The 131,865-nt window shown below is 37.7% G+C and overlaps 5 protein-coding genes and 1 long non-coding RNA gene across 10 annotated transcripts; 2 read left to right on the top strand and 4 right to left on the bottom strand.

The window, feature by feature from the left end:
• Positions 1–18,184: 18,184 nt before the first annotated feature.
• On the bottom strand, positions 18,185–19,444 carry LOC127626447 (uncharacterized). The gene is made up of 4 exons (XR_007968459.1): positions 19,392–19,444; positions 18,622–18,843; positions 18,342–18,518; positions 18,185–18,248 (listed from the first exon to the last, which is right to left on the bottom strand). It is a non-coding gene; the product is annotated as an uncharacterized LOC127626447 (long non-coding RNA).
• Positions 19,445–31,816: 12,372 nt separating this feature from the next.
• On the bottom strand, positions 31,817–50,320 carry ubtd1b (ubiquitin domain containing 1b). Its single transcript, XM_052103351.1, has 3 exons — positions 49,545–50,320; positions 36,671–36,898; positions 31,817–33,567 (listed from the first exon to the last, which is right to left on the bottom strand). The coding sequence occupies exons 1-3, from the start codon at positions 49,606–49,608 to the stop codon at positions 33,176–33,178; spliced, it is 684 nt and encodes a 227-aa protein (XP_051959311.1). The 5' UTR covers positions 49,609–50,320; the 3' UTR covers positions 31,817–33,175.
• Positions 50,321–50,782: 462 nt separating this feature from the next.
• mms19 (MMS19 homolog, cytosolic iron-sulfur assembly component) lies at positions 50,783–75,284 on the top strand. Of its 3 annotated transcripts, XM_052103027.1 has the most exons (31): positions 51,658–51,751; positions 52,357–52,405; positions 54,919–55,019; positions 55,333–55,418; positions 55,826–55,900; positions 56,003–56,072; positions 56,188–56,316; positions 56,727–56,788; positions 58,302–58,388; positions 58,558–58,632; positions 58,898–58,975; positions 61,087–61,225; positions 61,758–61,912; positions 62,778–62,856; positions 63,270–63,395; positions 63,890–63,971; positions 65,363–65,460; positions 65,575–65,700; positions 66,250–66,405; positions 66,519–66,603; positions 66,744–66,846; positions 68,206–68,280; positions 68,412–68,538; positions 68,720–68,826; positions 70,861–70,917; positions 71,011–71,197; positions 71,295–71,377; positions 71,460–71,624; positions 71,718–71,777; positions 73,154–73,254; positions 74,628–75,284. In XM_052103027.1, exons 1-31 carry the CDS (start codon positions 51,664–51,666, stop codon positions 74,656–74,658), a joined length of 3,042 nt encoding a protein of 1,013 aa, XP_051958987.1. In that variant the 5' UTR covers positions 51,658–51,663; the 3' UTR covers positions 74,659–75,284. The 3 variants fall into 3 exon arrangements, with proteins under 3 accessions (XP_051958991.1, XP_051958987.1, XP_051958988.1); XM_052103031.1 differs by lacking the exons at positions 51,658–51,751; positions 52,357–52,405 and adding an exon at positions 50,783–50,908 and having other exon boundaries at positions 74,628–75,283; XM_052103028.1 differs by lacking the exons at positions 70,861–70,917; positions 71,011–71,197; positions 71,295–71,377; ... (2 more) ...; positions 73,154–73,254; positions 74,628–75,284 and adding an exon at positions 69,030–70,854 and having other exon boundaries at positions 51,663–51,751.
• Positions 75,285–75,452: 168 nt separating this feature from the next.
• zdhhc16b (zinc finger DHHC-type palmitoyltransferase 16b) lies at positions 75,453–93,506 on the bottom strand. Of its 2 annotated transcripts, XM_052103032.1 has the most exons (11): positions 93,355–93,506; positions 85,291–85,538; positions 83,856–84,050; positions 83,292–83,380; positions 81,384–81,412; positions 79,916–80,049; positions 79,595–79,690; positions 77,255–77,340; positions 76,963–77,086; positions 76,797–76,867; positions 75,453–76,655 (listed from the first exon to the last, which is right to left on the bottom strand). In XM_052103032.1, exons 2-11 carry the CDS (start codon positions 85,528–85,530, stop codon positions 76,553–76,555), a joined length of 1,167 nt encoding a protein of 388 aa, XP_051958992.1. In that variant the 5' UTR covers positions 85,531–85,538; positions 93,355–93,506; the 3' UTR covers positions 75,453–76,552. The 2 variants fall into 2 exon arrangements, with proteins under 2 accessions (XP_051958992.1, XP_051958993.1); XM_052103033.1 differs by lacking the exon at positions 79,595–79,690.
• A 1,564-nt stretch (positions 93,507–95,070) lies between these two features.
• prkar1ab (protein kinase, cAMP-dependent, regulatory, type I, alpha (tissue specific extinguisher 1) b) lies at positions 95,071–108,719 on the top strand. Of its 2 annotated transcripts, none has more exons than XM_052103586.1 (11): positions 95,071–95,247; positions 96,535–96,734; positions 97,788–97,952; positions 98,074–98,165; positions 98,268–98,329; positions 101,347–101,393; positions 101,505–101,690; positions 101,771–101,831; positions 102,118–102,239; positions 102,327–102,408; positions 105,490–108,719. In XM_052103586.1, the coding sequence occupies exons 2-11, from the start codon at positions 96,561–96,563 to the stop codon at positions 105,660–105,662; spliced, it is 1,164 nt and encodes a 387-aa protein (XP_051959546.1). In that variant the 5' UTR covers positions 95,071–95,247; positions 96,535–96,560; the 3' UTR covers positions 105,663–108,719. The 2 variants fall into 2 exon arrangements, with proteins under 2 accessions (XP_051959546.1, XP_051959547.1); XM_052103587.1 differs by having other exon boundaries at positions 95,073–95,247; positions 101,532–101,690.
• Positions 108,720–108,935: 216 nt separating this feature from the next.
• On the bottom strand, positions 108,936–128,664 carry fam20a (FAM20A golgi associated secretory pathway pseudokinase). Its single transcript, XM_052102145.1, has 11 exons — positions 127,868–128,664; positions 123,245–123,438; positions 120,512–120,562; positions 118,460–118,538; positions 116,856–116,948; positions 115,236–115,351; positions 114,959–115,139; positions 114,283–114,392; positions 113,988–114,069; positions 113,848–113,907; positions 108,936–110,997 (listed from the first exon to the last, which is right to left on the bottom strand). Exons 1-11 carry the CDS (start codon positions 128,311–128,313, stop codon positions 110,730–110,732), a joined length of 1,680 nt encoding a protein of 559 aa, XP_051958105.1. The 5' UTR covers positions 128,314–128,664; the 3' UTR covers positions 108,936–110,729.
• Positions 128,665–131,865: the final 3,201 nt, after the last annotated feature.

The following is a 131,865-nucleotide window of genomic DNA, read 5'->3' as shown; positions in this document are numbered from 1 at the left end:
TTATATTGTGTTATGATGTAATAAATGTATTAATAACAATACTGAAGCATCTATTAAAAGGCTCATAAAAGTTTACTTTTTTCCACAGTATTAATAAAGGTTGACTTTCAAGCTTTTACTGGCAGTTTTTGGGTTATTGGGGGCTTTGGTATGTGTGAAATGTAGTGAAACTCTGCTCACAAGACCCTCCTCCTTAGGAGGGAACCACTCAAAAGCTCCTTTTGGAAAAATAGCTTTCTGATTTGTGTTTAGTATAGCTTTTGCAATAGGAATGAACCTTTTCGTACCCTGGCTTTGGCATTGGGTGTGTGCTGTATGAAAAGCTCTTGTCTTTACTGGAGGTCACACTCCTCATCATGCAAGCATGACCACACACACACACATACAGTGTGTGAGGGGAACCAAAGGATCTTTGTTACATCCCATCTAGGGGTAAGGACGCAACCAAAAGTTGACACCACAAGAAGTGTAATCCATAAATCAGAATTTATTGAAATTATATGTTGAAAAGAAAGGAAGCAAAGACTTTGAGATTACTTTCCTAATCAAGACAAGAAAAATCTAAACAAAATACAGGAAAATTCCCTATTGTAACATTAGAAAGGAACTCAGAAGAGCTGGATCTAGGTGTAGTGAAATAGGATTTAATAAAGTAAACGAAGTACAAATTAATCACAGGAACAAAAGAAACATCCATGATGGGAAAAACAAGAACAGAGAAAACATTTACGATAGGACTGGGCTAAAGAGGAGGTCAAAACATAACAACTGACAGAGACTAAACTGAAATCATGTCATAATATACACAAAGTTAATGAAACACAGGTGAGGACAATCAAGGACAGCTGGCAGTGATGAGGGCATGGAATTATGGGAAATGTAGTCTGGGAGGAACAGATGATAGGGGAGAAACACAAGGCAAGCAATAGTGAATCATGACATGAACTCTAATGGGCGGCTCGTGAATCCCAGGGCCAAGATGGAGCCGGAGACCAAGGATACCAGAGCAGAACAGGTGGAATGCTGGGAGACCAGGTAGACCAGATCAGATCGGGTGGATGGCCGAGAGACCAAGGAGGCCAGAGCAGATCAGGCGGACAGCCATGAGACCAGAGCAGATGGGGTGGTTGTCCGAGAGACCAAGGAGACCAGAGCAGATCAGGCTCGAGGGACGAAGCTGTGGAAGGCGGAAACATAGGTGGCTCGAGGGACTGAGCCAAGGCAGGCAGAGCCGTGGTAGGCTCGAGGGGTAAGGACATGGATGACGAAGCCATAGGAGGCTCAAGGGACAGAGCTGTGCAAGGTGGATCCATAGGAGGCTCAAGGGACGGAGCCGTGACAGGCTCGAGGGGTGCAGCCGTGTGTGGCGGGGCCTTAGGAGGCTCGACGGGAGCAGCCATGGAAGGCAGAGCTGTGGCAGGCTCAAGGAGCGAAGCCATAGAATGCAGAGCCGTGGGAGGCTTGAGACTAAGAGTCCCGGAGGACTGGCAGATGGACTGGCAGAGTCTCAGGAGCGACCTCTGTGGTCGTGGGCATGGGCTGAGACTCAGGAATGGCCTCCGTGGTCGTGGGCGTAGACAGAGACTCGGGAATGACCTCTGTGGTCGTGTGAGAAGACAGAGACTCAGAGATGACCTCTGAGGTCGTGTGACTAGACAGAGACTCGGAGACGACCTCAGTGGTCGTGAACATGGACAGAGAATCAGAGACGACCTCCGTGGAGTGGCGTAGAGCAAACTCAGATGTGGCTGTGACATGGTGTGGAGCAGAGGGAGGTGTGGTTGTGACATGGCGTGGAGCATACTCAGGCGTGGAAGACTCGGAAGTAGGGAGTGTCTCTAAGATTAGCCTCACATATTCCTTCCAAGTGAGGTTACTCCCTTCAGGCATTTCCCTCCACTGGTGAAACAATAGTCCAATCCGATATATTGATTTGAGGTCAGAATCCTTCCAACTTGTGAGGCTGGCTATGGCGCAGAATTGAAGTGAGTACTCCCTAATGGGTAAATTTGCCCAGCACAATTGTCTAAGAGAAGCAGCTAGATCCATTTTTTGTGGTCAGTTGTTCTGTAACGTTAGAAAGGAATAACAGATGACAGGGGAGAAACACAAGGAAAACTACAGTGAATCATGACACCTATCTCCTTAACTAAATATAAACAAGAGAAAATTGTTACAAAGATAAAAGAAAGGCAGTTATCTCCTACAGCTTCCTAGTGGAGGTGAACCCAGTCAAGGGTTGGGAAAACTGTAACAAGATGATTTTGGTTCCCCTCTTCCATCCCAGCACTCAAAAACGTTTTTGGAAAGCAAAATAAAGCATTTATTTGATGATAATAAATGAGAATGGAGGCAAAAAGGCTTCAGGAGGGGGCAAAGGCCAGAATAACTAACAAAAGTTAACAAATTCCTAAAGGGTGAGTCAACTAACTTTCCTAGAAAAGAAAATGGAAATGAACAACATAAACCTACTCTAACTCCCTTTTTACCCCACAACAGGAGAAAACAGATAATGAAACGAAATGGCACCCACCTCCCTACAAATGCTCCCAACGTAATCAGTCCAAGGCACACTTGATTTAGGATGATACCTTTTAGCATCTATAACAACAGTTCACTCAATAGGCATGAATGTGATATCAAGGGATATACAACATATTTACAAGAGAGTATAACAACACGTCTGAGCCAGGAGAGGGGAGATGGTAGCACAGCAACAGTAACCGGCTTAGCAGTGGGAGAAGTGGACACATCTCTGGAGTGATAAGCCATATATTAACATGACATATACGTGATTTCCTCCTATGATCAGGGGTGCGAAATTATATAATTTGTGTCCCTCAAATTTATACTGAAGTGCAGAACCGGGCGCTGAGAGCAGAACTAGCACAGAATCACCAGGTTGAAATGAATGTGCAACACTTTTGCGGTCAAACTGGGTCTTCATATCAGCTTGCGAGATTGTTAGGTTTGCCTTCGCTACCTCTCAAACATGACGCAGACGTTCGTGGAAAGAGTTCACTTACTCTGACACAGGAGTGAGTGAAGAGTCTACAGTAAGAAGCTGTTCACTTAATAGTATCAGTGAGCCCCTAATATTATGCCCAAAGATTAGTATAGCAGGACAGTTTCTCTGATCTCAAATAGGAGCAAAGGAAGGCTGTCGGCCCAGTCTTTACTGGTTTCTACACAATAAGTTTGCAGCATAGATTTAAACTGACTTGTTTGTTACTGGAGGAAACAAACTGGGATTTAGGAGAATTTGAACTCTCACTGACCCTGCTCATACCAGGTACACAATCCACCTACAGTTAATCCACTCTGGGGGGATCTCCCAGCAAGGACATTACAACAGATGTCTTATTCTCGTGCCCCTTTGACCGTAATTCAAGGGAAATTAACTGTGAGTTAAGGGGTTATGTTAATCAAACAAGGGAGTTTACCCAAAATGGGAAATGTGTATGCTGGAATGAAAATATGGTAATATGGGATATGCTGATATAATGCATTTAATGTTTTATTGAGATTCGTGAAATATGTTTATAATTAATTATATATAATTAAGGATCACTGAACCTGTATGTGCTTCCATGTTCAGTACTGTGCAAAAATCATTTGTCTTAAGATGGTTATTTATATCAGCTTTTGTGTATCAATACCAAATATACATTTTAGACTTCCAAATATACCTTTTGCAAATAGAACAGACAAGAAGAACAGGGAGCCCTGCAACAGATGGCATGGCCCCCAGAGAGCCCCCACTAAACATTGAGTCAGTCTGAGATTACATGAACAGACAGAAGCAATTGAGACAGCTTAAATAGATAGACGAACTGTGGCGAATTCTACATGTATCTGCTAACAACTAAGAAAAACTGTGTCCAGGTGTACCTTCGAGAATTTGTGCTGTTTTGAAGGCAAATGTGGTCACACCAAATATTGATTTACCTTTTTTATGTTTACTGGACTTCATATGTCTTTAATTGATAAATGAAAACTATTTATGCAATATTGTTTTATTTATCCTCTCCATGCAAAAGTTTTCACACGTGCCTAAAGCTTTTGCACAGTACTATATATTGATTGTTAATTTTCTCTTGTAAAGGGACATAATTCCAGTGATGCTCTTACAAAAATACAGCTGCTGTGGAACAAAACAGTGATAAGTATTATAATACACTGAATTGAATTGAGTTTTTAAATATTCTAACTTCGCTACACAAATTTTGGTGCTCATGTTAGGTTTAGGGTTAGATTTAGTGGTAATGTTGAGGTTAGGGTTAGGTTTAGAGGTGAGAGTAAGTGTAGGGTTTCAGTGGAGCTTCAAATATGGGGGGGGGTTACTTTCTTGACATGACCCCCACAGAAGGAAACAGTGATCAAAGGAAGGTACTTTGTTCAATTTATTGATGAATTATGGTAACCCTAGGAATGAGGTGGGGCAAAGCACATGTGCTGTGTAGGCAGATAACAACAGAGGTGGAAGAGTGGCCTGATTTGGAAAGAGCACTCGAAAGTCACTGGACATAGAAAGTGTGCATTGATAGAGTGCAACAGTGCCTGCCCACATTTCTAGCCATCTGGGTTCCAGAATAATTTTTCCCATTAATTTCTTCTAATGGGAATTTGTAAATTCCTTCATAATAGAGATCTAAACCATGATCCACATCAACCAGCTCTGAAGTGAATCACAACATTACAAACTTTGATTTGAAACAAAAAAGTACAAGATTGTGTACTTACTGTCTTTCATTAGGGAATCAACTGCAAACTCATGAAGGATTGCGAATGACATAATACAATTTCCGATAATCGATATTTGCAAAGATACAAGTAGCTTGAGAAGGGGCATTTATATACTTTCATTACCACTGGAGCACAGGCCCCCCAAAATTCATAAAGTGTCCCCATTTTTTGCAGAGTCCAAGGGCATGCCTTTCCGGGAGAACTGTTTGGCAAAAATAGCACCAAAGCATTACATTTTTGTGACTTTGGGAGTAACATTTTGTCTTTTTTTAAATTATTATTATTATTGTATAGGATTAATATAACTACCCCAGCTACTTACTGGGGTACCACAGGGCTCAGTGCTTGGCCCAATCCTCCTCTATATATACATCTCTGGGACCCATCATTCCGGCACACAGGTTTTCTTATTTCAAGGATGGTGCTGTGGTTTAGTTGTTTAAAGCACCTGTCTAGTAAACAGGAGATCCTCGGTTCGCTGTCTCCATGTTTATATCCTTGTCTCCCGCTGAACGCATTTAAATGTGCTCTACAGGAACTCCCCCCTCAAGCCCGGGCCCAGGACAAAAGGTCCTGCCACTATTAGCAATTTAATAAGCAAAATCACTAGCTAGTACTTCAAATAGCATTTTACTGATGACTCAATCTCATCATTTGTGAAGCAAGGGATTAGCGATTATCAAGCATTAGCTTTTAGTACCTTGTGTCAGTTAACAAGCCAACAATATCAAATCTGTACCAAAGAAATGGTAAAACGGTATATGAATTAAAAAATGTCAACAAAATTCCAATCGCTTCTTATTTACACAGCTACAAATGTAGTTTGAGTTGAGAGGAGGTTCAAAGGGGGTGAAGGTATATTTGATTGAATAGATCGCTGATTGTAACAGAAAACCATATTTCCCAGATCAGTATATGGTTCACCCTCATGATTTATCCATAGAATTTTACTGGGGCACAGCAGAACATTACCGGGGCTCAAGCGCCAGTAAAAGAGATTTAGCGATGCCCCTGGTTTGAGAGTGTTGGGAGACAGACTGGATTGCATCATTCACGGAGTGTCATGAAAGTGCGCTTTCTCTGCAGAGCTCTTTTGCTGTGCTTTGTTCACCGCGATTCTCTAATTGGTGTATCGTTTCATTTTGAGAACATGGGTAATGTAGTTCTTCACCAGAAATTCCATTTTTAAACACGATTTTAAAATTGATGAATTAATGCCGGCCAGTGCTTCAACAGAAGCATATACCACCGATTAACTACATCAGAGCACACGTTAGGTCTGTATCTAAAGGTTTATAAGTTATTGTTAAAAATGAATTTGCCCATGGATAAAAATGTATGGGATTTTTACTTCTGGAACCAAACTGTTGTGCTCTATTGGCTGTAAGTTAGAAAAGGGTTTTAGACAGAGGTCTCTTTTAGTGTACACAGTTCATTTCAAATGTGTTCAGGTAACTATAATGATAACAAAATGACCACTGTTAGTCTGAAGAAGAAAAAAAAGCCAAGACACCATTATGAGCATGGACTTTAACCCAAATATCTATAATGGACCATAATGTGGACCAATTGGAAGAGTGGATGGTTGGCAGCGAGCCCCTCCCCGCTCGCGGTTGGCAGTCTCAGACCCTGCCACGTTTCAGGGGCTGGTAGGGGATCCTCCGCCCCTTCTCCCTTCGCGTTTGCCGGCCATTCCTCCACTTCTAGGCGGCCAGGCTCCTCGTCCTCCGGCAGATGGCCGCGGCTGCTCCATTGGGGTGGACGGTAGTGGCGAGAACTCTACTACGGTGTATCCCTCCTCCTTCCCGGATTTCGACACCAGTGTAAAGCAGTTCAATGGAAAGGAGGGGGCAAGAACCAGCTTGATGACATAAATAATATTTTAATGATTAACTTAAACAAAAGACAAACACACACACATGACGGACATGTCCGTAAACGATCTCTCTCTCGTGCACCATCCTCCGCAGTCGGCCTTTATCCCTCTCGGAGGCATGATTAGCCTGATAAGGGACCGGGTGTGTAGAATCATGAAATACCACAGACAAAACTGTTTTAGTTACATAATTGCTGTGCTATCTCTTTTTGCCTATCATATGCTGAATAAGATGATGTGTGGAAAGTTGGTTCCTTCTGCCCCTCTTTTAGCATTTTTGATAAGGGATGTGAGGTTTTGGCATTGCTACACTTTGCACAATAATAACAAGTCAGCCTTATAAACATACCTCACACACACATTTCTTGAAATTGTAGCAGGGCTTCACCCAACAGTCTAAATATCCAAGTGATTTATGAGCCCTATATGTTATACTGAAGCTTTGCCTTTGATGCAAAACTGGAAACAATTAAACACTCGTTATTTGGATATAAAACTGTTGTCGTAAGGGGTAGCACAACTAAACATACAGGACCACAGGGGGTTCAAGCTTTACACCGTAGATGACAAATACAGAAAACTGTTGATTTTGATACCTACAATTTTTCACAAACCCCAAGTCACAATAGCAAACAATGACGCAGGTTATTTTTTCTGGTTTGCCAAATTAGAGGTTTATTTTTGCAGACGGCAATAATAATAAGGTGACACTGTGATCAAACTGTGAATTGTCTCTTGGGATTCAAGATGGCTGTCTTGCTCTCTCTCCTCCTACGGTTGTGGTAAAACACAACAGCCAGAACCGTAAATCCCCCCCTTGCCTTTGTTTATGCACAGCCCGACCACGTCCACCAACAGTCAGTGATATTTTCTGCTCAAAAACCCAGAGCCATTGGAATGTGCTGATTGTCAGGGTTTTTGGAGCCCTTCTTACATTGCAGCCCCATCTGAACTTCCCTGACCGAGCTGTGCCACTCCTGTGCTCCTTATTCCAACTATTTGGATGGCCTTGTCTCCAAGGTAACACACAAAGACACAGATGGTTCTCGGTTAGCCAGAGCAATTTGTGAGGACAGAAGAGCGCGGAGGATGAGGCCTTTGACATTGACGACACTTCTTTGAGTGAAAACACTGTTGGACCCAGCAGAAAGACTTCTATTACCGGTTTCATGAACTGTCATGTTGCTTACACATTAGCAAACTGTCTGGGTGGTATACGACAATATTTAGATACAAGTGTCTGCATTTCCTGTGAATAATTCTTCTTATGCTCAATAAAACCCCTTACAGCATGTCTTTAAGCAATTATAACTTTTTTCTGTGGAAATGTCTATGTCTATATCTATAAAAAACTGTAAGTTGTAGTTCCAGAGAAGTGGATGACATTATGAAAGACTCTGTTTGATTGTCCATGATAAATAAAGATCCTAATATTGGAAATAATATAATCCTGAAGTTATGTGGCTTTTATGCTCCTTAAAGTTGACAAAATTACATTTGAGTAGGCACTATCATTACAAATTTTGAGGGACTGACAAAAGCAATTTACTGTTTGATTTCATGATTACTTTAAATTTAAAGAAATGTACATTAGTACTTAATACACTGAATTTGTAATATATATTCATGAACAAATCGCTTAAGTAATCCAAAAGTAATCTATACCGAATTATGTCAATAACATCAGTCCTAATTGATTCGTGCATGTGTCGTGATGAAATCTCATGACGTCATGTTGTAAGAACCAATTAGTTTTGATGTTATCGACATAGACGCCTTTTTGGATTTCAACATTGTTTGTGTACCGAGTAATGTGAATTATGTGAGAGTGAATAATGACTAACTTATTATACCCGTAAAAACGACTCGGACATGAGTTTACATTTTCTGTTACTTTACTGTCATAACAAATCCATACACTTTTTAACCAGAACAATAAAAGACAGAGAGAATCACTGTAGTGTCAACATCACTTCCTGCAATCTCAAAACCATTAAAAGTCAGACATTCATTCTATCTTCCATTAATGTAATGAACACCAGAACACAGTTGCTCCAGTTGGAGAGGATGCTGGCGCATGTTAGCTGCTGCTTCTCCATCTGTAATTTGGTCTGCTTTTATTTGTTTTAGAGTTTCCATTTGCTTAGGAGTTTTTATAGTTTTTGTATTTATTAGTTTCAGTTTTAGTGTGTTTGTTCTGCTATCATCTGCTTCATTGTTACTAACCTCACTTGCATCGGATGTGCTACATCTCTGCTTCCCGATCCGTCTGCTGCTGCTTTGGGATCAGGCTTGCTTTAATAGTTTGGTTGGCATTTCGCTTTGAGCTTGACCAGAGTGGAAGTGTCCTAAATCCACATTGGATGTCCTGATGTGGCTCTTCCTGACTATTTGGAACATCTGTATCAACAGTGGAGAACAGTGAATTGAACAAGTGATTGAACAGTGGATTGAACAAGTGATTGAACAGTGGATTGAACAAGTGATTGAACAGTGGATTGAACAAGTGATTGAACAGTGGATTGAACAAGTGGATCTCACTATGAGAAGAAACTCTTTCTATGAAATATATGAAAATGGATGTCTTGACTTCAGTTTTACATAAACTTCGCGCTCCACGCAGCTTCTCCTTCTGCCCAGTTATACACTGGTATAACTGTCATCAAAAACGTTGTATTACTGGTGCTGGCATTACTGTATCCTGGTCAAGTTGCAGGTGCTTGGTTTGTCGCAACTCCATTTTCAGGGGTTTGTGCTCCAGTAATTTACGTTATCCTGAAATGCTTTCTGAGAAGCGTGGTGGGAATGTGCGTCTCAGCACTTTAAGACTTGCACACTTGAATACGAGGTCAATGAATCACAAAACAGCTCTACTCTCTGATGTTATTAGAGACAGAAAACTTGATGTTTTCTGTCTTAGCAAAACATGCCATAAAGGCAATGACTATTTTAATCTTAATATGTGTGCCCCATCTGGATAAACCTTTATTGACATGCCACGATCCACTGGCAAAGGCGGTTGACTCACTGTTATTTATAGATCTGATGTGTCAATCACTGTAATTACTTCTGTTTCATTATTTGAGTGTATGGCTTTTAAAATTAATGGTGCTTCGCCTGTACTTGTACTGCTCATTTACCGTCCCCCTAAGCTCAATCCACTCTCCTTTTCTGAACTTACTGAGCTGTTGACGTTTCTCAGTCCAGTCTGTCCAGCAATGGTTTTAGTCTGAGCTATTAACATTCATGTTGACAATCCAAATTTTGTTAATACTGTCAATTGTTTTGACATTATTGATGGTTTTAATTTTACTCAGCATGTCAACTTTACTTCTCATAGGCTATATTAGATTTAGCCTGTTCTGCTGGTGTTGATATTCAGTCATTGGACAGTACTGAGATGAGTATAAGCTGAGCTCATTACTTTCAAAATAATTGTTCCACCTTCAAGGTCTTTGGTAGAACGTTTAATCACATTTAGAACCATCAAGCACATGGATTATGGCCTCTTCTCTAATTCTGTCTCTGAGCTCCCAATTATTAATTCCGCAGAACATTATTGTCATGTATTACCCTGTCGTGTTTCACCTTGCTCCTTAGTTTTCACTTTTGTCCATTATTTAACTCCATAGTCTCCTTGTTGGCGTTTGTGTTCACTGTCATTGTTCTCACCTGTGTCTTGTTTGTAATCATCCTGCTTTGTGTGTATATAACCCTGCCCGTTCCTCCATTACCTGGTCGTTTGTTGTATGTTGTTGATGTTCGCTTCCATGCCTGTGTTCCTAGTTCCAGTGTTCCAGCGTTTTTGTGTTTTGCTTTCATTTTACCCATCGTGGTTGTTTTGTTTGCTCCTGTTTTTCCTGTTTATCAATAAACCTGCTTTTGGATCCTCAACCTTTGTCAGCCCCCGTCCTCAAACGTAACTATTATAAGTCTGCTCTGTCTGCAGTGTTGGATGAGTTTGCACCTCTGAGACAGCATGTTGCCACCTTCAGGAAACCATTTCCCTGGTATACAACTGAGTTCTTACATTCACTGAACTCCAGAGGAAGGCAATTTGAGCGGCAATATAAAAAATCTGGTTTAACAGTTCACAGTCTTATGTTTGCTCAACATCAAACTGCTTACCATAATTCTCTCAATGCTGCATGTAAGGATCACTGCTCTAAAATCATCAGTTATGTGGCAGCTAACTGAAATATTTTGTTAAGACAGTTAACAAACTTCATAAACTAGCAAATTAATTTACTTGTTCTTCTATTGCTCAGTGTAATATGTTTTACCTCTACTCTTTCTAGTTTTGCAACAGTTGACATTGACTTCATTGCAAGAACAGTTAAGTCTATCAATTCAACTAACTGTATCCTTGATCCCCTTCCTTCTTCTCTTCTCAAGGGATGTCTCATATCTACTTGCACCCATATCACTTTAATTGTGAACTCCTCATTAAATTCTGGATCAGTTCCCCTTGCACTAAAAATGGCTGCAATCACACCAGTCCCTAAAAAGCCTGGACGTGATGCCTCTGATCTGTCAAATTATAGACCTACTGTATATGTAACTTCTCTCAAAACTATTTATTAGAACATTTTCAATTAGGCTTCAGAACTGGGTATAGCACTGAGACTACATTATCTGGGTATAGACTGACCTACTTATTGCAGCCGATACAGGTGCATGCAGTATTTTATACCTCAGTGCTGCATTTAACATTGTATGCCATTCCATCCTACTGGATAGGCTGCATAGCTGGCTTGGTCTCTCTGGGATGGTGTCGGACTGGTTCAGATCCTATTTATCGGATTGCTCTCAGTTTGTTATTCTGGGTAATACCAAATCAGGGACTGTATCAGTACGTCAGGGTGTTCCCCAAGGATCAGTGTTGGGCCCCACTCTGTTCAGCATTTATATGCTTCCCCTCAGGCAAATGATTGGGAAATATGGCCTTGGGTTTCATTTCTATGCTGATGATACTCAAATTTACGTTAGCACCCTGATATCACCTGCACATTAACTATTATGACTGTTTGCAAGAAATAAGAACTTGGATAATAACTTTCTGGAACTGAATTGCTCCAACAGTGACCTTATGCAAATTGGTACACCGGCTGCAACTCGTAAAGTTGACCATCCTAAATTGATGGTGATAACAGCCTGGTGCTTCACACTTCTCAAGTGCAGAATCTGGGCTTTTTCTTTGATGCTCAGCTATATTATAAATATTTCTAAAACAGCCTTTTACCACCTTAGAAATATTGCCCGACTTAGGCCCTTCCTCTCTTTGGCTGATGCAGAAAGGCTTATCCATGCCTTTATTACCTCTAGGCTGGATTATTGTAATGCCCTCTTTTCAGGACTACCAGCAAAATCCATAAATAGGCTTCAGTATATTCAGAACTCTGCTGCTTGTGTTCTTACTTACACTTCTCCATGTCAACACATTACCCCTGTGCTCTTGCAGTTGCTTTGGCTTCCCATCAATGCATGACTTGATTTTAAAATTCTTTTAACGTAAAAAGCAGTTCATGGGATAGCATCAGTATTGCAACCGTGCTGCACTCTATACTCCCCCTCGTCCTCTCCATTCTGCTAACTCACTTGCTCGTCAGCAGCCCTCCTGCAAACTGAAATCTATGGGGAAAGAGTTTTCTCCTTCAGAGCCCCTAAGCTATGGAACGCTCTTCCTTTTTCCATTAGAAATGCCCCAACCCTGAAAGTTGCTTTTATTTGGTTGTTTTATTAACTTGATTTTTTTATTGTTGTTTTGTTGGTATATTTATATTTTAATCTTGTAGCACTTTGAGTGTAAGAAAAGCACATTATAAATAAAATTTATAAAATTACTATTATTATTATTACTAGATTATAGGTGTTTTATGTATAAACATAAAACTTAACCCTTTTATTGGTCCCAAGTAAAGAGATCCAGCACATCATATCTAAAACCTTTAACAATAATCCAAAATTACAATAAAAATGACTAATTAATTGTATAAATAGTTTTATATAGTTTTTGTCATTGTTTAATAGTTTTTTTAATTTGTTATATTTTCTGTGCCTCCTTAAAGGGACAGTTCACCCAAAAATGAAAATTCTCTCATCATTTACTCACACTCATGCCATCCCAGATATGTATGACTTTCTTTCTTCTGATGAACACAAACAAATATTTTTATAAGAATATCTCAGCTCTGTAGGTCCTTTCAATTCAAATGAATGGTGGGCATCAATCTGAAGGTCCAAAAAACATATAAAAGCAGCATAAAATTAATCCATAAAACTCCAGTGGTTAAATCCATATCTTCAAAAACGATATGTGTGGGTGAAAAACAGATAATATATAAGGCAATTTTTACTTTAAATCTCCACTTTCACTTTCACTTCTGAAAATCACATCACATGTGGTGCCTATTTAGTTTCACTTTCTCATCTGAATATTGAAAGAGGAAATTTATAGTAAAATTTTTATTAAATATTGATCTTTTTCTTACCCACACCTATCATATTGTTATTGAAGATATGGATTTAACCACTGGAGTCTTATGGATGACTTTTATGCTGCCTTTATCTGCTTTTTGGACCTTAAGATTTCTGGCCACCATTCACTTGCATTTTATGAACCTACAGAGCTGAAATATTCTTATAAATATCTTGGTTTGTGTTCAGCAGAAGAAAGAAAGTCACACACATCTGGGATGGCATGAGTGTGAGTAAATGATGAGAGAATTTTCATATTTGGGTGAACTATCCCTTTTAAGTTTATAAATATATTATAAACTATATGCCGATTATAATGGTGAAACTGCCAAGCCATGCTGAGTAAACCGTTTCATATCACCCGGCATGTGAGGGTCAGGGTCTATTGTGTGGCTGCTGGGCCATCATGCAAACGTGGCACCCTCCTCTGCCCCCCTCCTCTCCTCCCACTCTCTCCCTTTCTCTACCCCATCTCCTCCTCCCCTTTACTGGCAGCGCCAGACCGCGGGGCCCTGGGGGTGAGATATGTGGCGGGGCCCCACTCTCATGTCACTGGACTTGGAGAGATTACGCTGACTCCTGCTGGTGAGAGGAGGCGAGGTCCAGATGTGAACCTCAACCTCAGTCTGAGGTCAGTCCCAAGGTTTGGGGTTTGATGGGAAAGAATGTTTGAAACAGCAGAAAAATCTGATCCTGGATCTGCTGTGTTGATGTGCATAAGCAAAGCTGAGTTTGAAGACTAAATACACTGAAGAGGATTTTAAAAACCAGAGGGAAAGGGTAAGAAAATGAAACAACTTTCCTCCATTTCATCAAGAATGGAGCTCAAGTTATCTGTTTATTAGAACTGTATTTATTTTTTTTGTTTTTATTTATTTATCGTGCATTTGGAATCAGAATACCTTCTTTATTTTTCAATGCTTTTAAAAATATTTATTTATGTATTGTTTTTATTATTTAATTATTATACGTATGGTTTAGAAAAAGAATGTCTGTATTCAAGTGTTGTTCATGTTATGCAACCATGTGTATTGCTATATGTCAGCAGATTCATTTAAAGGAGAGAGAGGTTTGAGAACATGAAAACAGCGCCTAATGCAAATCAGATGATCTTCATAATGTTAAGACTATGCAGGAAGCCTCAATCGAATTCAGCCAAACAAAAATAAAATAAATTAATATAAAATAATACACACCTATATGTATAAATGCTGCATTCTGGGTACAAAATGACACATTGGAATCATTGAGTAGTTCTCTTATAACATTATAACATTGAGCAATATGCCTGTACACATAAGACACATAGAGGGCATTGGGCCTCTTGAAGCAGCATGAAATTATCATAGCCAGGAAACAGTAAGAAGTCTCATTGTCTAACACTAAACTTCATTTTAGAGTTGATCATGGGTCTACTTCATGTTTGAACTAGACTTTAAAAATATATATATATTAGTGAGTGATGTTAGGGTGTTGTGAGTGGTTGCCAGGCCATTGCTAAGTTACTATGGCGTTGAGTGATTATAGGCATGTTGATATGCTGTTGCTAGGGTGTTCTTGGTGGTTGCTATGTGGTTACTGTTTTTTTTTGTGGTCCCTAGATATGGCCCAGTACCCTCCTTCATAGTAAATCTCTGGGATTTTTTTCAGCTTTATCGTCCGCTAGGTATGAATTGTAAATCCGATAGCTTAGAAAAGTAAAAGGCCACATGATTTTAATATGTGTAGCAACAAGAAAGAGAGATAGAGAGAGAGACAGAGAGAGAGGAGAGAGAGAGAGAGACATTGGTGTGGGTGATATTTGGCTTAAGTGTTCTTTCTCTGTGGCCTGACAGAGATGTCTGTCTGGTTTCCAAACCTCACTAAGCCAGATTAAATGCATCCAAAATGTACTGTACCCCACAGGCTGGCATGTGTTCCTCCTAAGCCTGAGATGGGAAAAAATGTGTGTCACTGTTTATGTGCCAAAGTCATAGAAATTTAACATGCATAAAAACAAGACAGCTCTCCTACAGATCAAAACCCTAAAGAATGCAAATGGATTGCTTATGGAAATTATATCAGAATATGGAACCATTTCAAATAGGATCAAATAAGAATCTGCTAAGATCCTACTGGATAAACTGACATTTTGAACACTTATGTCACACTTTAAAAAATGTGTGAATGCCATTGCATCAGATAACAAAATATCAAACCAAGTGGCTTTTATTTTCAAAAATACACAGCACAAGTACAATTTCTGTCAGTCAATTACATTTTTAATTGCGATTAATTTCATAATTTGTTTTATAGTTAATCGCGATTAATCACAAATTTTGAGAGTTTTAGGATTGTATGAACAATAAATCAATAATTAAAACTTTCTTAACTTTTAAAAACACTTCCTGCTAGCAGTCGACGGATCACAGAGCTGTTGTGTGATGTAAGCGCAATGGCGTGTTCGCACGAGAAGTTGGAAGCGCGTGCTTTGTTTACAACAGAGGAATGAATGTCATGTTATAGTTAGGTCATTTCAAACAGCATCCCAGCGCTGATTGGAAGTAGCAATTTAAAGTTAAAAACTTTTTAATTATCTATTTTGTTTCTTACACCAACCTGTCGATTTGCATCAGAAGACATTAATTGATCGACTGGAGTCGACAGTCAGCAGCCAGATGGCACCCATTCACTTGCATTGTACAGACATACAGAGCTGAAATATGCTTGTAAAAAACTTCATTTCAGTTCTGCTGAAGAAGGAAAGACATACACATCTGGGACGCCTTAAAAGTGAGTCAATCATGAAAGAATTACATTTTTTGGGTGAACTAATCCTTTAATCCGTTAATTATGTCAGCTCTAAGAACCCTTTTTTTTTTTTTATTCCTATTTTATTCTATTGTGGTCGCAAATTATCCTCTTAAGGCCCAAGCTGTTTTTTACATGCATTTTTTCATTTCTCTTTGCTATTTGGGCTTGTTTTAACCTAATTAGAATAAAAACTAAGTATCATCTTTTGATACAATGTACTTTTAGAGAAAAATTATGTCCACATATGTGGATTCATGATCCGAATTTCCATAAAACACAATAAAGTCACCTTTGTGTAATAGAATGAAAAACTCTTTATTTCTGCCTTGAACACAGCAGTCTTTTTCCTGACTGTTTTTAATGTATTAATAACACATACACTTGTTTTTTAAACATGTTTTGACTATCATAGAGTAAAAACAACATGGAAACATTGCATTTTTGCCCATTTTGGACAGTTAAAAATAGTGTTTAGAACATTTAGATATGCTGCAAAACAGTTGCAGGATGACATTGTATGTCTGTAACAAAATATAAAACATTGAAAAGCATTTTAAATAGCCAATCTTGCATTAGGCTACTAATGTGTTTTGAACATCATAGTGAAAAAAACATGGTAGGTGAGTAGCTCATGTGACATTTTGGATTGGTTATGTAAAAAATGGAACATGTTAAAGACTGTTATAACTGAGCACTGAAGGACCAGGCCTGCTTACAGAGGCCCAGAGGTCATTGACCTTCACTGAGTCTGAGAACAAGGAGGAACCAAGGAACATGTACACACCTTGAGAATCACTGCCATCACTTATTTGTGAAAGGCTGAATAACAGTTAGCGCTCAGTTTGCAAACACAAGAAAACTTTGCAGGTCATACAACGCACTCGGGTTCTTCCAGTGCAACCTAGTTGTCTGCAGCGCATTGCATTTTTCAGGCCGATCATCTCTGGGAGGTGGGCAGTAGCCCTCCTGCGGACCGAAACATGGGGCAACGCTGTCACATGACGTTTCACTCCCTGGTTTGAATTTTCTTCCTCTGACTGTTTCGAAAGGTCTGCATCTGCACCGTGATGCTGGGCCAAGAGGATCGTAGCCACTTCCATGCGGAACTGAAGGAACTGGATTGGTCTTGTCTTTGATCCAGCACATACTGCATGGTCTTTTCGGTAGAGTAACCAGCTGTTGGCTAAAGCCAGATCTGTGAAGTGCATTACCATCCGCATTGTCCACTTCTTAGTACGGGTGCTCATTCGATAGTAACTTATCATTCTATCCATCAAATCAACTCCACCCATCTTGATGTTGTACTCACGGATAATGCTTGGTCTTGAGACAGTGACGTATTGTTTAATTTTCTTGTCCCAGCTTGGCAGGTGTCTTCTGGCTGCGCACCATGAACAACAGAAATCATCAATACTGGTTTGTTGTCGCATCCACTTCACTACACACAACTTTCCATCTTCAGCAGAAACTTCTGATGAGGTACCTCTTCCTGCGTTTTTCATGGCTTTGTCACTGGGTAACTTGTGCTTTGCTTCAGCAAGTCGGTTCTTCATTATTGTACCAGTCATGTACAGCTCTTTCTCCATCATTCGTTGCACACATTTGATGGTGGTGAAGAACCGGTCACAATACACCTTTGTGCCACGATGCAGAGTTTGGCACAGACGCTCGATGACTAAGCATCCCAAACTCCGGCCCTCTGGTTCTTCGACTTTCTCAATCAGTGAACCTGTGCCTTGATACAGCTCAAAGTCAAGCACAATGCCATCAGCTGTAGCACAAACAAAGTTCTTTATGCCAACTGGGTTTGGCTTCATTGGCAGATATTGTCTGTACGGACAGGCTCCTGTGAAAGGAATCATCTGCTCATCAATAGATGCTAATCAGGTCGATTCAGAGACAAGCAGCCTCAGAGAATCCGATCCAGAAAAGGCCTCACCTTCCAGAATTTGTCAGACATTCTCAGGTCTTCTGGCACATCATGATCAATAACCACTTTTATTGCTCCCCTCAGTTTGAAGAATCTGGCACGTGTAAATTTGTCAGTGATGGCAGTGATTTTCAAGGCTTTGGACCAGTACATCCTAATGGTTGGGTATCGGATGCAGGACATCAAAATACAAGCACCAAAAAAGTGGTAAACCTCATCTACTGTCATGTTAAGTGGCTCCCCACTCTTAGACATTGACGTAATATTTGAGCATTCTGCAATCGTCATCATCAAATCTCTATCAATGTACTGTTCAAAATATTCTAGTGGGGTCCAGCCATGTCTGCCTAGATCAGTTTCGGTCCTGATGCAGATACTCTGCCAGGTTTGGCCTCAATGGTGTAGCCTTCCAGCGTAGTCCACGTCCTGCACAACCAGAATCAGAATAACAATAGTATTTATTGTAGGAAGTTACATTTTTACCCATGTAAGTAATTGAGGTACAACAATAACAAGTACCTTGTTCAGAGTCTCCCTTTTTCTTTTTTTTTGTTTGGCTTGGTCTTGGTGTTGGCTCTTCCAAGTTATCTTCTGAGCTATCAGCCTCAATCAGACTTTGACGGCGACGTCTGAGAGTGCGGGATGAACCTGTACTTGTACCTGTCTCAGTTCCTGTCTCTGTCCCTGTCCATGAACCTGTCAACAAGTTTTGTAAATGATATTTTCCTTCCAATCCTTCACATAGCCCTAAGGCCCTAACTGCATAAAATAAACAAATATCTACTGGGTCTTGGCTAACCATTATCTGCACTATCTGCATGTTTGCATCCTAAGCTGTGGTCAGTGGGCTCAGAAATGGGGTCCTCATCATCACTACTGTCCTCACTGCTGCTTTCCTCCTGTGGTGATGGTTGGTAATTGCCATCCAGGATGGGATCATCATTGTCAGACACGTCCAAATCTGAGTTGTCTCCATCAATTAACCCAAGTAGCTCCAATGCTCTTTGCACAGAAAAACGCTCTGGAAATAAAAACATGATAAAATAAAATACAAATGAATTTATGTATGTAGGTTTGCATTATTTATTTGTTATTTATTCCAATTGGATAATATGCAAGCTAATTTACATGTGCAAATTTTTACTAGCATATTACATTTTTACTAACATTTTCAACACAACCAATGCAAGCTATTTTACATGTGCACATTTTTACTAGCATATAACATTTTTACTAACATTTTCAACCCAACTAATTTAAGTATACATACATGTAGGTATGTATTTTAGTGATTTAATTGTTAGTTATTTCATTGGGACCATGTACAGCTTTTTAGCTGGATCAGAGCTAGAGTTTTTCCCCATTTTACATCTGTGCATGTTTACTAGCATATCAGCTGTTTCAAGGAGCGTTAGTCCATAAGTACACTTACGTGTACTTCATGTTTAGCGACCTACAAAGTTGCTAGTTTTACACTTTTTTAAAAAAAATGCATGTCATGACAAATATACAAGGCTTTTATAAATATCTAAATCAGAATAAGCCATGAAATATGACAGAACTTCTTACCTGGTAGACGTTTGTGTATGGAGCTTCCACTTGAGTCTTCCCTTGTGTTCGTCGCCATTTTGAATTTTGATCATAGTGTATTATAAACTTCTAACACCACCAGATGGCAGTGTAAGTACCCCCATACGTGTCCATAACACCACCAATTCAGCAGTGAACACAATTGTGGACATAAGAGCTAAAATGTGCTGTCCACGTATGTGACCATAGAAATTCCATTTACTTTCTTTTAGGATTTATAAACCAGCAAAGATTGAAGAGACAAATCAGTACAGAACTGCAAGATGAGTGATTTCTAACTGAAATATTTTATAATTGTTGATGCACCTTTTCTATGAAGGACATGCAAAGAGCTTCTTTATTTGAATGAGATGTATATTCGCTCATTATTGATGCCATGACGTAATAAATATTGAGGTGGCCAGTTCAGTCAGTCAGAGTCATGTGTGTGCTCTTGGTAACATGCCATGGTGAAAATAAGAGATTACCCTGGAAGTCCTCCTCCCCTTCATCACTCATCCTCATCTGCCATTGAAGTGGCATCAACTGTTTTCAGTAGCACTCTGAGCGGATTTTCTCTGTCTATTCTGGTTGAAGCTTTCTAGAAGGAAGTGGTTCAATTCACCTGAGAGCATTGCCCGCGGTTTCATCTCTATCTACATAGTATTCTGAATATACACTGATCAGCCACAACATTAAAACTGCTGACAGGTGAAGCGAATAACATTTATTATTTCGTTACAATGGCACCTGTCAAGGGGTGCGATATATTAGGCAGCAAGTGAAGTCAATTTTTTGAATTTCATGTGTTGGAAGCAGGAAAAATGGGCAAGCGTAAGGATCTGAGTGACTTTGACAAGGACCAAATTGTGATGGCTAGGGTCAGATCATCTCCAAAATGACAGATCTTGTAGGGTGTTCACGGTATGCAGTGGTTTGTACCTACCAAAAGTGGTCCAAGGAAGGACAACTGTTGAACCGCCAACAGGGTCATGGGCACCCAAGGCTCATCGATGCGCATGATGAGCGAAGGCTAGCCCATCTGGTCCGATCCCACAGAAGAGCTACTGTAGCACAAAATGCTGAAAAACTTGCCATGATGGAAAAATGGTGGCCATAATAGAAAACTTAAAACTTAGAAGGCGTAAAACTTGTGCCAAATCAAATATATATATATATATATATATGTGCGGACTATCACGAAGCAGACCCTGCACCTACGTGGGACAAACGCTAGGAAAGAGAGAGAGAATAGACTATATTCATTTAATGTAACAATTTGAAAGGCGGACAAAGCTGTAATAAAAATATTTAACTTCTCTATAAAACGTTCAATTCAAAATATTGTCTGAGAAGCAAAATTGCATAGATTTATGCTTTCAACAATAAAACAATTGTCCAAGGATGAGATATATATATTTGATAAGATATATAAAACAAGTTACTATCTTAAAAAATGATGTTTCTCGGGTTAACAGGTCTTGTTTAAAAGATGTCTAGAAAATGTACTCAAAAACAAGACAAATATTACGAAATAATTTTAGCACCAGCATCTAACTTATGGGCACTTGAGGCATTAACAGTCTGTACTATCTCACGTGTTCATAGTTTCGCGTACCGTTAAACTCAGTAGTCACGTGTCTGGATGGCGATATGCATTTGGTAATTGTATGTAAAGGAGGTTATGCATAGTAAAAACAGGTGCGGTACACTCCATATACTGATTATTTCTGGGAGGAGACGGGTCGGGAATAAATCACGTGCATGTACGAACAATCTTACGGCTAGCTGGGATTCATAAAGTGAACTTTGCGCACTTTTTTATAAATCTAAAAACTTTTGTGTGTATGCAAAAAATATGACTTTCGTGTGTACGAACAGTTTTAGGATGAGGACTCGTGCCAGGTCTTAACTCCTGCCCATTTCTCCTGCATTCAACACACTGACTATGAGAAGTGATTGATCGCTTACCATTTAATATGATTATGGCTGCACTGATTTCAGCTGCAAATTTTTTACCTATTGTTAAAGAATTCACTGTGTGAACAGTCTGAACGCTTATCGACTTTATGAGTAAAAAAGGGACTCTGGTTAACATAAATTGATAAGACTTTTATGCTTATTTAACAATATTTATAACACACTGTCAGACCTCAAACATGAATTTTGAATTGTCTGTGTTTTTAGGGTTGGGGAGTAACGAAATATATGTAATGGGATTACGTATTAAAAATACAAAATATAAGTAACTGTATTCCACTACAGTTACAGTTTAAATCATTGGTAATTATAATACAGTTACATTCCAAAAGTATTTTGATTAATGAAGAGAATACTTTGCATTTTATTGTCATTTGTTTCAATTAATATTTAGTCCTTTTCTGACTGGAAAACATTTATACATATCAATGATGCGATCCAAAGTGCATTTGAACAGTAGTGAAACACTTTCTTATGATGTGTTACATTCATACGAGCAGACAGAGAAATAAGTTTGAGGTAAGTCTGGAGCAGCAGAAATAGAAATAAATCTTGTGTGAATTGTCAGCTTTATGCTAAGCTAAAATGCTAATTCTAGCCATTTTACATGCAAGTTACCAGACACAATCATATTTTTTATCAAGAAAATTCACTTTGGATCATAATTTCTTTTTTTTTCCTAGTAAGACGTTTGATATTAGGGCAAAAATCATATTCTTGATAATAATGTTTGTATTTTTTTCCTGTAAAAATATTTAAAAATCCTTAAACAAAATCAATTTGATTAATCTTGTTTAAGAAACAACACTGCATAAAATATTTAAGTTTTTCAGAGAATGCATTTTTAACATGTGTATTTTGTCTTACTCTACTGACAGAGATTTTATAGTCAAAACAGGTGAAGTAATCCAAAGTATTAAGAATACGTTATTGACCTTGAGAAATCTAACAGAATACGTTACAAATTACATTTTACAGCATGTATTCTATAATCTGTAGTGGAATACATTTCAGAAGTAACCCTCCCAACCCTGCGGACAACAGCTACCACAAGGATGTGAGTTATTTACAAGCTTGACAAATAAAGCATTGTAATCCTTTAGTCTTGAATAGCTAGACCAGAAATGGTAAAAGGTCTGGGGCTTAAACTTGCCAAGAACCTCCCACTTATACAGGAAGAGCTGTCTAAATGACACATAAACCTATCAATCACAGTCGGTATTGTCATTATGTGTCATTTACATGCTAACCCCCAGTACAGACTATTTCACAGACATATCTAAGTAAGTTACTTAGAATATTCAGTTATGCTTGTAGATATCAGCTGGACTTGCAACTAAATGCTTTAAATAAACGTTTGAACATCTCTTAACCCCTAACCTTGTGAAAACAACTATGTTTCCAGGCAGACTAATTAAGATTCCTTCAAATCAGAGTAGGCGTTACTAACTTGAGGAAACGTTTACCACTTTTGTGTGCAATATGCAACAGATAGTTAGTGTAAGGTCTGTGGGCAGTTCCACAGTTCCCATTTGAGGCATCACTGTGTGTAGCATATGCTGTAGAACAACATGTGAAAGTCTCTTCTAGTAACATTAACCACAGACCTTATTTTACTCCATGTATTTCCACTATTCTAAAAACCCAATGAAAATTCCCAAGGCAACCCATATGGAATTAGCCTTTTGGATTGACCTACAAATCGACATCATGACTGAACAACTCTATAGCAAATGGGGTATTGGCATGCATAGCAGTTGAGAGGTGGTGTGCAATGGCCTCATTACCCAAGACTCTGTCCAGCTGGGAAAACAGAAAACCCAATCTGATGCTGGATTTGAACAAAATGGAATAAGATTGGTTTCAGGGTGGAAACATAAATGTTTGATCTAATGTTTGATCTCAAATATGTGATTTGCTGGAAAGAAATAACCCATGTATTTGGAATTCTTCTAGCAGTTCCAACAAGAGAGAGTGTCTTTGGTGGTTTTCTGAAAGAAGGCATGCAAATTGCAGGGAAATCAAGGCTGTATTACTGCAAAACTTTGCAGACCATACACTACCAGCCATACAGATGTACCCATTACAGGCATAGCAGGCGCATTGGCTCGAGTTTCAGGCACATGTAGAACATTTCAAGAGTGTGGGTGGGAAGACGGTCATAATTTCCATAGAGGAAATAGAATAGCTCTGTTTCAGCAAACGGAGAGTTTTTAGTGTGGCTGTCATCTATTCCTGATTCGATGAAGCCACTTCACTCACCATGTACATTTGTTGCATTTGCCAAACACAAATTCCCGTATTTATTTTATTTACAGTTTTGTCAAATATCAGAAAGGAATATTGTCAGTTGAGGAATTTAATAGAACTTTAATTTTATATCACCTAGCTTCTGGCTAGTTTTTCATGGTTGCTGCTATCTTTATGTGCTCTATGTCAATGGTTCTCAACTGGCAAGATTTTACTTTAGACATCAAGTTAACTTAACAGTGCATCTAGCATTGTTTTTCCTTGTAGTCTGAGACCTTAAAATAAGAAAATGGTAAACCAATGTTTGGGTCACGACCCACCAGTTCACCACTCCACTATGTAACTTCTGCCATTATGTCATAGGTGTGCTATGATGAGGCAAAGAGGAAAAAAACTACATTTCCAAAATGGAAACTGAATAGGTCCAATTCACATATCTGAAATCTGACTGAACAGAATGAATTGTCAAATATGGCTCTTCAAAACTCAGAATCAAATATTGTAGCTACATTTCTGGAAAATTGACCCCCCCAGAAAAAGTGCTTTCCAACCAGTTAAACTGGCCAGCACGGTACTGAGAACATCCAATTTCATTTTAAACATGAATCTGGTGATTTAGTCCTTCAGTCAAGACCACAGTCTGCAACAGTCGATACAGATGGGCACACATCCCTCTCTACAGAGCTACTATGAGCAGGAACAGAAGAACACACATGGCTCCTTGTGAGTTTGCATCAATGGAGGCTTTTTCACAGGCGTCCACTACGATGAATGCGTATTTGCTCAGTGTGTAGGAGACTGGGGTGAAGGCCCAGAAGTCTATGAATGTGTCATTCAGATCTAACACACTGTTACACTTAATACCCTAACTCATTTCTTCTGAATCTTTCTAAGCTTTTTTCCCCCCTTTTTTTCTGACAGTGTTTTATCTCATTAGTCATCATTCCCACCATCTTAGGGACTTTTTTTGCCTGCAGCTGGTGTGTTATACTGCCTAACAGGCAAATTCTAATCCCAGGGCCCCCTCCTTTCCCTAACCTGAATCATACCACTAAAGAGGAAACAGACAGCGGCCGATGTTATGTAAGCAACCACACCATGAAAGGTGTATTTAGAAAAGAAACACTCATATATGCATGCAAGTATGGCCCAAATTAAAGATGATCAACCTTTAAAATGAAAAGACTTGACAAAGGCTAACATGATGTGTCATTAACTACTATGTACTAGCATTGCAATACATACAACACAATATCAGAAACAGTTAAGCAAGGTCACATCCTCAAAGTACCATAGTCATTCAAACCATGTGGTAATATTCAGTAATCAATCTGTTACCTCATGTTACCTATTTTTTAAAGGTGACGTGTGTAATTTCTGTGCCACTAGTATCATCAAATGACAAATTCAAATAAAAACCTCAAATAGTGAGAGAGTAGTGGTGGCGGCGTAGTGGGTTAAAGCACATAACTGTTAATCAGAAGGTTGCTGGTTCAATCCCCACCGCCACCACCATTGTTTCCTTGAGCAAGGCACTTAACTCCAGGTTGCTCCAGGGAGATTGTCCCTGTAAATAAATGCACTGTAAGCCTGGCCCGCCTGGGTAACTTAATGGCTTAATCAACAGCGTTTTTGACTAAATAGAACTCTTAAGAAAACTGGTCTCAGAACAGTTTTAAAAGCAACTTATTTTCATCCTACCTCCATATACAGCCTCCAAAGGCAGCATTTTTCAACTTTCAAATACAAGCCAAAATATCTTTCCACTTTGTCTAAGTTAGAGTGGAATTAAATCAAATGTTGTGTATTTAACGTTGTGTATTTCTTTGCAAAAGCTGCCATCGTGTGGCTCATCATGGCACATTTGTGGTGGAGGTCCATATCTCAGCAGGTTTACTTTGTGTGGGCGGTCAGGTCAGCAGGAAGGTCAAAGCGGGTAAATGTTTCTCAAGCCTGCGAGGCTTGTCAGATTGTCCACAGGAGTATAAATAAGACTAAGTAAGCAGTTTTAAAGAGAGTGGGGTGGCTCTCTTCAGGGATTCTTGCAACACCTACCTCATTTGTTCCAGTCTACCGGCAGCTCTCCTCCCGCCCCTCTCCACCTCATTACAGGAGTCATTAACAAAAGAACATTGTGTGCACAACAAAACTGCTCACAGAGCTTTAATACTGCAATTATGGTTTCTTTATAACAAGTACTCTAGAATCTCCCAGATTGAAATGAATAGCTGTCATTTTAGTTATAGAAATATTCTCAGATCCTTCATGTTCCTTGTTTACAAATGCTAAGAGGCCCTAGAGGATTTAGTGTGGTCAGGAACAAACTGGCTATAAATGAATAAACTCTTCCTTGGTATAGGAATATAAAGTATATATACTAATGGTAATAAAATATTATGAAAATGTAAAGGTTATCATAACATATTCAATCTAAGCCTTACCAAATGCATCTAGATAAAGGAGAATATCAAACTATGTTGTCATCTTTCGGTGGTGTCCAAAGACATCTAGGGTTGGAATAGACGAGTGGCTTAGCACTCACTTCTCAAACATCCACACCTTCTTGTATGCCGTGAACAAGCGGCATACAAGAGCAGCTCATATCAGCTTGAATAGGGCTATCTCCAAAACAGTTGGTCAAGATTAAGATCAAAGAAGTTTGTGATGAAGAGGAGGGCATGACTGGGACGAGAAGATTCACGCCTGGCACTGAGTTGTCCAATCAGTGGGAGAGAGATTAAAGGAGGAGCTGGGGATGCCAGAGAGAGAGAAATACACACAGCAGTGTTTGTGTGTGCGTTTTTGTTGTTTAAGTTCAGTGATTTATGTTGAATTAAAGTCTTTTTGATTGTTAATCCGGTTCCTTCTTCCTCCTTTCCCGATGAATGAGAGGCTTGTCTGCCACACTGGTGCCAAAACCCAGGACTGGAGGAAGACGCGCCGTCCGAGATCACGACGGCGAGGTGTGGTTCGATGGCACTGGAGCAGTCCGTCCGGAGATGGAGGAGCCGTTGCTCTCCACCAGGGGATGGAGGACCCGCTGCCGCCCGCTAGGAGGCGGAATCCAGTGCCATCGCCACAGAGGATCGCTGGACAGCTGGCTGAGGACCGAATGGCGCCATGGTCGGGAACCAGAGTTTTTTTTTTTGCTCTCTCTCTCCCGCTATCTTTCTCTCTCCCTTCCCCTCCCAGTGAAGGCAGTGAAGACCAGCTGGCGACAGAATGGCCGAAGGGGCAACTCCTCCCCTTCAGTAGGTGAGGGGGGAGGGGAGTAAGTCAGACCGGAGGTTCCCCGGCCTGAGTCAGACTGGTATGTGACGAAGAGGAGGGTGTGGCCGGGTCAAGCGGATTCACGCCTGGTGCTGAGTTGCCCAATCAGCAGGAGAGAGATAAAACGAGGAGCCGGGGACGCCAGAGATAGAGAGAGAGAGACAGAGAGCAAGAGAGACGCAGTAGTGTTTGTGTGCGCGCTTTTGTTACGATTCAGTTCAGTGTTTTATGTTGAATTAAAGTCTTTTTGATTGTTAATCTGGTTCCTGATTCCTCCTTTCCCGATGAACGAGAGGCTTGTATAACACAAAGATATTTCAAATCAGCAGTAAAATCTGACAACACAGGAATCATAAATTGTGCTTCTTTTCCTCAGATTACGATAAAAAGAAAAAACACAATTTGCCCGGCTTGTCTAGCTAAAATCAGGCATGTTCTTGAGTTGATTGACAGGCGATGTCTGTATCTAAAAGGTGATTGGCTCTTTAAAGGTGGCCCTTCCAATGACAGTTCCAAATTCTCCCATTCATTTCAATATAATTGGCCCGTCAATGCTAAATAGTCTCTGGCACTAAACACTTTTTGCAAGAATGTGGAAGTGTTCCACGATTCACAACGGAAGACTTCCAGTGTTTTCACACGCATCGGCATATATTTTTCACGGACAATTAGATGTTTAGCATATGCCAAATAAAAAACAAGTGGCTCCATAGGGCAAATACATTTACAGAGTTGTGATGACCATCTTTTAACAGTGCCTCACCTGAGCGGGTAGATGACTTGTAGAGACGGCCAAAGGTTAGTTACGTTGATACCATTAACAACTTCAAGCCTGAAATAATTTTTACTCCAACTTGCACTTGGTTTGCACAACAATGGTTGTTGTTCTTCATCTAGATCAGTCATTTCAGTAGTTTTCACATTGCTGCTAATGGAGTCAGGAACCAGAAATGAGTCAAGCGGCAATCAGAATCATGATGGCGCAACCTAGTGATTGGTGAGGAAAACTGGATATATCTTATAGCTAGCAAAATTATTCTTGTGATTATACTTCTGAAACAGTGAGTATTTTAACATTTACGAATTGGTCCCATTGACTTCCATTGTAAGTGCATCACTGGAAAATTTTTAACATCCTTACTATTATTTATGTAGTAACCATTTAAAGGCTATGGCTGTGCCATATTCCAAATGGCTGAAGGGTTGCAGGCACAACACGAAACAACGCCCTTCAGCTGTGACTATATTCTCAATATAGCTTATCAAACTTATTGCTTAAATAATACATCTTTCCACTCAAAAACGTATTTGAACAATGATGCTAAAAAAATCTAAAAAATAACTGACATATTACATACACATTCTTTAACAACTTTAAAACTCATTCTGCACAACAGTACAAAATTGGCTCCAGCAACCAAAGAATTCCCACCCATAGATGGCAGTGCTACTTGTGTGTTGGTGAGTACATTTGCAGACATATTAATGGTTAATGTCAGCAGTTTCTGCTGACCTTAAAATTATGGCAATGCTTCCTTAAAGTTAAGGTCAGGCTAGCTGGCATTAGACCAACAACAATGCACCCTGTACTCAAAATTGTATATTTAATGACCAGAAGAAACCGTGAACATCTTGCAATGATTAGTAGTTTACCAACATGTTTACTTTCCCAGTTGTTCCTTTTAATTGACAATACATCTGAAATACAATTCACCTTATAAATGTACATAACTTTTGTAAAATAGGCTGTAAGCACATTTAAGTATAATTCAAAACAGTTTCAAAATCTCTTAATATACAGATACTTTATCCATGAAGGAATTCATACAAATTCCTTTTTTAAAATTCCTTTTGAAAGTTCATGTATTTTGCTTAAAGCCTCTAAGTAGGACACATAAATGCCCACAGCAGGCTTGAGTACAGCGTAATGGCTTTTTTTTTTTTTTTTTTTACAATCTGGGATCTTAAAGAAAAATGTCCAAAAAACGTCTTCTGAAACTGTGCCACGCTTGTCGGTCGAAGAAGATCCACAACTATGGCTTGCTAGCAGTTTCCTTAGTTTTTCGGTTTCCATATCCGAAACTTCATGTCATCGGACACAGCAAGATTCGGAAAGAAAAGCAAGATACAAAGCCCCAAAACCAAATTATATCAGTCATACATGACTTACATTCATACAAAGATAAAATACAACACAACAAAAACAAGAAAACATCTGTAACACTTCACAATAAGGTTGTATACGTTATTCGTTAAGACATTCAATGAATAACATTTTTAAAGCATTTATTAATCTTAGTAAATGTTCCCATAGATCCTTATTGTAACGTTTTAGAGACGTTTATGTTTAAACATGGATAATTATTTGAAAGCAGAATTGTGATTTTGACCCATCGACATCTATTTAAATACAGGACAATAAAGACAGCAAAAACAACAGCATTGATGCCCCACTTCGATGTGTACAATTTCATCTAATAAAACAAAAACCAAACAGATGTATCTGTCATAACATGTACCTCTACTGCATGTCACTTTAACCCTTTTCCTTATGTTCCAACTAGGCTGAATAGTCTATATGTCTTTGAAATTGTGAACTGTATAAACAGCATACAGCTAAGACAGTAATCTGTTTTCTATGATAGTGGGCTTGTTGCATTAAAGACGAAGTGGATGACAATGAGAGAATAACAAACGACTCTATAATCAGCAGCACAGAGCATTGAGACGCAGTTACGTCACATTTGTACTATGGTGGCATAAGCGTTTCAAAGTTTGAGTCCTTCAGAGAGGTTTATCAAGTCAGCCGGACATCAGACGGCTGACACAGCTCCCTCTCTGTTACCTTACTGGAAAAAGGTGAGGAGTACACATTACTGTGAGCTGCTCCTTTCTTATCAGAGCGTATAAATCATGAGACGTAAATTATTACCCTTTTTCTTGTAAGATGATTGCCGGTTCTTGACCACAATTGATGTTGTGTTGTTTTCATAGGATATGTGCTTTGCATTGCATGGGGCTTAAAGGAATATTCCGGGTTCAGTACAAGTTGAGCTGAAACAGCAGCATTTGTGGCATCATTTTGATTACCACAAAATCTCATTTCAACTCATTCCTCGTTTATAAAAAAAAAAAAGAGCAAAAATCCAGTTCTAGTGAGGCACTTATGATGAAAATGAATGGGACCTGTTCATAAACATTTAAATACACACAGTAAAGCCACAAGACAATGATGCAACCTTATCTGTGTAAAGTTATATCCAATATTAGAACTTCAATGTGGATATAACTTTGTAATGGTATAAACCCTGTAATATGGTAAACCCCTGATTTTTTCTTCACACTAAAATCATCTTAACACACAAACTTTATGTTTCCATCTTGTGGCTCTACTTTTGAAACAATGTGTGTTTTAACCTTTATGGTCTGGTCCCATTCACTTCTGTTCTAAAGGTCTTACTGTAACTGCATTTTTTGGCAATTTGTTTTTTAAATAAAGGATGAACAAGTCGAAAAAAAAATTGTGCTAATCAACATTATGTCACAAATAAAACTGCGGCATACTGTCGATTACAACAGAAAATTATTTAATTTGGACTTATCTCTGTAAAAAAGAAAACTTACACTTACAATGGAAATCTGCATAAACACACGAGTCAAAATTATTTTCTGAGGTAACTGACAGGACAACAATGCTGCTGATGATAGCACCCATTTAAAACCAACATGTTCAATACAAGTTAAGCTCAATCGACAGCATTTGTAGCATAATGTTGATTACCACAAAATATTATTGCAACTTGTCCCTCCTTTTCTAAAAAAAAAAAAAGCACTTGAATGCGTTTATGCTCTTCTATAAAAGCTCGTGATTTTTTTGAGCTTTGAAGTTGTTTAAATCTTCATTTTTTGTCATTTTAGGGTTTTTGTTGACGTTACATCATCATGGGAATCAAGTTGTAAAATTGGCTATAACTTTACACAGCAAAGGTTAGCAAGTGATTACATCACAGTACAATGAAATGGTGTCTATTTTAAAATGTATGAAACAGAAAACCTGCACAACTTAGTTAAGGATAAGACACGTTTTCGTTCACATTAACATGAATGGACATTAAAGGAATATTCTGGATTCAATACAAGTTAAGCTTTTGGAGGGTATAAAGGCAGAAATGTGATGCCTATAATTTTATAAAAAGCACTTATTATTAATTATTCTGTTAAAACTTGTGTATTATTTGAGCTGTAAAGTTGTTTAAATCTTCTTTTCTTCCATTGTTTTAGGTTTTGTTGACATTATATCATGGCAACGAAGTACATAGAAAATGTCAGCTAGCGATTTTATCAAACTAAAATCATGTAAACCCACATATTGTTGTGTCTTGTGATTATACTTTTGAAACAGTGAGTATTTTAACCTTTACGAATTGGCCCCATTGACTTCCACTGTAAGTGCATCACTGGAACCCAGATATTTTTTTTAAAGAAAAGGAGTGACAAGTCAAAATGTATTTTTGTGGTAATCAATATTATGCCACAAATGCTGTTGATTGATCTTATCTTGTATTGAACCCGGAATATTCCTTTAAGAATTCACTGTTTGGAAATATGTGAACAAGTTGCTGAGCCATTTCAGGGCTTCCTTCTTTAAAGAGATTCTTATGAAATGTTATGAATGCATACTTAACTTGATTAATTATAAACAAAACAGATTTTTGCAGCTTGAAATGCCACAGATGAAGGTTTAAGAAAACTTAGCAGTAAAGTGTTATTCTAGGTTATTAAAAATAATCAGAATAAAAGGTAGTTCAGAATCTAAATATAAAATAAAATACAGAAATAAATATTTACAATATGTACACTACCGGTCAAAGTTTTGAAACACTTATTCTTTATTATAATTGGGGGGTTCCCGCTTGCTTCCCTTCACATTTTAGAATAATAGTAAAGTCAAAAATAAATCAAAACTGTGTTATATTTTAACATCTTCAAAGTAGTCACCCTTTCAAGGTATCATCTCGGGATGCTTTTTAAACAGTTTTGAAGGAGTTCCCATCTATGTTGGGCACTTATTGGCTGCTTTTCTTTATTATTTTGTCCAAGTCATCAATTTCAAAAACTTTTTTTTTATTATTAAAGTTTAGTTTTATAATGAAATTAATTAACATGGTGGCACAAATATATTTTTGTCTACAAAATTAATTTCAAACATTTAAGCATACGCCTTCAGATCAAAAGATTTGTAAGATTATGAGAAACATTTCAGTCAAGTGTTTCAAAACTTTTGACCGGTAGTGTATGTGATGTTTTAATTGCAGCCTGAGCACTTACAGCAAAACACAACTATAAAAGAGGAACAGACACTTAACATAGAAGTCAGACAGCCATTAAACCGATTAAACTGATAATTCTTTAAGAGGCAGCAATACGGTTTCATCGAATGATCAATAATCTACAGGGATGGGCACTGAGATTCAGCTGTTCCAAGAGATAGAGATGCTCTTGAATGGCAAGATATATAGCATTACGCTCAATTAAATGTGTCTTTATATTAACAGTGCCAGAAAGTGTAGATTGACTACTTATATCGGTTATTTTTCCCCCTAACTGTTATAAGATTGCATAGCAAGTGCGGGATTGTGCTCATCAGTTATAAACACAGAGTGTTTTAAATAAATATTCATTAAAAACCATCACCAGGCTGAATATGCATTCAAAGCAAAATAAAAACCTACTTTTACTCTTTCAAGGCACTACTATACAAAGATACTTTTTGAAGTGTGCAAAAAAGAAGCTCAGGTTAGATTATCTTACTATTAAGAACTAAATAAAAATAACAGAACAAAAAGTTGAGATCACTTTCAGACTACCATGTACAGGTAGGTCCAGTAAACCTAAAATTTGGAAAATTAGGCTTTGCAGGATATGCATAGTGAAGGGACTGAAATCAGTGTACTTTTCTACCAAGATTGATATTCCAGCCAGTCATGTTGGCACTTTTGCTCAAGTTCGCAAAGATGCAATCTGTTCGGTTAGTTTATTTGTTTTTTAGATGTTGACTTGAAGGGAACTTGATCCACTTAGTGTCTCGCTGTGAATCATGAATTTATCCCTATGAAACTCCACCAGGAACATGACTCATGAACAGCAGGATCAACGTTTAATAATCTAATTTCACTCTTTCATGGTACACAAAGACACTCAGAAGCAGCAAATGGAGTCTGTGCAAAACGCTTTATGCGTTTGAGAAGTCTTTTCTTTTACTCTAAATGCTATAGTTTGGTCCTTTATCTCTCCGTAATTTCTGTTGACAGTTGGTTCACGATGACCTGGATAACAAAGTCTTTTTGGATCTTGGTGTCCTGTAGGCGGGTTTTGTCTGTGAGAAGCTTCCCAGAGAAGAACCAGCGCTGGTGAGCCACATCAATGTCCTCGTGAGCCAGCAGCTGCTTTTTCAGCAGGCCAATGGTATCGGTCATGCTGGCGTTCAGGCGCAGGTCTTTGCCGGTGGAGAGCCGAACCTTTAACTGGAACTCTTTCTTCTGTGCTGTCTGGGGCTCAGGGTTGTCTGACAGGTCTTCCTCGCTTCTCTCTGTAATCAGATTGACAGGTGGGGCCAGGCAATATACCGGTAGCTGGTAACGGTTGCCGAGTTCATCATAGCACTCCGTCAGGGAGCCTAGAGTGGTTGACAGTACAAACAACCATCAATGATAGGGGCAAAACAACAATGCTACAGCTGCAACAATGCAGGTCAACATTTTTGACAATTTTGACTGCCTACACTTAATGTTATATACATTAAAGAAAGAGGTTATATAACAATTGTGGTGCAATACAACTTCCCCTCTAGGCCAGGCAAGTAATTCATTGCAATTCAAAACAAGCCATACAGGGTTAAACAATGACTACATTAACGTGGACTCCAGAAAGTGGAGCGAGAAAGAAGCATTCCAGTTTACATGCAGCGTAATCTTTACTCCCGTATACATGCATCTCGGTCAGTAAGCAGCTTTCTCCACAGCAATTTAACTTCCCTTCAACGCTTGTGTAAATAACAAACATGGGATCTGTGGAAGACTTCACTATATTATTCCCCATTGCTACGCTTTATTTACAGATATTTTAGAGTTGTTGCAGTAATTATTTCCTGAACTTTCTATCACAATCTGCAATGGAATTGCACTGCAATAGTGGTGTTTCCTCCTTGACAGTCGACAGTCGATATTTTACATTGTTGTGTATAAATGGGTATAGTTTATAGTGTGTGCTTTTTCTACTGTACTACCAGAAATGTTCTTTCCACCGTGTTGACTTGTAGCTGGGCTTCATCCTATGACGTTTGTTTTCCAGTCTGTTCCATGCACATGCGTACTCTTCAAAAACCTGTTAAAATGTTGCTTATGCATTTACATGGCCACATAAGCCAAGTTCTCTGGGAATGTCAGTCCGCTTTCTCTTAATCCTTTAAACGGTGTAAGGAAATAGACGTTCTTGTTTACATGACGTTTCAGAACACTGCTTACTGCATATTTCTGGAATAAACAGTCTTCTTAAGTGCATGTAAACATGGTCAATGATGAGGTATATCTAATGAGGTAATTAAAGAAACAGTTCCCTGAAATGTTTTTATTTGGGGATCATTTACTCACATTCTGCCATTAGTTTTTTATATTAGTAGATAGTAATTGGTGCTGCCAAGCTGCCAAAAGGACAAAAATGCTCCATAAGAGTATCATAAACACAATTGTACACAGTATTTCAAGTCTTCTGAAGCAATACAATAATCTTCTATAGTGTTGGGAACAAAGAACAGGTTCTTATTCAGAACCGGTTCCATTTGTTTTTAAATAGCAGAACTGGATGATTTTCATGACCTTTAGTTCCATTAACAGTTCTCGAAAGTAAATAGTACACTGCACTAAAATACTCTGACAGAATATCCTGTGATACCATTCAGAAGCACTGCAACACCACTAACAAATCATCAGTGTGAAACATACAGTGCAACTACTTTAGTCTGATTTTCAAATGGATTACTCTCACTCACATATTGCACTACCAGTGTAGTTTGCTTCCCGAGCAAATGACTTATGAGCTGTTATTTTTGTGAATGAAATGCTTAATGAACCGCAAATCATTGCTTTAATTATGTCGGACTCGAAATGAACCAATTGTTGCTGTTATGTGTCCTTAAGGCTTGTTAGTAATCCTTTGATGATTGTTGATATGATTGTGTGGTTAAGACCCACATTATGAGTTTTGTTGTAATCAGTGGTGTCAGCCAATTCACAGGTTGGTTTTGTTGTTACGTGCCATCATGTAACTACTACAATAAAAGACGGGTGTACAACTACGTCTCATTTAAAATGTCCTGTGTATCAGAGCCTCAACTGAGGCGCCGCAGCTCATGACGTATAAAGTGCTGGCATGTTTCATCATTCTCTCTCTCTCTCCTCAACAGTTTCCTGTAACTTTTAACTGTCTTGTCAAATAATATAAAGGCTCATGTACATCTCCACATAAAGCATGCAATTTTATCAGCCTGAATCAAAACTCAATGTTGCATGACTGTCAGTCCATGACACTCCAAGCAGGCAATCGGGGTTATGTAAACTTACAGTTGTCAGGAGATTGCTTCATGCTGGATTGGCACATGAAAATGTCATATTCACTATGCACCAAGTAAAAACATTTTTTTATTTGGTCTTTTGTGAGAAAATGCAATTGCTAATAGACATGCTGGACTATTGTGTGCACTGTTATTTTATTTCCATCTTCCTAATATATTAATTTCTTAATGTGCAAACAAATTACAACATTTGAATTTTTTAAAAATTATTATTACCTTTTCAAAGTTAAATATTTGTAGTAAATATAGAGCTAAATAAAGTTAACATTAGTATAAAATAAAAAAAAGTATAAAAGTATTTTATTACATTTAATAAATTGTGATATATTGGCCGGCAGCCGTACTGCTCTCTGGATATTGGCATCGGCCATATACCAAAACCCATATCAGTTGACCATATCAGTTTTTTTATATTTATTCCTTAAAAGCACAAAAAGAATTGTTAATGGAACAAGAATCGTTAAGAGGTATCGGAACCACATTCATTAAGTTACTAAGGATTCCCATAACTTGTTTTGTGTGAGAAATGGACTGAAATGTCAGCCAATACTTACTGAAAATTCTCCACCACAGCTTTCAAATCTAATTTGGTATCTGATACGATCACATCACAGTATCTGAATGATTATGATTTGCCAGTAATGACAAATATCATTGGTTCTCACATGTCACATGACTAATTGCAACACGACATGTTTGAATATTGTGCCAAATGAGATGAAAGAACTGTTGAATTTCAGCTGACTTACACTTTAGTTGGTTACTCAGACTAAGTTACTGAATGGCTTTAGAACTTTTGGAATATAGCACACATGGACAATTTTTATATAGCTTTTATTATGCTTTTTTTTTTTGTCATTTTTGGAGATTGGCAGCCCCCCCTCCCTTTTTAAAATTAAAAATTACACTTTTATTGTTTGGAAAACAACCTATACAATCTGCCTAAAATCTTTATTTGTTCTAAGGATGAAATAAATTGAAATGGGTTTACAACAACATGTGGTTGAGTAAAAGATGAATCAACTATTTCTTTACTGCCAAAAACCAACAAACCACAATGCTATTCTTCCACATTCCCAATGTAATGAAACTTGATTTTATTCACAACCAATCATTCACCATATTCACAGGGTAAATTAACGACTCTCACCATGTGGTAATGTGATACTGGCTCCATCCACTATAGCCTGTGCCAGCTCTTGATCATTACATTCCAAAGCCACAGAGGCAGCTTTCAGGGCATCCCAGATCTCCTTCCGTCCCTCAAATGCTGGAGCGGTGTCCCAGAATTCATCTCTCTTACTCCGGAGCTGCCCCTCCGTCATGGGGTAGTCGCTCTTCCATTTTGGCTTGTCTTTCTTCAGGGGCTCGTTACGACCTTTAGTTGGAGATGATTTAAGAATTACCACAACCATCACTGTGTGAGATGTGTTGGCTACACAGTATTTCTATAAATGAGCTTGGAATAACAGCACAGCTGAATGTTGCTAAAAACAAACTAAAACTTGCAAGACTGGGTAGCTTTGATGACTCATGATATCAAAGAAACACCCAATTATTTTTGATTTAGATTTGGCCAGGGCTCTACTTAAATAAAATTACAATGAGGTTATTTTAAAGACAGATAAATCAAACTCATTTGCTTTGAACATACATTATATATCACACATGCAAACAAAAGACTTTCCAATTGCATTTTGTATCGATACTTCTCAGGCAACAAAGGGGATTAAATAGAATGTAAAAGTAATAGTGTAATAAACAAGAATGGACATTCATTGCCTTCAAATTCTTATAGTTTAATGGATGAAATAGGACATTTTTACATAAAAGCCAGGTGAACAACAACTTTATGGAGTTTCCTTTGTGTCTTTATTATTCAATCAAACATACTGTGTTTGAGAGTAAAATTTATTATTTTGTAATTAAAAAAAATAAAAGAGTGCAAAAAAGTCTTCTAAATGCTCAAAAATAAAGAAGTTGATAACAAAATTATTTGCAGTGCGTGTAATCTTTTGAAAACTTTTTTTTTTTTTGTGCACTTCAAAAACTTTTCATCACAAACCCACACATTTTGCTCTCTTTTCTGCTGTCTTTTTTGCGGCTGTAAATATTTTGCTTGCGAGTTGAAAAGTTTTGCTTGCGAGTTGAAAAGTTTTGCTTAGCGTAAAGCTGTACCTCAGTGGGCGGTCTCTAACAACCAGATGAAAGGCCTTTTTCTATTGGTCACCCTCGATTGAAGTGACCGGTTGGCCACGCCCATTACAGTTTCCCGCCGCTGCTGCTGCCATCATCGTCGCACTGCGGTCAAGCCAGCCGTGGTTTGAAAATACACGGTCAAGCCAGCCCAGTATGGGACGTCCCGTATAAGAACTGACCATTATTTTTTTCTACTTAGAAATGAGGTATTAATGGGCCTCTGAAGTCAAATAATGTGACATTTCTCCAAAATGCTACAGTAAAATGGTTTGATATGAAGTGAGTATACTGTATGGGACGTCCCGTATAAGAACTGACCATTAGTTTTTTCTACTTATTAGAAATGAGGTCTTTATGGGCCTCAGAAGTCAAATAATGTGACATTTCTCCAAAATGCTACAGTAAACTGGTTTGATATGAGTTGAGTATACTGTATGGTATGGGACGTCCCCTACAAGAACTGACCATTAGTTTTTTGTACTTATTAGAAATTTGGCCTTTAGAAATAGATAGATAGATAGATAGATAGATAGATAGATAGATAGATAGATAGAAATAAAGAAAAAAGATAGATAGATAGATAGATAGATAGATAGATAGATAGATAGATAGATAGATAGATAGATAAAAAAGACATAGAAAGAAAGAAAAAAGATAGATAGACAGACGGACGGATCGATCTGGGCAACTCAAGTGCTCTGAAAGCGTTCTTTCTGTGCTGTTACTGAAATTACCGTATTCATAGTAATAGGCGACACACTTCTTTTTTGGCGGCTGGCTTGACCGTGTATTTTCAAACCACGGCTGGCTTGACCGCAGTGCGACGATGATGGCAGCAGCAGCAGCGGCGGAAACTGTAATGGGCGTGGCCAACCGGTCACTTCAATCGAGGGTGACCAATAGAAAAAGGCCTTTCATCTGGTTGTTAGAGACCGCCCACTGAGGTACAGCTTTACGCGCAAGCAAAACTTTTCAACTTCACTAAGCAAAACTTTTCAACTTCGCAAGCAAAATATTTACAGCGGCAAAAAAGACAGCAGAAAAGAGAGCAAAATGTGTGGGTTTGTGATGAAAAGTTTTTGAAGTGCACAAAAAAAAAAAAAGTTTTCAAAAGATTACACGCACTGCAAATAATTTTGTTATCAACTTCTTTATTTTTGAGCATTTAGAAGACTTTTTGCACTCTTTTATTTTTTTTAATTACAAAATAATAAATTTTACTCTCAAACAAAGTATGTTTGATTGAATAATAAAGACACAAAGGAAACTCCATACAACTTCAACAATCATAACAGAGAGCAAAGAGAAAACGTTGAGCAGCAGAACTGATGTCTCAAGCACCATTCAAACATACAGCGACTTGTCATTCCGGAAGTCATTCATTTACAACAAACGTTGCTGATTTTGGCATTTAAAAAATTTAAACTATTGATTTACATCTGTTGACGTATAGCAACAATATATTAACATTTTATTGCAAATACATAGACATATGTATGTCTATGGAAAAAATTACTAGTATTCTTACTTTTGGGACCAGGCCATTGTGCTCTTTAATGTTAAAGCATTCAGCAGTGGAAATGCCCACAACAGCCAACAACACAACTAATCAGTAACCTCCAACTATAAAATCACTGTATTGGTAAACTGTTAATAATTGTGGAAAAAAATGGTTGAAATGGTTAAACATGGCTCCAAATAAATAAATAAAGATGCAAATTGAAACTTGGTTAAATTAAATTGAACATTTCCTAAGCTTTTAAGTTGAAGAAACTGGACCCAGCTATATACGAGTGCTTTTACACTTGGTTCGATTGCATGGACGACCCAGAGTTCATTTCCACCCCCTCCCCTCTGTTCATATCATATTATTCGTGTCCGAACCACGGTCCGGCTACGTCATCAACGCGAGTACAAGCAGAAGCTGTTTACCACTGTAACTAGGTAACAACTCAAGAAGTCGACTGTATTAAGAGAAGTATTAAAGTTTGTCTCATTGGATTTACTACGAAAACTTGCCATGCACAGAATAAGACTTGTGTTTGTCTGCCGTGGATGCATTGAATGTGCAATGACATGATGAATGTTAGCGTTTGTCTGCCGCGAGCCCACAGATGTGTTGCGAGATCAGAAATGCATTATACCATAATATTTGCTATCGCGAACCTGCAAAGATGCAAATTACACATCATCACAAGCGTTTCACTTCCTCGATTTGTACTACTGCATTCATATCAGCAATGAACCGTACCAGAGTTCACATGAACTGTACCCCAGACCACCTTTTGGTCTGGGGTACAGTTCAAGTGGGCCCGAGTGCGGTTCGTGGGTGCGGAAAACAGCGTTCACAAGAACCAAACTTTGACGTCATTCGACCCCGAGTGCGCACCAAAAGTGCTAGTGTGAAAGCACCCTAAAAGGCACCTGTTGATTAGTATTAATAATGCATATGCCCATGGATCAAAGTCAGGCAACTATACACTTTAGTCTCAAAGGCAGATGAGTGTGTGTGAAAAATACACATACTCGAGTACATATGGCTGAGCAAAGGTTGTGTGTTTTTGACTGTTTGTCTGCAAATACATCCCTCCCATATGGGTTGATCACTTAAGCTGAAAAATAACAGACTACATCTACACAGTTAATATAGCTCAACAATCCTGAGGACAATGACTAAACTCTAAACATCACTTCCCAGCCCCTTGCTATCTTGTCAAATAAAGCCTTTGTTTTGAAACAACAATGATATGTTGAGCCCAACACATTGGCAATTGGTACAGATGAAACTTACATAATCATACAAGGCCTGATGTACACTGACTGAGCACTTTATTAGGAACACTTTGGTCCTTAAGTGCCTATCGTGGTCTTCTGCTGTTGTAGCCCATCCACCTCAAGATTTTAGGTGTTGTGCTTTCTGAGATGCTATTCTGCTCACTACAATTTTACAGAGCAGTTATCTGAGTTATTGTAGCCTTTCTGTCAGCTCGAACCAGTCTGGCCATTCTCTGTTGACCCCTCTCATCAACAAGGTGTTTCCGTCCACAGAACTGCCGCTCACTGGATGTTTTTTGTTTTTCGCCCCATTCAGATAAGCTCTAGAGACTGTTGTGTGGGAAAATCCCAGGAGATCAGCAGTTACAGAAACACTCAAACCAGCCTATCTGGCACCAACAATCATCCCACTGATCCAAATCACTGAGATCAAATTTTTTGCCCATTCTGATGGTTGATGTAAATATTAACTGAAGCTCCTGACCCGTATCTGAATGATATATACACTGCAGCCACACGATTGGCTAATTAGATTATCACATAAATAGGTGTACAGGTGGTCCTAATAAAGTTCTCAGTGAGTGTATATGCAAGTAACATTACAAATACAATACATGAGCAAATAAAATAAATGGGACAATAGACTTGTGTATTTGCAAATGTTATTGTGGCTGACCCTGTTTGTAATGTTGAAGCTGGGTGTGGTGGAGAAACACCAATTTGGCTTCAAGGTAACAAACAAAACAGTTTGCAATTTTGTTTCATCGGATTGTCCCCAGTATTGCCTGCTTTTGTTTTTAGCATTTGGTATTGAAGGTAATGAATGCACCACCACATGCCTGTTTGTTCTTTTTTGGATGTCCTAATTTGAGCTAAAAAGTAAAACAAACAGATCCCAGTCTTAACAAGTCTAGGCCACCGCAAGATGGATGCATCTGGTCTTTTTTTTTGGTCAAAATAAATGCTTTTTATTTCTCTTTCACCTGTATGCTAGAGGGAAATAAATGTGCTATTGCTATTTCAGGGCAGTGACTATAATAAATCAATAAAAACAATCTTAAATACAATAGCATTTTATCTTATATATACAAGGCCTCTAGAAAACATTAACATGTCTATTTTTTCAGGTTGTTCAGTTCACTCAATTAAAATGAACTAAAGCAACACAATTCTAGAACATTTTGTCACAACTTGATTTCATTGTATTCTATCCAATTACATTTGTAAAATTGAAGTTTACTCAATCCATTTGAGTTTGGACTATATTAATCCTTTACTGAGCATTGATGAAACTGAGCAGGGGATTTCAATTTGCTAGCATGCTTTAATGCTCGGTTATATTGGTATTTAAAGAGATTGTCTGTTAGGCTGGAGTTTCGGGGGTTACCACTGTGGTAAAGATTGGCACTCATGCTTAAGTTTAGGATGGACTTTCACTCTAGTGATGTTTGATTTGAGTGTTGCTTAGCGCTGTAAGCAGTTGCTATTCAATTGACATAACACTTTCACTGTCCTTACACTTGCTCACCCGGCATATACTAATGATTAATACAAATGAATTAAGTTGGACCAACATAAAACATTAGCAAATTTAGTTTGACAATCCTAATAAATTTGAGTTAAAACGAATTATGCTTGCTGAATGAAACTGACAATCTGAATGAAAGAAATTCAATTGCTTGTGAAATCTTCTCAAAGTCAATTAAGTAAGGGTAATGACATTATTTTTTGAGCAATTTGGCATTATTATTAATGCAGAAGGAAACTTCCAGAAGGCACAGCCAAACTACTCTTGTACTGGATATCAAAAAGTCCTACAGTAGCTGTTAGGGGAAGTGCTTATAAAGGGGTCTTTCCGTTACATTTGCCATTGAGCAATTCATTCCTTCTGTTAAAAGACTGTTGCAATAAAAATAACACTAACACTTTACAATAAGGTTCTATTTGTTAAAAATCGTTAAAGAACAATGATTTTTCACAGCATTTCCTAATATTAGTTGATGTTAATTTATCAAAATACAATAGTTCATTGTTCTTGTTAGTTCATAATGCATTATTTCCAATGTATGCAGTTTTTTAATGTTAAATGTACTGTATTAGTACATGTAATAATTAAGATTCATCAAGATTAATAAAGGCTGTAAATGTGTAGCACATTGTTAGTTCATGTTTTTGTTTTTTTGAGGGGACTTGACACCATTCCAACTTTCATGCCGAAAAACCAGGCTAAAATGTGATAGGCCTAGTGATTAAAAACACAGTACATACAAAGTTTCTTAAAATTATTTTTGATTAAAAAATAAATAAATATTGAAACCAGCATTTTAAAATAATGTTTTCACTTCAGAACAATTGAAAGGGACTTCTTATATGTTTTCAGTTAGGCCTACGTTCTGCAAACAATTCAGTTAGTTTTCATTCAATTTCTTAAAGGAATTAAAACCACCACAATCCAACCAATATGCTTTAGAGTCAGTGGTTTCTGGCACGACTCACATTTCGTAAGCCTGGATTGGCCACTTCAACATTGTGTAAATGATCTTGCTAGTTCATGTTAATTATCATGTTGACAGAATGTATACAACATGATTGTAACGTGTTACCATAATAATAATAAATCTGCCAAAGGTTTGATAAGGAAGTGACTAAATCTAGACAGTGTGTGGGTGGAGTGTTTGCAAGGTTAACGCAAGTGACTCAGTTGCTCCCATCCTGTAGATGCTCCAGCTGTAGCCAAATGCTCAAAAGGTCACCTTTCATCCAAACACATTATTTATAGCATGGGCAGCTTAGGTGTAATAAGTAATCAGGTTACACACATTCAGGATTTACTCAAGTGTTGTTCTGCCCAGAATGCCTCACTTCACCTGACAGTATAACAGTGCACTAAGGGAATGATGGATGGGCATTATTGACATTTTCACGTCGCATTGGATTCTAGGAAATTTCTTTCATTCTACTGAAGCCCTCAAAAGCAACTTAAAAGCAGCAAGTCCTTTTGACGTGACAGGCAGAAAAATGCCACAAACGGCTGCATTTACATTGCAATGGTTTGGTCAAATAAAAGAGACCACTGGCAATGTGAAGAGCTCCAAAAGAAACTCTTTAAAGGGGTCATAGAATGCCATTTTTGTACAAGTTCATATGAATCTTTAGGGTCTAAATGAAAACTTTGTAATATTCTTTTATTAAAAATTCTCATTAGTATTTTAAGAAAACACTAATTTTACCTGCTCAAAAACAGCTCCGTTTTCAGCACGCCGTTTCAGAGCATATGACTTTAAATGATAATGAGCTTTGGTCACCCCGGCCCTCCGTTCTGGAGATATTCTCCGTATAACTGTTTTTTTGACATTACTTCTTAATCAGTAACATACAAGTAAACCAGGTGTAACTTGTTACCATGTTAACTGTAACACCTGCGTACACAGATTTTAATAACACAATAACCATAACGCGTTGTTCATTATAAATGTGGGATTATGAATTATATTGAGAACGTAAACATTGGCCACATTCATTGTGAAGCATGCAAGCGATTTGCAAAGATTAATATAAAGGTTAATAAAACGTTACACTTACTACTTCTGGAGGTGCAGAGGGAATATAAATAGTTGGTACCGAATCTTTTTTCAGCAGCAGCTTCTTAGCAAAACCAGCTTTATACTGACCCTCGTTTATAAAGCAGTCTGGTGAAAAATGATTCGCGCAAACATGAACGCATTGACGTTGCTCGTGGGGAATATTACCATCGTAAACAAAACTCAGCCACTGCATCTTCAGCGGTTCAGATTTAGGAACATCAAAATGACTGCTGTGTTCGTTATTACACCGAAGAACAGAACACCCACAATCGCTTAGGCGCCATTCTGCTCCAGTGTATCAACAATGATGACGGACTATGATTGACCGCTCACTCACGAGCGAGGGCGGGTCTGTGTTGAAACACTGCTGTCAATCAACAATCCTGGGAGGGGCGTCCAACCGTGTGACGTCACACGGTCGAACGGCTCGATTTGAGGCAGGGGAAAATATATAAGGAGATTAAAACAAAAACACTGGATGGATTTTTATCATAATAGGATGGTTGTGTACAGGCACAGCCAACACACATTTCAGTACAATCAACTTGAAAAAGTGCATGTACCATTATATGACCTCTTTAAACATTAACTCTGTGTTCGAAGAGCACAAGAAAAACACAAGAGTCAGCAGGAAGTCAAAGATCTTAGTACACTTTATGGTTATGACTTATGCCACAAGAGATAATGTAGATGTGTATTGCAAAATATGACAGACAAAGTTCGCCAATTAATATGTCTAGTCAAATGATAAGCAAATGTTAGCAGCTCTCTGTACGTCTTGAGGCAAAGAACTCTTGGGTGGACGATAACGTTGCATTCCATTCCTGTAACTCTCTAGTTACATCCCCAACACACAACACAAGCAGGGGCATATTCTTCTCCCCCACCCAGTGTTTCAACATTATATGCAGGAACACGAGATACGTCCTCCCCCCTTAAGTATCAAAGACTGTTTTATATATAAATAAATATACATATACACACACATACAGGGTCTTGGTAACACACTTTTTACTCCAGCAAATATTTCCAACCTAGTCTAATGGAATGAACATTACTATAACAAATTTAAGTGCCGCTTTCTACATTTGCCTCAGTTTTCTGGTGAAATTAACACTAGAGGCGCTACAAAAACGGTGCATTTTATTCACTTTCACACAAAGCAACAGGCACTATGGCTGTTTATGACTTCATAAACACGTATTTTTCACTCTATTACTCAAACCCCACTATATTATTTTATCAAAACACAAAAAACTTTATTATTTCAATCGCTTTTGGCACCCCCCGCAGGATAATTCACTTGGAAACTGCCACCAAACGTATAATACAGCATGTCATTTTGATTTGTAAAACTTTTGCAAATGAGGTCAGGCTAAATATTTCTGATAATAGGTTAATAAAAAATGTTTATGCATAGCTTTATACCACAACCATAAAGTCTGAGCTACAAAAAAAGTTATTGAACATTTTCACAGATATTGCCCAGGAAAAAAAGATACAGTTCATGGAACACACATTGAGGTTTTGTGACAAATTTCCCAATAGTGGGGTGTGTTGTCAAACAATATGTGGCAAGTTGTCGCAATAAAATCGTAGGTTTCAGATGAACATTGGGAGAACACGTGATTCTGTAACCACACCATTACAACCACCAAAACAAATTATACGCCTCTCTTTAAATCTCTGCATGCATTAAATAATAACCTATTAGGCCTAAAGGTTTTTTTGCCAAAATGTAAAATGTTAAACAATTTGGACAAAAACATAAAAACATTGTTTCGGCCAATAAATATTGTAATTGATAAACGTCTATACATTTATGAAATTCAACACATGTGATAACTTGCCCCCTTAAAAATAAGAGAACATGCCCTTACATGAGTTGGAAAATTCCTTGGTCCTAAGAACATGTTTAAACCTTTTGGTAAAAAACTGCCTTCATTATACAGATGACCCTTTTTTGAATTGTACGCCAGTGGGATTTGATTACCACTTTACCAGATTTCACTTGTTTACCAAAGAGCTACTACAAAAATACAATGAAAATTTACTTCAGATGGTAAAATTGACAAAATCATTAGATTTGTGAATAATTTTATTTTTAACTAGCATTTAAAACTAACTGACAAAACACACATGTTGTTATTGGACTTTTGACTCCAAATGTTATCATTACTAAGCTATGGTCCTTGAGACAACTTCCCCGTGTGACAACTTGCCCTGGTCTTCCTTTATAAACACTCCCATTAAAAAGTTCGGAATCAAAATAATATTTCTATGTTTTTGTAAAGAAAATAATTTTCTTCACCAAGGATTCTTTCAAATTTATTAAGAATGACAGTACACACTTATAAAGTTATAAATTACTATTTTGATTACAGTAAATGCTGAACATAAGTTTCTGCTCACTTGCAGCAATGACACCTTTCTAGCAGTAAGTTTATTAAGATTTTCAATTTCATCTGCTGTTTTCTATATCACTTTCAAAAGATGTAATACATTTTTTGAAACTATGTCTAAAATGTCCAAATCCCAGTGTCTTCTTTTCACTGTTGCAGATGAAACTGGTGTTTGGCTCCAGTGAGGAGTCCGTTTCTCAAACTAGAGACTGATGGACTTGTCAAACTCTCTGTCCTGGTCAGATCCAGTTTAATTTCTTCCGTTAAGACAGTAGTGCATGGAATAGCCTTCATCTCTCAAAAGAACAATCCACTGATTTATTTTTAAAGAGAGGTGTTTCTTTTTGGCAATTTTTCAAACCAACATTTTACTTGGAAGTGTAAAATTGACTTCCAGGAAATGCAAGTGTACTCAATACTTCGGCAACTGAAAGAAAGCCACTGAATTGCGATGTTCAAACGTCATTAAATAGCAAAGCCAATTTCAACTGTTCTAATAAGACAGGTTTATTGAGTATCATATTACCAAATTAGAATTATTTTTTTTTACTTTTGTGCCATCATGTGCAAAAACTATTTTTTCATAATAATAATAAAATTATATATATATATATATAAAATCTATTTCAAACAGTTATAATAATTTTCAACATTTCAATATCTCCATAACTTAAGCCTAAGATTTTGAGTCAAAAATCTAACTACACAAATGTGTGTTTTGTCTAGCAGCGGTGTTGTTTGTTGGTTTCAAAATATATACACCGATCAGCCACAACATTAAAACCACCTGCTTAATATTGTGTAGGTCCCCCTCGTGCCACCAAAACAGCATCAACTCGCAGAATAGTATTCAGAGATGATATTCTTCTCACTACATTTCATACACCATTGTGTTGGAAAATCCCAGGAGATCAGTTTTATATTGACAATTGTGGTGAGGAGAATAGCATCTCAATGCGGGCTGCCACTATTTTGGTGGCACGAGGGGGACCTACAGAATACAGCAGGTGGTTTTAATGCTGTGGCTGATCGGTGTATATATGTATTATTATGTTAAAATATCATTTTAAACACTGCATCAGTAAGCCAGTGTTTCATTAAGAATTAGTGCAAAGACACCATGGTCAGTTGCAATGGTCACTGCTGTAATTGTAAATCTTATCTCCTGTTTAGCACCAAGCATACACACCAAGCTGCAATTGCAGATAACCATACAGTGTGCTGCAGTATCATCAGCGTACTCTGATACTGCGCTCAACCTTTCACTGATAGAAGTCAAAAGTATGTCACTGTTGCTGATGATGTCACTGACTGGAGAATGAAAAGTAAACGTTTGCTTCAAAGAAAAGAAAATGTGGCTTGTCCACGCTAAAACAAATAAAAACTATTAAATCCCCTTACTGCACATGCAAAAAATCATAATTACTTGTAATTGACAGCAATTACAAGTAAACTTCCCATCGCCTTTGAAGGAATGCAATGTGAAGATTGTACAAAGTAACATTTATCTTTAACAATGCTATTAAAGGGGGCCTGGGTAACTCAGCGAGTAAAGATGCTGCCTACCACTCCTGGAGTCACAAGTTCAAATACAGGGCATGCTGAGTGACTCCAGTCAGGCTTCCTAAGCAACCAATTGGCCCGGTTGCTAGGGTGGGTAGGGTCATCCTCCTCGTGGTTGCTATAATGTGGTTCTCGCACTCGGTGGGGCACGTGGTGAACTGTACGTGGATGCCATGGAGAACAACGTGAGCCATCACATGAGCTACATCTCCATGGCTCAACAAGCCATGTGACAAGATGTGCAGATTGATGGTCTCAGATGCGGAGGCAGTCCTACGCAACCCAGATTGAGGCAAGTCACTATGCCACCAAGAAGACCCAGAGAGCATTGGGAATTAGGCATGCCAAATTGGGGAAAAAACTATGCTATTTCAGTAGATAGCAGGCACAACAACAGCACTAAAACACGGGCCGCCATTTTGATTGGTTTTTTAATTGGTCTCCATTTCCCTTGTCCACACTACAATGCAAAGATGGTGTTTTTAAATTTATCCACTTGAGAGAGCATTTTCAAAAAGCAAAATTTTCGCAGTCAAAAATGCCATCTCAGTGTGGACGAAAGGCCAAAACATAGAGAAAAATAGTGCGGACGTGGTCTGAGTTGTAATATAGCTTGGTATGCCAAATGCAAAACAACAGACACTACTGTCATGTGGGGAGAAAACATGCAGGGACATGCCCAGAGATAGGACACTGCAGTTTGCACTACAACTGGGCACCAACATGCATACAGAATAATAAAAACAGATAGGCCTATGCTACAACATTTGATAAGGAAGTTGATAATGGCCAAACGTTTAAAAGATTTTAAGGATACGTTTCAAAGCCAAAAAGGTTCCTGCACTTATGAATCTCTCTACAGATCTCTGAAGCAATGTTATCTCTACCTGATAATATTGTCATGTCTACAATGAGACAAGGAGCTTTAGAAATGGGACAGATCAACATTGTGACACAGCAAGTTGGCATTACCATTGTACAGTGATGGCATCAGATGGTGATCTTGGCACTATATAATTAGCATATTCCTTCACCATGTTATTTAGATAAGTGATTGACCAATTTATCAGCCAGGCGAATTAATCTGACAATATTGGGCCATTTTATGATTACCAGCATCGGCCGAAAACAGTGTTTGCTTGGTCGGTTAGCAGAAGTGTTACGGTAACTTCCTCTTGCATCAGTTCCAAAATCTACAAATACATTTGTCAATGGATAGTCAACACTTTAAATTTTCAAGGTTTTTCCTTTACAGGTTTATGCGAATTCAAGTAAATATTACATAAAATAAATGTTTGTTTCACTTTAGAAATGTATTTCAACGTATTTCAAAGAACACCATGGCACTTTTAGTGTTTGTGTCATTTGTTTAGTGTTCACAAAGGCTTAAGTCAATAATACACTTACAGTTTGCATATTTTTAATTAAACAAATATCCAAATCAGCATGCCAGAAGTCTAACCGCAGATCCTGAGTGTATTTGTGTGTGTTGACGTCTCACCTCCACGTTTCCTCTGCGTTCTTCCGCGTGACTCCGCGCGCTCTCTCCCCACACATCCTCCCATGATTGTCAATCAAACACGGGCCACATCTCAAGACAGCTGATAAAAATGTCTCTCTACACAAGAAGGCAGGGTGACATATGGCATGTGTCCAGCGTGGGTGCCTTTAGTCCAATAAAACACGCAGAAGTTGGGTGGATATGTTTTGATGTTAGCTACTAAGTGTCACCACATCACCTTGAGATGGCATCCGGGCGGGTTACAGGTTCGCTCTTTCCAGACTGCTTGTAATGTTTCCAGTACAGTACGTATAGTTGTATACACGTCTACTCTATTATCGTTTGATTTGCCGCACGAAAAACTATAAACAACTCAAATTAACTAAACCATTATAGATTACACATCCATAGAACAATCTTACTAGCGAGTTTTAACAACTTGCAACCGAAAAAAACAACAAAACAAAACAAATATCACAATTGAGGGTCGCGCGCAGAGCTCGCGATGATCGATCAGTTCTCTGGCACGAGACTTGCGCGGAGTTATTTCTGGCTTTCTCCCAGGAGCTAACTTTAAGCCTAGCCAGAGCACCATCAAATAACTTTATACCTATGTCACAAGTCCCGTATGAAAGAAAACTACATCAACAACACTAGTATTTAGGCTCCATGACTTATTCCGTACTCGCCTAATGATTCGTCGAGATACTGACGCATCGTAAATATGCCTATCTTCTTTATCTCTCGACAGTCCACCTTTCTTCCCCTCTGATGTTTCCAACTAGTTCACGACGTTGCTGGTGCGTACTGCGCATGCGCGCTCAGGCCACGTGACTCCAATTTACAAAAGTCCCCTGCAAAAGTTAGCTCTACTTGTGTTTTTTATTTCATTGTATTTTAGTATAATCAACGTTATTATTATTATTATTTAAGTGTATGCTTCCAAATTTATCAGATAATATAAATAAAAATGTATGCAATTTCAGCCTTTTAACTTTGATCCGCACGCTTCTCCCTAAAACCCCGCCCCCTAAGACACGTCAGCCAACCCGATGCCAGCAAACCTGTACACTCAAAATGATTGACAGGCAGAGAGCATTTCTAATTAGCTATAAAGAACGGCCCGCCCCCTTTCTGACTGTTTAGAAAGCCGTCAAAAGAGATGATTCCAAATATTCCAAGACACATGAAATTTATCAAAAAAGTATGTACATTTTATGACATACTTTTGGGTTTTTCAAAACATCGCTCGCAGCACCTTTACGTGTGCCAGAATTCATTGGACGTTCTACAAATGGCAGTTTTGCGCCCTTGAAGGGCACTGCGGGAAGGGGACGCCACTCGAAATTTCATTTCAAACAAAGGTATGAAATTTTTTTTCCCTGAAGAGACCCTTTACAAGACTTTTAGCGAAGGGTACATTCATACAGTACTTTCATGCTGCCTTTAGAGTGCCCACATCCAGGGCCATAGCTAGTGGGGTGAAAGGTGGTATTCTTGGGGCCCACAGGTCCAGGGGGGACCCACAACAAATTCTAAACTGTATTTTTTTAATTGGAAAGGGGCTCTGAACGATATACAGTCAGGGGCCCTTGCTGCGGCACTGCCCACATCAAGAGATCTGTCCTTCAAAGGGAGTAGGACATAGGGATATTATTTTAAAATAGTGTTTGAGTTAAAAATATGACACGCATGGATGTATGGGAATTATGTAGTAGTATGTATAATCAGTACAATTTTAGCAATCTCTGCAGGCACTTAAGAGTCTGTTAATCACAATTAAAAAAAAAAAATTTAGCTTTGTGATGAAATTCATACATTAGGCACAATTTATTTTGCTCTACAAAACTAATTTCAATCATTTAAGCATGTAGATGAAAATGTGTTTAAGTTTAGCAATATGATTTCAGTCAAGTGTTTGTCCTATGTTGTTTTATGTAGCACCATGGTCCTGGAGGAACGTTGTCTTGTTTCACTGTGTACTGTACTAATTGTAAAAACCACTTGACTTGATTTGGATGATCACTATCGATTGGTATTGGCCCATTATCGTTGTTCCCTTCGAGGGGCCGGAGCTGTTGTGCGCATGCGCGTGCGCCCTGTGTGGTTGCGCTTCAGAATGGCTGCGGATAGCAATGTGCTGCTGGGTTTGGTGGAAGAATTCGTGTCGGGACAGGTTGATAGCAAGGCCACAGAAACCGCTACAGGTATCTTGTGCATTTGTGTCTCTCGTCTTTGCTCTTGCTTATCACTTTAAGCGTTGACTCTTAAACAAAGCGCCCTGAAAGGCAGCGTGAAGTGTGTGTGTGTGTGTGTGTGTGTGTGTGTGTGTGTGTGTGTGTGTGTGTGTGTGTGTGTGTGTGTGTGTGTGTGTGTGTGAGAGAGAGAGAGAGAGAGAGAGAGAGAGAGATATGATGATGATGATGAAGATGATGAAGACGATGATGAAGATGCAGATGCTGCTGCTGTCGTCTGTCTGGCGTGACATGAATGCTGCAAGCTAACCACCACATCCTGTATCACCCCAAACTATGTCTGCTGGCAGGGGCTGAACAGAGAGATCAAACCTTTGTTAGAAATGCATGACACTTTGCTTGATGATAAAAACCAAATCAGTAGTTACCATTTGAGCCTTTATTTGTATTCAAAGCTTGTATGTTTGTCATGCTAGGGTGCTACCAGTGTCCCATTAAATGAACCTGACTGTGGATTCTGAACCACTTTTAACTTAAAGGACACTTACCCTTTGTTGTTTGTCTTGTGGTCACTAAGATTTTCTGTCCATTTAATCTTCTGTTAATTTCTTTTTAAGGTGTCAAGACTGGGCAGTTCACAATACTCCAATTGGTCGAGGCATTGGGGTAAAGTTTTGCATATCCTTCATTGAAAGTGCTAAGTTTGTTTTGTCACTTTACTCCGGTCTGGAGAAGCTGAGACTATTTTTCTGTATTCTATAAACTTTAGCAAGATCACTATCATTACTACACTATCTGTCAGAAGTTTGGATACACTTGACTGAAATCATGATTCTAAACTTAAACACATTTTCATCTACATGCTTAAATGATTGAAATTAATTTTGTAGAGCAAAATAAATTGTGCCTAATGTATAAATTTCTTCACAAAGCTAAATTATTTTTTTAAATGTGATTAACAGACTCTTAAGTGCCTGCAGAGATTGCTAAAATTGTATTAATTATATGTACTACTACATAATTCCCATACATCCATCCGTGTCATATTTTTAACTCTAACACTATTTTAGAATAATAATCAAAATGAATGGGTTTGTTTGTCCAAAACTTTGACTGGTATGGTGTAGCCTGGGATGGGCATTTAGAGTATTTTGTTGTCCAGTACTATAGCGCACAAGAAAACGAGTAATTGATTACTTGAAATTTAGAATTCAACCTTCCCACCAAAATGTGCACTATGCATGAACAACAACATCTAGATTCAACAATGATTTAAAAATTATAAATAAATTCACATGCAATTAGAAACATACATTCAAAGTCTTCTTAAAAGAATCAATCACTTTAAATAATTACAGAATGTTCTAGAACTATTCCTTTAACAACATCATGCATTCAAAGCACCAGTCAGTGCATGATTTTGTTGAGAGAAACGGTTTCATTGTTGTCTACAGAAGGCAAAGGCACATAGAAAAATCAAATAGCCATATTCGAGTAGTGTTTTTACTTTTTTAATATTTAAACCTGAACGAGTACTCAATTAATCGATTACTCGCGCACCTCCCTTGTATGGTGTACTTTATGGTTTTACTGATTAATCGATGGTGATAATTGCTTTTAGGAACTATCGGTTATTGGCAAAAATCAGTGACAATAGATTTATCTATATTATATTTAAATGAAAAATGAATTCCTCTGTGTTCCATTGTAGCCGAAACCTTTCGTCTGGTGAATAATATATATATATATATATATACACACACACACACACACGGTGCGGTGTCATTACTGAAGTTTTAACAGTTATATTTACTATTAGTGGTATTGTGACCAACATTAATCTGATTTAAATTGGGATGAGTGAGTGACTGATGATGAGATATTGAGAGCACCTGAAGAGTGCACGTCTTTGATTGACAGTGTAAAGCTAAAAGCGCTCATGATTGCTCAGTCTCTATCACTCAACACAACTTCTGATTGTCACAACTCACATCATGATTCATGTATTTGAATGTTTAATTGTTGTTTAATTTGTTTTTAAACCAGTTAGCAGCCTCTATATCCTCTTCCTGTTCACTGTGCAACGAGTCCGAATAACTACCGTAACGACTATAGAAAATGGGCAAATTAATATTCATACACGTAATTCTTACAAATTTTTAAAAACAAACTGGCATATTCATCTCAATTACATCATGTCTGATAGTTTAAATTTGTGAATGCTTAGAATTGCTAACAACTTTCCCTCCATTGGCCATTCTGTCATGCCTCAAGGGCTGAGAAAGCACTCATTCATTAGAGGAGCAGTGCATGTGTGATTGCCTGCATGCTGCGAAAAAGATCGGCCCTAAATCTAGGCACGATCACGGATTTAAGACAAATATCTGCCGATTTTGATCACCAGCCTATCGATCAGGAAGAAGGTCGCCTGGTCTGGTGAGTTCCGTTTTCTTTTACGTCACGTGGATGGCCGTGTATGCGTGCACCATACCTGGGGAAGTGGTGGCACCAGGATGCACTGTGGGAAGACAAAAAGGGAGTGTGATGCTCTTTCAGCAGGATAATGTGTCCTGCCACACTGCACACATTGGTCAGGAATGGTTTGAGGAACATGATGAAGAGTTCAAAGTGTTGCCTTTGCCTCAATTCTTCAGATCTCAATCCGATGGAGCATCTGTGGGATGCGCTGGACCAACAAGTCTGATCCATGGCCGTTCCACCTTGCAAATTACAGGACTTAAAGGATCTGCTGCTAATGTCAGGATAACTTCAGGGGTCTTGTAGAGTCCATGCCTCGGCGGGTTGGTGCTGTTTTGTTTTGTAGTTAACAGTCTCACATTATGCACCAGATCTGAATTATTCTCAGGTTATTTGGTTGCACAATAAAAACGCATCTGGGATTTTACTCATTTTGGACTCTTGTAGTTTTTATGTCTGTGCCGTCGCAGTGAGTAAAGTCTAAAAAAAATTTTTTAATGTTCTATAAATTTATTTTAAAAACTATCTGCAGATTAATTGGTGTTCGGCCTTTTCCAACACCTTAGTTATCGTATCGTAAATATCCACTATCGGTCTTCCGTCAACCTCTAATAATATGCATGATTTCTTTTTGTGACAGGGGGTGTCAATCTGAAAAGACATTGTGAACCTACTTGAATACTTTTGTTTCCTTCATACAGGTTGAGCCTGACCAGCTCCCAGCCTCAGACTCGTGGCAGAGGAGTGCAGCTCCTGTCTCAGGTCCTGCAGGAATGCTTCAGCTGTCTATCTGAGAAGGAAGGTGAGACTTTCCTGCCCCATCATCATAGTGTGTGATATCCTAAATGTTTTACTCAAGACCCTCTGAGTACAGTTGCTGAGAATCATGTTTATTTTAGTCAATATTTGGTTTGTTTTACAAGAATCATGTTTTAAGACATTTAGTTTCGTATTCTTATAAAATACCATGATGTACATTTCCTTTATTACATAACAAATTTCAACAACAGTGGTACAATGACAAAAATCTATCATGGATAGAGGGATGGCATGCTGCTGACATCCTGTTTTTGTCTTGAAAAACCATTGTGACATATTCATGTGTTGTTTTGCAGTGGAGGTCCTGAAAGCTTTCTTTGAAAACAGACTAAAGGATCACTATGTGATCACACCACATGTACTTCAGGGGCTCAAGGCTTTGGTAAGTACTTATCGATTTAGTAATTATGTATTCATGTATGTGTAACGAAGTTCAATGGAAAGGAGGCGGCTAGAACCGGCTTAACAATATAAATAATGGTTTACCAATAAACTTAAACAAAAAGACAAACACATGCCGGGCAGCTGCCCGAAACACTCTCTCGCTCTGAATTTGCTGCCTCTGGTCACCTTTATCCCTCTCGAGGGCTTGATTAGCCTGATTAGCGGCTGGGTGTGCAGCATCATGACCCAGCATGCCACAGTATGCGATGGTCAATAACTAGTATCCATATTGAATGTTAAGGTATAAATACGTTTCATAGAACAATGTAGCCATTTTAATTAATTTTTGAACTTTAAATTAAACTTGACTCATTTTTGGTTGCAATGTATTGCACTACTTTTCAGACAAAATGCTCTGTTCTGCTCCCTGGTTCAGCTGTGTCCATTTTAAAGTCCATCTTCCAGGATGTTCATGTTCAGGTGAATACTTAAGTTTGAATGTGTTATGTTCCATCCAGAAGATGTGTTTGCTAAATGACAAGTATCCAGAAAAACATATTTTTACCCATGTTTTTGCAACAGTCTTTGATGCTGGCTGAGCGATCATGTGTGTACAACATTCTTATCAACCTAATGGAGTCCAGAGAGGAGGGTAAGGGAAGAGCAATTTTCCTTTGGCAGACCTTTATATTTCCTCTAAATGTTTTGTAATCATATAAGACATCTGAACAGAGCTCAAAGATCATGAGACATCTCCTCTTCTACAGAACTAAAGGGTCTGGGTGCAGACTTTGTGTTTGGATTTGTGCAGTCAGTAGATGGAGAACGAGATCCACGCAACCTCTTGCTGGCATTCCAGGTGGCCAGTAACATCATACACAGAGGTTATAATCTCGGTTAGTGTACACTTTGAATCACAGATATAACAAATGTTATCGAATTGCCTCGTATAAAAGAATTAAAATTCTGTCATCATTTACTCATGGTTGTGTCATTAACAATGAATGGGAACTCACTTAAATTTCGGTCTGTTTCTCACACAAAGAATTCGTATGGCTTCAAAAGACTTGAAATATAGTGATTCATATGGTCTACTTTTATGATACTTTTATGGTGCTCTTGCATTCTTTTTGAAGCTTTGAAAGCTCCAGTTCCCATTCATTAAATGCATAGAAGAAAACAACCAATACATTCTTCACTCTGTTCCTTTTTTTGTGAGATAATCATTTTTAATGGTTTGTGATAAAATACACAAATGTGAACAGAAATTTCTTCAAGGAATGATTTGTGTTTCCATTTTCCTCAGGTAAATTCGTAGAGGAACTCTTTGAAGTGATGTCCTGTTATTTTCCTATAGACTTTAGCCCTGTAAGTGTTTATATCCAAGATGTTTGCATTTGACCAGATTCTTCCCTCAGTGTTCTTGCAGTTTAAAGTGCAAAAATGTATGTGAACCCTTTGGAATTAGCTGGATTTCTGCATTAATTGATCATAAAATGGGATCTCATCTTCATCAGTCACAATTATAGACATACACAATGTGCTTAAGGTAACACCACACGAACAGTTATACTCTTTCATGCCTTTATTGAACGCATCCCATTAAACATTTACAATTATGTGGAAAAAGTGAACCCTTGGATTTAATAACTTGTCAATCCTCCTTTGCCAGCAATATGCTCAACCAAGCGTTTCTGGTAGCCGTCGATTAGCCCTGCACAATGTTCAGAAGGAATTTTGGATCATTCTTCCTTACAGAACTGTTTCAGCTCAGCCCTATTCTTAGGATGTCTGGTGTGAACTGCTCTCTTGAGGTCATTCCACAACATCTCTATTGGGTTAATATCTGGACTCTGACTGGGCCACTCCAAAAGGTGGATTTTCTTTTTTGATGCCATTCTGTAGTGGATTTACTTTGTTTAGGGTCATTGTCCTTCTGCATCACCCAACTTCTACTGAGCTTCAGCTGGCATACAGCCACCCTGATATTATCCTGTGGGATATCTTGATAAACTTGGGAATTAATTTTTCCCTTGATGATGGCAAGCAGTCCAGGCCCCAGTACAGCCCCAAATCACCGTACTTCACTATTGGGATGATGTTTTCATGTTGGTATGCAGTGCCCTTTTAAAGCCATACATAGTGCTTTGTGTTCTTCCCAAACAATTCAACCTTAGTTTCATCAGTCCACAAAACATTTTCACAGTGGCGTTGTGGAGTGTCAAGGTGTATTTTGGCAAACTTCAGCCACGCAGCAATGTTTTTGTTGGAAAGCAGTGGCTTCCTTCATGTTGTCCTGCCATGAGCACCATGCATTTAAAGTTTTCCGTATAGTAAACTCATGAACAGATATGTTAACAAGTTCCAATGCTTCAAGTCTTTAGCTGTCACTCTAGGGTTCTTTTTTACCTCATTGAGCATTCTGTGTGCCCTTTGAGTAATCTTGGTAGAACGGCCACTTCTAGGGAGAGTAGCCACTGTAGTAAGCAGCAATAGCCTAGAGGTTCACATATTTTATCCAACCTACACTCTCAATGTTTAAATGATGTGTTCAGTATGTACAAGATCAAATCAATAATTTGTGCATTATTAGTTAAAACAGATTGTGTTTGTTCATTATTGTAACAATTTTGATATAATCTAAAATGTACATAAATGCAGGTAAATTCCAAAGGGTTCACATACTCTTTCTCATCACTGTACTTGCTGCTGTGATGTACCGTAGTAAGATTATTTGAAGGTACTCCACAAGTGTTTTAAAAAATATATAATTTAGCTTATATATTAGCTCAAATGAGAGTTCTGATAATATGTCATAATCTAAAGACAAAGAAAATAACTGCTCTTCTCACTTTGTTCCCTGATTTCTGTTTGCGGTCAGCCACCCAATGATCCTCATGGGATCACACAGGAAGAGCTTGTTCTGTCTCTACGGGCAGTCCTTACTGGGACGAGTCGGTTTGCTGAGGTATGGCGCGCTCTCTGAATAGGTGACCTAAACTTAAATCACTCTCTAAAGGCCTAAATGGGTGACCTAAATGAGGCTCGGTTTGGCATTATGCACAATGGCTGTGCGCATTGATAGACTTGCAATTGCGTACATGTATTAAAGTTTTGCATCCTCTCCTTTTTGACAGTTTCTGTTACCATTGATCATTGAGAAACTGGACTCGGATGTTCAGAGTGCCAAAGTGGACTCCCTGCAGACTCTGGTACAGCTACTAGATTACTTTCTGTTTCCCAACAATGTTGATGGTGTTGCCCAGCAGTACACATTTTCTCCCTTGATTAGTCTCCCTTGAATCAGGTTTTGGAACAGTACTGCTCTAAATTATGCAAATAACATTTTAGCGTGCTGCTATTTTGCAAGGATGTTTGACAGGGAAAATAATTTGTGAAGTTGCTCTGATTAATTGTGTGGTAATATCTGTATGCTTTATAAAAACGAAAACCTTGCACTATTTCTCTGTGTTCTAGGCTGCCTGTGGTCCGATATATAGCCATAAAGAGCTGGCAGAATTCCTTTCAGGGCTTTGGAGCTCAATACGGAGAGAGGTGAGAGTGTTTTGTCACATTGTTTGTCACATTTCACAGCCTTTTCCACCAGTTCATGCAAAGAAATGTATGCAAGGAGGTACAAGTACTGCACTTCGACATGATCTATTAGGTAGAATTGGACCAGATACTCTACGAGTATAGGAATGCAGACGTATATGTTTTGCCAAAGCATTACAAGTGTGCCATATGGTTGTATTATTTAACCGTTGCCCGCTGAGAAAAAAAAGTCTTGTCCAACACAAAATAGTTATAGTTTTAAAGCTTAGAAGTAGTACTTTACAAAGCATGCAGACATTATGACCAAAACTGAACAAGTGTTCTTAAATTTGCAGACAAATCAGAAGTGTTCCGTTTTGATAATTAAACTGATCAAATAGCCATGTATCATATGTAGGTACAAGAGTAGAACTTTTTGTTTTACTTGCAGACAAAAATATAGCAAGTAATAGCTAAATATATGTCTTTGACGCAGTATATGTGACATGTAAACATGTGTTGCTTATGAAGCGTGTTTTCGCTTATAACTTCATGAAAACTAAATGAAACAAAACGAGCCCACATACAACATAATCGGATGCATAGATCATTTGATAATCCACACGAAGCACAATGTGCAAACAGCACAATGTTCTATCTGGCTAAAAACACATTAGCGTTCCTAGATCAAATGACTTCATTGGAAATTATGTATTATGTTGTCCAGCATCATGATACACTAACACAACTGTATTAGGATTCTGGATCGCTGTAACCAGAGGTGGAAGTCATCTAAATATGGGCAGAGAGAATTGTTAACTCAAATTACATATGGCCATCGGGAGATGGCACCAAGTATTTGACAGACTCAATGATGTCTCAAATGACACAGAATGGAACTGAATGATCTCGTTACTCATACCTGCATGCTTTGGAGAGAGAACATACCTTTAGTCATTGTTGTGTTTGCATGTGTAATTAGTTCTTTTATATTATTTATTAATTCATTTAATTATTAATTATTATTATTTTATTTGTTTGTAAACATTTTTGGACACTAGGATAAATTCATTTTTGTAATGCTGTAACTTTTGATTGCTTTGTCATATCAACACAACATTTTACATGATTGGGAACAAAACAAAAGCAGCTACATTATTTACACCCTGAGATATATAATTTCATCAGAAAAAATGAAAAATAAGTTAATATTTTGCTCTTTTTTTTTTTAGGCTGAGTGTCATAATTCATCATAATATATTTCATTAAAAAGTTTTCTTTACAAAAAAAGACAAAGGTCAAGTGTTTGGTATAATTGTAGAGTTATTAGCCTTAAAAATTTGAAGTTTTCTTTATGATTATATCAAACAGCTGACACTCTGGTTTTTGGTAGAGTTATAAGCCTTTAATTTTGGGCATGGCACTGAAACATGAAATCTTTAAAAACCCTTTCAGAGTTTAAAGGGTGAAGTTTGCCAGTTTGCATTATTATTTTACTGTGGTGATAATTAATCTCAAATATTCAACTTTTACACCGTCAGGGCAGTTGTTCAACTGAATGAAAAATATAATGCTAATGCCTGATCGCTAATGTAATTTACTTTAACTGAAATAAAAATTAAAACTAACATAAACTGAAGCAAAACTAAACAACATTATGAAACAAAAACTAACTAGAAGAAAAGGACCATAAGTAAATTTTTTAATGTGAAAATGCTACAAGACAGTGACAACACAAGACAGCCCAGAGAAATGTGTACATTTTAAACATTTTTAAATGATATCAGTTAGCGCATGAACTTTGGAGCCGTAAAGTACTAAAACTTAAATAAAAACTAAAATGTGCTGAAAAACTAAACTGAAACTAGAAAAGACTGAAAAAACTAAACTAAAACGAATAGTCAAGAGGGAAAGCAAAACCCAGTTGAAAGGACAAATTGAAAATATAATGGAATAAAAACAAATTGAATGCATACCTATGCACTTTGACACATTTTGGAACTCGACACGTGAAGTTGAGCTTTTTACCTAGAATTGTCTGCATTTCTGTGCTTATAAGAGTACGTTTCAGGCTTTATAGTGTACTACGAAGTTCTGTATGTTTAATATATAAGTTTCTGTCCTGCGTGTAGGTGTTCCAGACAGCCAGTGAGAGGGTGGAATCAGCTGGTCTCTCTGCTCTCAGCGCGATCACATCCTGTCTTTCCCGTTCCGTGCTCAATTCAGACTCCGAGGATTCCCTGCAGGTGTTTCTAGACCTCGTTCTCAAAGGTACAAAGCTGTCTTCTTATGAGTTATAGAAGCTGCTGCCTAATTTTCTTGTGATCTAATAGGCAGATGGTAAAGGGATTTATTTGAAAGAAGTTTAGATGTTACATTTACATTTATGCATTTTGCAGACGCTTTTATCCAAAGCGACTTAAAGTGCAGGGATTATTACAGGGACAATCCCCCCGGAGCAACCTGGATTTAAGTGCCTTGCTCAATGACACAATTGTAGTGCCTGTGGGGATCGAACCAGCCAGTCTGATTAACAGTTATGTGCTTTAGCCCACTACGCCACCACCACTCCTGATTATATGATGGACACATAAAGGACAACTTCCAGCCAAATTACACAAAATTAATTATGAATGGGCACGTTTTTCCACCAGTATTACTGTCCGTCTAGTTAATTATCCAGGCAAAAGCTATGGCAGTGAATGGTCAGGCTTCTACATCTACAAACTCAAACACCGTCATATATTTGTCCTGTCTAGGCTTGTTTTATCAGTCACACCTGTTGTGTGTTTCATTCTCTCAGACTGTCAGCACCATCTTTGCGAGCCAGACCTCAAGCTAGTGTGGCCCAGTGCCAAACTCCTGCAGGCTGCTGCCGGGGCTTCATACAGGGCGAGCCTGATAGTTACTGCAGCCGTCATACCGGCCCTGCTGGAGCAGTATAACAACAGATCACAGGCAAACACTGCTGCTACAAAACTGCTTGGATGTACTGACTTTAAGGGATATGTAACCCAAAAATTCTGTCATCATATGCTCACACTCATGTCATTCCAAACCTGTTTGATTTTCTTCTGCTGAACACACATATTTATAGAAGAATATTTCAGCTCTGTAGGTCCATTCAATGCAAGTGAATAGTGACCAAAACTTTAAAGCTCCAAAAAGCACAAAGGCAACATAAAATAATCCATACGACTTCAGTGGTTAAATCCGTTTCTTCAGAAGCAATATGATAAGTGTGGGTGATTAAACAAATCAGTATTTCAATCCTTTTATTTTTATATATATATATATATATATATATATATATATATATATATATATATATATCTCCACTTTCAGAATGTGAAAGTGAAAATGGAGATTTAAAGTAAAAAAAATATTAAATATTTATCTTCTTCTCACCCACACCTATCATATCGCTTCTGAATATATGGATTTAACCACTGAAGTCGTATGGATTATTTTATGTTGCCTTAATGTGCTTTTTGAAGCTTTAAAGTTTGGTCACCATTCACTTGCATTGAATGGACCTACAGAGCTGAAATATTCTTCTAAAACTCTTTGTGTTCAGCAGAAGAAAGAATGTCATACACATCTGGAATGGCATGAGGGTGAGTTAATGATGAGAACATTTTCATGAACTATTCCCTTAATGTTGGAAGTGTCTTTTTTTTTTTTTTTTTTTTATCTTGTCTATGAAACAATGTGCAGAAAGTTTAAAGCTTTCACTCTGTGCTTATTACTTATTATTTACAAAAGAGGGTTTTTACATTACCACGCAGTGCTGTGAAGTGTTTCATTTTTCAATGTTATACAGTGTGCTCAGCGGCGCACCCTGCTGGAGGTTTTGCAGGGTTTCGTTCAGCCCACCCCATTAAGCCATCCTGCAGAGAGAGGTATCTGAGAAAAGTGCATGCTCAAACTCCTTCCACCTTAAACACTTTACCTCCAGGCAAATTATGAGTCAGTAGAGTTGGATCTGATTTTTATTTCTTTGTGCATAGTACAGTATTTGTTACTCCTCAGCTTCTGGAAAGAGAATATTAGTTGCAGCTAGTCTTAATACACTACCAGTTTCGATGCACTTGACTGAATGTGTTTCTCGTGACCAGATGATCTTATGGTCTATGCTTGAATGCATGAAATTATATTTATGTACAAATAAATCTACTTAGAAATTTATTTGCAAAACTAAACTTTTTATTTAAAAAAAAAAAAATAATAATATTGTTTGCAGTATACATTTGAAATATTTAAAATTAAGTGTTGATGGTCTGTCTCTCTCTTTCACTATCTCGGATATACACAGAGGAGAGTGTATTGGTTGCGTTTCAGCAGTCTTTGTGTAGTGTGGTGTTCTCTGCATTGGTGGAGTCTAGCACTGGTCTCCAGGTTACAGCCACACGTGTGCTCTCTGCGCTGGGACAGCAGCCTGGTGAGTAGATCCACAACAGAGCATTATTTTCCAATAACACATGTTCTCTTCGCTTTGTCCTGACCAGATGTGGTGCAATAAGATTCCAGCTACAAGCAATTTGCCTGTCTACAATATATACAATGATATTGCGTGATGTGGCGCAATCACAGCCAGTCATGAAAAATGACTTATATTATAATTGGGAATAATAATTCCATCTTACTTTCTTATCCTTATGTAACACTGTTAAGGATGGGCAAGGAGGAGCCGAGAACCGGCTTGTCAACATAAATTATATTTAAACTCGGACATGCCCGTAATTCTCTCTCTCCCGAACCATCGTCACCGGCCACCTTTATCCCTCGCATGCCTCATCAGGCCGATTGGGGACCGGGCGCCCGATATTCTGACCCGGCCCCGCCCCCCTCCGCTCCACACCTTATTACTTCACCTTACAGGCAGGCCAAGTTTTTGAATACTAAATGGGCATTGATATGTTTTGCTCTTCACAGGCTTGTTGGCACAGACAGATGTTGAGAAAGCTGCTGATCATTTGACCAGACTCATTCTGGAGGAAGATGATGCTCAAGTGAGGTAGTTATCACACAAATGGTCATGGGAGAGTATATCTTTATCCCTTTAAGCTCGGCGGGCCCGCAAAAGATAATTGTCAAAATTGTAATAATTACAGTCCTAACCAACACCAAATAGGTATCATTTTAAAGTTTAATGCATGTAGGCAATGGCATTATGACATTAGCCAATAGCATGTGTCATATGTCATTTGGACAGCTCTCAAAGAGTAGAATACAACCAGAATAATTGGTTTTCCATCACAGACAAGAATATGGTGAGTAAAAGTGTCTTTTGAGATACATGTTACATGTAAACAGGTGTTTACGCTTATAACTTCATGAAAAATAAACCGATCATAAAAACAATCATACAATCACACAGAACAGAATCAGATGCATAGATCATTAGATAATCCACACGAAGCACAATGTGCACACAGCACATAATGTTCTATCTGGCTAAAAACATGTTGGCTTTCCTGGATCAGATGACTACATTGGAAATTATGTAATTTTTGTCCAGCATGATGGAACGCTAAACCAATCTTATAAGGATTCAGATTACTGCAGTCAGGGATGGAAATCATCCAAATATGGGCAGAGAGAAATATGGTGCCTAGTACATGACACAGACTCGATGTCTCAAATGCCACAGAATGGAACTGAATGATCTCGTTACTCATGCCTGCATGCTTTGGAGTGAGAGCACACCATTTAGTCATTGTTGTATTTGCATGTGTAATTAGTTCTTATATACAATTATTATTTTTTATTTGTTTGGAGAAGTTTTGGACACTAGGATTACTTATTTTTGTAACACTATAACTATTGATTGCTTTGTCGTATCCGCACAAATTTGTATTCAGTTGCAGGTGACATGATTGGGAACAAAACAAAAGCAGAGCTACTTTTTTTAAACTTGAGAGGTATAATGTCAAATAAAAAAAAATGAGAATTTTTGGCTTCTTATTAGATCATAATATAAATCATTAAAATGTTTTCTTTAAAATTATACCAAACACTTGACCCTGTTATTTATTTTTTTGTAGTTATAAGCCTTAAATCTTGGGCCACTAAAACAGGAGATCTTTAAAAACACCCTCAGATCTTAAAGGGTTAAAGAGGAATTGCAAAAATAATAATTTTTCAGATTCTGGAAAAATTGCCCAAGTTCCATTTGGTTGTACAAACAGACAGTCTCGCCTCAAACTCACACCATTGGTCGAGCCCATGTCGCTGTGTCCGGCTGGACATGCTACTTTCACAAACGGCAATGTTTGAGAGAGAAAAAATCCACACATTAGCTTGAAAGATTTGGCCCATTTTTATTAAAATTCCATGGTTTAATTACTTCCGTTCCTCATCACTCGTGGTTGATCGTTTTTTGAAAGAGCTTTCTGTGTCTTTAAGTTCAGCTGTGGTGGAGTGTTCAGGCTCTCTGGCTCATCTGCATCCCAAAGCCTTCATCACCAGGATGATTCCTCGACTAAAGGAAGAGATCTTCTCAGGTTTGACTCTTATTGGCTTTCCAGGATGGATAACACATAGACAACATTCAAGACTGTTTAATAGATGATCACTTTATCTGTGCAAAGTTTGATCTTTGGAGCACTTCTTTACAGATCCAGTGTCTAATGGAGCAGCGCGCCAGCGATGTGTGACTGTATTAGCATCTGTGTCATCTCAGCTCAGTATGGTGCAGGAGAGCGCCCCCATGCTGCTGCAGGTGCTGGCTTCAGCCCAAACAGGTATACGTTTATTCATGAAAATTGCAATACTTTTACAGCTTTTTGCTCAATTATGTTGATAAAGTATTAACTTCAACATATTATACTGATATATATCAATGCAATAAATTATGAGAGTCCATGCAATATTGTGAATAATACTGTGTCATAGCTAAAGGGCACTTTTAGGTACGATGTGCAGCAGAGTGCCTGCAGCATCTTCAGCTGTGAATATATTCAATGCTGCACAGCCTCGAGCACTTTAATGCTTTTATAAAATGGTTACAATCTAATAAAAATATTAAAGACACACATTTTTAATAAAACATTAATTTACTAAGCAAATTCAATAAGTGCTATCCTTCCACAAGATGGATCCCTGACAAGTAAACAAAGTTTAATATTTGGCCTCTATGGGTGCTACGCAAGGTGAACAGTGTTATCATGGTTTCTATATTGTGCATTTTAGCATGGCTTGAAGGCTGTATGGAATGATCACAATCAAGACCAGACATACCATTTTTGTAATATTTTTTTATATTGATATTATGAAATTGTTCATCTTTCCAGGTAGCTGTGGTTTCACTGTAGAGGAAGTGACATCTGTGTGCATCAGTTTGCAGAGGATAGCCGAGCATGCACGTGGCATTGAGGAGATGGGCAGATTCTTCCATGACATCATCATTCCCCAACTCCTAGCACTGTCCTTGCAGGCAGCTCTGCAGAGTAAGAAATCTAGTGATTCTGTCTGGCATGTTTTTCTGGTGTATGCAAGTGTTTGTGTGGTTTTTTTTCTTTTGTGTCTGTGCTATGTATTTAAATTTTGCTTTATCCTTCAGATCACAGTAGTCCATTAACAGATGAAGCAGTTCTGTCCACTATAGTTCCTGTTATCAGCACAGCCTGTGCTGCATTACAAACAGAGTAAGTCAAGAGGGAAGCATGCCACTTATGGCCCTCCCTAGTAAACTCATCTAAAATTGACTCTCAGATGTGATGACATAATGAAAACACAAGCATCCATTGTGTGACATCAAGATTAAAATTGCACTGTTCTGTTATAGATTAGCATCCCAAATGGCGGCCCAGGCAGTTACTCTTTTCCTGGATGGAGATGCTTCCTTTTTGCCTGAAAATGCCTTCCCCTCACAGATCCAGCTGCTTCAGGTACGAAGATCTTTGTTTAGCTTAACTAAAAAATAACATGGTTTTACAGATGAACTTAGCATCTAAAGAGGTCTTGATGCAGTAAAAGCTGTTCTGTGCAGGCTCTGTGGCGGCTCCAAATTCTGTGTGAAGAAACAATGTGCATGAAAGTCATTGTAAAATATGGCAGCAGCTCTGACCCACCTCAGTCCCTAGTATCAAAAACAACTCTGCTGCTTTGGTTCTGTGTAAATTAATTGCAGCATCAGTGCAGCCTTAAAATGACATTTCTGTCATGATTTACTCACCTTCATGTTGTTTGGAACCCATATGACTTATTTTTTTTCCAAGGAACACAAAATAAGATTTTAGGCAGAATGTTAGGGACTGACAGTGACAGTAACATTTACTTGCATTGCTTTTTTATTTTATTTTTCCTCCTTCTTCATAAAATTAAAGTAAATGATGACTGAGGCTGACAGTCCCTAACATTCTGCCTAAAATCTCCTTTTGTATTCCTTGGGGAAAAAAATAAGTAATATGGGTTCTGAACAACCTCAGTCACCATTTACTTTCATTTTATGGAAAAAAGATGCAATGAAAGTAAATGGTGGCTGATGCTTACATTCTGGCTAATCCTAACATTTATTGGGTGAACTATCCCTTTAAATGTTGTTGCTGTTTTTTATGATTTCTGTTTTATTTTATGATTTTTTTGATTAATGATTTATTTTCTTTATAATTATATATACTTATTCCCTTATTTCATGTTTCTATATTCATAATTGTAACGATAGTTTCATAACATTATTTCTGCAATTGCAATATCTGTGTTGCATTCATGTGCTATCGGAATTATCGTAAATGAGTTTCCCCTCTCAGAAGTTGCACATGAACGACCCCTCATTTCATTATTACGACTGGGAATCTGATATCATTTTGATTCCCGAGTTTCTGAGATGGAAGGAGTCAAAAACTTTCAACATGGACAGGGCGACAGGACAATTTCTTTGAAATATATAAAAAAAAAACACCAAAATATAATAGAATATATTCTATTTTCTAATTGTCTTAAAAATGGTTTGAACAATTTACACTATCACCATTTCGTTTTTTTTATTGATTTTCTATGTAAACATATGCTAGACGGACGTCTTTCACCGTTGCTCTGCATTTTGCTACATGTTTCTATATGCTTTTTTTAAGTTAAATATGTGTCTTGACACCTGCGTTCTGTTCGTTGAGATACATCTAGCTTTTTTCGATTTGAACGGCCACTGAGAACACTGTAATACTGTAATGCACAGCCTTTCATGGCTTACTGCTTTAATAGAACATTTGTTTGTTGTGTCTTTAGTAACTGTGCTTGTTTTCCCACAGAGCCAGGTGGAGTCTAATGGCCTCTCTCAGTTGGTGTGTTTACTGATGGCTTGTGTGTGCTCTCTTCCACGCAGTGTAAGTTTAAATGTAGTGTCATCATCACAGTATAAAGCAAATCTGATTCATTTAGTTACCCGCTTAATTACATAAAATATATAGCTATTGCAAAATGATGACAGATCTTCATTTGATCGGTTACACAACAGGTGGACATTCCTGAAATCGACAGGCTTCTTGTCCAGTTGGAAGACTTGAGCTTTACATGTCCACACCTGTTCTCCTACACGTTTGCAGCAAAATGCTTCGCTGGCTTGGTCAACAAGAGGCCGGCAGGTACACAGACAATAATTATCTTCTTTCCACATCATATGCACAAATTTTTGTGCTACATTGCCGAATGAAAGATTATTTTCTATTGATCTACGTCACTGGAGTTACTTGAGCCCTGGAGTTCATTTACCTGATCTGCATAGTGCTTTAAGAGAGTGAAATTACATGTTGTTTGTGTGTTCAGGTGAAGCTCTAGATGCAGTGCTGGAGAGAGTGTTGAAGAGGATCAGAGTTGAATTGGAGAATGTTTCCTCTTCACAACGAACACAAGCATTCACACTGCTGCTCTGGGTAAAATCACACCATCAAATACACTGGAGGACTTAAGAGTAACTTTACATTTTCTGTTTGTTATTAGCGTTGTTTGCTAAGGCAAGCATCAGTGCAACTTTTGCTCATACTTGGGGTTAGGGATTTTAAATTTGTTTTTTTATATATAATAATGATGATTTGTTCTCCCCAATTTGGAATGCCCAATTCTTACTATTTGGTAGGTCCTTGTGGTGGTGAGGTTACTCACATCAGTCCGGGAGGCGGAGGGCAAGTCTCAGTTGCCTCCGCTTCTGAGACCGCCAAGCTGTGCATTTTATCACGTGGCTCACTGTGCAGGACACCGCGGAAACTCCAAGATCCACGCACAACTTACCACACGCCCCATTGAGAGCAAGAACCACTAATCATGACCACAAGGAGGTTACCCCATGTGACTCTACCCTCCCTAGCAACCGAGCCAATTTGGTTGCTTAGGAGACCTGGCTGGAGTCACTCAGCACACCCTGGATTCGAACCCGCAACTCAAGGGGTGGTAGTCAGCGTCAATACTCGCTGAGCTGCCCAGGCCCCGGGGTTAGGGATTTTAAGAAATCTCTAAACCTCATGATTACACTTTGCCATGTAATGCATCCAACATGTGGTTTGTGCTACATTTTTAACAATCAGCCTTTGGGTGATTAAAATGGCTGGGGGAAAAAACTCCCATAGACTTCATTATAGGAGAGAGTCGAGCGATATCTAGACATAGAGACTTGGGGTTGGGCTCTTTACGTAGTCCAGTAAGCAAGCCTCTAGCAACCACATAGCAACACCAAAAACTTTCAAAACACCTCAGCAACCACATAACAATGCTGTGGTAACCAAACACAACACCATAGCATCGTGGTTGCAACAAGTACTACATTTTATTAAGAAATATACTAAATTTAGCTCTGTATATTAATACATTTTTATGTTTTCTATAGTATTAAAATTGTAGGGTTTAATTACTTCTGTTCCTCATCACTCGTGGTTGATCATGTTTTTTTTGTTTTTTTTTCAAAGAGCAAATGGCTGATTTAAATGCAAATATGTCACTAATACAATTATGGCAAATGATACATAGTTTATACAATATATTTTCTTATTATTCCATCAAAAATATTGAAAAACAGAAAATGCATTATCTATTCATGGATCTTGCGACTAACACAAGTAGTAGGAGGGTAATTTACATATAAGTGTGTCCAAGGTGATTTAAAATGAGAAATCTTTAAAAATCTACTTTAAAGCATGTGTCAAGTTTGTAGAAATGTAATCTTTGTTTTCATGAATTTTTGAAAAACGTTTTTTACAAATATCATTCGTTTTTGATGCAAGAATATCACGAAGTGTTCTCAGGGTTACATCACATGACCTGAACAAAATGTGCAAAGAATTTCATAAAAATCTTAAAATATTTGATATTTTTTACTTTGAGGCTCTAAAGGGGTCCTCTTGGTTTTATGGTGTCAACTCAACAAAATGACGTAACGTTGGTTACACCACATGACTTTAATTTGGTAGACTAAAGTTTTTCAAATATGAATCATATTTTAAAACAAGTGTTTTTCAAGAAATATTAAAGATTCTTCTGCTCTACTTGTGCAAAATTTTCTTGTTTTAAGAATTGCAGCTTTTAATGAGGCTTTTTTTATTCTTCTTTTTTTTCTTTCTTTTGTTTGTTTTTTATAAATACTGTCTCTGGACATTTACACCACATGACATTTTTGAATTTAAGCCCCAGAATAAATATGCTCCTCATTAAAGAGAAGCATCACGTCATTGACCCAGGTAACTGGTCGATGCTGATTTAACCTCACAATAGCAAAATACTGTCTGAGAAATCAGTCTTACTGGTTTATCTATCCACTATTCTTTACCAGAAATGTTACATCACATAATCACTGCTTTTCAACCTGCACTATACAAGTAGTTATAGATCTAATTTGCTATAGAAGTCATTACAACTCATTTGTAACAGTAATGTTTGTTTATGGTTTGACTATCTTGACAAATAAAATTTTTGTGTAGATGTCCAAGGCCCTGCTTTTACGGTACCATCCACTATCAACGGTCCTGACTGACAAGGTAAAATGTCTTTTTATTCACAAATGGTTTGTTTCTTTCAGAGGTTGTTTTTCATGTCAGAATGATCTCTCTTTTCTTCTCGTTTATTTCCAGCTCTTTGCTCTGTTGAGTGACCCAGAATTAGGATGTCAGGTGGCTGATGGATTTTCCGTTCTAATGAGCGACTCGCCGGACGTGCTCAATCGTAATTGCCACGCTGATGTGCGAATAATGTACCGACAGCGGTTTTTCGCCGAAAACTCTACCAAACTAGTTCAAGGCTTCAACTCGGCAGAGCAGGGTACCACTGGATTACCTCTTTCAGTTTTAACCATCAGTACAGCTAAATTGCTCGCTTCACCATTTCTTATAGCATCTAAATTTGTTTTCCCCCACAGACAAGAAGTCGTGCTTTTTGAAAGCTTTGTCCCACATTGTCAGTAACCTTCCCAGACAAGCCCAGCTCACAGAGCTTCCTGCAGTGAGTGCTTTTAATTAAACCATCATTAAATGATTGCACCAGATACATAGTGCTAATGTTTGTTGTGCTGTTCTGGGTTCAGCTTCTGCAGCTCCTGCTTGAAGCATTGTCGTGTCCGGATCAGGGGGTGCAGCTGTCTACTCTGTCCTGCTTGCAGCCTGTCTTGCTGGAGCCCCCAGCGGCCCTCAACAACCAACTGGAGGCGCTATTTTCTCGCCTGCTGGCTCTCACTGCCAGCCCTGCTATGGTACCTCTTTTAACAGTGCATTGAAAAGAAAATCTTCCATTTGACTTTATTTTGAAGTTTTTAAATGGTTTATCTTTACGTTCCTCTCCTTAGAAAGTGAAAGTTGCATCTCTGCGCTGTGTTCATGCTCTCTCCGGCCTGCCTGAACATATGGTAAGAGAGTCAAACACATGAACAGCATCTAGAAGACCCTGGGGCTGCCACAAATACTCAATTAAACCTGAATACTTTTTTTGAATCCCTTTCTCTCCCAATTTGGCATGCCCAACTCCCACTACTTAGTAGGTCCTCGTGGTTGTGCGGTTAACTCGCCTCAATCTGGGTGGCGGAGGACAAGTCTCAGTTGCCTCCGCTTCTGAGACCGCCAATCCACGCATCTTATCACGTGGCTCTCTATGCATGACACCGCGGAGACTTGCAGCGTGTGGAGGCTCATGCTATTCTCCGCAGTCCATGCACAACATACCACGTGCCCCATTGAGAGCAAGAACCACTTAATCAAAAGGAGGTTACCCCATGTGACTGCCTTCCCTAGCAACTGGGCTAATTTGGTTGCTTAGGATAACCTGGCTGGAGTCACTCAGCACACCCTGGATTCGAACTCACGACTCTAGGGTTGGTAGTCAGCATCAATACTCTCTTGAGCTGCCCAGGCCCCCTAAACTTTACATTTTTGATGATTTAGCAAAATAGTGAAGGGGTAACAATCAAAAGTTTGAGGGTATGAGTTAGTCTTTCTGTAGTACGTAGCTGCAAGGCTCAAAAACAATGTAAACGTGCGCTTAGGACATTTTTGCTAATTGCTAAACTTTATTTTGACAAATATGTTAAAAATAATGTACACTCACGTGAGATGAACATTCTAGTCATCAGTTTTAGAGATAAAGCTACTTTATTCTACATATGGTGCTGGGTGCTCATTCATGATCACCATCATGTTGAGATTATATGAGCAGCTGAATATTACTGGCTTTATTTCAATAATTCCTTGTAACACTTTCACCCGTTGAGTAAATGTAATCATGGCTTACTGTGAATGGTGCATTTATACAATGACAAAGGTATCTAAGAACTTGTGTTTTTGCATAGTGCTGCATTTCCGCCAGTTGGTGCCAGCACAATATAAACAGAAATTTTACAGAGTGCTCCTGCTCTAAAGGAATCTGTGAGAAATTACCAATAAGTCTCTATGACTGACTACTGTACACTGGTCAAGCTGTATGTTTGTTGCTGTATGCAGCCAGCGTAGACAACCAATGCAATAGAACAACATATTGTCAACTTGTCTTTTCGTGGTAGCCAGTGTTTTTATCAAATTCAATTCAGACTGCAAACTTAGGAATTGGGTCAAGTATTTTCTGTTGCCATGGCGCTGTGGATTCAGTGGCGTTGTAGGGAAAAAATGTTTATTGCTTTGCATGGTTTGTTGATTTAAGTCCAATTTTTATAATGTCTTTTTGAGAAAATCTACTCCATTAATGGTCAAAATAATTGGCAGATTAATTTATTCATTTTTAAACCTCTTTCAGGTCCTTCCATTCCGTGCCAGGGTGCTGAAAGTGCTTGCTGTTCCTCTAGATGACAAGAAGAGGCTGGTGAGGAAGGAAGCGGTGGCTGCCCGAGGAGAATGGTGAGTCAGCTATTTTTTCACACACAATAGCTTTAAAAGAATTCTGTCATTATTTACTCACCGTATTATCCTTCCAGACCCGTATGACTTACATTGTTATGTGGTACACAAAAGATGTTTTAATTAATATATTTATGGCAGTGGATAGTGCCTCACTTTAACCCTTGTGCACTGTTAGTTTTAGACTTGCACTTGAATTGTTAGCAGTCCAATTTGACCAAAAACAATAAACTTGTAATTTTGATTATTTTTATGAAAGAAATGTAATACCACTGACTTCAATAGTGATTTTATGCCAGTTAGATCTTAAGTTGCATATGAAATTAAGCACATTTATGTTAATGTCTTGATAGTAAAAACCTATACTACTTTAAGTTAAAACAAAGTAAATATGAGAATGTGTCATGTATTGGGGCAGATTGCTGCCATCTGGGACAAAAAAAATTACAATTACATGACTTCAAAGTTATGTTGTGACAAAAATAACCAGTAAATAGCTGCAGAGATCCACTAATTAATTCCTGGTTGTAACTAGATGCATTTGTGGATGTTTTCTCTGCATTGTGGATGTGTTATGGCCGTGTGTGTGTGCGAGTGTGTGTGATATGCATTTAGCTGAAAATTTAAATATTGCTCTGTTATAGTCTCATCCATTCATTTCTTAAAGTCAGTCAAATTTAAATTAATGTTTACATACAAATTTACGCAAACAACATAAGTGTCACTTTTTTTGTCATGTGGCCTAAATTCATTGAATCCAGTACAAATTATTTTTGTGTGTTGTTTAGTTGGCAAATGTAGGAAAAGTAACCAAGCCTCGAGCAACTCTACAATTATACCCTTTTTATTAAAGAAACAAAATTTGATTTTGGTCAAAAATGACCAAATAGTGCACAAGGGTTAAAGCTTACAGGGCCTAAAATTATCATAAAAGTATTCCATGCAACTCTTGCCTCATATTCCAAGTCTTCTGAAGGCTCACAATAGGTTTTGATAACAAACCGCACAAAAAGTAATTTTCCACTGAAAATTTTTTTTGGCGCTAAAACCAATGCATGTTCTCATGTGCTTCTCTCATTGCACTCATTAACGTGCAACAAAGGTAAAGATTTTCACGTAAAAAAAAAATGTATTTCGTGTTGTTTCTCTCTAAGATGATTGTCCCTATCAACTGCTATTGTATTGGATAGAATAATTTGAACATCTCCCATTGTGTCCCACATAAGTCATACACGTTTTGAACAACATAATGGTGAGTTAATTAAGGCAGAATTGTCATTTTTGGGTTATCCATTCCTTTAAGACCTTTTAAGGTCCTCATATCATATGTAACCAGATTTCCAATAACGTCATCTAATGGCAATGGTCCTCAGGTTTTTGTTAGGTAGTCCCGGTGGAAGATGAACAGATCAGTGTTGCAACATCCACAGTGGGTAGAACTTCATGAATGGACCCGAAATTGTGGACATCCAGAGATTGATCACCACTCACAGCCTTTGATTTTACTTTCCTACCCCCTTTTTATGATATGGCTCTTTTGGGGTCAGCCTGTCTGGGCAACACAAACTGAGTTGCCGAGAACTTGAAAATGAACCCAAATGATGTACTGAGGCGGACATGCTCTTTTTTTTTTTTTCAGCCAGGCCTTACAACTGATGCTGGATCAGGATCGTAAACTAAAATGCATCAGCCACATGTATTGTGTGTGGCATTATCATTTGAGACCGTGTCCCAGTGTGCTCTTACACCACACATCTGATTCTACTGACCTGTTTTGTACAAACACCATCTCAGATTTCAGTTTAACCAGCAGTGTTACTCTTTTAGGAAAGTTATTTCTTGAAGAATGCAAAGATTGCAGTCATTGAATGTGATAGTAATATAACTGTCCCAAAGTAAGTGTTTCTAAACTTGTTGCATTAGCCACCAGGTTGGTTGTTGTCATTCATTTTCATAGCTAACTTAAAGGTCTAATTGACAAAACTGATGCCAAGTATATAAAACAATATTTAAATGTCAATAAAAACTTTTTTAAATGTGTATATTATGGTGAACCTTCTTTTAAGTTTGCTGCAAATTAAAGTTATTCTTCGCCTTAAGTTAAAACACGAGGAAAATAACGATTTCAGTCAAACTTAACAATTATGTTTAAAAGCTAAAGCTACAAGCTGTAGACACTGAGGTGTTAGACCACTTAATGTGACGTGTTGGTATGTAATACCAATAAGAAACCTTAAAACTAAAATTGCTAACATATTTTGTGTTGTTAAATGTGTTTACTGATATGGTAAATGGTCTGCACTTATATCAAGTTCTTTTTTTAACCTTAGCGGTTCCAAAGCGTTTTACACTGTGACTCACATTCATACACCAATGACGGCAGAGCTGCCATGCAAGGTTCTAGCCTGCCATTGGGAGCAACTTGGGGTTCAGTGTCTTGCCCAAGGACAGTTCAGCATGTGCAGTCATGTGGGCCAGGAATCGAACCGCCAACCCACATTTTTGCTTGCATATACATTAAATGGTAAATGGTCTGCATTCATATAGCGCTTTTTTTAGCCTTAGAGGTTACCAAAGCGCTTTACACTGTCTCTCAATCACCCATTCACACACAGTCACACACCAATGGTGGCAGAGCTGCCATGCAAGGCGCTAGCCTGCCATTGGGAGCAACTTGGGGTTCAGTGTCTTGCCCAAGGACAGTTCAGCATGTGGAGTCATGTGGGCCAGGAATTGAACCTCAAACCCTGTGATTGGCAGCCAATCCGCTCTACCACCACCTGAGCCACAGCCACAATATACATTAGGGTCAAATGTGAGACCACATTGAAACTGGGATTTTAGATAGAAAGAACTTCTGTAGTTTTACATTTAAAATCATCAAACGTTCAAAAATAGTGTTAAAGTTTTAACAAAATCAGACAAATACTAGTTTTATAAAGAACACAACGATTTCCATTTGGTACCAAACCTTTGATAAAAATATAAATATTACTTTCACAGATATCACTAAGATCCATTCACAATAAGTCTTTGGCACCAAGTACTACTTTGAACTCGGCACATACTCGGACACATCTGTACCACAGACAGACACACAATTTCAGTATACAACCATTAAAAAACACTTAAGATGCCTAAATGGCACCAATAGTTCATTTTTAAAAGGACTGGGGTTTTGGTAGTGAAGATTTAACTCCTCCCATAAGAGTCGATGATAAAAAAACATGACTGAAAATGCTCCACCATCAGTTCCAGGGCTAATGAAGGAATATGTGGTAAGGATATGTCTGTGACATCAAATAGCCATGGTGTTGTTTCTGTATGCTGGACTGTCCCACGTCAGGCCGTCCCCGTGAGGAGCATGACTGGAGGGCAGCAGCACTCTCGTTAGCCAGTGACTGTTGACAAGAAATGCTTTTAATGTCATCATTATTATATACGGCTTAAAACAGCAGTGTTTACAACTACTCCACAGTAAATGTTTTATATAGTCAACATCGCCTTTACTTGAAATGTTGGAAAGTAATAAAACATCACACCTCTGCTTCTGGACACCCAAAAACACTTTCCAGTTGTTAAGTTTTCCATGGTGGTAGGGATTACGGAAAAGCTGTGAACAGACAGTTGTAAGCCAATTCTTTATACCGTAAAAAACTACAATGCACGGGTTAATTTTATGAGCAAATGATTTATAGAATGTCTGACTTTGCCCTTCAGTTTGAGTCGTTTTCTCTCTTTGTGGTTAATATGTCGCTCCACACTGGTCTCGCCTCTGGTAATCAGCAGTGCATGCCACAATGTCAGTCCACCCAGAGCTACAGCCACTGAGCTGTTAGGATGGGAAAGAAGAAAAAGAAATATTGGGTCATTGCTGCCAGGGCACTAGTGCAACAAATGCCTTCAATGACAAACAAAGCACCAGCATACTTTTATGCTGACAGAATGATGGACATATGCCATAAAATCTGCTCTAAATGTATAAAAATGGCAGTCTTACCTTGTCAGCACCCACAAATAAATGAGGCTCTTATGCACCATCCTCTCCTGATGAGTGAAGGTGGGTGGAGGGGTCTGAAAATAGCTCTTTAAAAAAAAAAAATTAAAAAGGGAAATGATGTTAGATGACATGGTTATCTTATATAAGTAACAAACTATTTACAATATACTAAATGAAATGTAATTAAAATGTTGCATTTCTGAGAACTGATTTAAAGCTTAGCTCTTTAATGAAGACAGTAAACTATCACAAAACAACTGACTTTAGGTCACACTGCTAAATCCTACAGATTTCCAATACTTTGACAAAATCACATGGAATACACAGCTAAATAGTAGATGTTAAAATACAGGTTTGTCAGGGCTTATGTGAACTACTGATAATACATCTACTGTCTGTGGCTGTAACTGGGCAGAGTGCGATTAAACAGACTTAATTAAAATTCTAATTTCCTCATGCTATGCCAGATGTGTGACTTTTTCTGCTGAACACAAAACAACTGTATCCTTTAAAACATTGTAGCTCCAAAAAGGATATTAAGGCAGCATAAAGTAATTATTACTTTATGTTTTAATCCATATCTTCTGTAGCAATCCAATTGGTTTGGGGTGAGAACAGACCAAAATGAAACTCCTTATTCACAATAAATCTGCAGTCATCAGCAGCAGCAGTCTCCTTGGTGATCATGATTTCCAGCTCGGTAATGTAATCGAGCTTGAAATCACAATCGTGCCTAGAGACTGCAATGGCAAGATGAACAATGAATAAAGAGTTACATTTTGGTCTGTAGTCACCCAAAACCGATAAGATCATTTCTGAAGCCATTGATTTAACCACTGGAGTCTTGTGGATTACTTTTATGCTGCCTTTGTGTGCTTTTTGGAGCTTCAAAGTTTTAGTCACCATTAACTTGTATTGTATGGACCTACATAGCTGAGATATTCTTCTAAAAATCTTCAGTTGTGTTCTGCAGAAGAAAGACAGACTCCCATCTAGGATGGCATGAGAGTGAGTACATTTTTTAATTTTGGATGAACAATCCCTTTAACTTGTTTCAGGGCTGTGCTTACCACTGATTAATATTAAGCAATATTTATATTGTAAAAAGTAAAAAAAAAAAACCTTATCTCTCAGTTTGTAAATCAAACAAAAACAGACTTTACAGTAATAGTTATGCTCAATCGGCAGCATTTGTGGCAAAAAATAGATTACCACAAAAATACATTTTGACTTGCCCTCTTTTTCCTTGAAAAAAAGATAAATCTGGGTTCCAATGAAGTATTGACAATAGAAGTGAATGGGGCCAATCCGTAAATGTTAACATACTCACGGTGTCAAAAGTATAGCCACGAGACAAACAATATGTGTGCAAACATGATTTTAGTGTGATAAAATCGCTAACTAACCTTTTTTGTGTAAAGTTATAGCCAATTTTACAACTTCGTTCCCATGACACGGTTATGTCAACAAACCCCAAAACCTGTCAGAGCCGTAGCCTAGCAGGCTGAACTCATGACAGGTGGTGCTGATGCTTTGCGGGTGACCAGAGTTCGAGTCCTGGCTTGAGAGGTCCTTTCCCAATCCCATTCCCTCTCATTTCCTGTCACCTCTCTACTTTTCCTATCCCATTAAAAAGCCAAAAGGCCATAAAAAAATATAAAAAATAAAACGACAATTTAAACAATTTACAGCTCAAATAATACATCATTTTTAAGATAAGAATTAACATAAGTGCTTTTATAAAATTATAAGCTTCATATTTCTGTCTTTAAACCCTCCAAAAATTGGCCCCATTCGCTTCCATTGTAAGATTTACTGTACCTCGATTTTTGCATTTTTTAAAGAAAAGGACGAACGAGTCGAAATTAATTTTTGTAGTAATCTACCTTATGTAACAAAAGCTGTCAATTGAGCTTAACTTGTATTGAACCCAGAATATTCATTTAAAGTGGATATTTGTAATTCCTGCATTAGGCATCCTTGCACCATAGGAAAGTTACAAGGTTTCCATGTTCGTGATTAAAAGAATGGATAAGAATTTGGATAGATAAGGAGTTTATCAAACTAGTCTCCAGATTACATGTGTAATATTAAAGTCTTGTGGTGGCTATACTTATTTTGTGTGTGTGTGTGTGTGTGTGTGTGAATTAATTTGCCCCACAGACTTCTATTTGCATATTTTAGAAACTGAATCAAAATTATTTTCTTTTGTAATAGACAGCATGCCACTTCAGAACATCCTTGTAAGTAAAAACATATCTTCCTTTGATATTTTTTAAACAGTATTCCTCTTAAAGAGATTTGCCCAATGTGCACCTCCAGCCTCTAGGTAGCATCTACCTGCCCAGGGGTATCTCCGGGGGGCAACAGGCTGTAGATCAGCCCCACATCTGTGATCACCTCCCCCTGTGCATGCACGCCCATGTACCTACCTGACTACACACGATACAAAACACAAGCCCAACATAAAATTATCTCCCATAATAACCTACCACAGCGACATACCCCACAAAATAACACAATCACAGTACGTAGAGTTTTCACTTGTATATTCATTGAGTTTATAATTTTAAGGCATTCAGATCTTGTAAGCAAGCAGTATAAACCATTCCAACATGGATCAATCAATGCGGTTTATGTTCTTGAAGAATATCTGCTCACCTCAATGGCATTATAAGCATCCAGGAACATGTCTTTGACACTAATGCTGCAGTAGATGCAGCCCATGCTCATGTACAGGCAGAAACTGAAGAAGTACCGGTGGTTGAAATGACCCACACAATTATTCAACCAAGCTGGACGAGAGGTCAGTTAAGACACAAATCACAACAGGACATTTTCACATGCAGTACTGTCAGGCCTAAAATCCTTTCATTTTCCTTTTCTAATTTATATATACTGTGGATACACCGACCACTTTATTACAAACACCTGTACACCTACTTATTCATGCGAATATCTAATCAGCCAATCGTGTGGCAGCAGTGTAATGTATAAAATCATGCAGATATGGGTCAAGAGCTTCAGTTAATGTTCAAATCAACCATCAGAATGGGGAAAAAAGGTGATGTCAGGGATTTGGACCGTGGCATGATTGTTGGTGGCAGACAGGCTGATTTGAGTATTTTTGTAACTGCTGATCTCCTGGGATTTTCATGCACAACAGTCTGGTGCCAAAAACATCCAGCGAGCGGCAGTTCAGTGTGTGAAAATTGCTTGTTATTGAGGTAGGTCAACGGAGAATGCCCAGACTGGTTCGAGCTGACATTACAACAGTGCTATGCAGAAAAGCATTGATCTGAACGTACAACACATCGAACATTGAGGCAGATGGGCTACAACAAGAGAAGAACCCTCTGCTTACCAACATTTTCAGGAACTGAGGCTGCAGTGGGCACAGGCTCATCAAAACTGGACAGTAGACAATTGGAAAAGGATCGCCTGGTCTGAATTTTTTTTTATTTCTGCTGGGGTACATAAATGGTAGGCCCACTATAGCCTCAGCTTTCTGTCTTGGCTGACAGAAGTGGAAACCGACGTGGTCTTCTGCTGTTGTAGCCCATCAGCCTCAAGGTTTGATGTGGTGTGCATTTTAAGATGCTATTCTGCTCACTACAATTCTACAGAGTGGTTATCAGAGTTACCGTAGACTTTCTGTCAGCTCGAACCAAGGGGAGTGTGTGTATTCAGAAAGCTGTTTTTAAAACAAAAAGTATTTTGCAACTCTGTTAGGTGCCGCATACTTCAACTTTAAGGCCTCAGTATACTTCGGTTGCACATGTTACTGATTGCTCCGTGCACAGTATGCTTGCTGTGAATTTTGTCATCAGCACACTATACGCAGACTGCCCACGTGCAGCCCAGATTTTCTCGACACAGGGACAGTCCTCATCTGTGCACATCGTCGGAGCATTAGCTTGTCGTTGACTTAACTAAAAGCATATCACAAAGCAGTCATATTGCCCATGTGTAGAACACGTTCGTATGCGCAAGCGGTCACAATAGTACACTATGAAAGGCAAAGCAGTTGACCGGCTGCGATCCGACCTGAAACTCAGAAAAACAAAGTATACCCGGGCCTTTACACATCACATATCTTTTTCATTTACTCGCTGTTTCAGAAGGATACGACAGTGGTGGTCCATTTTCAAAATACACCTGTGATAAAAAGAAAATAAATCTTATATAATGTTTACATTTTTACATAAGTTAAAATATTTAATAGGCAAGAAACATCAGTCACACTTTATTTTAGAGTGTCTGGTACTGTGAATTTACAGAAAAATATTAAAGGTGCACTCAGTAATTTTTGTGTTAGTGTAATCCAAGATGACACAGACACCTAGCGGCTTGAATGCAGCATTTTAAAATCAATCGTTTTTAGTTTCAATATATTGCAAAATTACAATTCATGTCTTTAGAAGTTAAACTTTTTTAATGAGAAAACATTACTGAGTGTACCTTTAATGAACTACATGTACAGCCGTGGCCAAAAGTATTGGCAGTGACATACATTTTGTGTTTTGCAAAGTTTGCTGCTTCAGTATTTGTAGATTATTTTTCCACATGTTTCTGTGGTATACTGGAAAACAATGATAAGCGTTTCATAAGTTAAAGGCTTTTATTGGCAAAAACATTCAATTTATGCAAAGAGTCAATATTTACAGTGTTGACCCTTGTTCTTCATAACCTCTGCAATTCGCTCTGGCATGCTGGATATCAGCTTCTGGGCCAAATCCTGACTGATGGCGATCAATTCTTGCCTTATTAGTGCTTGGATTTGATTACAATTTTTGGGCTTCTGTTTGTCCACAGGTTCTCTATGGGATTACGATCAGTCTTACCTTGTTACATGGTGCTCCATCATGCTGGAAAATGCACGGATCATCACCAAATTGCTCCTGGATCGTTGGAAGAAGTTGCTCTTGCAGGACGTTTTGATACCATTCTTTATTCATGGCAGTGTTTTTGGGCAGAATTGTGAGAGAGCCCACTCCCTTGGATGAAAATTAACCCCACATATGGAATGTCTCAGGATGCTTCACTGTTGGCACGACACAGGACTCATGCGTTCACCGTTTCTTCTCAGGACTATCGATTTTCCAGATGTCCCAAACAGTCAGAAGGAAATAACTTTTCACTAGTCTTCTGCTGTCCAATCCTTGTACTGCCTGCAGAAATTCAGTCTGTCCTTGATGTTTTCTTGGAGAGAAGTGGCTTCTTTGCTGCCCTTCTTGACACCAGGCCATTGTCCAAAAGTTTTTGCCTCACTGTGCGTGCAGATGCACTCACACCAACTTGCTGCCAATATTGAGCAAGCTCTGCACTAGTAGCTGACTCCTCAGGAAGACACGGTCCTGGCGCTTGCTGGACACTCTAGGATGTCCTGAAGCCTTCTTCACTGCAGTTGAACCTCTCTCCTTTAAGTTCTTGATGATCCGGTAAATGGTTCTTTCAGGTGCAATATTCTTTGCAGCAATTTCCTTGCATGCAAGGCCATATTGATGCAAAGCGATGATGGCTGCATGTCTTTCTTTAGAGGTAACCATTGCTAACAAGAACACAATGATTGGAAGCACTTCTTCCTTTTATAGCAATCAGTGTGCTCTTATAATCCAATCAGAATGATAGAGTGATTTCACCTGACTAGTACTCGTTCACACTTTCCCAGGTGCTGCTGATATGATTAGTGAAATTATGTTAGCTTGTCATATTGTGCCAGGGCCAAAAAACAGTGAAATTTGGGTTTTTGGTGATATTGTTCATTTATTTGGCCAATGAAGCTTTTTGCAATTATTTAAAATGCATCTGATCACTCTGCACAATAATCTAGAAACAATGTGAATCAACAACTGAAGCAGAAAACTTTGCAAAACACAAAATTTATGTCACTGCCAATAATTTTGGCCACAGCTTTACACGTGTTACTGTTTTGTAAATACACATTGTTGACGTTATTTTTAGTAACATGTAATATGCTCAATAAACATCGGAAAATAAAGTGTAATCTTTTATAGATAACAATTTGACGTCTTACCTGTTGCAGATGCTGCAATGATGTGTTCTAGCTGGTTTGGGAACTATACATTTTTTGCAGATGGTAACAGTAGGTATATCACTCTTTTCCTAAAACAAAAGACATTCAATTAAATTATTTATCTAGCAACACAAGCAAATATATCATCCTAACAGGGAAGAAAATCTCCTGGTCATTTAACCCCATGGGGTGGATATATATATATGTTTTGCATTATGACATTGTTTTCAGGCACATTTTACCCCCAAATTCTTATTACTGTAACATGTGCTATATTTTTTTTAATGTTTTTTTGTTTTGTTTTACTAATCCCATAGTTTTTAATGATGATTCTTATAAAAGGTATTACAGTAAAAAAAGTACTTTTTATTCAAATCAGCAAAAATTGAGGCATTAATAAGGGAGTACTATTGCATATGACTTTATACAGTATATGACAAATAATAATGTAACAATTATGTAATTATTTAAATAAAAAGTAAACCGAGATCTGCCTTTTGATTTAAATAAATGAACAACTGAATCCAAATACTGAGTTAGGAAATCAGAGATCGTTTGAAGTACCTGTGGTGGGAAACCTGGATGCGTGGTGGTGGCTTTGTAGTAAAAGAAGACCACCATGAGGAGATTCCAGTGGCCGTAACACAGGTGCCATAGTATCCAGTGAAAGGGGTATGTGCTGAAGATGATGGGAAGCACGCACAGATAGACAATGATCACAACGGAGCTGGTCAAGGCGATCACCAGAGATACAAACACCTTTACCAAGGAAATTAGAGAGAAGCATTAGGAATGAGTAAATACTATGGGTGGATTAAAGCAATAAAAGTTAGTACATACTTTAACAAGTTTTAGCTTTAAATGGAGGTCTGAAATGTGCATTTATGATGAAAGCAATATACTCAAGTACAAAATCAGTAAAAATAATTAAATGAAACTATCATAGTCATAATGATACTGGGATGCATATAAAATAATTATAATGAAAACAGTTAAAAAGAAAATTTGGCAACAGTGCTCAACAATAAAGGTTTTATGTTCCCTAAGATCAGTTGGACAAGTAGTTTGATTATCTAATCAGCCAATCGTGTGGCAGCAGTGCAATGCATAAAATCAGGAGTCAGGAGCTTCAGTTAATGTTCACATCAACCATCAGAATGGGGAAAAATGTGATCTCAGTGATTTGGCCCATGGCATGATTGTTGATGCCAGCTGGGCTGGTTTGATTATTTCTGTAACTGCTGATCTCCTGGGATTTCACTCCACAACAGTCTCTGGAGTTCTGAATGGTGCCAAAAACTAAAAACATCCAGTGAGCGGCAGTTCTGCAGATGGAAACGCCTTGTCGTTGAGAGAGGTCAACAGAGAATGGTCAGACTGGTTTGAGCTGACAAAAATGCTACAGTAACTCAGATAACCACTCTGTACAATTGTAGTGAGCAGAATAGCATCACAGAATGCGTAACACGTCGAACCTTGAGACTGATGGGCTACAACAGCAGAAGAACATTTTGGCCACTTTATAAGCACTATAGTGTTAGCACCAATGAGCACTGAGCACCAATAAAGTGCTCAGTGAGTGTATAGAGAACTGTAGTAGAGCCAAGTCTCCATCATTTCAAAATAAGAGTCCCCGTTGAAGTCCCGCATTACCTACCAAATCTACATTTTTGGTTATTATTAGGATTTTGGTTGCCCTATAAACTTCATTTTGGACTCTTGTAGCTTCTATGTCTGTGCCTGTCATAGTAAGGAAAGACTAAGAAAAAGTTTTAACATCCTATAAATTGATTTTATTGAAAACTATCATCCGATTTTTAGGTTATCGACTTTTTCCACCACAAAGATTAACTATCACCTCTACGGTTGTTCATTTCCATCCCATTCTAACTGATGCTTGAACTGAAGACTATCCCAAGTCATTCTTGCTTGAATCTGTCTCATTCAGCCCTTGATAATCAGATCACTTTGAAAAGACAGCAGGTATTAGTCTACCTACCACTCCAAACCATCGAGTCAGGTTGTCCACCAGCCAGTAGATGGGCTCAAAGGCGCAGTCTAGCACAGTGTCTGAATTGTTCAAGACGTTGAAGTAGAGAGACTTCATTATCACTTTCCAATAATTCCACAGGTCTCGCACTCTGCTTTGCCGCTTTCTGCGTCCTCGTTGGGGGCAGAGTCTGAACCAGCGCAGGAAAAGACGCATGACCCTGGAGAGATACCACCTCCAGCTACGCATCGCCCCACCTTTAATACACACAAAACAGAAAACCGTAGTGTTTTTCTTCTGCATACCACAAACACAAGCAAATAAAAACAACAGTCTGCAAGTAGTAAGCACCCTAACCTGTACAACTTGAGCTGACAGAAATTTAGCAATATAAACTCCTTTTCACATTATGGTATTCGTTTACCCCGCCAAATTGTTAAGAATACAGCCTAAAGAAAAAGTATAAGTGTGGTAACATAAGGTTTTTCAATTAACATGAAAGATTTTAAGTAAAATGTATATATAAATGTATAAAGGATAAAAAGTGTTTATTTTAGGTGCTGTGTCACTTATCACCATTTCTTTGAAGTTTTTCAAAATTGTATCACCTTTTTGCCATCACTAGTTCATTTTAAATGGCTCTGCAATGTCAAACTTTATAAAAATTCTATTTATTCTTTTAATTAATATAAAACTGCATGCATAAAAGGGCTGAAATGATTTGTTGACCTCATCGACAACATCGTTTGATCTCACAATGCAACATGAGATCATTTGAAACACATGATGACAGCACTGTCACTCACGCCTGAATGAAGAGAGGAAAAAAAACTGCTCAAAAATCCAGATGCAAGGGTGATGTAGATCGCAAAGTAGAGAATTATAATACAAAAATAGTAAATATAGAAGCATTGTCATCCTGACGTGAAATAAAGCAGAAGAGCAGTACTTGGCATTCCATTTGAGCAAAACTTGCCTTGCCTCCTCGTTATATCTTAAATGCATTCTTTATTAAAGTTCAAATAATAAGGAAGCATTTGTGTAAATAAGCACAAACTCTGTGTGGTCAGAGCCACTTACATGAGTTGCGTGAAAAACAGCGAGAGAGACAGTTTCAAACTTCAACTCCCGGCTGATAAACCCCCTTGCGGGGAGACGCACATCCCTCGCACCCGCTTGCTGCAGCTAGATTATAACGTGATGGCTCGTGACGTAGTGTATCACAATATACTGTATGTGTCACGGTGTGTATCTTATCCTCAAGGAAATCGCAGATACTCAGATCTATTAAGAAAAGAGTTTGCTTTTTGTGAGTTAAAGATGGATCAAATGATGTAGTTTTAGCCAATTATACAATGCAGAAAAAAGAGAAGGTTTTTGGTTTGTCTTTTTTGGTTTGTTTTACAATATAAATATCTAAAACTCCTTACGTACATTTATTGTAGGAGCTATACTGCAGATGAAAAAATTGTTATTGGAGAATGTTGAATATAATGTTTAACATATTTTAAAATATCTAAAGATACCTTTATGTGAAAAGCAGCATACAAGATATTAAGACTTTACATTCTGTGATCAATGGAAAGTGTAAATGTTTCATGCTGCAACCCCATTAAACTTAATAAAAATTCTAGGATTTTGTCCTGTTTATTGTTATTTTTAATACAACATTTTAAGTCGACAAAGAGCTGAATAGTTGGTTAAGACCTAATGATTAATCATTGCAATAATAATCTTAGATTAGCCGATTACCTAAATATTTGTTAGTTCCAGCCCTAATGCATAATAACTAGAAAATAATTAGCTAAATGGCTAATTAGCTAATTTTTTATATGGAAAGCATGTCACAATGTGGGACACAAGTATTTTTCAAAGTGATCAAAACTTCCTAAATCAATTAGGCACACAGAGACTAATTAAAATCCTTACCTAACCCTTGTGGACCCAGATTTTCTTAGCAACTGGATAAAATAAAAGTGGCAAAAAAACTCTGCTTTTCTTCACTTTTCTGTACCAAGAGACTTCTACAACAACAATGAAATGACAGAGGTCATGCACACCTTCTTTAAGAGCAAAAAAGCATTAGTTTGATTAAAAATAAATTGTGGAGGGCTCACAATACCTGCCAAAAGGAATGGATAGCCTAGAGTAGCTATTACGCAGTTTTATCAACTAATGTCCAAGGCAGGAAAAAAACACTTTAAATATTTTATCAAGTTCTTGGCACTTTACCTTATGTAACAACAACCAACTTAGGAAAAGCTTGCAGGACACAAGACCAGTGTAATCCAGCACTGGATGCATTTCCTCAAGAGGACAATAAGTGTGCAACTGATATGGCCAGCACCTGATGAAAGTGAGTATTGGTTACAAAGGCTGAGGCCATGTTTTTATCAGTGTCCCATGAGGTTCCACTCATGACCTGCACAGGTTTTCAAATGAGATGGGCCATCTGGCCACCTGGACACATATCTTACTTCCTAATGTCGCATGTGGAAAGAAGAGCTTGTGATAAAGATAGGTTAGACGTTTGCATGCTGTGATGTCATACACCTTCATATAGCAGCTCATACTTCTGAATTGTTGTATTCAGATTAAACCTGATTTAAAGACCAAAATGCTTTTAAGGAAACAATATGCCTGAGTTAGTGGTTGATCTTTGAGTTTTTTCATTTGGTGGATACTTATTTCTTGAAAACAGGGTGGACAATCGTCGATATAATTCAGTTACAGTACATTGGCCCCAAAATGTATTTGAACACTTTTGAACACTTACGAAACAGGGTCAGAAATTAACCCCCCGGTGAATTATCAGTTAAAAATATCAGTTTATTTCAGGTTGTAAAATAATGTTCCAATTCGGTCCTCAAGGGGGCTCTGTATGCCTGCAGTAAGGTTGCAGGTGTTTACAGAAAACGGTTCTCATTAGGGATATCGCGCTCGCTGGTGTTGTGTTGACAACTGCTGCTCTTACAAGCTCCATGGCTCACACTCGCGTGCTCGGTTTGTAGCAGATTACCGCACGCATAGCACTAATTCTCTTAATACAGACTACATATTTATTTAATTAAATAGCAGCTGTTTGAAGTTTAATAATCACTCTGAGTCTCGTAACCACTGGCTTTTCTGGAGATAAAAACTTCTGTTAAAATAAACTGAAATGGAAAGGGCTTCACTGTAATACTACTACTACTTATAATAATAATAATAATAAATCAATAGTAACTGTATTATATTTAAGCAGCATCTCTCTGTTATGCTGTACTTATTTGACAATATAACTCCAATGTTGTATTTTGGATTGTGCTGTGAGGTTCTGAATAAAGCACTTCATTTGATAAAAATAATAATATATTATGTTGAGAATTAATTGTTCAATTTTCATTTGATTAAAGTTTTAATTCATTTATGTAAACACCATTTTGATGATAAAATTGAAATAAACTGTTTACATGGATTTAAAAACAAATAAACATGTATCAGTATCGGCGAGTACTGAAAAGGAAGTATCGTACTCGTTCTTTAAAAACTCGTTCCACAAATTTTACATACATTTTTTCACATGCAAAGGAGCTTTTGATTTGCTGCAGATTATTGGCAGAAGATCGCAGCTAAATATTTCATAAATATTTAATAATATTAATATTATTGAATAATCATAAATATTTGTATGAAAATAAAAATATTTAACAACTAAGACTAAACTGAACAAGTTTCACAGACGTGTGGCTAACAGAACTGGAATAATGTGTCCCTGAAAAATGGGGGGGGGGGTAGTATTGTCATGCTGGAGGAAGGGTACCACATGAGGGAGGATGAGGATGTCTTCCCTGTAACGTACAGCAATGAGATTGCTGCAATGACAAAAAGCTCAAGGCACATTCAAACAGATGAGCAGGGACCCTGGGCATCTTTCTTTTGGTGTTTTTCAGAGTCAGTAGAAAGGTCTCTTTAGTGTTGTAAGTTTTTATAACTGTGACATTAATTATCTACTGTCTGTAAGCCATTAGTGTCTTAACGATCGTTCCACAGGTGCATGTTAATTAGTTGTTTATGATTCATTGAACAAGCATGGAAAACATTGTTTAAACACTTTACAATAAAGATCTGTAAAGTTACTTGGATTTTTAAAGTCCTGAAAAAGGGATGTTTCTTTTTTTTTGCTGAGTTTATTTTTTTTTATAAAAATATATGATGTAAAATTAGGGCTGGATAAACGATTATTTTTTAAACGATTAATCTAGCGATTATTTTTTCGATGCATCGATTAATCTAACGATTCGGTTTTTTCAGTCCGATTCGATTCCGATTTGATTAATCGACTTGTGACAACACCGGTTTCATCGGGGGTGGGGGTGTATAAAATGTTTAAAAAAAAAACATTTGCCGGGAGTTTGATTGACTGGCGATCTGATCAATCAATCATAATACGCCATTTTTGTCCGACAAAGTAGTCAGGAGAGAGAAGATTAACGTCGGTGGATTTGAATTTGAATAATGGATTGTAGGCTACTGTACTGACATCTTTCTGTGGTTAAAACAACAGTCCTTCTGATGTAGGCTACATTCATGTTTAGCCTGTTTGATGCTATAAATTAACCAAGGAAAAGATGATCGGTTCACGAGCAGCTTTAACTGAGGCAATCTGTCACGACACATTAAAGAGCCACAAAATAGTAGGCCTATTTATGGTTTAATTTTCTTTGAATGACCAAATTTGAAAGTTGAGACTTTATTAAATGTTACCTGCTTGGACCTGTCTGTCAGCGCGTTGTCAGTGACCGCTGTGTATTTTTCACGACATTCATAGCTATAAGCGCATTATTAATGGCTAAAAGCGAAAACTTTTGGTATCGACAACGTATTATAGCCTACTCCAACATCGAGTGCAAAGTGGGGAGTTGAAAAAAAAAAAAAACTTACGGTGCTCTGTCATCTGCAGCTGCAACCGGGTGGCGCCTCTTAAGGTGCTGGTGCATTGCCGTGGTGCTAGAATGGAAGGCCATCTCCATTTTGCAAAGACGACATATCACGGAATTGTTTCCTTTTAAATTAAAGAATTCCCATACTTTAGAGGAACGAGTGCACGCCGCCTTGCACTTCTGATAGTCTGAGGAGCCACTTGCGTTACTATTACTTGCCGGCGTCGCCATCTTTGTTTTGGGTCCGACGAATCGACGCGCATATTTTGCGTCGACGTATAAGTTAAAAAACAAAAGTGTAAATGTAAAGTTGACCAAAATGAGAGAAATATTTTGATATTCAAAACATTATTTTTCATGTCATTCATAAGTTTTTAAAGCCTTGAAACATAAAAGTCAAATAATACAATAGAGATATGTGATTTCTTTCAAGTTAAATGTGTACAAATGATTTCTTAAGGTGTATGAAGCACACATTAAACCACACCTTAAGAAATATGACAATTATATGACAATACTGTGAATAATTGTGAAGGCAATTGTGAAAACCCTTAAAGAGACAATTCATTGTTATAGCCCTAAAACAGAAAATTAATCGTCATAATCGCAATTATTTGTTTAACCATTAATCGTCAGCCAAATTTCATAATCGTGACAGCCCTATGTGGAGTTCAAAGTGACACTTGATGCTGGCGTTGATGCCCTGATGCATATCATGGACGTGGCTTCACAATTGCAGTAAAAAAGTGGATAGCCACAGCCTACCGGCAGATTCATATTGTTGAGGATGAGAGTTTAAGAGATTTAATGCCCATTGCAACGAATACTCAACCTATGAGGGGACTAGTTCTTTCAATTAGTCAAACTCCCACTTAGATATTGGGAAACGTTTAATGCTACTTTAATTGGCGATTTTTAAGTGCATTTCTATCTTTATACTGTGGAAGGTTTGGAAAATGTTAATAAAGCATTATATTTTTATATTGTTTTGTTTTCTTTCCGAAGTAGGAAATAAATGCATTTTGACAGGAAAAAAGTATATTTAGAGTCAAATTTCAGCCCTTTCAAAATCTGCGATTAATCACGATTAACTATGGAAGATCATGCGATTAATGATTGACTGACGAGTTTCTAGAGAAAGCCGTTTCTTTTTTGCCCTAATATTGACCTTAAGACATGCCAGTCTATTGCATACTGTGAGAACGTAAAAACAAAGACAATGTTAAGCTTCATTTAACAAACCAAATAGCGTTTTGAAAGTGTTTGATATAATGGCAAGTGATTTTCTAGAATCAAATTAGCAATTTAGCATTATTCCTCAAGGATAAGGAGTTGGAGTGATGGCTGCTGGAAATGGGGCCAAAAAATGACTTTTTTCAAATAGTGATGGTGCTGTTTTTACATCAATAATATCCTGAATATACTTTGTGATTAGTTGAATGCAACAGCAAAATCTGTACATTCTTCCAAACTTTTGGCCACCAGTGTATATGAAAGTAGTAAGAGTAGTATGGATAGTATGCCATTCCAAACTCAGCGCAACACAACAGAGATTCTGTGCCAATGCTCAAATGAATGAGAAAGGATGCTATTTGTTGTACAAAACAGGTCCAGATAGGCCTTATTCTAGAAATCAAGCACTTTACAGCCACAGTTATCTGCAATTAAATTACCACAGAAGCACGTCAAGTCTTAACTATCATAAAAACCTTGTCTGCTGTGTTTTCAAGTGGAGTTCAGTGACACTTGACGATGACCTTGACGTTCTGACGTAAATCATGAATGCAGCTTTGCAATTGCTGTAACAAAGTGGATATCAATAGCCTACTGGTAGAATAATATTGTGGAGAGTTTAAGAGATTTAATGCCCATTGCAATGAATATGCAACCTAGGTTGGGGTCTAGTTCTTTTAATTAGTCAAACTCCCACTTAGACTTTGGGAAACGTTTAATGTCACATGAATCGGTGCTGTTTTAGAGCACTTGCGATTAACCATGAAAAATGATGCCATTAATAAAAAGCACTAGAAACTGTAAATGTTTATTATCCATTGAAAAAGCTGTCAGTAGAGTTTGGAACTGACACAAGTGTGACAACACTTCTGGCAATCTGGCTACATTATAATCTCAATTTAAATTTCACTCAGACAATTCAATAATTCTGGCCAATATATTGGTCTTGGAACTATATTAAGCAATATATTTAAAACACACACACACACACACACACACAAACCTTCCATCCACTCTACATTACATTTATTTCCCAGGGAAAGTTACTTTTCCTTCAAACATAAGGAGCTTTGCTCCGTAATTGGAAAGGCTTAAACTTGTCAAGTCTTACAGCAGAGTACTGTCACCTATCCTGTTAGCAGTTTCACATAAAGTGACTCATGCTGTTTATGGACTATGACCAACAGTGTGCAATCTCAGAGCAAAAGTGTCCAACTTCAATGCTTCAATAGCCATTAAAGTGAATAAAGAATGAAGTGCCACCCGCAAAGACCGCTGAGATCAAACCAGTACTGATATTTTCTTATTAGAACTTCTTCCACAAGTTCTTGGAGATAGAGGATGCAGATGAGAAGGAAAGATGCCATGTATTATCAATAGCCTACTGTGGACATGACACTCAAGCGCATACCTACATTAGCCATCTGCCTACACTTGAGGTGCATGAAACCCAAACTTGACCTGGTTCCACTGACATGCTTATGACTGACACGCTGTAACACTGAGATAGGGTATGATATCAGGTGTCCATGTACACTTTCATTCCTGATCAAAAGAAAAACTTTCCATTGCAACAGCAGGTTATGATCCAGAACAAAGACCGTCCCTGCTGAAAAATCAAGCTGGTCAGGCTCTCCTGCTGGCTGGTCGTTGGGGCAATTATAAGATGGTCAGGCTGGGAGACCACCTAAAACCAGCCAAGACCATCCTCAACAAGTAAGACTTGGCTTATTTGAACTGTTTGTCCCAGCCGGGTAAAGTAACAGAGCATATTAATGCCACTGTTTTTCAAACTAACGAGGCCTGACCAGTTTATATTGCAATTAAAGGGGACGGGTGCACAGGTGTATATTCAGATCTGAAATTCAGGTGAGTGATGCTCATAATAACCCCCAGAAAATGTTAAAAAGATACTTACCAAAGCTGGTACCGTGAAGTTATTCAAACGAATCGCTCATAAAACGATTCAGGTCATGTTTGCTACTGAATGAAACACATATATCATATTTATGAGAATGCATTCATTAATGCATCATGTGCACTTATAACTGCTGTTAATGCACAGTCCGAGTTCCGGCTAAACTTCCGGTGTTTCCTACACTTTTCAAAATAATAGTCGCGACTAGTGTGCTGTTCAATGGCCATTTCCAGAGTAAGAATTTCAACGTGCAAGCCCGCAGAAGGTGCTTGGCTTGGGGGTTTCTTCTGATATCCACCATTCACACATTTTATAGACCTACAGAACTGAAATATTCTTCTGTAAATATCTTTGATTTTGCTCAGCAGAAGAAAAAAAGTCATACACATCTGGGTTGGCATGCGGGTGAGAAAATGATGAGAGAATTTCCTTTATGGGTGAACTATGCCTTTAAAATTCCCCCTCAACTGCTTTGCTATGATGTATTTATTTATTATTTATTATTTTCTCCCCAATTTGAAATGCTCCATTCCCAATGCCCTCTTGGTCCTCTTGGTGGCGTAGTGACTCACCTCAATCCGGGTGGTGTACAGTAGGACGAATCTCAGTTGCCTCCACGTCTGAGACCGCCAATCGCCACATCTTATCACATGGCTTGTTGAGCGGGTTACCGCAGAGACCTAGTGTGTGTGGAGACTCACGCTATTCTCCGCAGCATCCAAGCACGAGAACCACATTATAGTGACCACATTATAGTGTGGTGAGTTCTGCGTGGATGCCGCAGAGAATAGCGTGGGCCTCCACATGGGCTAGGTCTCCGCTAACGTGCTCAACAAGCCACGTGATAAATTGCATGGATTTACAGTAGAGGCAATTGGGATTCGTCCTCTGCCACCAGATTGAGGCGAGTTCAATTAACATCCTCTCACTTTCAACTGCTTTTATTTTCAGAAAACTTAACGTGTAAATATTTGTATGAACAATTCAACAACTAAGACATAAACTGAACAAGTTTTACAGACATTTGACTAACAGAAATGGAATAATGTGTCCCTGAACAAAGGGGTGGTCAAAAGTAACAGTCAGTGGGCGAGTCACTACGCCACCATGAGGATTTAGAGCGCATTGGGAATTGGGCATTCCAAATTGGAGAGAAAAGTGGAGGAAAAAAACGTACATAAAGAAAACTTTATAAAAAATTAAGCTATAAAAAATGTCAAGGAAAATTCTCAGTTTGATACTCAAGTAAACATGTGCATCGTTTTCTTTAAGGTTGCCATAGGTTTTTATACGTGAAAAATGTTGGGAGACTATTTCCAATCATGTCAGTGCTGCTCCTATCTACTCGAATTGAGAAAGACCAACACCTCAAAAACGGTTGGTCAAGATGACGATCTAAGACCATTTTTCAAATCAACAATAAATCTGACAGTACTGGAATCATAAATTGTGATTCTTCACCTCATATTAGGCTAAAAAAAAATAAAAATTCCCGGCTTGTATATCTAATGCGCATGTGCGTTCTAGAGTTGATTGACAGGTAATGTCTGTATCTAAAAGGTGATTGGCTCTTTTACTGTAGGGCGGGACTTTCTTTCTACATCCGTTAACTGTTGGGCGCGCAGAGCTTCTTGGTTCAGCGTTCCAATTTCTCCCATTCATTTTCATAGAAGTGGCCCGTGCCTGCTAAATAATCTCTGCTTTGATTGGTGTTTACCCGTTTCCGGTGGGCAGACGTTCAAGCGCGTGTGCAGAATAAATAGAGTAGCTGTGCCTGAATGTCGGAATAAAGGAATATCACACATACATACATACACACACATACACACACACACACACATACACACACACACACACACACACACACACACCGAGTCGCGTTTTACAGGCTCGGTAAGCAATAACTTGCATTCATATGTCATTGTGGTTGCGCTGTTTGATCCAACATTTCATTTCTGATTATCGCTATTGCTGTAAACGTCATTTGTTTATGATACAGACTCTGCGGCCTTCTATTAGAAATGTGTATCATCTTATATTGAAATGTCATATTAAATACGACGACCGTTTCATATTTTATTATTTAACGTACTCGATGAGGCTTCGATTACCCATTTAGACAGCAGCGTGTCTACTCTGTATATTTAGACATTTGTTTTGATGTAGGTTATGTTATAATTATATTATATATGCAAAACATCATATGTTTATGGTCTGTTCGTCATGGTCAAAATTGATTAATAATGTTAATGTAAATCGTACATAAATTATAATTTTTGTGTTGGAAAAGGGTTTATGTAGAACATTTTATTTACAAATAATAATAATAATAAGCTTTTCTGCAGATGATGAATCATAATAAACACATGTTGTTCATGCACTGGATCAGACTGTACAGGTGTGTTGAAACAAAGATAATCTCCAGATTATTTCTGACAGCAATCCCATTACTAAAATGATGCAGTAATCCTGTTCCTGTCCTCTATGGGAATTCATCTTGGTCAGAACATTAGTCTAAATAATGTACAGTCGTTAATTATTTTGTTTACATAATTCCAGTTCAGACTGAGTGTTTCTAAATGCTAATAACAGAACATAGAGAATAGAGTTTAGGGAAGCACAACAATAGTTTGTTTTATTTATCATAACATCCAAAAACACTTTATAAAACTAGAACTAAATAATTCATTATAATGCTATGATTGCTCAAGATGTTTAGTTTTATTATGGTTTCTGTTTAAGCTTGCAAATTAATTTCCATTTAGACACTCAAACAACACTCTCAATATGTAATGTAGTGGTGTTTACCCGTGACTTAAGAAATGCTGATTTTTTTTTTTTTTTAAATTTTTTTTTTTTTTTAACACTCATTTTCTATTAAATTTGACTGTACGTTCTGGATGTTTGGGTTCCCAGAGACTCCCAATACTATATGTGTCAAAAAAATAATAATAGTAATTTTGAAATTAATCTTTATACTCATACTTTTAATATGTTTACTTGATTTCACCAAACACAGTAGGCAGATGTTATTGAAACCTCTTGTATCACAAAATAGGCATGTGCTTTTCAACATAATTGTAACATGTTTATGCATGATTTTGGGGTCTCTCAGATGCCAAACACAATGTTACATTTAATTCCTGTTACTTATTTGTTTCTATTTCTGCACCTCTGCAGGTCAAAGGTCAGATCTAGCATTTACCATGGCATCAGACAGTGCGAGCAGTGAGGAGGAGATGAGTCTGTTTGAATGTGAGTTATATGTGCAGAAACACAACATCCAGCAGCTGCTGAAGGACTGCATCGTCCAGCTGTGCACTTCACGGCCAGACAGACCCATGGCCTTCCTCAGAGAATACTTTGAGAGACTTGAAAAGGTTTGCACTCATGTGTACATTTACATTATAATAATACTGTCATAAAACACACACATTTTATCCCCCTATAAAGAACTGGGAATATGAATAATCATTTGTATAGGTGTTATGCAATATAAAGGTGGGGAGGTGGACGGATGCCATAAGAATCGTCACCAGTGTGATGGAAGCAGTTGCTTACGCTGTATATACACTCACTTTTGGAACTTCATGAAACAATGGGAATGGGAAATATATAATTTCAGAACTAAGACAGCTATAGAAGTTGTTGGGCAACGTTGTGCTCTATGGGGGGGGGGTACTACATCTGAATATGCTCTTTTTTTTTGTTTAGTTTATTATGTAAATTGGGCATCATCTAATTAAATATGCATGCATTTGTGCATTGTATTTATATACACTGATAAGCCACAACATTAAAACCACCTGCCTAATATTGCGCAGCTCCACCTCGTGCCACCAAAACAGCGCCAACAACCATCTCGGATCATTCAGAGATTTATATTCTTCTCATCACAATTGTACAGAGCAGTTATCTGAGTTATCGTAGACTTTGTCAGTTCAAACTAGTCTGGTTATTCTCTGTTGACCTCTCTCATCAACAAGGCGTTTCCATCCGCAGAACTGACGTTCACTGGATGTTTTTTGTTTTTGGCACCATTCAGAGTAAATTCTAGAGACTATTGTGTGTGAAGCACCAACAATCATCCATGAGATTATGTAATCAGCCAATCATGTGGCAGCAGTGAAGTGCATAAAATCATCCAGATACGGGTCAGGAGCTTCAGTTAATGTTCACATAAACCATCAGAATGGGGAACAAATGTAATCTCAGTGATTTCAATCTTTGCATGATTGTTGGTGCCAGACGGGCTGGTATAGTATAGAATAACTATACTATAATATAGATTTAAAATTATTTTGGCTATTATTTTGGATGTTTTATGAATGTTTAACAGTATATTGACGAAAGTCACATTTATTTGAATCCAATTAAAATCAGTACCACCCTAAATGATTGATTGTGAATGTATATATCTGTTTCATACACAGGAGGAAACTAAACTCCTGAACCAGCAGAAAGGCAGCTCTCGCTCAGACTCTCGTGAAGATGAGGTGTCTCCTCCCATGAATCCTGTGGTGAAGGGTCGCAGGCGGAGAGGGGCCATCAGTGCTGAGGTCTACACTGAGGAAGATGCCGCCTCCTACGTTAGGAAGGTCAGAAGCTCACTGACAGTCTCGACCATGACTCAATCATGACTTCTGAAGTCTTACGTGACTGTGTGTTTTACTCTATATGAACAAATGTGTACTAAAGTGAAGTATTTTCTCTGTTCAGGTTATCCCGAAAGACTACAAAACCATGGCTGCACTTGCCAAAGCTATTGAAAAGAATGTGCTCTTCTCACATTTGGATGACAATGAGAGAAGGTGACTTACTGATTTAGATTAATTGTTTCTGGGGTTTTTTTTACTCATAAATGTTTAGTAATTCATGGACTGACCATATATTTCTGACATTTTAACCTACAGCGACATATTTGATGCAATGTTCCCAGTCACCTACATTGCTGGAGAGATTGTCATCCAACAAGGTAGAGCTTTTGAAGATTCCTATTTTTTGCAGATTATAAATTCAAAAATAAAATATAGCTGCAAGCACCAATTACAGGGCCAAGCATATTAATGGCAAACATTTCAATTGAATTTAGAATTCTGGGGATGATTTTATGCAGAGTAGTGAATAAAGACATTTGTTTAATTAATTAAAGTATAATACAAGTACTTATAACTTTTGACCATTAGGTGGCGCTGTCACCAAATTGATATGGTATTGTCAGGGCTTGGTCACAATGCCACATATGAAGTTTCATGTCAATACACCAAAAAGTATATGAGACTCAGATCCTTATTGTAATATCATTTATGTATTACAAAAGAATAGTTTGGTCTATCAAAACGTTTTTGTCACAGTGTCCCTTGATGATACATGACAAATTTCATGCAAATTTGATGTACGGCCTAGGAGGAGTTTGAAAAAGTACATTTTCCACGATAGTGACAAACTATTCATAAGTTATTAGCAAAAATAGCCATTTTTCATATTTCTTGACCACTAGGTGCACCGTGACGAGGTGCAGGTACCCTCACATCATGCTTGTGATGACATAAACTTTGTTTTGTGTCAACACGCCAAAGTGTTGCAAAGATACAGCCTCATGTACATTTTGGAGTGCTCGCCGTCTAATTCATGGATGCGGTATATGAAAACTGTTTTGGTCTTGTATCTAGATGATACATGCGAATCAGACATTATTTGAACTTGGCATGACCCAAGTAGAAGAATGACCAACCCATGACCAGAGGGAAAATTTATTTTGTTTCTTAAGGTCGGTTTATTGTTCTGTGTCGAACCTACGGCATATGCTGGTCAACGCTGGTCGACGTAGTGGTCAACGCGTTATTTTGCATTTATAGTTCTGCGTTGGTGTCTGCGGCATCTGTGATTTACACAGCTTGGCGAACACTAAATGTGTGTAGTTTTAAAGACTTAACAATGCATATAGTAAATATAACCAACTCTTACCAGGTGCTTTTTAATTTGCTCACAAAGTTCCATTTCCATTACTTATGAAATATGATTATTTACTGTGCACAATACTGTCAAACATACGGTCAAATCATCATGCAGATCGGAGACTTCATGAGTAGAATACAACACATATTATTTCACTCAAATTTATAAGCTGTAAACGGATATCTTGTTACGTTCACTTGTAACTTCATTAAACACAAACAGAACATAAAAACAGCAGATGCTCCCTTTTGTGACAATTACTTTAATGGTCCCGAGTAGGGTTGCAGCGGTATACTGGTTTCACGGTATACCACGGTTTGAAAATTGACGGTTATCATACCATGTACATTTGCTAATCAACGGTATTGAGAAAAAAATGCAACCGGACGGAGAATCTCACACGCGCGTGCGCATCTTCTTTCCTCTTTGTCTGCCTGTCAGACTCGCCAACTTGCGTCACACACACACACACACAAATGCAGCTGAGAAAATGTCAGAGAGAAGCGAGGCGAGGGGGGTCTGACGTGTGTTGTGTGAGTTAAAGCAGTGTTTCTCAACTGGTCTATTCGGACTGGGTCGCGGACAGCAGGGAAAGAGCAATGCCATGGTTCTCCCATTGAAGATATTTCGGCGGCCGCCCAAGTGAAAACCTATTTAGGACTGCCGAGGCAGATTTAATGATAATCTCGCAAACAGCTAAAGCAGACATGGGCAATTTACAGGGTCATTTATCGTAAAAGCATTTTTATTTTTCATTGGATATTTCAGTTAACTTGCATTGTGACATAACGCATCTCCACAAGCGTTTACCATGCTCATGGTTGCCAGATAAGAGACGCAACACCCCCAGTTTGAGATTTATACTTGTGCAAATTGGAAATATTACGCCTAATGATATACTTATTTTGTGCAATTTGGCAACCATGCACGCGAGTGCGCTATTTCTGTCTCGCTTTCCCCTTTGAACAAACTTAGCGATCTGTAGTGCAATATTCTGCTCAAGGAAAAGTGTTATACGGCTACTCTGTGTCCATTCTTGAGGCTGCTTGTGATGTTTTGTGCTATTAATTTTTTCAGGTAAACCTTCTCAGTGATTAAATTAAATATAAAAGTAAATCTCTGCATCATTGACACACGGAGGGGTAATCATTGACATGCGAGCAAAAGCAAGCCAGAGATAAATATGTATATGTATTTATTATTTGTGCAATTTAGAAATGTTGAAGTCCCTTCACACCTGTATGTTAATCTAACTCCTGCAGTATTCATTTATCATAGTCATGCAGTCTGTGTTATTCATTTGTATGCTGAAAGTCAAACGTTGACATAAACAACAAAAATAATGTCACTTGATGCATGTCCTTGTACTGGAAATCCATGAACAAAACTATGCAACATAAAAGGAAATGTGACCAAGGATACATTAAAAACAGGTTATGTTTAATCTATGGCAGGTCGCCACTTGATGTCCAATGTAAAATCTGTCATGAAGCAAAACCAGTTGAGAAGCACTGAGTTAAAGGGACCGACAGGAGCAGTCTGGCCTTACTGTCGTGCACCTACAGTATATGTACTGTTAATAATCATAGGACATTACTTCAAAAGGATAAAATGTGACGCTACCTCAGATATCATTGTTATCATCCTGAGGGGCATTCTCTGTTACAAAGTGCACCAATCCCTGCGCGTCATGACAGCTGTTAAATTTAAGAGGTGCATGTCAGGCTATGCCATAGGATATGCTGTAACCGCCATTGCTACGTGTAAGTGGAACTTTGAACTGTTGGTGGCGCTTGAGGGTTTAAGTTAGAGACCCCAAATATTTTGTGGGGGCTTGTCATACCTACCCTGATCGGTGTGCCAAATTTCACCATTTTCCTACATACGGTTCTGTAGGTTGCCACAGAATTCAAAAGCAGAAGCAGAATAATGCAAAATGAACAGAAACAATAGGTGCCTCACCACCTTCGGTGCTTCGCCCCTTATCAGATAATTCAACAATTTTTTTTGGTTTGATTCACACTTGTTTCCTAGGTGATGAGGGTGATAACTTCTATGTCATCGACCATGGCGAAATGGATGTAAGTTACACCGCCTAAGTTTAGAACCTCTTCATATATAAACTGCAAGAAAATTTTTACTTTTGTGATTGAATTTAAAATCTTGAAGAGTAAAGTTCTTTGATTTTACAGGTCCAGTGGTGTTTAATATCTTCACAGGTGTATGTTAACAGTGAGTGGGTGACCAGCATTGGAGAGGGGGGCAGCTTTGGAGAGCTGGCTCTAATCTACGGCACCCCCAGAGCCGCCACTGTCAGAGCCAAGGCCAATGTCAAGCTCTGGGGCATTGACAGAGACAGCTACAGGAGAATACTAATGGTATAGACATGACATTTAGAGTACTGAATGCACTATTTAGGAGGTATTTGATATTCAAGAACAATTGTGTTTGAATTTAGGGAAGCACTTTGAGAAAGAGGAAGATGTATGAGGAGTTCCTGAGCAAAGTATCTATTCTAGGTAAGTGTTTCATTTCTTTGAGCTATAAATGTGGTAGTCTGTTTGCTATATTGCAAGTTTTCTGAAGCCATAAAATAAATGTCATTAGTTGGATATTTTGTTACCTAATGCAATGACATTCATCCATTTTTAAGTGTGATTTGTTTTGATTGCCCTGTGTGTGTGTGTATATATATATATATATATATATATATATATATATATATATACTCTCTCCCAATAAAATCACAGTAGACATTTCGACTATGATGAGGCAGTGTGGTTTGTTTGTCTGTGATTATTGCAGAGTCCCTGGATAAGTGGGAGCGTTTGACTGTGGCTGATGCACTGGAGCCGGTTCAGTTTGAGGACAGTCAGAAAATTGTGGTGCAAGGAGAACCAGGGGATGAGTTCTTCATCATCCTGGAGGTGAGGTTTGCCCTTCTGCTGCAAGTGTGTCATTGTTTGTGCAAATGTTCTGTTTTCTAAAGTCACAATGTCTCTTTGCTTCCCCAGGGATGTGCAGCTGTTCTGCAGCGTAGGTCAGAGAATGAGGAGTTTGTAGAGGTCGGCCGGTTAGGACCATCAGACTACTTTGGTAAGTGTAACAAAACAACATAGAAGTTTCAAAGCAAATTAATTATTGAAATGTGCACTCATTCGTGTTTTACTGAATGTTTTACCTCTAAAGAAATTAATATTAATTGTGAAAATTTTTTAAAACATTTACACTCGCATGAAATGAGGTCTCAAGATGCTATTTAATTTAGTTAAGTTAAAATAATAACACAAGTAATACAAAATTAAAATAATTAAAATATATTAGAATGATAAAACAATTATGCTTTTTAATGGAAAGTTAAAATAATTATATCATTATTTAAAAAGAATAACCTGTTTTAATTAAAATAAGATAAATAATAATTAAAATGTATCATAATGATCAAAATAATCATGATGCAATTAATGTTGTCAATGAAGTTATAATATTTAATTATTGAAAAATAATAGCACAATAATTCAAATTTAATGACAAAAATAGTCACTCTGCTATTTAATGTAGTAAAGTTATTTATACTATGTTATTGTAAATAATTATATAATAAGTTAAATTAAATAATTAAAATAATAATTCAAATATAATTATACAAAATAATCATGATGCTATTAAATGTGATCAATTAAGTTAAAAGAATATATAAATATTGACTTTATATATATTAATATGTATACTTATTTAATGTGTATATATATGTGTGTGTGTGTGTGTGTGTGTGTGTGTGTGTGTTTATATATACACACACATATATATATATATATATATGTATATATATACACACACAAACACAACAGTTAGTTCCTGTTCTCAAATCTGATTGGGCGAGAGATGTTCCATGAGCACTGATGGTCTGACACCATCAGCACTCTGATGCTTCACTGAGTGTGTATCACTCTGCTTGTGTTCGTGCCGTTCTAAAGTAAAGTGTAAGAGCAGTACTGTTTAAATACAGCACTCAGTAATCGCTTGTATTACTACTACTAAAGCTAGGAAATAGCTTTAAACGGCTTTAAACGAACAACTTTAGCGTTACGGCTCATCACAGCTGAGAGACACAACAGACTAATTAATTACACAAACTGAAGGCGCTTGCCTCTTATCGGACTTTCCGCATTGGAGTTGACGTACTGTTTAAAATGGCGGAGGACATTGCAGTTTCTATAGCGAAAGACTATTGTGCACCAGCTACCGCAGAATAGGGAGAAATACCCCCGCTTGGATGGCTATATTTCTACTGAGAAAGCTGACCTTCAGAAAGCTGACAGCATCTCTGCTTGGTGTGGCAACAGGTGATTACACATGCTCCGTCTCTCTCTCTCTCTCTCTCTCTCACACACACACACATACACACATCCATCCTTTTTTATCCAATAACTTGTTAGAAACAGCACAAGCCGTGATAATATTTCTGAAGTGACATTTTTTAATTACTAACGAAGGCTTTGTTTTCAGATTCTGATCCGCCGCCTAATAAAGTAGTTCCGTGCACAAATGCGTTTTTATCAGCGCTGCTGTGATTACCTACTGTGATTATTACTGTAGGGCCATATCACACTCTTGCTCGTGTGATAATGCTTAATACATATTCATACATACACACTGGTGACCAAAAGTTTGGAGTAATGTACATATTTTGCGGTTTCAGGAGGAAATTGGTACTTTAATTCACCAAAGTGGCATTCAACTGATCACAAAGTATAGTCAGGACATTACTGATGTAAAAAACCATCACTATTTGAAAAAAGTCATTTTTGATCAAATCTAGACAGGACCCATTTTCAGCAGCCATTACTCCAACTCCTTATCCTTGAGTAATCATGCTAAATTGCTAAATTTGGTACTAGAAAATCACTTGTCATTATATCAAACACAGTTGAAAGCTATTTGATTTATTAAATGCAGCTTGACATTGTCTTTGTGTGTTTTTGAGTTGGCACAGTATGCAATAGACTGGCATATCTTAAGGTCAATATTAGGTCAAAAATAGCAAAAAAGAAACAGCTTTCTCTAGAAATTCATCAGTCAATCATTGTTTTAAGGAATGAAGGCTATACAATGCTTGAAATTTAAAAAAAAACTGGAGATTTCATACAAAGGTGTACACTACAGTCTTCAAAGACAAAGGACAACTGGCTTAACAAGAACAGATTGAGATGTGGAAGGCCAGATGTACAACTAAACATAGAGGATAAGTACATTAGAGTCTCTAGTTTGAGAAATAGACGCCTCACATTTCGTCAGCTGACAGCTTCATTGAATTCTACACGCTCAACATCAGTTTCATGTACAACAGTACAGAGAAGACTCAGGGGTGCAGGACTTATGGGAAGAATTGCAAAGAAAAAGCCACTTATGAAACAAAAAAAACAAAAATAAATGGTTAAAGTGGGCAAAGAAACACAGACATTGGACAACAGATAATTGGAAAAGAGTGTTATGGATTTTAAACCCATTGAGCTTTTGTGAGATCAGCTAGACTGTAAGGTGCGTGAGAAGAAAGAAATTGACAGCTAGAATAACAAGGATCTGCAAAGCTGTCACTGCTGCACGTGGAGGATTTTTGGATAAGAACTTTTTGAAGTATTTTAAGGAGTTCTGAACTTTTCTTTTCAAATTGTAATAGTAATGTTTCATGTTATTAATGTCCTGACTATACATTGTGATCAGTTGAATGCCACTCTGGTGAATAAAAGTATTAATTTCCTTCCATAAATGCAAAATCTGTACATTATTCCAAACTTTTGGCCGCCGGTGTATATAATATTTAATATAGTCAAATTAAAATAATAAATATATAATTATTTACAATAACAAAAATGTAAAAACATTTTTTTTTTTTTTTTAAATATATGAATAATATAAAATAAACATGATGCTATTTAATGTAGTAAATTAAGTTAAATTAATAAATATATAATTGTTTAAAAAATAATAAGTGTAATAATAATTAATGTATTATAATGATAAAAAATAATCATGATGCTAATAAAAGTAGTTAATTAAAAATAAGAAAAAATGAAAAGAATAAAACATAACAATATTATTGTATATAATTAATATAAAATTATATAATATTTACGGACTGTTTGTAAGTTTTTCACATTCCTTTGCACTCACTAGGTGAAATTGCTCTGCTGATGAACCGACCCCGTGCAGCCACTGTGGTGGCCCGCGGCCCTCTGAAGTGCGTCAAGTTGGACAGGCCACGTTTCGAGCGGGTGCTGGGGCCGTGCTCGGACATCCTCAAACGCAACATCCAGCAGTACAACAGCTTCGTCTCGCTCTCCGTCTGAAACTCCCCACCCCTCAAAACCTTCACCGCAGGGTCCACCGACACCATTTAGCTCTTCATCATTGTTTTAAGTGTTTACAGGCTCATTACTTTCACATGCTTCATTAAGTGCTTCCCATGTGACTGTGACATCAGTCTAAAGCTTTAACAGCCGGTTTCATTGTCAGACATTTAGAGGCAAATGAAAGGACAATCAAATGTACTTTCCTCCAATCAAATCCCAGCCTTTATTCTAGAGTGTTTTTATCTAACTCCAAGCAGTAAACAAAAAAACAATAGAATAAAAAATATATTTATAATGGAGTTATTCTAAAACTTGAAACAAGTTATAAATTCCTTTACCCTCACAGTGCTCAAGTTAGTTTTTTTTAAAGACTAGTTTTATAAAAAGATGAACTGCCTACATATGTATAAATACAGTAAGCTAGAAGAGTGATTCTGCTCATTCAAGCCTTACTGCATAATTTCCCCTTTGCTAACCTAATCAAAGTTATACAGTCTAATGGAGAAAAAACGGTCACAACTTACGAAGTATAGTAACTATATGCTATTTTATTGTCACATTTGTTATTATCATTCCAGCACATGCTCTTGCTTTTTGTGTTCAGTTGCGTATATCGGTTGTCAGGCCATTGCCACGCAGTATCTATATATTTAGGTTTTACTGTAAGTGAAGCTGGCTCATCGATTTTTAACGCTAGTGCCAAACGTTGCACAGCCTCACGACTTGACTTGAATTTAGCTTCTAACAGTGAACAGTGCAGCACAGCTGACACACTGACGATATTTGATTTATTACAGTTGCATGTGCGATCTCTGATAACGACTCGTTTGCAATCCGAATGTTTCAGTATTTATTTACCTATATGTCATTATATGCTGAGAAATACTTTTTTTTTTTTTTTTTCACTTTTAATACGCTTATTTTTCCACAAATTATATGTTGAGGTGCACAGTGGCATATTTAGACACATGTCGTATTTTCACATTAACGTTGTTTTCTCTTGTAAGTGTTTCAATGGCTATTTCTGAAGAGGCTTGTAGCGGTTTTAATGCTTAAATAAAACGAGACTGAAACTATTCAAAAATTAGGTTTTAGTGTAAATACAGAGGTGTCGGTTTTCTTAAGCTACTGTTTGAATAAAATGGGCCTCATTCATGTTTTATTCAGTTGAATGCGACAAAGTACAGTGCGTAAGAATGGCTTTATGATGAACTATCTGCACAGAAATGAGTTCGGCCTGTGTTTTATGAATGAGGCCCGGAGTCTTTAAGATTTTTTTTTTATTATTGAAACTGTTCAAACAGGTTTTCGAGTCGGAAAGAACATGGACAGTATGATGTTTACGTTCTCAGTTTTTTCTGTAGGCAGTCCCGAGTGATTTCAAAGTAATCACTGATTCTCTTTATTTACTCATTTTTAGTTATTGATACATTTAAAGAAAGATTTTGTTTAAGCATTTTTAACTCTCTTGCTGCTCTTCATAACATTTCTCAACTTGACACTTTTGATTTCCCCTTAAACAATTGGCCCAGACTTACTCAAACCCCCATCTTCATGGCAGTGATGCTTGTTGTATTTTATATCTGTGTGAATGACAGACTGCTGAATGAGTGTGTATGTTAAACAGGTGAATAGAGCTTGCCTTAGCTTCTGTTATCAAGGGTTGGATGTTCCTTCTAACCCAAATGTATCCGCTAGTTCTGTGACCTGCAGTCTTATGAGCTGTTGATATGTTGCGGACCACTGATGTTTTTTTGTTCAATGTTATCCAAATGTGTAGTTTCTGCGCAGATAATAATCCTTTTGGTATAGATCATTCCAAATGGCAGTTTAAGCAATAAAAAGGTTGTATTGTTGAACCATCAACTGAAGTGGTATACTTTATTACCATGTTCTTATGTTTGTGGTTAGATGTACTGTTAGATGTACTGATCTACTGTAATTGAGACACAAGAGGGCAGTGTTCAACCAAGAGAGAAAACTCTGGGGCTTCAGTATGTTCAGAATAGAATACTTGCTTGCTACTTACTGCATACTGCACAGTATGCACTGTATACTGCCTACTACTTTTTAAAAATAGTAAGTGACATTTCAAACGGAAGTCTGCTGGACATGAGGTCACAACAACACATCCTGTTATCGTTTTGGAAATAAAAAAATATTTTAGCATTTTTAATTAAATGATGTGTAAATATGTCTATACTTTCGGCAATCTAAAAACAAAAATGAGTCAAAATAGAGATTACGACTGTGGTATTTACAGTTCATTCGTCATACTGGAAATGTAAGGTCAAATCAAGTGCATTTCATTTTGGCATACAATTATAAATTGTACATTTTGGCAAATGTAGTGGGGCAACCGGGTGTTCTATTAATACAGAAAATGTGTGTTTGCTTACTATATACTGCAAGTGATAGTTCACTTAAAAATGAAAATGCTCTCATCATTTGCCCTCATGTCATCCCAGATGTTTATAAATGTATTTAATCCTGCAGAACACAAAGATTTTTAGAAAAATATATCAGCTATATAATTCCTTAAAATGAAATTGAATGGTGACCAGAACTTTGAAGGTCCAAAAAGCATATAAAGGCAGCATAAAAGTAATCCATATGACTCCGGTGGTTTAATCAATGTCTTCAGAAGTGATATGATAGATGTGGGTTAGAAACAGATCAATATTTAAGTACTTTTTTTTTTTTTTTTACTATAAAGCTCCCCTTTCACATTCTTTTGTTTTTGGTGATTTGCGTTCTTCATGCATATCGCCACCTACTCAGCTGGGAGAATTTATAGTAATTAAAAAAAACTTATATATTTATATATAAAAATATTTATTTTGTTTCTTACCCATACCTATGAAATGCGACACACTCAAAGTGAGATGCTCAAAAAGCATCCGTCTGACGTATGTGTTCATAGACCCAGAATTAAAAAAAAAAACCCAGATGGAATTAGACCAATATTAGGGTTATTTTCAATGATATAGAAATAAAACTATATTTACATTTTTAAAGACACTTTTTGTATGGTCTTAATGCTTTACTTGTCTGTTGCCACAATATATGCATGTATATGATGTAATGTATTTGAATTGTCTGAATTAAAATATTTATTATGCATTTATATTTATAATTATTTTATTCTGTTCTAAATTACCTTTATTTGAAGGGCTTTTGCAATAAATATTGATATGCGATTAATTAATCAGCAAATTATGTAATTAGGGAATGATGTGACAAATAGCCATAAATAGCTGTAACCAGGATTTGTTTAGCAGTTTTATTTATTTATTTTTTGATTATGTACATACATCAATTCCAAATTCAGTGTGAGGTCTGACTAAAGCCAGGCTTCTGTTTCACTTGACTTTACAGAAAGGAATAATTTAAGCACTTGATTTGTATTTAATTTTTTTCCACAGACCTTAAGCTATTTTTGCTTGCTTAGACAGACAGTAATGGAGATGTGTTGAAGCTTGCTCCAACCTACAGCACAACATTGAAAAGTGTGGTGACCCACCTGTTGCAACAAAGCTTCACATTGTGTTTAGACACTTCAAATGATTTGGTTTTGTTCATTGTGTAAGATTTCATTGACAGCCAGTTAAGTATGCCCAGATGAGACAGCCAAGGATTATACGCTTGTGATCTGTCTGGAAAATGAGCCATAGTATCTTTTTTGATCCTGTAGATATTGCCACAGTCTCTCTCTCTATCTCTCTCTCTCTCTACCTCTGTGTTCATGTATCCTATTTGTGTCCTAGAGCATCATAAAGGCTCAGTCACCACTTATACTTGTTTGTACAAAGATGTACTTACAAAAAAGGAACAGATAATCAGAGGAAATGCTTTTCACTGTGCATTTAAAGTACCACATAAATGGTGTGTTTGCTGATGTGAGGTGATCTTAAGATCTTATCAGTCTCCAGCCAAAGCATCATCTGTCTGGCTCAAGGTTTTTAATTCGACTAGCAGCTTTTCCAACTGACTGCAGTCTTTTTGGCTATGAAGTCAATTAACCATCTAATCCCAAAAAACAAAATCAAAGGCACATGCTCGTTGTAACCACTTAGAGGTGCTGTAAAATATTTTTAATGGAATAGAATAAAGAAAATGTCTGTAATATCTGACAGATATCACTGAAATAGAAAATCCTGAGAAATTACAACTGTCTCTGTGACAGACCTAGGCTTTAAAGGGATAGTTTACCCAAAAATGAAAATTCTCTCATCATTTACTCACCCTCATGCCATCCCAGATGTGTATGACTGACTTTCTTCTGCTGAACACAAACAAAGATTTTTAGAAGAATATCTCTGTAGGTCAATACAATGCAAGTGAATGCTGGCCAGAACTTTGAAGCCCCAAATATCACATAAAGGCAGCATCAAAGCAATCCGTAAGACTCCAGTGGTTAAATATGTCTTCTGAAGCGATGTGTCACTTTGGGTGAGAAACAGATCAATATTTCAATTCTTTTTGTACTATAAATCTCCACTGTCACTTTCAGAATGTGAAAGAAAGTGAAAGTGGAGATTTATAGATAAAAAAAAAAGGACTTAAATATTTATCACTCAAACCTATCATATTGCTTTTATGCTTCCTTTATGTGATTTTTGGTGCTTTTGGCCACCATTCACTTGAATTGTATGGACCTACAGAGATGAAATATTCTTCTAAAAATTTTCATTCTGCAGAATAAATAGTCACACACATCTTGGATGGCTTGAGAAAATGATGAGGGAATTTTCAATTTTGGGTGAATTATTTCTTTAATGTGCCAGAACATTCTCTATGAAAACTGACGAGGTCTCTATCAAATAGGCGATTGGCTTTACTAACTGTAAGGTGGCACTTCTATTCATAAAGATGGCATATTAAGCATTACAATTTCTGCCATACTTAAGTATACCAGTGACCCATCTCATTCCATACAGTTTCTGCCACACCTTAAGTTTGGTGGAAGTTAGTAAAGCGAACTACAGCCCCTTTAAAAACAATCATGGACACTGTCAATTCCAGTTATTTCCTCGAATCCTAACTCTAGTCCTTCTCGCTCTGTCACCTGTTATTTCCTCCTGGGTGGATAGTAGTTCCTCTCGTGGATTCCACAAAATCTGTGACCAAAACCTGAGCTTCTCCCAGCTTCTTCACACACCTTTCTACTGTCCAAAGCACCTGTTTCAACCGGCGGTCCAGGGCCTGCAGGTGAGGCTCAGTCAAAACTGGTGTAAGAGGGTCTCGGGAGAGGGACTCCCTCATGACATCACTCAGGCGGTACTCAGAACTTGCCAAAAGCTTCAGTCTCAACAGCGTAGAGCGCTTGATCCTGTAAGAGGTTAAGACCACCATAACAATATATGAGGTTACATTTTAAAACACATTTTTTCACATTTTTACTTGTATAAAAAAACTATGATAAAGATGTTCTGGAATGTTTTATTGTAGAATAAGGGTAGTTGACAGGTGTTTCGATTTCATGCCCCATGGGTTGATTTAAAAAACCTTTTTTAAATGAATGAAATGAAAAAAATTCATTACAATTTTTTAATGAAAATTCTCTCAGCATTTCCTCACCCTCATGCCATTGCAGATGTGTATGACTTTCTTTATTCTGCTGAACATAAATTAGGATTTTTAGAAGAATATTAAAGCTCTGTAGGTCCATACAATGCAAGTGAATGATGGCCAGAACTTTGAAGCTCTAAAAAACAACTAAAGGCAGCATAAAAGTAATCCATATGACTCCAGTGGTTAAATCAATGTGTTCAGAAGTGAAATGATCAGTGTGGTTGAGAAAAAGATCAATAATTAAGTCCATTTTAACTTTAAATTCTCCTTCCTGCACAGTGGTGGCAATGTACACAAAGAATGTGGAGATTTATAGTAAAACAAAAAAGAGGATTAGATTTTGATCTATTTCTCACCCACATCTATCATATTGCTTCTGAAAATATGGATTAAGCCACTGGAGTCTAATGGATTACTTTTATGCTGCCTTTATGTGCTTTTTGGACCTTCAAACCATTCACTTGTTAAAAATCTGTGTTTGTTTTCAGAAAAAGAAAGAAAGTTATACACTTCTGGGATGCCATGAGGGTGAGTTAATTATGAGAGAATTACATTTTTGGGCTGAACTATCCCTTTAAAACTTGCTTAGAAACCTTTTACCAGGCCTTCATATACAGTTTTGTTACTTTCCAAATTACTTTTTTTTTGTTCAGTTGAAGTTAGAAGTTTACATACACTTAGGTTGAAGTCATTAAAATGATTTAATATAAGCAAACTATAGTTTTGGCAAGTCGTTTAGGACATCTACTTTTTGCATGACATGACACATTTTTCCAACAATTATTACAGGCAGATTGTTTCACTTTTAATTGAATATCACAATTCCAGTGGGTCAGAAGTTTACATATGCTAAGTTAACTGTGCCTTTAAGCAGCTTGGAAAATTTCAGAAAATGATGCCAAGCCTTGGTGTAATGAATTGGAGGTGTACCTGCGGATGTATTTTAAGGCCTACTTTCAAACTCAGTGCATCTTTGCTTGACATCATGGGAAAATAAAAAGAAATCAGCCAAGTCTGGCGCATCCTTGGGAGCAATTTCCAAATGTCTGAAGGTACCACGTTCATCTGTACAAACAATAGTATGCAAGAATAAACATGGGTCCACGCAGCTATCATACCACTCAGGAAAGAGATGCATTCTGTCTCCTAGAAATGAACATAGTTTGTTGGGAAAAGTGCAAATCAATCCTAGAACAACAGCAAAGGACCTTGTGAAGATGCTGGAGGAAACAGGTAGACAAGTATCTATATCCACAGTAAACCGAGTACTATATCGACATAACCAGAAAGGCTGCTCAGCCAATGCTCCAAAGCCGGCATAAAAAATCCAGACTACAGTTTGCAAGTGCACATGGGGACAAAGAACTTACTTTTTGGAGAAATTTCCTTTCATCGGATGAAACAAAATCTGTTTGGCTATAACGACCATCGTTATGTTTGGAGGAAAAAGGGTGAGGCTTGCAAACAGAAGAACACCATCCCAACCGTGAAACATGGGGGTGGCAGCATCCTGTTGTGGGGTGCTTTTCTGCAGGAGGGACTGGTGCACTTCACAAAATTAGGAAGTTTTTTGGATATATTGAAGCAACATCTCAAGACTTCAGCCATGAAAATAAAGCTCAGTCGCAAATGGGGCTTCAAAAGGACAATCACCCCAAGCATACCTTCAAAGTTGTGGCAAATGGCTTAAGAACAACAAAGTAAAGGTATTGATCATCACAAAACCCTGACTTCAATCCGATTGAAAATTTGTGGGCAGAACTGAAAAAGCATGTGTGAAGAGGCCTAAAACCTGACTCAGTTACACCAGTTCTGTCTGGAGGAATGGGCCACAATTCCAGCAACTTATTGTGAGAAGCTTGTGGAAACTACCCAAAACATTTGACTGAAGTTAAATAATTTAAAGGCAATTCTACAAATACTAACAAAGTGTATGTAAACTTCTGACCCACTGGGAATGTGATGAAAGAAATAAAAGCTGCAATAAATAATTCTGTCTACTATTATTTTGACATTTTATATTCTTAAAATAGTGATCCGAACTGATCTAAGACAGGGAATGTTTTCTACGATTAAATGAATTTTTTTATTATTAAATCTTTTTGACCATGACCAAGATCCAGACTTTCAAAATTAAACAATAAAAATACATGATAAAAATAGAAATGATTCAATTTAAAACTATAATAATCTAATCAAGTAATGAAACAGACATCAACTATTTCAATATTTATTGTGTGAAAAAGATTTCTACCATTTTTTTCTTTATTATTACGACTGTCCCACAGCATCGTTTCCAACACACCAAACAATTTTTCCCCTAAAAGTTAGTGTACTCATTAACCACGTCAGCAAAAGTGTCAGTGAAGAGCATGCTTGAAAGTTTGAGACAAGTAATATTTGAAGAAAACTGAAAATCCAAGGTATCACTTGTTTCCAGAGTATTTTTTTGGGGCCTCGTTTCCAATCAAGCTGCAAATTTCCCAAATTATGCAAAAGGTCTGGAAAAAGTATTGTATTGTGTGTATTTACAGAGTGTAGCATGTCACAATGCAAACAACCTGTAAACAAGATTTTTGAATATAAAATTATTTGAAAAGATCCTTACATGCAACATTGGGTCAAGGGTGCGAGAATGGAAATCTCATCATGGGAATATCGTCCAAATCTGCAGCAAACAAACAGCTGAAGAATCTGTTTTTATAATAATGAACAGCAAAAAAGGATTGAGTATAGATGAGCACATACCCTCTCGCGTTGTCCAAATGTAGCAGGAAACCATCATCCCCAAACTTGGTGAAAATTTCATAGTGGTGCCTGTCCATGTTTCCTACAATTGGAAAGGAACGGATATTTTCCCTCAGTAGTCAAGATACTGGCTCATGTAACTTTGGCATTGAAGTTTTCCTTATTGTCAGTGTTATGTTTATTTTGGTGCAAACCCCATTACCAATGCATTTCTTTTCTTGGCAAGTTTGAAACTGTTTTTATTGCCTAATTCTGTCTGGCTTCTTATATGGAAAGTGAAAATGTGTTTACATGCCTATGAGATAGTCAAATATTGCCATGTCAATAATGTTGAGAAGTCTGTTTCCAGAACTGTAGGGATAAAGTTTTTTAATTGTTTCACAGTATAATGGGTTGACCTCCCACCTGTAAAAAGCAAGAAAAAGTGTTAATTGTTTCAAGTTGTAAGACTCATGTGAACATGACTAGACAGAACTTTTAAACCCTTTTTGAGCATGACATAAGTTTTTCTTTCTTAGTTTGGATGGTAAGTTGGAGGATGTTCTGCATGACATAAAAAGCTCAAATTGATGTGAAAAGACTTGAATTAGATTTTATTATTTCCTTTTTAAAATAAGGATTAAACTGAATCTGGTTCTTAAAATGATCATAAAATCTAAACTGACCCTATTTACAGATCAGAGCATGATAATCCAAATAAAGAAAAAAGTCAATCTTTTATCAAACAACTTTCTCCACCTCTGAAAATAACTTTACTTTTTAGCTGATGTTCATGATCCAGTCAATTCCCAGTTAATTAAAATCAAGTCCCACTCCAAAATATTTCCAATTGAATATCCAGTTTCACCCAGAAAAATATCATATCATGTAAGTAAAGTGCATGACGTGCTGTTTCATGTTAGCATTACAAGCAAGCCTTTATGCAAGTCTGTTAGTAGTGAGACTGTGTGTATGTGAAAGTCACAGCGTACTCCTCTCTCCCAGTGAAACTGTAGGATCGTATCCAGGGATTAGGGATTGAGATACGGGGAGCAATGCTCAGGCCTGGTAAATAGGCAGACATTGATCCCTCTAGAAGATCAGGGTGACCACACACTGCATACTCCGACTTGCACACATATAAACACTTAGCGAAGAAACATGTGTTGTTGGCTGGTCAGAGAAAAAGAAAACAACTTACATTGAGGTAAAACAAAACCAATAATGATGTTTATTTTTATTTAAATATAAGTAGTTAATAGCTCCCACCTGGAGAGGTGAAGAAAACATTGCGCAGGTCATCATTGTGAGTTATGTACAAGATTTCACCGGTCACATTGACGAATCTCCCAGACACCGGAGGAACTCTTCTAAAGTCCAGTACTCTAGACACAATGCACACAGGTCATGCCTTCATGACTTGTAATCTCAGTCAGCATTAAATATTCAAATTATTCTTGTCGACAAATAAGACTGTAACAGTAACCGATAGTTCACCCAAAAATTTTAATTCTCTCATCATTTACTCACCCTCATGCATCCCGGATGTTTAAGACTTTCTTTCTTCTGCAGAACAGAAATGAAGACTTTTAGAAGAATAATTCAGTTCTGTAGGTCCATACAATGCAAGTGAATAGTGGCCAGAACTTTGAAGGTCCAAAAAACACATAAAGGAAGCATAAAAGTAAGCCAGTGGTTAAATCCATATCTTCAGAAGCAATGTGATAGTGTGGGTGAGAGACAGATCAACATTTAAATCCTTTTTTACTATAAATTCTCCTCCCAGCCCAGTAGGTGGCAATATTATACACAAAGAATGTGAACCACCAAAAACAAAAGAATGTGAAAGTGAAAGTGGAGATTTATGGTAAAAAGGTCTGAAATATTGATCTGTTTCTTACCCACTCTTATCACATCGCTTCTTAAGACATGGATTAAACCTCTAGAATCATATTGATTACTTTTATGTTGCTTTTATGTGCTTTTTGGAGCTTCAAAGTTCTGGCCACTATTTACTTGGATTCAATGGAGCTGCACAGCTGAGATATTCTTCTAAAAAATATTCATTTGAGTTCAGCAGAAGAAAGAAATTCATATACATTGGAGGGTGATTAAATGATGAGATCATTTTCAGTTTTGGGTGAGCTATCCCTTTAAGAATTGCTAATGATTATTCTCATATCATACTTTGGAGACAATCATTAATCAAGGATCAAATAAGAATTTGCCTAGATCCATAATAAATAAATTATAAATACATTTACAGGTATTTACTGGAATTTCCTTAGCACTAGGATCTCATTTTATTTTTATTGTATTCTATTTAATTATTTTAGAATCGGTTCCAGATTATTATAGAAATTTAATTAGAATTGCTTTAGGATTTTGGGACATCCAAGTCTCAAATGTCTTTGCTGACACCATTAATAGGTTGCAAACATCAGTTTATCACAAACAATCTATCATTCTCCAATATGCATATATACACTCTATCTGATAAAATAAGTCATACCTGGTATGTCAGACCTGAGTTGTTATTGTTGTTGTTTAGAAATTGCACTCTGCTGTAGTGAATCCTTTTGTTGTCTGAATCTAAACACCCTGATTTTTGTCTGTTTCAGTCTGCCCTATGGTTTCATCAGCGTACAGTCTGACACAACAGACCAAATATGCTTTGGTGAGACTAATCACACTGAACTTCATTGTCTCAACAAGCCTAAACAAAGATGTAGAGTATCGCAATGGGTTTACTGGCTGGTGCCTGAGGGATTTCATCTGTGTTTACTCATTTCAGAATCCTTCAAAGTATAATTTATTCATACCCTTGAGGCTGCAACTCCATCTGTCTATCAGTTAGCATTCACTGTGTTGAATACAGTATCACCCCACCTGTCAAGATGGAAAGCTGCAATCTCAGCATTGTGTCTCTGAAAGTCAACAAAATAGAAGAAGTTCTCTGGTGTCTCTTCGTGTCGCTCCTGTCTGAAATCAGGAAGGGACCATTTCTGTTAGTTTGTGTATGTGCTGATAATATCGGCATTCCTTTAAAGGAATAGTTCACTCAAAATGGAAATTATACCTTCATTTAACCGTATGACTTTCTGTCTTCCGTAGAACACCAAAGATACATTTTTGAAGAGTATTTTGGAAGTATTTTTTCATATAATGAAAGTGAAAGGGGACTGGGGCTATCATAAACATAGTCAACATGCTCTATTCTAAGTCTTCTGAATTCATACAAAAGATTTTGAACAGATCAAAAGTTAAGCTGTTATTCAGGGTAAATCTTCCCCTCCACCGAAGCTCTGAAATGGACTTCAAAAGTCATATGGGCTATAAAACAGTATGCCAAGTAGCATTGGTTTTCACGCATCTTGTGGCCAAACATCATTAACATCAAACCTGACCCCGCTTGTCTAATGGTGCCTTATCTGATTTGAAAGGTAGAGCAGATTTTCAGTGAATAACAACTGAAAAACTGGTCTGTTCCCAAAAAAGCAGAAATGGAGGTTACAGTGACACACTTACAATGGAAGTGAATGGGACCAATTTTCAATGGTTTAAAGGCAGAAATGTGAAGCTTATAATTTTATAAAAACACTTACAGTACATTAATTCTTCTGTTACAACTTGTGTATTATTTGAGCACTAAAGTTGTTTAAATGGTCATTTTTACAGTTGTTTTAGGGTTTGTTATGTCGTCATGGCAACAGAGTTGTAAAATTGGCTATAACTTTACACAGAAAGGGTTAGTAAGTGATTTTATCACACTAAAATCATGTTATATTTTAAGGTGGCTGTGGCTCAGGTGGTGGTAGAGCCGCTAATCGCAGGGTTGGCGGTTCAATTCCCGGCCCACACAACTCCACATGCCGAAGTGTCCTTGGGCAAGACACTGAACCCCAAGTTGCTCCCAATGGCAGGCTAGAACCTTGCATGACATTTCTGCCGCCATTGGTGTATGACCGTGAATGTGTGTGTCTGTGTGAATGGGACACAGTGTAAAGCACTTTGTAACCTCTAATGCTAAAAAAGGCACTATATAAGTGCAGACCATTTAACATGGTAATTGTTTACGTCTTGTGGCTCTACTTTTGAAACAGTGAGTATTTTAACGTTTACAGATTGGCCCCATTAACTTCCATTGTAAGAGCCTCACTGTAAAAAAGATCTTTGCTTTTTTAAAGAAAAGGAGGGACAAGTCGAAATATATTTTTCTGGTAATCAACATTATGTCACAAATGCTGTCGATTGAGCTTAATTGTTGAACACGGGATATTGGTTTAGGAAGACATGGAATATAGAGCACAATGCGTATTGATCACTTTTATGAAACTTTCATGATGCTTTTTTTGTCATGGTTGGAGCATGACAGACACATTTCCCAAAAGAGCAGCCAGGATATTCTTCCAAAATTCAGCTTCTGTGTTCCACAGAAGAAAATAGTCATATGGGTTGTGAAATACAGGAGAGTTTTCATTTTTAATTCTTACCTCATTGGTTTAAACATAGCTTTGCCAAAGTCTTGGAGCTTCAGTGCCAACTTCAGATGAAGACCACTTGGCTTAACCACTGATTGGATAGTCAGAGAGGAAGTACATTATCATATTTCTTTTGTAATCTAAATGTATCTCATGCATTTTAGTGCATAACACCTGACTATGAGAAGAAATTATTCTTTTTGGACGGTAAGATCTTATTTGTTTTGTTCCTCCGGGAAGACCTTTCAACTCGGATAGTTTAATTATAGGGGGATTTTTACATAACTAGTGCCTGCGGTGTACTTTACGCCCTGCCAGTGGTATTCCCTGTGCTTTGTCTGAGGTTGTGGGAAGCAATGGCAGGCTGCCGCCAACCCTAAACCGCATCGTTTGAATGTCTTCTTTTAGCTTCGCTCTTGCTCAATAATATCTATAGTTTACAAACTCAATTACACTCAAAAATAACACACAAGACATGAGTGAAAACAGAAAAACAACACAAAAATTAAAACCAATTAAAAAATGCATCGGAAGTTCATTTGGGATGCTAAGATGCTAAAAATGAAAATGCTAAAGAATAATAGCAATAGGTTCATTTGTCTGAGCTCACGAGCAGGTGGTGGATGGGGTTTAGAGTTGGTCGTTTGTTTAAGGAGACTGTGGTGGACCTACAAATGCTGGTCAGCAAGGGATAAAGAGACACTTCAAGACTGTTTGCCTTTCATCAGTGGTGGTTGTTTCTGAAAGGGTTATAAAATGGTTTCATTTGCCATTCTCTTTTTCTCATCACTGCTTATCATACCAAGGGTTTGGCGCAAGCAATCAAAGTAAGGCTGCAAATAGCCTTTTAGACAGACTGATCTTAAACGTTTAAAACGTTTGGCAGCAGTTTCCCAGTGAATTGTCCAGCAGGGGGATGATGTTGTAATCAGACATGGGTTTTAAGGTGAATATTAGATGGATGTTTGAATGTGTAAAACATACCTCCCTAACCTAAAACTTTAACCTTAACCTAACCAATATAGTGTCTTAAAAGATAAATGAGAGGTCAACAAAACAGACATCCTTGCGCTTAATTAATGCCTATACCTAACCGATTTACTAACCGTTTTTAAAGCAAATCTGACATTAAAAGTGCATTAACTGAAGCAACCATGTCATTTTGTGTCGCTTCACTTTCACTCCGAGCATCCTTGGCTGGGCCCAAGTTTCAGTCTCTGAGCCCAAAATCGAACACTATTAGGTGAGCTACAGTGGAAGCCAATCAAGTTGGAATACGTGTGTAAATGTAGGTGGGTCTGTAATACAAGTGTTTTTCAAATGTTGCGTTAGAGTTAGAGTGTTTTGTTAAAATAACACAGTAGGGTGTGAGTAATAGAGCAAAAAATACATGTTTATTAAGTCATAAACTGCCATAGTACACGTGATTTGTGTGAAAGTGAGTAAAACTCACAGTTTTTGCACCTCTAGTGTTTATTGCGCAAGGAAACTGCATCAAAACATAGAAAGCGGCACGTAAAACTCGGTTTGCAAAAACGCAGTTATATTAACAATCACTCTATGAGACTAGGTTGCTTTTAGATGTTAGGGGCCATTCACTCTATTTACAGCACTGCCTTTGTGACGAGGAGGAAGGCGGCGCCATGACGTGACTATGCACACCCAGCCCCCAATCGGGCTAATCAGCCGAGGAGAGGGATAAGGCTGAGCCGGATGCGGCAGTTCGGGAGAGAGAGCCACACGCAGCTGCCGTGTGTGTTTATGTTTGTGTCTTTTTACGTTTTCATTAAACATTATTTTGACTGTTCAGCCGGTTCCCGCCTCCTTGCTCATTTACTCCTGTTACAGACTTATAATAATAAGTATTGGTCAAAGCTACAGCATTCAAACTAGTTGTTTACTGTGATAACTACTGTGATTGTAACTAGAAAAATACATATGAGAGGTTGGATTTAAAATAAAGATGGGCTTCTATAATTTGAGCCCGTTCATAGACTAGTAATGCTGGTAAATGCAATCATATAATCAAGGGTAAAACAGTAGTTAAAAAGAATTTATGTTTACCTTGAGAGCAGTCACATGCACCCTTTAATGCTTTCTCATCCTGAGTGTAATCTGTCAGACACAAAGGAATATCTTATATTATTGTACAACATCATAAACTATATCCTTTAGAAGAAATTCTCATAATTAGATCAAGAACACTTGTCTGATATTCATACATAGTGGTCAGAATGTGTTCCCCATTGAAAATATGTTGTAAATAATTTGCTGTTTCTATTAACTGCCTTTTATTCTATTATTAAAAATGCCAGTTCTGTACAAGGTCTTCAACATAAAACACTTTAGAAAAAACATCTATTTAATTGTATTTCAAACCAAATATTGCAAAGATACAATTGAATGCATAATACTTGGTTTCAAAACCCAGTAAGCTGTAAGCTGTAAAGCATCATACCCGTGCTCCCGCCATGAAGGCTGTACCAAAAGAAAGTTAGCATGATTATGTTGCCTTCTAAGGCACCTTGTTTTGGCAAGATTCAAAAGGCAGAATCTCATGTATTCACAAAGAAGTCAATGCTATAATGAAGTGCGATGAGCTAAGAGGAAAATCTACAGCCAAGATGGCGAGCAAATTCAAGACTTTTTATATAAATATAATTAATTAAATCCTAAAAATTATTATCAACAAAACTAGTTACATTTAAAGGGCGGCTGTGGCTCAGGTGGTAGAGCGGGTTGGCTGCCAATTGCAGGGTTGGCGGTTCGAATCCCGGCCCACACGACTCCACATGCCGAAGTGAAGTGTCCTTGGGCAAGACACTGAACCCCAAGTTGCTCCCAATGGTAGGCTAGCGCCTTGCATGGCAGCTCTGCCGCCATTGGTGAATGAATGTGTGTGTGAATGGGTGATTAGGACACAGTGTAAAGTGCTTTGGTAACCTCTGAGGTTAGAAAAAAGCACTATATAAGTGCAGACCATTTAAATTTACTATTTTAAGATTTAAAAAAATGGGTGCTGTGTATTTTCATGTTTATTAGAGTATTCATGTATTTATTAGTGTACTGTGATGTTAGCTTAGCAACAAGCTAATGGCAAACTGTATCTAAATCAATTGTGAGTAAAGTCTTCTATGCATTTTGCATTTGGAGTGCTATTTGTTTGACAGGCAGAGTTGCTGCCTATATACAGTGGCAAGAAAAAGTATGTGAACCCTTTGGAATTAGCTGGTTTTATGCATATATTGATCTTTATCAAAGTCACAAGTATAGACAAATACAATGTGCTTAAACTAACAACACACAAAAAACAATTATTATATTTCATATCTTTATTAAACACATCCCATTAAACATTCACAGTGCTGTGGGAAAAGTAAGTGAACCCTTGGATTTAATAACTGGTTGATCCTCCTTTGGCCTTTGGATGTCTGCTGTGAATGGCTCTCTTGAGGTAATTTCACAGCATCTCTATTGGGTATTTTTTAAGGCATTCTGTAGTGGATTTAATTTGATGTTATAGGCCATTGTCCTGCTGCATCACACAACTTCCACTGAGCTTAAGCAGGCACACAGCCACCCTGACATTATCCTGTAGGATATCTCGATAAACTTCGGAATTTACTTTTCCTTGATGATGGCAACCGGTCCAGGACCGGAAGAGGCAAAGCAGTCCCAAATCATGATGCTCCCTCCACTCTACTTCAGCATTAGTATAATGTTTTCATGTTGGTATGCGGTGCCTTTTTTACACCATATGTAATGTTGCGTGTTCTTCCGAAACAAAACAACCTTAGTTTCATCAGTCAACAAAACATTGTCTCAGTAGCGTTGTTGAGTGTCAAGGTGGTCTTTGGCATACTTCAGGTGCAAATCTATATTTTTGTTGGAAAGCAGAGGCTTCCTTCGTGGTGTCCTGCCATGGAAACCATGCCTGTTTAATGTTTTCCATATAGTAGACTCATGAACAGAGATGTTAACCAGTTCCAATGATTCCTTCTAGTCTTTAGCTGTCATGCTAGGATTCTTTTTAACCTCACTGAGCATTCTGTGGTGGCTGGACGGCCACTTCTAGGGAGAGCACCCACAGTACTGAATCTCCAATTACAGACAATTTGTCTAACTGTGGACAGATGAATATCTAAGCTCTTTGAGATGCAAAGCAAAAATTCTTTATCATAGGTCTGCTGAGATCTCTTTTTTTGCAAGGTATGATCCACAATAGCAGATGCTTCTTGTGAATAGCAAACTCAAAATGTTTGAGTGCTTTTTATAAGTCAAAGTAGCTCTAACCCACACCCTCTAATCTCATTTCATTAATTGGATGCCAGGTTTCCCAACTCCTGACTCTATTTAACTTTTGTTAACATCATTAGCCTTGGTGTTCACATATTCTTTCCAACCTACACTCTGAATATTTGAATGATGTATTCAATATTTACAAGAACAAATAAATTATTTGTGCATTATTAATTCAAACAGATTGTATTTGTATATTATATCTTAGATGAAGATCAAACCAGAATTTATGACAAATTTATACATAAACGCAGGTAATTCCAAAGGGTTCACATACTTTTTCTTGCCACTTTAGATGTCTCTTATGAGACTTACAAGGCAGCTGCCTACATTTTGAAATAACACTTGCGCAATGGTCTCAGGTTCAATATATATGTAATATTTTAATTGTAATTGCACAGCAAGTTTTCTGTAATAAAATGGTTGCAATAAAAGAATACATTAGCATATTATGATTTGAAGCTTCCTTTCCAGCTAAAATCAGAGGGAAACTGTCACCTGCACTGATGATAGTGGCCATCTGCATATCCTGCAGCAGTCTGTCTATGCTGTTGTCATCTCTTGAGTACAGTGCATAGCGGTTGATCCCTAGGTGAAATTGCACCCAACTGGCTTCAGAGTCAAAGGTCATGGGGTGAACAGGTATAGTGATGTTTGAAGCAGCAGCCGCCTCAATGTAGAACTTTTTCAGTCTATGGGGGAGAATGAGAGTTGAGTTTGAATATTGTTTGTGCTTTTATTCTGATGAATATTTTCAGATTTTGAAATGTGGTATCTTCAAACATGAAAGTTGCCATTCATGGGTGATTTTTCAATTAACGGCTAAAGATCCAATCATAGCCTTCGTCACCCTTCAAGTGAATTTAAGTATAATGTGTGATGGTGCAGATTTTTGATATTGTGTGTGATAGTAATTACATTTTTCACATTATGAAGAAAAAAAAGATTTGAATTTGCTGAGACAAAAAGTTAGTTAGCTGTCAATTAACTTTGAACTTTGAAACAACTGATTGTTTCTGGGTTCAAATTCTCATATATATATATATTATATATATATACATATACACTGATCAGCCACAACATCAATATCACCAGCCTAATATTGTGCAGGTCCCCTTCGTGCTGCCAAAACAGCACCAACCCGCATCTCAGAACAGCATTCTGAGATAATATTCTTCTCACCACAATTGTACAGAGTGGTATCTGAGTAAACATACAGTAGACCTTGTCAGTTCGAACCAGTCTGACCATTCTCTGTTGACCTCTCTCATCAACAAGGCATTTCTATCCACAGATCTGCCGCTCACTGGATGTTTTTAGTTTTTGGCTCCATTCTGGGTAAATTCAAGAGACTGTTGTGTGTGAAATTACCAGGAGGTCAACAGTTACAGAAATACTCAAACCAGCCCGTCTGCCACCAACAATCATCCATGCAATTATCTAATCAGCCAATCATGTGGCAGCAGTGCAGTGCATAGAATCAGGCAGATACAGGTCAGGAGATTCAGTTAATGTTCACATCAACCCAGGGACGAAATTTCATCAAAATGTTGGGGGGGACAATAAACATAACAATTCTCAAGAGCAATTTTTGAAGGGGACACCAAGGGGTTTTTTGTTGTTGCCCCGTCTGCATTTGTAGTATTTTATTTCTTAAACAATTATTTTAAGAATATATCATTATATTATTTACAATACACATATTTTAATGATATTTTAGGGGGACAACCCTCAGATGGGGGGCCTGACTTCCGCCTATGCATCAACCATCAGAATGTGGAAAAATGTGATCTCAGAGATTTGGACCGTGGCATGATTGTTGGTACAGGATGGGCTGGTTTGAGTATTTCTGTATCTGTTGATCTCCTGGTATTTTCACACACAACAGTCTCTAGAACTCACTCAGTGTTGATCTCCTGGTATTTTCACACACAACAGTCTCTAGAACTCACTCAGTGAATAAAGGTCTAATTCAAGGTCAAATTCACCCTCAAGAGCATCTCAATGTGTCTGCTGCCAACACGTCTTTTTTAATTCTGCATTTGCTGTTAGCTCATTACATTAACGTTCACTGGGATTAAGCTACTGTGTTACTGTTTAGATTTTAGAAAGGCTGCAATATAAACAATATTGCCTTAAACATTGCCTAAATATATAGTTGGCTAATGGTAAACATTGACCAATAGCCCTAGTGGCCTACAGTGGGTGATCTGATAAAAGACAAACACTAATAATGAATTAATTGTACATATTAAGACCAAGAATATATGTATTTAGAAAATAAATGGGGTCCATTTTAATTTCATGATGACCTTAAGGCCTTGGCAGTCATACAATCACCAAGTGACAGAATATCGATCCCATATGTAACAAATATTTGCTATTGGTTCTCAGAAAATGTCACCACGACCTCTACAAGCATCGGCTTGACATCCTGGAGGTAGAGGAATTAGTCAAAAGACAAATATAATGGAAAGAAATGTTTACTGTGGCAGCATCCCAGCAGGAACCCACTCTAAATGATGAATTCTGGATGCTCAACTCTCTGCTTTCATAGTTACCACACTCACAGTTCTGCTGCCATTCTGTGCTAGCTGAGCAATCACACCTGGCCACATGCTCACATTATGTCTCATCAGAGTGTTTCATAAATCACAAGTTACAGTGTAGACCATTGTAATAAGAGTAGTCTACATCTTAAAACAAAATTAGTTACAATGTTTGGCAAGAAACATTTCAAGGTGATTTTCGTCCACTAATCAGAGATGCTGACCACTATTGGACCCACAAACTTCCAAACAAAATGCTGCCCAGCGAGACCTGATTAAAGTAGACAGTTTATGACAAACCACTGATTATGCTGGAGATAATTGTGTTGCCCATCTTGATGAAAAGCATTACTGCCAATGCAATTTAAAGACTGATTTGTCTACACTGCTGCCTCTAAAATGCAGCATATAACTGCAAAAGAAAAAAATAATCATGCCCTTACTAGACTCAACTGAAATTCCCATTTCCTCAGGGCAGCAAATGGGGTAATAAAACAAATATTATTTATAGCTATACACTCACTGCAAACTTTATTAGGAACACCTGTACACCTACAGTACATATGCATGTGATTATCTAATCAGCTAATCATGTGGCAGCAGTGCAATGCATAAAATCATGCAGATACGGGTCAGGAGCGTCAGTTAATGTTCACATAAACCATCAGAATTGGGAAAAAATTTGATCTCAGTGATTTCAACTGTTGCATGATTGTTGGTGCCAGATGGGCTGGTTTGAGTATTTCTGTAACTGCTGATCTACTGGGATTTTCACACACAACAGTCTCTATAGTTATCTGAATGGTGCCAAAAATCATCCAGTGAGCAACAGTTCTGTGGACGGAAATGCCTTGTTGATGAGAGAGGTCAATGGATAATGGCCAGACTGGTTCGACCAGACAGAAAGTCTACTGTAACTCAGATAACCACTCTGTACAATTGTAGTGAGCAGAAAAGAATCTCAGAATGCACAACACATTGAATGAGACCACGTCTTGCACTTTATTAGGACCATAGTGTTCCTAATAAAGTGCTTAGTGAGTGTATAGCTATATATACCTATACTGTATGCAGCTAAACATCAAGCCACTACTAAGGAAATATACTGTAGTCGCAAAGCTCTAGGGCAGTCACACTCATAGATATGTGCACTGCTGGCAATTCAAACGAAGTGCACAGCAAACAAAAAAAAAGAAAAGAAAAGAAAATAAGCTCTTATCTGTTGGCTCTTTCAATGTCCTAACTGATGTTTACAAATTTAATATTCCCTTTCTCTGAATTTATATAAAATTAAAGTAATGAGGTTGTAAACATCACATTGCTTAAGCTCCCTTCTGTAATATCAGTGTAATTATAGTAATATAATAGTGGTATAGGGAGACTGGGCCTATTTTTCACAAGGGGAACTTGTCACAAGGGCTATAGATTTTCAAGTCAAAAGTCCAATTGCACAAATGCTTGTTTTTGGTTTTTTAGCAGTGGCTATCTTTGATGCTGTATGTTGTCAGAAGGGTCAAACCTTGTTAAATTAACCGTATCTTTATTTCGAGGGCAATAAATGTGGAAATGTTCAAAAGCTGTTTCGTAGACAAGACTTTAAAGGAATAGTTCAACTAAAAGGAATATTCCGGGTTCAATACAAGTTAAGCTCAATCGGCAGCCTTTGTGGCATAACGTTTGTTTAAAAACTTGCCAGTCCTTTTCATTAAAAAAAGCTAAAATCTGGGTTACAGCGAGACTCTTACAATGGAAGTGAATGGGGCCAATTCGTAAAAGTAAAAATAATAATCACTATTTTAAAATGATAGCATATAGCATGATTTTAGTGGGATAAAATCGCTTCTTAACCCTTTCTGTATACAGTTGTATCTAATTGTAAACTCATTTTGTTGCAATGGTGACAGTGTCTGTAGCAAATTAGTAGTTCATCCACCTAGAATAATAGTCCACTGCAAAAATTACAATATAAACATCTCAAATAATGCATGAGTTTTAACAGAAGAACTAATGTAGGTAATTATAAAATTATAATATTCACACTTCTGCCTTTAAATTCTTCAAAAATTGGCCCCATTCATTTCCAATGTAAGTGCCTCAATGTAACCTTGATTTCTGTAACCTTTAGTTCTCATGCGAACAAACGAGCCGCTCTCATAGTGCTCATGAATGCAATGGATTTTAAGATTTACACTGAAAAATGACTTATGTCTTCAAAAGACTTGGATTATGAGACACAAGTCGCAAGGACTACTTTTATGATACTTTTGGGTCCTTTTTTATGCTTTAAAGTGAGGCCCTATCCACTGGCATTGTGCCGAAAGGACGGATGGAAATATTCACTAAAATATCTCCTTTTGTTTTCTACATAAGAAAGAAAGTCAAACAGATTTTGGAGAACGAGTAATGAAATGGACTTTCAAAATTAAACCAACGCTGAGAAATATTAATTGGCTTAAAACGTATGACAAATAGCCTAAGTTCCCTCTCTGTTCATTTTGATCAACAGTGGTCTGACTCGGTTAACGCTCACATTATTTAATATGAAGCACAAATTTAAAGCCTTGATGTTTACCTCTCCCAGCGGCTCACTTTCCTCTTGTAGTAACTCATGAGCTCCTCATGCTGCAGTAGCAGCTCATCGGGCCCCAGCTCTGGAAGATGGATGTTGTACAGCGGGTGTATGAACAATCGATCCAGTTTGGAGCTGTGCTCTGTGGAAACCCGGGTGGAATTCTGGTTCAACATCAATAGTTCAGTTACCGTACCTCCATTACCTATTGTGCCATTAGCATCCCAGCATGCGCAGTTTTCTCTGGGCAGGTAATACCAGGTTTTCAGTCTGGGAAGAAGAACAAAATGGATGTCAGCTGCCAAGAGGGTGACCAAAGTGACGGCCACCAGTAACCTGTCTCTTCTCATGTCTCCAGACAGTGACCAAAAAGAACTGCAGTGTTGGAATATCAGGTTTTCCTTCCAGCTTCCAGAGATGTTCTCAACAAAGTTAGAGCAGATGGACATCCACTGGACAGTGCTTGTTTCTGAAAGAACTACGTTGTTGGATGATCTGATTTAATTTCCAGCTTCTAGAGATGTTCTCCTAAAACTTGAAGCAGATGGACTTTCACTCCAGAGTGCTTTTTTTCTGCTCATCAACAGGTCCTGTACCTTCTTGTCTGACCAGATCATTATTTTCCCCTCTTATTCCATTCAAAAGAACCGCTTGTTGTCATCATAGTAGCTCGTTCAGCGATTCAGAGAGAGCAGAGCTCCTTTGAGTCAAGTTGACTGAGAGGTTGCTTTGAAGACACTGTTCTCTTTGCCTTCAGCCACGTTGTCGGGCTGTCTCACAGATTGGAGTGTGGATGCATCACGCTTCCCTTGCCTTTGGGCAAGATTCCAAATGCACCATCCCATTTCCCATGTAGACACAGCCACCAATCAAAAAACACACACGCAGATAAAAACACACTCACACAGGGGAGAGAGAGAGAGAGAGAGAGAGAGAGAGAGAGAGAGAGAGAGAGAGAGGCAGGGAGAAAAGGAATGAGACGGAAAGCAGGCTTGAGTGCCAGCACACACAAACTTTGTATGTTTACAGTAGAGAAATAAAAAGGCCGTAAAGCATTTGCGTCAAGCGTTAGTTGGGGAGGGAGCAGCGAAATGTGTACGTTTCATTGAGACAGCACAACAAACTGCTGTGGAGGTGGATGGGACTCAAAGGAGGTATTTCCCAGACTGCATCTGTGCCACTGTGGTTTTCGGAAACATCTGCCGTTTGATTGGGTGTGTGACTACATAGTGTGCGTTTGCGTGTCGGCTGGGAAATTGAATTCTGAGATCCTTTATCATTTAAAAACAATTGTGTTTCGGGGATTGGAAGAATAGATCCAAAAACAACCAGCCACAACTTTGGTAACATTTTTGCTAAATTCAATTGCATGGTTCCTTACACATATTGCGGCAGTTTCGAGGTGAAATGTCCATTGAGTGGCGCTAAAAGTGTGTTAAATTTTCTCTCAAACAGATTAGGTTTTTAAGGTTAATGCTTTATCTAGTTTTAAATCAACAAAACCTACCTCCTTTCCCTAAACCTTCAACATAAACCTAACCGATAGTGTCACAAAAAGCAAATGTGAGATGAAAAATGCAACTGCTGAAGGAACCATGTTATTTAGAGGTGCTTCTTTGTCACTTTCGGCTTATGTGTCGACTCACATGTTCAGAACTCAAACCCTGGTCCTTAGCATCGCAAGTGCAACACGCTATCAGTTGAGGTACAGAACAATTTGATCACGCTTGAACAAGCTTGTAAGTGTAGTTAGTTATGTAATGCATTAAAATGTATCATCAAATCATGCAATTTAGAAAAAAGGTTTTGTGTTGATGAACTGGTAATCTGCCAAAACGGATTGAATGTACAATTCCCAAAAAGTTGGGACAGTATAACATTTTTTAATAAAAACTAAAAGGAGAGATTTGTACATTATATTCAGCCTTTGCTATATTTAAAGCACTACAACAAAAAATTACATACCTTGTGAATTTCATAGTTTTTTTTTTTTTATGTATATTTCAAATGTCATTTCAAATCAAATGATTGCAACACGCTCCAAAAACGTTGAGATGGGCAATTTAAGACTAATAACAATTTGACGTGTTGAAATAACAAGACAATGGGAAACAGGAGATGTTAGACAGGTGATGCAATTGTGTCATAGTATATAGGGAGCCACCAAAATCAGCCTAGTACTTCAAGAGCAAAGATAATTCGAGATTTGTCAATTTGCCAACTGATGCTGAGATGAACTGAGAAAAATGTTCCCCAAAGACAAATTTGAAGGATTTGGGGAATTTCACCCTCTACAGTGTACAATATAGTTAAAAGATTAAAGGAATCTGGTCAAATCTTGGTACGTAAAGGGCAAGAAGAAAACCACTTCTGAAGGCACATGATCTCTAATCCCTCAAAAAAACATCATTCATCTGTAGTGTATATCATGAACATGGGCTTGGGATTCCTTTAGTAAATCTTTGTTAGTCAACACCACTATGCAAAGCAGAAGCCATACATCAACACTGTCCAGAAGCGCTGCCGACTTCTCTGGGCTCAGTCTCGTCTTAGATGGAAATAGAACAGTGGAACCGTGTTTTTTGGTCTGAAGAGTCCACATTTCAAAACGTTTTTGAAAACAAAGCTGTCGTGTTATCCAGGCCAAAGAGGAAAATGGGCCAGGGGCGTGTCAGTGCCCATGGCATGAGTAACTCGCACATCTGTGAGAACACCACGAATGCAGACAGATATGTAAACATTTTGGACACAGAAGAACGAATAGTCTCAGAGAGTGACAAGTTAATTTCGTGTTGGCCACTCATGTGCATTGCGCAACCTCCGTTCGTTTGTTATGTTAAAACCGAATAGGGGCTGTACAGGAAACATAAATGATTAGTTCACCTATCAACTCTTTTGAAAAGAGTTGTTCCTTATTTTGTCACTCCTTTGACTTAGTGTTAATTTCACCAGGAAACTGCTGTATTACAGTACATCAATCATCTTTGCAAAAATAATAGGTATAGTAACGTGATTGTACAAGACCGGGTTGAAAAAAATTAAAATGGCCATGTACGGAATAAACAGGCTTAACCAGTTCTATTTATGGGCCTACAAAATAACAAAAATATAGGTCTTTCCCAACAGCCAAGGGGTGAAGGAGTCCAAACTGCTACAGTATTTTGAAATCTCACTGTCGGAGTTCACTGGTCAAAAACAAATATATCTTTCTGAATGAAATCACATGGCCACTGCAGCTGTTGTTGATGTCTCAAGACACTGAAGATGTATTTGGGTAACACTCCATCCATTTCTACAATGAGGTGACCTCAATATGACTGAATGCCAGCAATTAAGAGTGTGGCAGTATGGAACTTCAACAGGAAGGTGCTTTCTGGTCATGACTGGGTTGCTTGTGGAATTCTGACAGCCAGCTCTTTATTTTGCTGTTTACTTCATGGTGTTCCAGCTTGGAAACACTCTCATTGCACTTCATTTTTATGCCTGATTGGCAGCTTTACTAATGCCAAAGATTTTTAATTTTTCCTCTGCCTAAGATTTGCACTTTGTGTTTACTTGTACTCTTCGTTATCTGTCTTGGATTATTCATGCAGATCAGCTCCGAAGCTTCCAGGAATTCTTTCAACACAATTATAAAGCAGCATGTCAAAAGATGTCTTTTGGGAAATCTTTGTGTGAAGTTGCAAAGGAAATGTTCTACTCATGAAAAAAAGAAACAGAAAGGTTAACATTCATACACTAGCACTGAAAAGTTAGGACGTACTTGACAGAATGTATTTTTCTCATGATCTTAGTCCTCTGATCTAAAAAAAGGCAAGAAATTCATTTTGTAAACAAATATACATTGTGGCTATGTATGAATCTCTTCAAAGTCCATTCACAGGTTTTCATTTGGTTTTAGGTCAGGGCTCTGACTTTGGCCACTCAAGGACTTTGACCTACCATTAAGCCACTGCATGTAATTTTTTTTTTTTTTGTAGTGTGTATAGGGTCATTGTTGT

The sequence above is a fragment of the Xyrauchen texanus genome, chromosome 33, assembly GCF_025860055.1.
Source record: "Xyrauchen texanus isolate HMW12.3.18 chromosome 33, RBS_HiC_50CHRs, whole genome shotgun sequence".
Lineage (NCBI taxonomy): Eukaryota > Metazoa > Chordata > Actinopteri > Cypriniformes > Catostomidae > Xyrauchen > Xyrauchen texanus.
Note: the sequence above shows the minus strand (reverse complement) of the source record. Positions and strands in the feature narration are given on the sequence as shown.

Excerpts from the sequence above, each read along its gene's own strand:
- ubtd1b (XM_052103351.1), bottom strand. The coding sequence starts at position 49,608 with ATGGGAGGATGTGTGGGGAGAGAGCGCGCGGAGTCACGCGGAAGAACG. Across the intron at positions 36,899-49,544 it reads AACGCAGAGGAAACGTGGAG|GTCGTAACGAGCCCCTGAAG; the intron begins GTGAGACGTCAA and ends CTCCAACTAAAG. Across the intron at positions 33,568-36,670 it reads CAGTATCACATTACCACATG|GCTCCCTGACGGAGTGCTAT; the intron begins GTGAGAGTCGTT and ends CAACCACTCTAG.
- mms19 (XM_052103027.1), top strand. The coding sequence starts at position 51,664 with ATGGCTGCGGATAGCAATGTGCTGCTGGGTTTGGTGGAAGAATTCGTG. Across the intron at positions 56,789-58,301 it reads TTCCTATAGACTTTAGCCCT|CCACCCAATGATCCTCATGG; the intron begins GTAAGTGTTTAT and ends GTTTGCGGTCAG. Across the intron at positions 63,396-63,889 it reads TGCGCTGGGACAGCAGCCTG|GCTTGTTGGCACAGACAGAT; the intron begins GTGAGTAGATCC and ends TGCTCTTCACAG.
- zdhhc16b (XM_052103032.1), bottom strand. The coding sequence starts at position 85,530 with ATGCGTAGCTGGAGGTGGTATCTCTCCAGGGTCATGCGTCTTTTCCTG. Across the intron at positions 77,087-77,254 it reads TATTTGTGGGTGCTGACAAG|CTCAGTGGCTGTAGCTCTGG; the intron begins GTAAGACTGCCA and ends CCATCCTAACAG. Across the intron at positions 76,656-76,796 it reads TTGGGTGTCCAGAAGCAGAG|TCACTGGCTAACGAGAGTGC; the intron begins GTGTGATGTTTT and ends TCTTGTCAACAG.
- prkar1ab (XM_052103586.1), top strand. The coding sequence starts at position 96,561 with ATGGCATCAGACAGTGCGAGCAGTGAGGAGGAGATGAGTCTGTTTGAA. Across the intron at positions 101,691-101,770 it reads GCTACAGGAGAATACTAATG|GGAAGCACTTTGAGAAAGAG; the intron begins GTATAGACATGA and ends GTTTGAATTTAG. Across the intron at positions 102,240-102,326 it reads AGTTCTTCATCATCCTGGAG|GGATGTGCAGCTGTTCTGCA; the intron begins GTGAGGTTTGCC and ends TTGCTTCCCCAG.
- fam20a (XM_052102145.1), bottom strand. The coding sequence starts at position 128,313 with ATGTCCATCTGCTCTAACTTTGTTGAGAACATCTCTGGAAGCTGGAAG. Across the intron at positions 115,352-116,855 it reads GCAGCTTTCCATCTTGACAG|AGTACTGGACTTTAGAAGAG; the intron begins GTGGGGTGATAC and ends CATTGTGTCTAG. Across the intron at positions 115,140-115,235 it reads TGTTTTCTTCACCTCTCCAG|CCAACAACACATGTTTCTTC; the intron begins GTGGGAGCTATT and ends TTCTCTGACCAG.